General features: G+C 33.1%; 4 protein-coding genes, 7 long non-coding RNA genes and 2 pseudogenes across 15 annotated transcripts; 4 read left to right on the plus strand and 9 right to left on the minus strand.

Annotated features, from left to right (window-relative positions):
• Positions 1-6,637: 6,637 nt before the first annotated feature.
• LOC121207679 (uncharacterized) lies at positions 6,638-7,905 on the minus strand. The gene is made up of 2 exons (XR_005902807.1): positions 7,772-7,905; positions 6,638-7,499 (listed from the first exon to the last, which is right to left on the minus strand). It is a non-coding gene; the product is annotated as an uncharacterized lncRNA (long non-coding RNA).
• Positions 7,906-22,089: 14,184 nt separating this feature from the next.
• Positions 22,090-23,365, minus strand: LOC121207680 (uncharacterized). The gene is made up of 2 exons (XR_005902809.1): positions 22,884-23,365; positions 22,090-22,609 (listed from the first exon to the last, which is right to left on the minus strand). It is a non-coding gene; the product is annotated as an uncharacterized lncRNA (long non-coding RNA).
• Positions 23,366-24,846: 1,481 nt separating this feature from the next.
• On the minus strand, positions 24,847-31,247 carry LOC107896313 (uncharacterized). 2 transcript variants are annotated; one of them, XR_005902810.1, is made up of 5 exons: positions 30,852-31,247; positions 30,621-30,763; positions 29,829-30,208; positions 29,630-29,747; positions 24,847-24,864 (listed from the first exon to the last, which is right to left on the minus strand). It is a non-coding gene; the product is annotated as an uncharacterized lncRNA (long non-coding RNA). The 2 variants fall into 2 exon arrangements; XR_001683684.2 differs by lacking the exon at positions 24,847-24,864 and adding an exon at positions 28,158-28,363.
• A 7,515-nt stretch (positions 31,248-38,762) lies between these two features.
• Positions 38,763-40,926, plus strand: LOC107895407 (uncharacterized protein HI_0077). Its single transcript, XM_016820694.2, has 4 exons — positions 38,763-39,040; positions 39,134-39,253; positions 39,659-39,889; positions 40,396-40,926. The coding sequence occupies exons 1-4, from the start codon at positions 38,843-38,845 to the stop codon at positions 40,786-40,788; spliced, it is 942 nt and encodes a 313-aa protein (XP_016676183.2). The 5' UTR covers positions 38,763-38,842; the 3' UTR covers positions 40,789-40,926.
• A 624-nt stretch (positions 40,927-41,550) lies between these two features.
• LOC107896312 (dihydrolipoyllysine-residue acetyltransferase component 1 of pyruvate dehydrogenase complex, mitochondrial) lies at positions 41,551-51,760 on the minus strand. 4 transcript variants are annotated; one of them, XM_016821455.2, is made up of 23 exons: positions 51,421-51,760; positions 50,818-50,868; positions 50,371-50,425; positions 50,269-50,302; positions 49,165-49,214; positions 49,018-49,062; positions 48,761-48,834; positions 48,395-48,464; positions 47,744-47,932; positions 47,610-47,654; positions 47,428-47,501; positions 46,659-46,728; positions 46,117-46,512; positions 44,729-44,789; positions 44,605-44,649; positions 44,431-44,514; positions 43,434-43,510; positions 43,303-43,365; positions 42,869-42,939; positions 42,717-42,777; positions 42,236-42,296; positions 42,069-42,149; positions 41,551-41,953 (listed from the first exon to the last, which is right to left on the minus strand). In XM_016821455.2, the coding sequence occupies exons 1-23, from the start codon at positions 51,534-51,536 to the stop codon at positions 41,895-41,897; spliced, it is 1,932 nt and encodes a 643-aa protein (XP_016676944.1). In that variant the 5' UTR covers positions 51,537-51,760; the 3' UTR covers positions 41,551-41,894. The 4 variants fall into 4 exon arrangements, with proteins under 4 accessions (XP_016676944.1, XP_016676946.1, XP_016676945.1 ...); XM_016821457.2 differs by having other exon boundaries at positions 50,818-50,865; positions 51,421-51,726; XM_016821456.2 differs by having other exon boundaries at positions 50,371-50,428; positions 50,818-50,865; positions 51,421-51,722.
• An 11,986-nt stretch (positions 51,761-63,746) lies between these two features.
• On the plus strand, positions 63,747-67,372 carry LOC107896311 (uncharacterized). Its single transcript, XR_001683683.2, has 3 exons — positions 63,747-63,903; positions 64,097-64,167; positions 65,313-67,372. It is a non-coding gene; the product is annotated as an uncharacterized lncRNA (long non-coding RNA).
• A 20,911-nt stretch (positions 67,373-88,283) lies between these two features.
• On the minus strand, positions 88,284-89,177 carry LOC107895405 (metalloendoproteinase 5-MMP). Its single transcript, XM_016820693.1, has one exon. It carries the CDS (start codon positions 89,175-89,177, stop codon positions 88,284-88,286), a length of 894 nt encoding a protein of 297 aa, XP_016676182.1.
• An 8,944-nt stretch (positions 89,178-98,121) lies between these two features.
• On the minus strand, positions 98,122-99,459 carry LOC121207682 (uncharacterized). The gene is made up of 3 exons (XR_005902812.1): positions 99,181-99,459; positions 98,766-99,033; positions 98,122-98,617 (listed from the first exon to the last, which is right to left on the minus strand). It is a non-coding gene; the product is annotated as an uncharacterized lncRNA (long non-coding RNA).
• A 4,002-nt stretch (positions 99,460-103,461) lies between these two features.
• On the plus strand, positions 103,462-104,501 carry LOC121207683 (uncharacterized). Its single transcript, XR_005902813.1, has 2 exons — positions 103,462-103,935; positions 104,253-104,501. It is a non-coding gene; the product is annotated as an uncharacterized lncRNA (long non-coding RNA).
• A 3,694-nt stretch (positions 104,502-108,195) lies between these two features.
• LOC121207684 (bark storage protein A-like) lies at positions 108,196-110,882 on the minus strand (annotated as a pseudogene).
• A 7,165-nt stretch (positions 110,883-118,047) lies between these two features.
• Positions 118,048-118,936, minus strand: LOC121207685 (ribosomal protein S1, mitochondrial). Its single transcript, XM_041078039.1, has one exon. It carries the CDS (start codon positions 118,839-118,841, stop codon positions 118,218-118,220), a length of 624 nt encoding a protein of 207 aa, XP_040933973.1. The 5' UTR covers positions 118,842-118,936; the 3' UTR covers positions 118,048-118,217.
• A 17,566-nt stretch (positions 118,937-136,502) lies between these two features.
• Positions 136,503-139,043, minus strand: LOC121207686 (bark storage protein A-like; annotated as a pseudogene).
• A 2,525-nt stretch (positions 139,044-141,568) lies between these two features.
• Positions 141,569-142,401, plus strand: LOC121207688 (uncharacterized). Its single transcript, XR_005902814.1, has 2 exons — positions 141,569-141,705; positions 142,041-142,401. It is a non-coding gene; the product is annotated as an uncharacterized lncRNA (long non-coding RNA).
• Positions 142,402-144,179: the final 1,778 nt, after the last annotated feature.

Below are 144,179 nucleotides of genomic sequence, written 5' to 3' on the forward strand. Positions count from 1 at the left end.
ATCAGCACAAATTTGTAGGCCTTCCCACACATAATGAACACATGAGGGCCCACACCCAGAAAATCTCCCCCTCCCACGACATGACGGTGTTCACCATATTGACAATCAAGCAACAAGCTTCAAACCTCCCTCTTGGTAAAGCCTTGGTCAACATATTTTCACCATTATCATTAGTGTGAATTTTCTCAAGCTTTATCAACTTATCCTTGAGGACTTCTCTATCTAGTGATACTTTACATTGATATGTTTAGGCCGACCATGAAAAATTGAATTCTTACCAAAATGAATAGCGTTTTGGTTATCATAAAACAAGACATACTTCTCTTGAACAAAGCTAAGTTACATACCTCTCTTGAGTAAAGCTAAGTTGTTACATAAATTTCTTCATCCAAACTCCTTACACACTTTGGTAATTGCAATAAATTCAGACTTGCTAGTGGATAAAGCAACACATTTCTGCAATCTAGATTATCAAACCACAACTCCCCTTACAAAAGTGATCAAGTAACCTGAAGTAGATCTTCTTGAGTTAATGTCTCTGGCCATATTTGAATCTATATATCCAACTAGGACGGCTTTCTCACTGCCGAAACAAAGTTTCAATTTGGAGGTGCCTTGAAGGTATATCATAATCCACATCACTACATTCTAATGCTTTTTACCCAAATTAGAAAGAAACTAAATAAAAGTATCGACCGTATAGGCTAAGTCCAATCTCGTACATACCATTGCATACATCAAACTATTCATCGCTGAAGAGTAAAGAGTTTCCACATAACTTCTCTTTCTCTATTGAAGGATTTTTCTTGACACTCAACTTGAATTGCATAGTAAAGGGAGTACTCATTAGCTTAGCTCTATCCATACTAAACCTTCAAAGTACTTTCTCAATATACATCTCCTATGGTAATCATAACGTCTTGGCTTCTCTATCACCTGTAAATCTAATGCCAATAATTTACTTTGTTGGCCCTAAATCCTTCATTGTAAAGGACTTACTTAACTCTTACTTCAACATGGCAATTCTAGAAGCACTATGACCAACAATAAGCATATCATTAATATAAAACAATAGAATAATGTAATCATCACTAGAGAATATCTAAACAAAAACACAATAATCAGAAGTAGTCTTCTATGAAGCCATGCTACGCCATAACAGATTCTTGTACCATTGCCTCAGAGCTTGCTTCAAGCCATACAAGCTCTTACTTAATCTGCACTTGCAGTCCTCTTTTTCTTGTGTAATAAAACCTTCTGGCTGTTCCATGTAAAGCTCTTCCTCTAAACCACCATGAAGGAAAGCAATTTCACATTCATCTATTCAACCTCTAAGTCACAATAAGCTGCCAAACTCAATATAATTTTGATGAAGGACATCTCCACAACTGAAGAAAATATTTCCTTAAAGTCAATCCCCTTTTTTCTGATTGTAAATTGACGACCAATCTAACTTTGTATCGTGGAGTTGAATTATATTCTTACTTCAACCTGTAAATCCACTGATTTTTCAAAGCTTTTTTACCCTTTGTCAATTTCACCAACTCAAATGTATGGTTTTCATGTAAGGATTGAAGTCCATCTTTCATACCCACTTACATTTTTATTCACTTTCCATAACCTCCTCATAGCACTTGGATCCTTCCCCATCAGTCAAAAGAACATACTCATCAATAGAATACCTTACAGAAGATTCCTAATCTTTAGTTGATCTCCAAGGTGGAACTGTTGGTGAAGCTATAGGTGCTTGGTGTTAACCATTTAAAACTTCATCTATGGGAGCATCAAAATCAACTATACCCTATCGGTCATCAATGTTATCTTCTTGTATATCATCCTAAATAAGATTTGACCAAGGAACTAGAGGAACTGAATCTGTGTCGATCAGTTACCACTACTTTGTAGATATGTCTTTTTTGTCTTATCAATGTCAAAGAAAACAACACCTCTTCTTCTCACAAGTTTCTTTTTAATCAGATCATACAGTCTGTTCCCAAACCCTTATAACTGTAACCAACGAAGATACATTGCCAAGTCTTGGCATCCAACTTAAATATCTCATGTTTTAGAACATGAACAAATGTCTTGCAATCGAACACACGCAAGTAGTCATATGACACATCTTTACCAAACCAAACCCTATCTAGTACATCACTCTACAAAGGAACTTTATGAGACAAATTAATTTATGAGACAAATTAATCACATGTGCAGCTGTATGCAAAGCTTCGGCCCAAAAAGATTTAGGTAACATTGCATTTGAAAGCAAACATTTGATTCTCTCAATCAATGTTCAATTCATCCTTTCATTCAACCTATTCACTTATGGAGTCTTTGGTGGTATCTTCTAATGTCTGATTCCTTATAATCGATAGTAAACATCAAATGGTCACCTATACTCGCAACCATTATTAGTATGGATGCACTTCAACTTCTTCCCAATCTCTCTCTCAACCGAAACTTGAAATTGCTTGAACACATCAATAACATGTTTTCTTTCTGTTCAAAGCATAGACCTAAAGCTTCATTAAACACTCATCAATAAAAGTCATGAAGTGAAGTGCACTACCATGTTACCTAATCTTCAACAGACCACAAACATCGAAATGAATCAACTCTAGTAAATATGACTTTCTTGAAGGAGGATAACGCTTAAATAAAACTCTTCTCTACTTCCCAGCTAGACAATAAACACAATTCTTCAGTATAGCATTCTTCAAACTTGAAAGTTTATTCTTCTTGACCAAACAATTAAACCCATTCTCACTCATGTGACTAAGTCGCCTATGCCACAACTCTGTTGAGCCATCATCTTCTGTCACCTTCATCATGCATCGAGAAGTTGAAGTGTAAATAAAATACAAGTTCGAACTCTTCTTCCCTTGAGCTACAACCAAGGAGTCTTTAGTCAATTTCCACTGGCCCTCACTGAAAGTGTTACAAAAGCCATAATCATCAAGCTTTCCTACAGAAATTAAATTCAAACGAACATTCAATGCCTGCCTAACATCTTTAAGTGTCTACTTGGTTCAATTATTAGTGACTAAGGTAACATCTCTCGTGCCAACAACTTGTACCAAGCCTTCATTACCCATCTTCAATACCCTTAAAATCACCAGAAGTATAAAATGTAAAGAATTCCTTCTGTGACGTAACATGAAGCGAAACACCAAAGTCTATCACCCAACTAGTCTTGTCGCATGCTAGGTTGATCAAATTTTCATCACCAATGAGTAACAGATCATCAGTAGTAGTAACAGTAACACTTGGATTTCTTTTTATCCATTCTCTCTTGTTCATCACCATCACAACTATTCTTTTTTTTTCACTTGTAGCAATAATTCTTGATATGGTCTTTCTTACCGCATTGATGACATTTAATATTCTTGTATCTTGATTTCGACTAGCTTTGGCTTTTATCTTTACCTTTTTCATCTTTGTCTTTGCTTCTCCCTCTATTTTCAATAACTAAAACCTTAAACTGTGATTAAGAACCTTGAGACCTTTTTCTTACCTCTTCATTCAACACACCATTCTTAGCAATTTCCAAGAATATCCTCTGGAGCAACATTAATAAGTGAAACACGAACCGTTTCTCAAAAGTCAGATAAGTAGTAAGCAACCAAAGCGCTATAATCTTACCATCAAATTTAATGCCCATACCAAATAGTTGAGTCAACAAACCTTCAAACTCATTCAAGTGGTCGTCTATAAAAGTCCCTTCCATGTACTCAACGTCATCATTCTCTTAAGCATGAACAACTTATTATTGTTGGATTTCAAAGCATACAAGTTTTCAAACTTGTTCTACAATATGCCCGCATGTGTCTCTTGATCAATGTGGTTATAAACATTTTCTTCTGTAACACCCCCATGCCCGACCCGATCATCGAGTCAAGGCATCAGGATGTCACATTCGTTGCCAAAGCAAATATTGAAAATTCAGATCAATTTATCATATTATTTAATTAATGTAGATCATTAACTCATTTTAGTAATAATTGAATTTACGATAGAACTAATAATGAGTTAAAGGAGCTCATTAAAACATCCACATTTGATCAAAGGCCAAACTGTAAAGTTCAGAAAAATTTATAAACTGTCGTTGCGATGTTGGGGTTTCCACGTCGTGACATGGCGAACTTGTCATCGTGCGTCGTCCCTATTTTCTTACAAGTTTCACGTTTTATTTTTATTTATTTATTTTTATATATCATTACCTGAATATATATTCAGATATCATAACCGCAACTTCATTTTACATATCATCCACTTACATCTATTACTAATATCAAGTCCTCATAAAAACATGATATTCAATCAAGGATAACAAAGTATATAAAATTAACACAATTATTAAAGTTTTAGAAATAAGACCATTGGAGGACTTGCACTTTCAAAAGTAGTTTACCCATTTTACTTATATTTCATATTTATTTCTAAATTGTGTCAATCAATTTAAATCTTCATAAAATTTAACAAAGAATTCAATATCACATCAATTAACAATAATTCACTTATTATTTTATCAATTCGTTTAAACATACTCACATGTATTAATCATTCCATCACTTACAACCATTTCGAAACATTTCAAATTCATCTACTATATATATTCATTTTTTTCCTCCTCCTCCTCTCCATTCCACATCCTTTATGTATAACTCAAATCCACTTTGACCTTGTTTCACAAAAATTAATATATCACAAACTATAAAATTTTGTTTCTTTCATCGTTTCTTCCGTATAAAACTAGACTCAATAAGATTTAATTAAATATTTAATTAAATCTCTAAATAAATTTCTACAATTTTTGGTAAATTTTCAAAGTTAAGTCACTGCTACTATCCAAACTATTTTAATAAAAAAATATTTTCTTTTCCACGGTTCTTTGCACTATCTTTCATTCATTCACACATAATTGTCATACATTTGATTACTATACAATTTAGACACTTATGTTTATGTGTAGATTACAAATTCATTTCTTAATCTTAGTACTTTTCACCATACAAATCACATTCTCTCTTACCAATTTAGTGTTTTAAGTCTCTATTCTTCATCAAATAATTTCTATTTCTAGTATTTAGATTAAATACATGTTTCATACATCTCACTCAAAACATCTTTAACTCAATCTATTGAAATACAAGTAGATTTAGTATGAAACTTACCTCCTTTGTCAAGAATTTCTTCATTTCTTCTTCATTTCCATGCATTTCTCATCTTCACCACTTTTCTTCCTTTTTCTTCTTATTTTTTCCACTTTCATATACTATTTTCTTGCTTCTAAACTGATGAACATATTCTCTAGAATCTCTACTTCATCTTCTCTCTTTAATATCTAAGGAAATTTTCAAAAATTTTGGGTAAAAAAATAGGTTTTCATGGCAACGGACTAAATTGTAAAGAAAAGAAAACTTCTTTTCTCATCCTTTCACTCACATTGGAAGGATGATCGATTTTCTTCATCCTTCCTCTCTTTTTATACTACCATTTTTCTAAATAAAATAATAATAAATATCTAAGCAAAATATTAATAAAATAATATTTAACTAATTATTTAATTAAAAAAATCACCAAAACATCATCAACATAATCATTACATTCTAGAACTCTCCCTCTTGCTAATTGACCATTTTGCCCTTTATGATCTTTCAAAATTTCATCCTTGAATCATCACTTAATTTGGTAAAATTGTGATTTAGTCCCTCAAAATTCTTCACTTATTCAATTTGGTCCCTACATATCAATTCCATATCTTAGTAAATTGGGTTATTTTCACTTTTGGTCCTTCAACTTTCTCCTTTTTACACTTTGATCCTATAAATTTTGAATATTTACACTTAAGCCAAAAACTTTCTACATATTTACGATTTAGCTTTTACTTTAAATCAATATACTAAAACCTACTTCTTAATCATCATCATCATCATCATCATCATCATCATCATCATCATCATTATTATTATTATTATTATACTCCTCAATATTCTCTTTTATTCGCTTTATATCATTTTCTCATTTTATCGAAAAATTAATTATACATTATTCAATTTATTACTACTTTTATTATATATCAATTGTAAGGATGTTACATTTATGCCTGTGCCATAAAACTTTTTACATATTTGCAATTTAGTCCCTTCCTTAATACATCATGTCATGCTTCTTAATTTAACTCTCTTTTGATATATTGTAACTTTTATTTTCTTTGATCTTACACCTTATTTCGCTAAAATTTTATTTCATATTATTTACGACCAAGGGGGTTTTGAGGATGTTACATCTTCAACAAATTACTAAATAAAATCGTACACCTAATGATGCTCAATTTCCTACTCTTCATCAGTTTTTGACTCGGGTTTTTGAGTAGCAAAAACAGGAAATTGCAAAGCTTTCACAAAAAGATATTTTATTTTGTTCCGCTGAATTTGATAATTAGTGTCATTCAACATAATTATCTTACTAGTGCTAATTTCCATGATCATCAAACACGAAAACCAAGCTTTGATACCGATTTGTTGGGATGAAACTAAACCCAACAAAACAACGCTGAAGCACAATTGACAATCAATCCAAATCAACCACAATAACATAAAACATCAACAATCAATCCAAATCAACCACAATATCACAAGCAAAAATAATAAAATCAATACACATAATTTTTACGTGGAAAACCCCTTTCAAGCAAAGGGTCCACGAGACTTGAAAGTCCACAAAAATTTCCACTATAATCAAAGTCTTCCTACAATATCACAATCAAGCCACAATAAAGAATATACAACTCAAACAAGGCTATCAACAAATACTTTCAAGCAAACTTTAAGAGAAAAAATTGAGAATATGACCAAGAGGGGCTGACTTTGAAAACTAAAAACTCAAAGCTATTGCATAGAAAATCCCACTTTACACAATTGAGATCCCCAAGTCTACTAACCAGTAGGAATTATCATCCTTTTATCCTCTTTGATATCACATATTAAAAGAAAAACCATGATTATTCCCTTATTACTAGATAAGTCAAATAGAAAGTTAGAAAAATAAATTATTTCTTTCCAAAAGAATATTAATTTAAATGTCTTTTATATTTTGACGGAAATTAATTAATATAATTGTTTATATTAATAAATTCGGTAAAATATATACAATAATATCTTGTATAAATCAAATTCATATATTAATTATATTCTTTCCAAAAGAATATTAATTTTAATGTCTTTTATATTTTTACCAAAATTAATTAATTATTTATATTTGTTGTAGGCCAATTTTGGCCCGTTTACAAAATACCCAGGCCCATTAAACCATTTAACCCATCCTCAAACCCAAAACCTAAAATTAACCTAGCCCAACATCCAAGCCCAATCCCAAAACCCTAAACTCCCACTTGCCTCTTCCCACTCTCCCATGCTGCCTGCCACCAGCACCACTCCCACTCTCCCATGCTGTCTGCCACCAGCACCATCACACACCCCACCGTCCATGCCCATGCCCTGAAAACAAGCAAAACAGAAGCAAGAATAGAAAATAATAATAAAGTATGTAAAAATTAAGCCATATAAAAGCCACCCAAACAACAAACGAAAAAGGAGGAGGATGTACAAAAAGTTTGTATCAAAAACAAAAGAAAAAAGAAAAGCTTAGAAGGTGAAACTTCAATTTTTTCCTCTGTTATCTCAATCTTTCTGTTTATCTTTGCTTTGTTTTATTTTTTTCATTAACTTACTTTAAAACGAAAAAGAATCAAGGAAGAAAAGAGTCTTACCGGATCTACCCCGTGGCCGCTCCCTTCTCCGTTCGGCACGGTGAACCGCCGGCGATGATGGGTGTTGAAACCTTAACTAAAGAAAGGAGGAAGAGATAAAAAGGGGGGGTTTGAGAGCAGTTTTTCAGAAAAAATATATAAAGGTTAATGGTTTTAAAATAAAAAATTGAAAAGTCAAAAGGAAACGGCGCCACTAACTATGATTTGTATGTTTCTACTTTTAGGGATATTTGTCCCCCTGGTCCCTCAACCTCTCCAGTGCTTTGCAATTTAGTGCTTTAGTTACCTTTTTCCTATGATTTTGCAATTTGGCCACCTAATTCTCTGAGGTTTTCAATTTAGCCCCGTACCAAGCACTGCGTCTTAATGATTGGGGATATTTCTGTTTTCGGTCCTCCCATGTTGCGCGCATATTGCAATCTGGTCCTCTCCTCCTTATTTTCTTTTCAAATCTGCCCACAACTTTGTTTTTAGTTTAATTTTAGTCCTGTTTTCGTTTTGTTTTTCGTTTTTTTATCTAAATATCCTTGTTATTTTCATATTATTAATATTATTAATATTTATTATTATTATTATTATTATTATTATTGTACATTAGTGTATATCTTCATGTATGTATATATATGTAGTAATGTTTCTATTACTTTATTTTAATATTTTATTATAATGGCTTTTGTGTTTCAATATTATTATTATTATTATTATATATCCTTGTTAGATGTATACATATATATATTACTGTTTTTAATACCTTTATTTTAATATCATTTTATTATATTTACCTTTTGGTATTGTATTACATGGTTATTATTATATTTATTAGTGAATGCCGCTTACCGTATATATTTTTAATACGTATTAATAGTCAATTTTTTAATATATATTATATGAATAATTTATATATAATATTATGTATATATTTTAATATTATCAGTTATATATCTCTATACTATATGATTTCTAATACTATTATTTATATATATATTTTCTTAGTACCACATTATGTATATATCATGTATATATTTATTTTTACCCATATTGTATTTATTATTAATTTTAATACATTTATTTTATAATCCGTATGTATATACCTTTCTTATTTGTATTATTTGTGTATGTTGCATTATTGATTTTGTATTTATTATTTTCCCTATTGCTACTTATTATATTATTATTTGGTGTATATATATCTTTTACTATTATTAGTATAAATGTATTTTCCTTGTCCATAGTATTCCTAATATTATTGTATATGTTCAATTACACTATGTGTATTTGTATCTAGTATGTATATATTTAGTAATATTGCATATATATGTCTATTAGGCATTATATTTTCATACATCATGTATATATGTCATATATTATATTTTTGCATATTATCTTATGTATATATTACCTTATATTATTATTACTAAATGTACTTTATATTTGTTTATGTTTGGTTTTTATTTCCCTTTTAAATATTATTATTGTTTTGCTACTGCTCTAGTATTATGTTAATATTTTTCATTTGAAAATGTCATTGTTTGCATATTTGATTTATTTCAAATTCTTATTTCATGAATATTTTTTATGTTTTAATTACTAATCGAGGCAATACACTGATTTAACGTTAAGTCGTAAATTTCATCGCTATGTTGGATGGAATTTGTCGGCTCGTGTTAAAACGGTATATCCTTCTCAAAAATCAAAAATTGAAAGTTCTCGTCTTTTAAATTGGATCACGATTGGAATTTAAATTGAACTAGCATTTTTGAAAATTAAGACAGCACACGTTTAAAAGATACCAATTTTGGGCGTTGCGAGGGTGCTCATACCTTCCTCGCGCGTAACTGACTCCCGAGCCCTAATTTTTCTCTGATTTTAACGTAGACCTAAACTCGGCCTTCTTTTTAAAAAAAAATAAATTTATTAGGTGTCCGATCATACCTATAAAAAGGATCGGTGGCGACTCCCCTCTTTATTTCTGTTTTTCAGTTTATGTTTCAAAAAAAATCAAACTTCAGTTTTCAAGTTCTCAATAAATTGCCACAATTAGCGACCCCAAACCAAATTTTTTTTTACGTCGCTACAGCTGGCGACTCCGCTGGGGACAGCCTTTTTGAGAGTCGTGTCTGGAATTAAACACGTTTTGTCAAAATTTTCAAATTTCCTTGTTCAAAATAAATATTTGGTCGTGATCCAAAATCTCGTTTTCAAAATTCATGCATTTGTATCGTGTTGTAAATATTTCTTCTAACTTGCTTATTTGGTTGTTTTTCAGTTTTTAATTCTTATGGTTTTAATTTTGGTTTAGTTTCTTTAGGTAAAACGTAAAGGTTTATGAGTTTTTCCCCACACTCCGTGCACTTGCATTTTCGCATAACATGAGCTCTCTACCCGGGCTCCGTCCGTTTAAGTGAAAGTAAACGCTACGCCTTCGTGAGTTAACTCGTCCCTCCGCACAGGCTAGTGAATACTTTCGGGTTACATATGACTTATGCTTTCGTGAGTTAACTTGTCCCTCCGCATAGGCATAAGTAAATGTAATCCCTCGAACTGAACTCGTGAGCCTGTGATGGGTTATGACCGAGGCTTCGTACTAATCTTAGCAGATGATAGTACGAGCAATTCGAGTACCTGTCTAGGATCGAGACTGCATATAATGAACCATACGAGCTATCCAATTAGAGCCATGCCGAACCTCTGTCTGCTTATAGTCACCAAAATAAGTACACGTGGAAAGTGCCTTTTGCCCTTCATTTACACTCTTTATACAAAAGATTTGGATTGGGTAGTTTAATTTGTTTCTCAAATTATATTTGTTATGTTTACTAACCAAGTTTGTTTTTATTTTTTTATTTCATCATGCATCATAGGCATCATATTAGGAAGGTGTTGATTAAAGGTTGGTTGCCAAAAAACGGGTTTCTGATGGAGGAATCAATTACACAAATAACCGAGAAAAATACCGTGGTTCGAGACTGGTCTCTAAAAACTCAGAGAGAAAAGGGGGATAGTCTAGTGGAAGGGTGTGTTGCCAATTTGCCCGAACATATAACTGTAAATGTTCGCCAAAATAACCTTGAGGATCTGGTTCAAATTTGGAATCAGTGGGATTCAGACATTAAGGGCATTTTCACTGAGAGGTATGGAGACATAGCTCACTTGATCACCATCCGTGTAGACAAACAGTTGATTCAAGCCATGGTTCGATTTTGGGACATAGCTTATCAGTGCTTCACCTTCAATCAAGAAGACATGACTCTAACCATAGAAGAGTATGCTGTTTTACTCCGCATCGACAATGTACAATTCGGAAAAATATATGTGAAGGAGCCTAAGCCGATGACCTTCAAGAAAAAGTTAGTAAGACAGACAGACATGATTGATGCATGAGCCGAAAAACAGATAAAAAAGAAGAATGAAACCATTTGCATTCCATGGTCTTCCCTACGAAATTTGGCTCTGAACCATCCCGACATGCTGAAAAGGGTAAATCTATTCGCTTTGGCCATTTATGGTTTGGTCATTTTCCCAAAAGTTCTCAGACATCTCGAAGTTGCAGTAGTTGATTTCTTCGAGAGGTTAAAACAAGGAGTCAACCCTGTCCCAACTATCCTAGCCGAGACCTTCAGGTCCCTGAGTAGTTGTCGAAGAAAAGGGGAATGACGATTTATTGGATGCGCGCAGTTGCTCAATGTTTGGATTTTGAGTCACTTCTGGAAGGTAGAGCGCACTCCGTTCCATATGTTTTCTAAAACATTCTCCCCGCTAGAAGCTTACCTCAAGAAAGAATGGCCGAAGGAAGTCACCGAGCAACATTGGGTATCAATTTTTCAGAATCTTCGCGCCGAGGATATAACATGGAGAGCACCCTGGATCCGTTCTTCAGTTCTGCTATACAAATGTGGAAGCCAAGATTGGGTACCTTTACTCGAGTTATGGGGATGAGTTGGATATGCTCCGCTATTAGTTCAAAGGCAATTTTCTTCGCGACAATTCCTACCCGCAACTGGAGGATTAGCACAGTTCGAGTTCGCTTTCGCGGGTGAAGCATATATGAAGAGAGTCCGAGACACTGCAAAGTCTTGGAAGGAAATTCATACCATGGAATTAGCCTTGTATGCTGATACCCTTACCCCAGACTACGACATATGGAGGAAACGACGGGTAAATAGTCGGCAAATCTAGTCAACAAACTACACTATCCAGAATCCTTTCTCAGAGGAAATACCGTCCGAGCTGGAAATAGCTAGACAAGAATTCGAACGAGAAAAGCTAAGATGTTTAGGGACCTTAGTACCCTTCAAGAAGAAAACTATCAGCTGAAGATTGAAGTTCAGGTTGAAAGGTCCAGAACTGAAAAGTACAAAGAGAAGCCGAGATCGTGAGAAACGACTTAAGGGAGCTTCATTTGGAAAACAAGAAATTAAGAAACACTATAAAGAATAGTGGGTTGGGCAAGTCGACAGCAGAGTGGAAGGAAGAAATTAGCAACATCAAAGGTGGAATGGAATTTTGGAAGGGAAAAGCAAAGAAAGAGGAGGAAAAGGCTGCGCGCGCTGTGACAGAGTTAAGAAGGAAGAACGCCGAGTATGAAATAGTGACTGCAGAATTTGTGAATAGTCAGTCTAAATATCAAGAATTAAAAAGGAAAGCACGAGATCTAGAAAATATGCTGCAATCTCGTCAACAACAATTAGATAACCTCCTGAAGGCTCTAGAGGAAAAGAATGATCAGTACGATAGGGACATTCATGCTTATGAAGGAACTCTCAAAGAAAAATAAATGCAACTCGACTTCTTGATCAATGAAATTCGCAAAGCGGCTATGCAAGTTGTTCAATTATCAGATGAAGCCGAAGTTATCAGTTGCCAATTCCCTCCGAGCCAAAGATCGAGCATATCAGAGTTTTTAGAGCAAGTGAAGAAACAAGGCAATGTGGCTAGGAAATTTGTGTAACCGTTGGAAAAATGGAAACTTTGTGTAATAGACTATGTTGATAAATGAAATGCCTAAATATGGGGCTATCTTGAAATCAATACCAAATTCTTGCATGTTTACTCATAACTAACATTTATGCATCATTTATTCTTTAGACATTCATCCATTCATATACTCATTCATTCATTCATCACGTGTACATATCACCATAATCATCCACCGAAACTAAAGAACCGTATAATCCGCAGTTGCAAGATTTCAAATCTAGAACCACGCCATTCCTATAAAACGCGCCGACAAGCTAGAGTAATGGAAGCTGAATTCAATGAAAGAATTGAAAGGATAGAAAGGGCTCAAAAGGAATTACAAGAGCAACTGGCCAAATCACAACAAGAGACGAGAGACCTAATGGTGAGATCTCGAGAAGAATCACTCGAGCAAAGAGATCAGATGGCTAAAATGATGGAGATGATGACAACTTTGGTCAAAGGAAAAATGCAGAACCCCGATGTTATAGAACCTCAGTCAAGAATTCACCACGATCAGGATCCACTCTATCCCCCGGGATTCACTCCACCGCCCGCATATACAACACAAAGAGGTATACTCAAGGGGAACCCACAAGCTTGGAACATCGACCTATGCCACCTGTTCCACCCACTAATTTGGGGCAAGGAATATTCGCGTCGAACCTAGGGGCTAGTCCTGCTGATCCACTAGTTCCAGATCTGGATGACCCAGCAGAGGTAGCCAAGTTAAAATTGGATAACCATGACGCAAAATATAGGAGTCTAGAGGAAAGACTCAAAGCAATAGAAGGCACTGAAGTCTTCTCCGCACTAGGTGCCAAGGAACTCAGTTTGGTACCTGATCTAATTTTGCCCCCGAAGTTCAAATTGCCTGATTTTGAGAAGTATGATGGGACAAGGTGCCCAAAAGTACATCTCATTATGTTCTGTCAAAAAATGACCGGTTATGTGAACGAGGATAAACTACTCATACATTGCTTTCAAGATAGTCTAACAGGGTCAGCTATTCGGTAGTACAACCAACTCAGTAGAGAAAAGATTCGATCTTGGAAGGACTTGGCGTCAGCATTCTGCGAGCAGTACAAGCATGTGTCAGATATGGTGCCAGACCAGATGACCTTGCAAATGATGGAGAAAAAGCCATCAGAAACCTTCAAACAGTATGCGCAGAGATGGAGAGATGTCCCGGCCCAAGTGGAACCCCCACTAACAAAAACGGAGATAACCGTTCTCTTTATCAACACCTTAAAGGCGCCATTTTATGACAAATTAGTGGGAAGTGCCACGAAAGAGTTTGCGGATATTGTAATATCTGGTGAGCTCATAGAGAATGCCGTCAAGAGCGGTAGAATGGAAGGCTCGGAAGGTTCAAAAAGGGCAGCACCTATGAAGAAAAAATCACCAGAAGCCCACATGGTGGGAATGGGAAGCCGTTATGCCTCTAATCCATATCCGACCCAACCCCGACCTCGAAATTATCCACCTTCAAATTTCTATTATCCCCCTCAAAACCCTTACTACCAAGAACCACCTCCTTCTTATCCCGTTTACACGACGAACAACCAAAGACCCATCACCTCATTCCCACAAAACATGATACCCGCTCAAAGCCAACCCAAAAATAAACCAAGACCAGCAAGGCCTAATCCCGAGAGACCGCAGTTTACTCACATCCTTGTGTCGTATGGGGAATTGTACCCAAAACTTTTGGAGAAACAGTTAATATCCCCCCATTACATGGCACCCCTTAAACCTCCATACCCAAAATGGTACGATCCAAACGCTAGTTGTGCATACCATGCTGGGAATCAGGGGCATTCTACGGAGAACTGTCTTGCCTTCAAAAGGAGAGTTCAAGGACTCATTGATGCGGGCATTTTGCGATTTGATGGTACTGGCAGTACAACCGGGAATCCATTCCCAAACCACACCGAAGGGAATGTGAGTGCAGTAGGAGAGGAAAACGAATGGCAAAGTAGAAGATGGGTTTCTGAAATAAGAACACCTCTGCAGAAAATCTGGGAGGTACTAGTTGAAAAAGAGTTGTTCTATCGTCTTGATGGAGTATTCAAAGGAAAAGATGCAAAAGGTCACAGTTTTTGTGAGTTTCATGGCGTTGAAGGGCACGACATTCAGTCCTGCGATGAGTTCAGAGGATTACTACAAAGTATGTTGGATAACAAGGAGATTGGGATCTTTTATAAAAGCGAGGAGGCCGATAGAGGAGAAATATGCGTTTCTGACAATCAATCATTAGGTTTCCCATATAGCGCCGACCGACCGTTAATAATTTATTATGACGCGAAGAAAGAGCCGGTGAAGCCAAAAATGATAATCGAAGTACCATCTCCTTTCCCTTATAAGAACAATAAAACAGTACCGTGGAGATACGATGTTAATATTGTCACACCGGAAGTTGGAAATTCCAAAGCCATAACCGAAGATGTGGGAAAGGTAGGTCATTTTACCCGAAGTGGAGGTGCTATTCTAAAGAAATTGAACCGGTAAAGAAAAGTAGTAACTCGAAGCAAAGAGAGAAAGCAGTGATGCATGAAGTCGAAGTCGAGCAAGAAATTCCACCCGTACAAGAAACTAAAAAGCCTGTGAACAAGGAAGAAGCTCAGGAATTCTTGAAATTTATCAAGCACAGTGAGTATAGTGTGGTGGAACAATTAAGCAAGCAGCCAGCACGAATCTCAGTTTTATCTCTACTCTTAAATTCAGAGCCACACCGGAACGCTTTGCTGAAGGTGTTAAATCAAGCTTACGTAGCTAACAACATATCCGTTGAGAAGCTTGATAGGTGGGTTAACAATCTGAATGCGGACAATTTTATCTCTTTTAGTGATGATGAGATACCGCCAAATGGTAGAGGCTCGGTGAAACCGCTGCATATCACGACTCACTGCAAGGGCTACATAATACCAAACGTGCTCATCGATAATGGGTCAGCGTTAAATGTTATGCCATTGGCCACGCTTTTCAGAATACTGATGGATTTGTCCTACTTAAGACCCTGTCATTCCACGGTAAGGGCATTTGACGGGACAATGCGAGAAGTTATGGGAAAGATTGAGATCCTTCTGGAGGTGGGCCCTTACATTTATGATGTCGAGTTCCAAGTCATGGACATTACACCCTCTTATAACTGCCTTTTGGGAAGACCCTGGATCAATTCTACTGGAGCAGTCCCATCATCCCTCCATCAAAAGGTGAAATTTATCATGGACGGTTGTTTGGTCGCTGTCGAGGGAGAAGAAGACATTGTCGCATCTGTCTCTGCCGATGCACCGTACTTGGAAGTGAACAAAGACGCATTAGAATGTTCCTTCCGATCCATTGAATTCGTCAATGCCACTTTTGTTGTTGAGGGAAACAGAATTTCGATGCCAAAACTGTCGAGAAATACTAGAATGGGTGTCAAATTGACCGTAGGAAGGGGAGCTCGAGCGAGAAGAGGTTTAGGGAGATATCTGCAATGAATAGTCAGGGCTTTAAAGCCAGTGCACCACAGGGCCCGATACGGTTTGGGGTTCCAGCCTGACATGTGTCAAAAAAGAAGACAGTGGAAAAAAGATCAGAAAAGAAGGATTGCAAGAACTTTGGGCCAAGAACCAGAATGGGAACCAATAGAGTACCCTCCTTTGTCAAAAACATTTACATCTGCGGGAATGATGTACCCTGAACAAGATGGTCCACGAAATACGCTATGGTTAATTGAAAAGGGTTTTCAGAATATCAGTATAAATGTCATTGATAAAGGAGCTGACGCGAGTAAAGACGTCTCAAAGATACGCCCTTATCCCCCGGGTTTCATGTTAAACAATTGGACTGCCGAGGATCTTATTGTAGTTTATAAGTCTTCAGAGTAATGCTCAAACGTTAACATTCTGTTATGTCCTTAGATATAATAGAATTCTTTTGTAAGAGTTTGCATTCGCTCTTTATCATTTAAATGAATATCAATAAAGATGCATTTTGTCACGATTTTTTTCGCATTATCGCTAATTTCATAATCATTTTCTCATTTCATAGCCTATACTCACATTTGCCTCATTGCCATGACATGACATTTCTTTGTTGATTCCAATACTTGGATGCCCCTCTATAGCTTCCTTTTCTATTCAACTTTCAGGTGCTCAGATATTGACGACATGAATAAGCCCGTCACGAATCTTGAAATTGATTTTGAGAAGGCTGTTTGCTTAGGAGAATTTGAAGCCGAAGAAAATGCTGAAGATTATGTCTCATCTCCTGAATTGTTAAGAATGGTGGAACAAGAGAATAAACAGATTTTGCCTTATGAAGAATCTGTGGAAACAATAAATTTGGGCACTGAAGAGAGGAAACAATAATTGAAGATTGGGACTTCTATTTCAGAGAGTACCAGACATAGTTTGATCATTTTACTCCGTGAATACAAAGATGTTTTCGCATGGTCATACCAGGACATGCCAGGGCTAGATGAAGATTTAGTGGTCCATAAGCTCCCATTAAAGCCAGAATGCAAGCCCATCCAGCAAAAATTAATACGGATGAGATCCGAAATGCTATTGAAAATAAAAGAGGAAGTCAAGAAGCAATTTGATGCTGGCTTCCTACAAGCCTCCAAATATCCAGAATGGGTGGCTAACATAGTCCCGGTACCAAAGAAAGATGGCAAAGTACGAATGTGCATGGATTACCGTGACCTTAATCGAGCAAGCCCAAAAGATAATTTTCCCTTGCCACATATTGACACGTTGGTGGACAACACAGCAAAACATTCATTGTTTTCTTTCATGGATGGATTCTCGGGGTACAATCAGATCAAAATGGCCCCGGAAGATATGGAGAAAACTACCTTCATAACGATGTGGGGAACATTCTGCTACAAGGTGATGCCTTTTGGGTTAAAGAATGCAGGGGCAACATATCAGAGGGCTATGGTGACGTTATTCCATGATATGATGCATAAAGAAATAGAGGTCTATGTCGACGATATGATTGCTAAATCCCGAGGGGAAGAAGAGCATGTAGTGAACCTCAAGAAGTTGTTCGAAAGGCTGAGAAAGTTTCAGCTAAAGCTTAATCCAGCCAAATGTACATTTGGGGCTACCTCAGGAAAGTTGCTAGGCTTCATTGTCAGTGAAAGAGGTATCGAAGTTGATCCAGATAAAATAAAAGCCATCCAAGAATTACCACCTCCGCGCACGCAAAAGGAAGTTAGAGGCTTTTTAGGGAGATTAAACTACATCGCCCGATTTATCGCTCAACTTACCAACCAATGCGACCCAATCTTTCGGCTTCTTCGAAAACATAACCCGGGAGAATGGAACGAGGAATGCCAGGTGGCCTTTGATAAGATAAAACAATATTTGTCCAGTCCTCCAGTGCTAGTACCGCCAACTCCTGGAAGACCATTGATATTGTATTTGACTGTGTTCGAAAGTTCAACGGGTTGCGTACTGGGGCAACACGATGAGTCAGGAAAGAAAGAAAAAGCGATTTACTACCTCAGCAAAAAGTTCTCTGAATATGAGGCAAAATATTCGTCCATTAAGAAATATTGTTGCGCTCTGGTTTGGGTAGCTCGGAGACTCAGACAATATATGTTGTATCACACGACATGGCTAATTTCAAAGCTTGACCCAATAAAATACATGATGGAATCGCCGGCACTATCAGGAAGAATGGCACGATGGCAGATCCTCCTTTCGGAATATGACATTGTCTATGTAAGTCAGAAGTCGATAAAAGGGAGCGCAATAGCTGACTTCTAAGCAACTCGAACGACAGAGGAATATGAGCCTTTAAGATTCGATTTCCCAGACGAAGACTTAATGTGCATCACAGAAATAGAATCCGAGTCATCAAAAGAGAAGTCATGGAAGATGTGCTTTGATGGTGCGTCAAATGCTTTAGGGCATGGAATTGGAACAATCCTGGTATCACCAGACGGGAATCATTATCCGTTCACCGCAAGACTGAACTTCTTCTGTACCAATAATATCGCAGAATATGAGGCCTGTATCATGGGGCTTCGTGCAGCTATCGAACGAAACATCAAGATCTTGGAGGTGTACGGGGACTCAGCCCTAGTGATTTACCAAATCCGTGGAGAGTGGGAAGTGATGGACTCAAAATTGATTAAGTACAGCGATTTAGTGGCTGGATTGATCAAGGAATTCAAAGAAATAACTTTTCATTACTTCCCACGAGAAGAGAACCAACTGGCTGATGCCCTGGCCACTTTGGCTTCAATGTTCAAAGCAAGTAGAGAAGCAGAAATAATGCCCCTCAAAATGAGCATATACGAGGTCCCTGCACACTGTTGTAGCATTGAGAAAGAAGTAGACGGACAGTCTTGGTTCCATGATATCTTAGAATATATCAAGAATCAAAGGTATCCCGAACAAGCGAATGAGAACGATAAAAGAACAATTAGAAGAATGGCAGCGGGATTTGTTCTTGATGGGGATATCCTGTATAAAAGAGGAAAGGATCAAATACTTTTGAGATGTGTGGATGATGTTGAAGCCAGAAAGATACTTGAAGATGTCCATGAAGGAATCTGTGGGACACATGCCAATGGTTTCAGTATGGCCAGAAAGATTATGAGACTCGGTTACTACTGGTTGACGATGGAAAGCGACTGCATTAGTTTTGCCAGAAAATGCCACAAATGTCAAATCTACAGCGATAAATTTCATGTAGCCCCTTCGCCCCTTCACGTCATGACTTCTCCGTGGCCTTTTTCTATGTGGGGCATGGATGTCATAGGGTCTATTTTCCCGAAAGCTTCTAATGGACATCGATTCATTTTTGTGGTCATTGATTACTTCACAAAATGGATAGAAGTCGCTTCGTTTGCCAATGTGACCAAGACTGCAGTTTGCAGGTTTTTGAAGAAGGAAATTATTTGTCGATATGGTTTGCCTGAAAGAATCATTTCAGATAACGCCATGAATCTGAATAACAAGATGATGAAGGAAGTATGCGAGCAATTCCAAATAAAGCATCATAACTCCTTGCCCTATCGCCCAAAGATGAACGGGGCTGTTGAAGCAGCCAATAAAAATATTAAGAGGATCATTGGGAAAATGTCTGAGACATTTAAAGATTGATACGAGAAGCTTCCATTTGCTTTGTTTGCATATCGCACATCTGTACGAACATCTACGGGAGCAACTCCCTTCTCTCTGGTTTATGGAATGGAAGTTGTGCTACCTATCGAGGTTGAGATCCCTTCTCTACGAGTCTTAATGGAATCAAAGTTAGAAGAAGCAGAATGGGTACAAGCTCTATATGATCAGCTGAACCTCATTGAAGAAAAGCGTTTCAGGGCAATTTGTCACGGACAGATGTACCAAAAAAGAATGATAGCAGCCCATGACAAGAAGGTACAACCAAGAGAATTCCATGAAGGAGAACTCGTGCTGAGAAAAATTCTCCCAATACAAAAAGATCTGCGAGGGAAATGGGCACCAAACTGGGAAAGACCGTACGTCGTAAAGAAGGCATTCTCAGGAGGAGCTTTGATCCTTACCAAGATGGATGGGAAAGAGTTGTCGAATCCAGTGAACTTAGATGCGATGAAGAAGTACTATGCTTAAAAAAAGAAAGTCAAGATGAAAACCCGAAAAGGGCGCTTTGATTAAACATAAAAGATTAGGATGAAAACCCGAAAGGGCATTCTAATGAAGCAAGCACTGGCTTAAAAAACAAGGCATTTTGAACGCTGGGTCGAATAGTGAGACTACAGTATTTGAAGCATTTCTGAAAGCTCGAAATCTTCTACGCAAGAAGCCATGCTCGAAAAGATTCTTGATTGAGGAATGTGGAATAGTTCATGCATTGAATATCTAGAGCATTTATATTCGTTGAATGCAATCCCTTTTCTCTTTATGACACTCTTTTACTATCACTGGTTAACTTTCTTTGTTCGATACATTTGAAATAAATAAATGTGAGGCATCCCTTTGTCCCTACCTGACCATTTTCATGCATCTCATTATGTCGTTTATTTTCATGATAAATAGTGAAATGACATACTCTAAAAAAAGAAATGTTAATCATTACCTAGATAAGAACTCGATAAATACAAGAGCCTCAAAGCAAGGACGAATTTCAACCAAGGGCAAGAGAGCGATAATTGAGAAACGCAGATTGTTCGTGAAACCCGAGGACGGGTACAGGGCCTAAAGAGAAAGTCAAGAGCCGAAGTAATGAATATAATCGCAAAAAAATCATGACGAAGAAGGACATACGACAAATATGCCTAAAGCTCATAACATAATCATATAGGCATAAAGGCATTTAAGACAAACATGTGCATATCATGATAACGTCATGCATGACATATACAGATACTCAGTAGAGCGAGAGGAGGTGATGATAGCTGTACTAAATCCAAGGAAAAGACACCTGAGTTCCACCAGACAACAGGTTTTGGTATTTTGATGCTGTTACTTCCGTTTTCAAAATTCAACTTATATTGCGAGAAATGGGTTAAGCCTCGGGACACGCTGAGGTAATTTTAATTTCTATTTTCAAAAAAATCAACTCATATTGCGAGAGGTGAGTTGAGCCTCGGGACACGCTGAGGTAATTTTAATTTCTATTTTCAAAAAAATCAACTCATATTGCGAGAGGTGAGGTGAGCCTCGGGACACGCTGAGGTAATTTTAATTTCTATTTTCAAAAAAATCAACTCATATTGCGAGAGATGAATTGAGCCTCGGGACACGCTGAGGTAATTTTAATTTCTATTTTTTAAAAAAATCAACTCATATTGCGAGAGATGAATTGAGCCTCGGGACACGCTGAGGTAATTTTAATTTCTATTTTTAAAAAAATCAACTCATATTGCGAAAGATGAATTGAGCCTTAGGACACGCTGAGGTAATTTCAATTTCTGTTTTCAAAAAAATCAACTCATATTGCGAGAAATGAGTTGAGCCTCAAGACACATTGAGGTATTTTCAATTTCTATTTTCAAAAATCAACTCATATTGCGAGAGGTGAGTTGAGCCTCGGTTCACATGCTGAGGTAATTTCAATTTGTGTTGTCAAAAAAATCAACTCGTATTGCGAGAGGCGAGTTGAGCCTCAAGACATACTTAGGTATTGTCAATTTTTTGTATGTTTCAAAAATCAACTCATATTGCGAGAGGTGAATTGAGCCTCAGGACACGCTGAATGAGTTGAGCTCAGGATCACATATCGAGTAAAGAATAAGATTAGGGCTGATTGAAGTCACCAGATTTTGTTTCCTTGAAGTTGCAGTGGAGTTGATCAAGGATATTAGATGATGTCCCTCTAAAGTTACAGAAAAGAAGACCACAAGCCTTATCTGACTAAAGCAACAGAAGAGCAAATTGAAGCTGTTAATCTTATATTTCTGAAGTCACAGTAAAGCAGATCGAAGTTACAAATCTTATATCCTTGAAGTTACATTGAAGTAGATTGAAGCCACAAAGCATATATCAGAAGAGGTAATGGATTGAACCAAAGCTACAAGATACGGAGGACTAAAAAGAGACTACCTGGATGAGAAGATCACCAAAAGAAGTCAAAACTTAGCGAGACCGAGCAAAATTGGCCTTTCTTTGTATCTTTGCTCTATTCCCGTTACACGACAATAAGCAAAGAGGGGCAGCTGTTGTAGGCCAATTTTGGCCTGTTTACAAAATACCCAGGCCCATTAAACCATTTAACCCATCCTCAAACCCAAAACCTAAAATTAACCTAGCCCAACATCCAAGCCCAATCCCAAAACCCTAAACTCCCACTTGCATCTTCCCACTCTCCCATGCTGCCTGCCACCAGCACCACTCCCACTCTCCCATGCTGTCTGCCACCAGCACCATCACACACCCCACCGTCCATGCCCATGCCCTGAAAACAAGCAAAACAGAAGCAAGAATAGAAAATAATAATAAAGTATGTAAAAATTAGGCCATATAAAAGCCACCCAAACAACAAACGAAAAAGGAGGAGGATGTACAAAAAGTTTGTATCAAAAACAAAAGAAAAAAGAAAAGCTTAGAAGGTGAAACTTCAATTTTTTTCCTCTGTTATCTCAATCTTTCTGTTTATCTTTGCTTTGTTTTATTTTTTTTCATTAACTTACTTTAAAACGAAAAAGAATCAAGGAAGAAAAGAGTCTTACCGGATCTACCCCGTGGCCGCTCCCTTCTCCGTTCGGCACGGTGAACCGCCGGCGATGATGGGTGTTGAAACCTTAACTAAAGAAAGGAGGAAGAGATAAAAAGGGGGGGTTTGAGAGCAGTTTTTCAGAAAAAAATATATAAAGGTTAAATGGTTTTAAAATAAAAAATTGAAAAGTCAAAAGGAAACGGCGCCACTAACTATGATTTGTATGTTTCTACTTTTAGGGATATTTGTCCCCCTGGTCCCTCAACCTCTCCAGTGCTTTGCAATTTAGTGCTTTAGTTACCTTTTTCCTATGATTTTGCAATTTGGCCACCTAATTCTCTGAGGTTTTCAATTTAGCCCCGTACCAAGCACTGCGTCTTAATGATTGGGGATATTTCTGTTTTCGGTCCTCCCATGTTGCGTGCATATTGCAATCTGGTCCTCTCCTCCTTATTTTCTTTTCAAATCTGCCCCACAACTTTGTTTTTAGTTTAATTTTAGTCCTATTTTCGTTTTGTTTTTCGTTTTTTTATCTAAATATCCTTGTTATTTTCATATTATTAATATTATTAATATTTATTATTATTATTATTATTGTACATTAGTGTATATCTTCATGTATGTATATATAGGTAGTAATGTTTCTATTACTTTATTTTAATATTTTTATTATAATGGCTTTTGTGTTTCAATATTATTATTATTATTATATATCCTTGTTAGATGTATACATATATATATTACTGTTTTTAATACCTTTATTTTAATATCATTTTATTATATTTACCTTTTGGTATTGTATTACATGGTTATTATTATATTTATTAGTGAATGCCGCTTACCCCCCGTATATATTTTTAATACGTATTAATAGTCAATTTTTTTAATATATATTATATGAATAATTTATATATAATATTATGTATATATTTTAATATTATCAGTTATATATCTCTATACTATATGATTTCTAATACTATTATTTATATATATATTTTCTTAGTACCACATTATGTATATATCATGTATATATTTATTTTTACCCATATTGTATTTATTATTAATTTTAATACATTTATTTTATAATCCGTATGTATATACCTTTCTTATTTGTATTATTTGTGTATGTTGCATTATTGATTTTGTATTTATTATTTTCCCTATTGCTACTTATTATATTATTATTTGGTGTATATATATCTTTTACTATTATTAGTATAAATGTATTTTCCTTGTCCATAGTATTCCTAATATTATTGTATATGTTCAATTACACTATGTGTATTTGTATCTAGTATGTATATATTTAGTAATATTGCATATATATGTCTATTAGGCATTATATTTTCATACATCATGTATATATGTCATATATTATATTTTTGCATATTATCTTATGTATATATTACCTTATATTATTATTACTAAATGTACTTTATATTTGTTTATGTTTGGTTTTTATTTCCCTTTTAAATATTATTATTGTTTTGCTACTGCTCTAGTATTATGTTAATATTTTTCATTTGAAAATGTCATTGTTTGCATATTTGATTTATTTCAAATTCTTATTTCATGAATATTTTTTATGTTTTAATTACTAATTGAGGCAATACACTGATTTAACGTTAAGTCGTAAATTTCATCGCTATGTTGGATGGAATTTGTCGGCTCGTGTTAAAACGGTATATCCTTCTCAAAAATAAAAAATTGAAAGTTCTCGTCTTTTAAATTGGATCACGATTGGAATTTAAATTGAACTAGCATTTTTGAAAATTAAGACAGCACATGTTTAAAAGATACCAATTTTGGGCGTCGCGAGGGTGCTCATACCTTCCTCGCGCGTAACTGACTCCCGAGCCCTACTTTTTTTCTGATTTTAACGTAGACCTAAACTCGGCCTTCTTTTTTAAAAAAAAATAAATTTATTAGGTGTCCGATCATACCTATAAAAAGGATCGGTGGCGACTCCCCTCTTTATTTCTGTTTTTCAGTTTCTGTTTCAAAAAAAATCAAACTTCAGTTTTCAAGTTCTCAATAAATTACCACAATTAGCGACCCCAAACCAAATTTTTTTTTACGTCGCTACAATATTAATAAATTCGACAAAATATAATATTTTGCATGAATCAAATTCATATATTAATTATATTCTTTAAAGAATATTAATTTCCATATCTTTTATATTTTGACCGAATTAATTAATATAATCATTTATATTAATAAATTCAGTAAAATATATACAATTAATATTTTGTATAAATCAAATTCATATATTAATTTTATCTATGCTCATTATTTGTGTACAACAAATTTGCCAAAAATCAACTCAAACAGACATCAAATAGACCCTGATCAAAGAGTTGATCAACATTTCACTTGGTGAACAAAGCTGTCTTTTTTCTCTTCTTTTCTTTTGATTTTTGCCATCAGACACTTTCACACACACAAAAAAAAAAATTTGTTGTCACTACCCTATTTAAATATATAAGGTAGAAATTTGTGAGCCTTCCCACGTATAGTGGGCCACATGAGCGCCCACACCAACAGAAAGGAACTAGATAAATTTGCACAAAGTCCTTGATAAAAAGGAAATCGATTTGAAAGGCATTAAAGAGTTTAACTTCATAGGGACTCTTCTACCCAATAAGGAAGTCATCCAACAAGCTAAGAAGAGATTTAAAACACTTATAACATTTTTTTTTAAAACCAAGGATTATCACTCGATTACTCAAAGATCATTTAAAGATTAAAGTCCAACTTGATATATATTTACTCAAAACAGAAGCAGAATAATTAAAAACAAATTTGTAATTTATAATATAATTAAATTTATTATTAACTTCTAGTCAAGTTTGTCGAGTAGCACGAGTTCGGGTTTCTCTAGTTTGCCTTGTAACAAGAAACTCTCTTTTTTCTTAGGGTTTTATTAGGGTTTCCTTGAGTTTCGTAGGGATTTCTTGTTTCAAAAAATTTTAAAGGAGTGATACGGGTGACATCAATACAATGAAGAGGAAGATCCCATAGTGGTATTAGGAGACGAAATTGCTATTGATCAATTATATAATTTATGCTTGGTAAGGAGAGTTCTTACAGATAATGTGGTGAATTTGCCATATTTGAAAATACTCTGGCTGATTTATGGCATCCGCTGAGAGGGGTGACTATTACGGAGATGGATGACAAGCGAATCTTGATCAAATTCTACAATGAGATTGACTTGAAACGAGTTATGGATGATATGTCATTGTACTTTAACCGACATCTTATTATCTTCCACAGGTTAACAAGGAATAATGAGTCAAATACAGTTCCTCTCTGGTATACAATTTTTTGGGTACAAATTCACAATCTTCCGATTGGTTTTATAATTGAAGGAATGGCACAACAGTTTGCGGACTTCATTGGGAAATGTGGAATATGATGCCTCGATGGTAACAAGAGGGGTTAGTAAATTTATGTGAGTTAGAGTTCTAATTGATACTCGTCTCCCGCTCAAAAGGAAGAAACAAATAGGTATTGGTATGGTTTTTTTCAGTATGAACGATTGTCACTATTTTGTTTCCTTTGTGGTCGGTTTGGACATGGTGAAAGTTTCTGCCAGGTCAGATTAACATTAGGGGATCAACAAGTGGAGTTTGGTTGGGATTTATCATTGAGGGCTGCACCAAGAAAACGTGGTCAATCGACGAGTAAATGGCTTCGAGAGGAACCTGAATCTGAAATGTGGATCAATATGGAAATTGATGGGGAAAGAAGGGAAAGGAAATTTGGCATGGACGTAACAAGCAACAGAGATTATAGAGGAGGGATAGGATTTTGGGGACGATTCACAAGGCAGACACGAAAAAAAATGGAAACAAGGGCAAATGATAAGTTGGAGCAATTGGAGGAAAGGGGGAGCAGAATTAAGATGGAAAATATACCTGTGGAATTTGTTGATGAAAAAAGAGGCAGAGTTTAATTCAAGTGGGAAATTCTGGAAATAACAGAAATTTATTGGAGTTGGAATTGGAAAACAAAATATCGGTAGCCACTGTTAAGTTGGCTGACTAGGCACGATGAAAATTATTAGTTGGAATGTTCATGGTTTGGGGCAACCACAAACAGTTAGACGTCTCAAAAAAAATTAAGACATATTCAGCCCCAAATTTTGTTTCTTATGGAGACAAAATTTTCATGCAAACGAATTGAGACAATAAGAAGGCAGTGTGGATTCATGAACGGTACTGATGTTGATGCGATAGAAATGGGAAGGGATTATCATTAGGATGGAAGAAGGGGTTGAATTTAAATTTAAAAAGCTATTCGAAATCTCATATTGATGTGGAAGTCAAAGAAGAGAATGAATTGGTATTATGGAGATTCATGAGATTTTATGGGGCACCAGTGGAGCACGATAGAAAGGAATCATGGGAATTTTTAAGAGTGTTGAAGTGTGGGAATAACAAGCCCTGGCTGGTAGCCGGAGATTTTAATGAAATTCTACTTTCTTTTGAAAAAAAGGGAGAATTAGAGAGGAAAGACAAATGGCTGCATTTAGGAAAGTATTAGAAGATTGTGAGCTAACTGATTTAGGGTTTTTTGGACAATGGTACAAGTGCGAAAGGGGTAGGATTGTTAGCAATAATATTAGGGAGAGGTTGGATAAAGGAGTTGCAAATCCAGAGTGGTGGGATCTATTTTCAAGTTATGTAGTATGCCATTTACAACATAGCTTCTCATATTACTGCCCAATAGTAGTAAATACAAATGGAGATGGAGGTAGGCATATTGAGGGGGGACAATGGCAATTCAGATTTAATGCTGATTGGATTCTGAATCCAAGCTTCGAGGAGTGAATGAAAAATGAATAATCTTCAAACAATCAGGATGTTTTGGTGAAATTGAAAGATCTGGGAATGACTTTGAATTGCTGGGCAAAAAAGGAGAAAAAATTAAGGGAACAGCAAACAGCAAAGCTTAATGCCAGATTGTTTGAATTGGGAGCTAGCGAAATCAGTGAAGCGACCTTAGAGAAAATTATAGAGATCAAACTTGGGTTGAACCTTGAAGCTAACAAGGAAGAGATTTTCTAGGAACAAAGAGCGAGAACTAATTGGCTTCAGATGGGGGACAAAAATATGGCATTCTTTCATAGAAGCGCATCATACCGTAAGAAGAAAAATATGATTAAGAGATTAGAGGATGGTTCGGAAACTTGGTTACCAATTTTGAGGAGATGTCTACTATGGCTGCTGATTATTTTAAAGGTCTGTTTTCATCCACTGAGCTTAGTGATTACGACAGATTGATGGAATCTTTTTCACTATATATAACGGAGGAGCTCAACAGAGATTTAATAGCAGAATTTAAAGCAGAAGAGATTGCAATGGCAATAAAAACTATAGCCCCCTTTAAGGTGTCAGGTAAGGACGACTTTCCTGTAATTTTTTACCAAAAATACTGGCATATTGTTGGGGAAGACGTCATCAAGTACTGTTTGGATGTTTTAAACTGCATAAGAAATATGGAGGAAATTAACAAAACAAGCATAAGCCTTATCCCCAAGGTAAATTCACCAAAGATAATGAGCCAATTTAGACCTATAAGTCTTTGCAATGTGATTTACAAAATTATTTCAAAAGTACTTGTCAACCAGTTTCACTGGGACTTAATTATTGCATTGAAGATAATCAAGGGGCGTTTATCTCAGAAAGGCAAATCACGGATAATATTTTGTGGCATATGAAATCCTTCACTCATTCAAAAAGAGACGAGGGTCATCAAAGAAAGGATTTGTGTTAAAGCTTGATATAAGCAAAGCACACGACAGATTAGAATGGAGTTTTTTAGAAAAAAATGATGTGCAAGATTGGATCTTCCTTATTATGAGATGCATTACTAGTGTGGCGTATTTAGTTATGTTGAATGGAAGACATGGGGAAGAATTTCCACCTCAAAGAGGTTTAAGACAATGAGATCCACTTAGTCCATATTTATTTCTTATTTGTGCTGAAGGTTTCTCACGTTTAATTGCACTTGCTAGAAAGGAAGGGAAGATTGTCAGGACTAGGGTGGGAAGAGGTAATGTTTCGGTGTCACACCTATTTTTTTTGCAGATGATAATGTGTTATTTGGGGAAGCAACAATCGAAGGAGCAAATAATATGAAGAATGTGATCAAAGAATATGAAAAGATATCTGGACAATTAGTTAAAATTGACAAGTCTTTAATCTACTTCAGTGGAAATGTCAACTCAGAAACACAGGAATAGGTGGGTGGAATCTTGGAAGTAAGGATTTCAAATAATCCTGAAAAATATCTAGGGTTGCTGACTATGGTACGATGACGGAAAAAATGCTTTCGTGGATATTAAAGTACCATTTTGTTAAACTGTTGAACAATTGGAGTTTGCGATTCTTGTCGGCTAGGGGCAAAGAGCTATTTATAAAATCCATTTTACAAGAGATACCAATTTATACTATGCAATGTTTTAAATTACTGATTTCGCTTTGTCGAGAACTAAAAAATTTAATGTGCAAATTCTTGTGGCGTAATTCCAAAACAAATAAAGGCATACACTGGTGCAAATGGAGTGATATGTGTATCCCCAAAGCAAAGGGAAGGTTAGGTTTTAAAGACTTCGAAAATTTTAATTTGGCCTTATTAGCGAAGTAGGGGTGAAAAATTATTACGCAGCCTCATTGTTTATTTGCGCATGTCATGAAAGCAAAATATTTTCCAAAAGGGGAATTTATGAGTACTAGGTTAGTCTCTTACCTTTCGTTTACCTGGCGTAGCATTTGGGGTGCTAAACAACTTCTTGAGAAGGGAATTGGTTGGCGAGTTGGGAACAATGATGCAATTAATATATGGAACGATGTGTGGTTACCGAGGCCTAGAAGTGGAAGAATACAATGTCAGAACATAGATATTAGATATACTATTGTTTCTGGCTTAATTGATAGGAAACTTCTACCTAGAAGCAAAACACTATCCGATCATTATTTGGAGAGGAGCAGCTGAAAAGTATCCTTTCAATCCCATTGGTGAGTAGCAGACCGCATGATAAACTAATATGGAGAGGTGACAATACAGGGATTTACATAGTGAAAAGTGGCTACAAATGGGCTAATACACCGGGGAATCCTAGGTTACATAATGAAATTAATTCTACTTTCTTTACAAAGCTAAGGGGTCTCAAGATACCGAGCAAAATCCGTATACTCATGTGGAGAACAGCAAATAAGTTCATGCCCACTTTGCACAACCTAAGAACCCGTAAACTGGTTGCAAATACACTTTGTCCGGTGTGTCAAGCCGACAAGGAAACTGTGAGCCATCATTTTAGAGATTGCACTATCACACAGCAGATATTGCAAGGGATGGGAGCGGCAAATACAATATGCAATAGAGAAACCAGATGGAAAAATTGGTTAGAAAATGAGCTCAATAGACAGAATACAGAAATATGCAAAATTAGATCTATCGTATACTAGGCTATCTGGTACAATTGCAATGAGATTTATCATGAAGGAACAAGAGAACAAGTAAGTGAAATAGTGGGGTTTATCAACGCTTATCATGTAGAAATAGCTTTTATGGGAGAGTTTTCAAAAAATGCGAATGGCGTCAATGAATCTGTTTGGAAACCATCGGATGACGACATTATAAAAATCAACTTTGATGCATCTTTTAATCAACACACGAAGTGTTCAATATTGGGAATTTTAGCGAGGAATAAAAAAAGGTTAGTGATGGCTGCCTGTACCTTCTCATGGGAGAATATTCCAGATCTTGTTACGGCTGAAGCAAGGGCGTGTCTACAAGCACTCACTATGGCGGAGGAAATGGGTTTCCAAGACATTTATGTGGAATGAGATGCATTGTCCATAATACAAAAACTAAACTCCTCTGAGGAAGATAAATCAAACAAGTAGTCTAATTAAAGAAATAAAGGGGAGAACCCCCAAATTTAGAAGGTTGAGCTTTAAGCACGTACCTAAGGAAGCCAACAAAGCGAGTCACAAGATGGCGATTGAAGGAAGAAAATATGAAGATCCCCAATACTAGATAGAAGAGGTTCTGTACGCGGTGGAAGGACTGGTAATTCATGATAGAAGAAGCTACAACGACGGTGGTTAAATGGAAAAATAGAGTCCGGACTTTGTGACTTTGAGTCTGTCCGATGAACTCGTTACCTTATTAGAGACTGAGGTTTAGAAAAGTATGATTTTTTTGGAGAAGATTCAGTCTCTCAAATGGCTGATACATGATAATCTTTTCGAATGACAGAGAAGAAGGAAAGGTTTCAGGCCAGAAATTCTTATTTTTAGTCGATTCATTTCTTCATTCGTTTTATTAGGTTATGTTGTTTTTTAGTTTCTTTATGTGAGTTTCTTTAATGCACCGTTTTGGTGCCCAATAATTATTGAAGAACTATTTTTCCTTTTTTCCAAGGTCTGTAACCAAATTATGGACTTTTTTATAAAAATAACTCAAAAAATTTAATTAATTATCACATGACCCTTTTTTTAATTAAACATGAAAATGACTTAAAATTTATAGTAAAAGTTAGTGGAACCAAATAATTTGGCGCCACCAACATACATGTCAGCTTCTATGAAAAAATTAATTTTTTGGTGAAGCCATGTAGAATGGCTCAATCTGTACAAATATTAAGGAAATATTATAATTTTTAAAAATATAAGAGACTTTAAAAAAAATTTACCATTTTTTGGTGGAACCAATTAATTTAGCACCACCATATTCGCCTGACAGTCACCCTGTTACTTTTTTTACTTTGTTTTTTTTATTATTATTTACTTTTTTTTCTTTTGTCATATTGTTTCTTTTTTTTATTACTTTTTTAAGTTTTGTCTTTATCTTTATTTATTTTATTTTATTTATTTTTATTAATTTTAAAAAATTTGAAATGTATATTTGAAATGTTTTATAATATATATTTTTAAAATTTTAAATATATATTTTTGAAACTATTTTTTCTAAATTTTAAATATTATTTTTAAATTATTTTTTAAAATTTTAAATATTATTTTTTAAATATTAAATATATTTTTTAATAATATTTCTGAGCCAACATCGATGATATTACAGTTGGCAACCTATTCAAGTCAGTAGACTCAACTCGAATTATCTCGTTATTTACACACCTTAAATCGATGGTTTTTCTTTTGCAATTTACAATTGCATCATGTACGGTCAACCAATCCATACCGAGGATAACATCAAATTCGTCAAACGGTAAAAGCATCAAATCGGCCGGAAAACAGGAACCTCGGATTACTAGGGGACATTTCTTGCACACTTTGTCGACAAGCACGTAACGACCCAAAGGATTTGACACCCGAATTACAAACTCAATAGACTCAATAGGTAGAGTCTTACTGGATGCTAAGGTTTCACATATATAAGAATGAGTAGAACCAGGGTCAATCAAAGCAATCACATTAGTATCAAAAAGAGTAAAAGTACTAGTAATAACATCTGGCGAGGAAGCATCCTCGCGTGCGCGTATCGCGTAAGCTCTAGCAGGAGCACGAGCCTCAGATCTGGTTGCAGCATCTCTAGATCCTCTCTGACCGCCACTAGCATTGCCCGTATTTCTAGATGGTCTACCCCGAGCAGTAGTAGCACCAGGTTTCCCACTCTGATTTACGTTCTGTTCAGACAATCTCGGGCAATCTTTAATAAAGTGGTCAGCTGATCCGCACTTGTAACAGGAGCGGTCATGGAATCTACAACTCCCCGAATGTCATTTACCACAAAACTGACACTCCGTTCTGTCTCGACGATCATTTCCAACACTGGCGATCGAAGTGACTTGTGCACTCACAGGGGGTCGATCACGATCTCGTCTAGAAAAACCCAAAGTGTTTCTAGATCGGCCTAAATCATCTCTAAATTTCTTCGATGACTGTTGAAAGGGCCTCCCCGAAGACCTCTTACGAAACTCCTTTGCTCCCATATCAGCTTTTCTTTTCTCCATACTAAGCTCCTCGGCTTTGCAAGCTCGCTCGACAAGTACCACAAATTCTCGGATTTCCAAAATGCCAACATACAGCTTTATATCATCATTCAGTCCATCCTCGAAACGTTTACACATCACGACTTCTGAAGAAATGCATTCTCGAGCGTACCGGCTAAGCCTTACAAACTTTTGTTCATAATCGGTAACCGACATGGAACCTTGTTTAAGTTCAAGAAATTCCTTCCGTTTTTGATCTATGAATCTCTGACTGATATACTTTTTCCGAAACTCGGTTTAGAAAAACTCCCAAGTTACTTGCTCTCTGGGCACAACAGAAGTCAACGTATTCCACCAATAGTAGGCAGAATCACGTAGCAAGGAGATAGTACACTTTAGGCACTCATCGGGTGTGCAAGATAGCTCATCGAGTACCCGAATAGTGTTGTCCAACCAAAATTCAACTTGCTCGGCATCATCGCTGTCCGTAGCTTTAAATTCAGTAGCCCCGTGTTTTCGGATTCTGTCAACTGGGGGCTTATTTGACCTTATTTGGTCAGTTGCCGGAGGTATTGTAGGTGCGGGGGTGGTATTAGTCGGGAATGGAGATTGTGGAACAGCCGTATTAGTTCGAATGTATTGGTTGAACCAATCATTCATCACGCTATAAAAAGCTTGTCTAGCTTCATCATTCGGATTACTAGCAATAGGTTGAGAGTCAGCCAGCACTGTCCCTTGTGCGGGAGCAGGCGCTACACTCTCAAGATCATCAGCTACCGCTCGGTTGGGATCGAGATCCATTACTATAAATAAATACATTTTCAATTGTCAGAAATCACCACACTATCAAATAATCACATAATGGCATGTATAGCTAGACCCAAACGTATTACGGTAGTCCTAGAATCGACTAAACCATAGCTCTGATACCAATAAAATTGTAACACCCCTTACCCGAGACCGTTGCCGGAGTCGAACACGAGGTGCTAACAGACTTAATTCATTTATTTAATTCCATTCCTACTATTTTTAGTGATTTTTCAAATCCACACCACTACTGCTGTCAGCATCTGTTTTTAAGGTAAACTTTACCTATTTCATGGTTTTCCATGAATCAATTAGAATTTGTCATACAAAGCACCAAAATGATCATGATTAACCATTCCAATGGCTAATCGTTACCAAACATTTCCATACCTCTCAATGAACAACATACAAAACGATTATAATGCTATGCTCAAAGTACATATAAGCCATTTTCGCATGGCTATCCAAATTTATACAAAACCAAAGGGTACATGACCAACAACAACAAGGGTAGTCCTATACATGCCATTTTCAGAGTTCAACCAAAAGTGTACCAAAAGGGCTTTGATAGTGTAGACGACTTCGACTTCGACAATCCCGAGTCCGATAGCTGACGAACCAAAATCTATAAAACAGAGATTCAAAGAACGGAGTAAGCATTTAATGCTTAGTAAGTTTTGAGCAATGAAATTAGGCACAACTGAAGTATAGCATTCATATAACTAAACGAATAATTTCATATACACATATTCTCAAAAATCAGTCCTACTTCACATTTCCAACCCTCATATTCACACATAAGGGATCAACTTAACCAAAGGCCGGAAGCTCATTAATTGACTGAGCGAATAATATTTAAAAGGAATCAACTACTCCAATGCATATACGAAACGTACCTCATCGTTGGGATTTTACGAGCGTATTAATTGAAATTATTACAGCAAGATCACTCATTCCCAAACCAAGTACCTTCGGAATTTAGCCGGATATAGCTACTTGCTCAAATGCCTTCGGGACTTAGCCCGGTTATAGTAACTCGCACAAATGCCTTCGGGACTTAGCCCGGATATAGTAACTCGCACAAATGCCTTCGGGACTTAGCCCGGATATAGTAACTCACACAAATGCCTTCGGGCTTAGCCCGGAATTAGTCACTAGCACAAATGCCTTCGGGACTTAGCCCGATTATCATCCGAATATCCATGCACATATCAATAAATCATGACACATCTATATTTCATTTTCATAACTAGAATTCAAACACAAGTCACTTATCAAGCATTATCATTTTCGGCTCAATAGTTACATACAAAGAGCATGATTTTGATTTACTTAAAACATGATCTAATCGAATCATAATCTAAGATCCATTACTCAAAAACTTACCTCGGATGTTGTCGAACGATTTCGGTGGCTATTCGATCACTTTTTCCTTTCCCTTATCCAACTTTGCTCCTCTAAGATCTTGAGCTAATTCAAACAAATTTAACTTATTAAAGTCTCATTATGCTAGCTTATGGCCGAATATGACAAGGAGTTTGAAGGTCATATGGCCACCTTTAGCTCAAATACAAAATGGTCATACGCATTTTTAATCACATTGAGCAATTTAATACAATTAATCTAACATTTCCTCATGTGCACCTTTATGACCGAATACACACATCATTAACCTAATATCAATTAACTAAGCACTTTAACAAATTCTCCTTAAGCCGATTATCTAAGTCAAGATAGATTCATCATTGTGCTCGCCTATAACCGAATACATGCAACACCAATCTATCTCATGTGGCCGAATATGCATGTCTATGTTGAGGCCAATTATATGCTTAATACTTCCTACAAATATGGTTACTTGTATTGACTACATACCATTTTGTTTCAAGTTCAAAACTCGGCTAATACACATATATACACTAGTAATCAAATACTAACATTTGCACTTCACCTTACTACCATTTTTCATCCAAATAACATGAACAACAACCATATTTCTCTTCTACTTCCTACCATGGCCGAATGCATCAAGACACCATACCATTTCAATTTTGGTCATGGGTTAAACAAAGAACTTAATGTCTAACTCAAAAATGCTAAAAAGAAAATCCAAGAGTCATCAATCCACCATCACATGTATCATTACAAAGCTTCACATTTAGCATACAAATGACATCAACACAAATCCACCTTAGCCGAAACTTAACTCATCTTCATGGCTCATCACCACAACATCAAACACTAACCAAGAAGACAACACCCATGGCCGAATATCATCTCCATCACATAACAAAGATTTAAACCATGGGCTAGGTAGAACTCATGCTAACAACTAAAAACATGCATGAATCTCATGGAACAACATCAAACATACCTCCTCCTAAACACCAACCAACCGAACATGAAGCAAGAAAATCCTCTTCCTCTTCCTTCCTCAAGTCACGGCAATGGAGGAGTAGCCTAGCTCATTTTTTTTTCTTTTTCTCCTTCTCCTCCTACTAACCACTATTATTTTATTACCCATGCTCCTTATTTTATCATTCCTCCCATAAAACACTAACATAACATGTTTATGACATGTTTTACCCATCACATTTTGTCCACCCTCATTGTCATGGCCGGCCACTACCAATTAAGTGGGGAAATTGACATGCAAGTCCACCCTTTTTATTACATGCACTAATAGATCCTTATAGATTAACCTATCACATTTCAAAAGTGTCACACATAAGTCCAATTAACTAAATTCACATGCAATTAACTAAATCGAAGCTTAAAACTTTCACACATTCATATTCACATATTTTAGACAATAATTATCATATTCAAATAATTTGGTGACTCGGTTTAGCGGTCCCGAAACCGCTTTCCGACTAGGGTCACTTTAGGGCTGTCACACCATCAATTTTTATTGTAAATTTTAGGTTATTTTCATATTTAATTAAAAAATGGGTTATTTTGATAATTAATTAAATTTTTTAAATTATTTTTATAAAAAAAAGCCCAGATTATGATTTCTTTCATTTATTAAAAGTATAAGTCGATTTTTAAAAAAAAAAGAGTCCAACTTGATATGATGATCATTATCATTTAAAGATCATTTAAACCTCATATGTATTGCCTATATAAATGTTGTCTATTTGCATGCGTGTTTTGAGAGCACTATCCAATTTGAGATAATTGTTAAGGTAGATGCTTCTCTAATATTTTAGGTTTTATTGGAGAGTTCTTTCACTTTTATGTGAAGATAATTGAGGAAGAGTGAGTGTAAACAATTGTACATTTTGAGGCTGCTTTTATCCTTGTGTTATTAGGTAGTTAAGGCTTTAATCACCATTAGGTGTACTGTAAAAATTGTTTAGTAGATTCATCTTTTGAGTAAGGTTTTGTTGAGGTAGAATTATTATTTGAACTACATAAATAATCTTGGTTTCATTTTGCACTTTGCTTTTTTTTTTGTTATAATTTGCTTCACAATTTTGTTGAAATAGTTATTGTAACATCACTTTCAAAAGGAGAGTGCAAAAGATTGTAAATCAATGTGCAATTTAATTGATATTAAAGCTTGACTTCAGACATATTTGGAGATTTTGATTCTGGTTTTGCACCAATGGAGGCTATGGAAAAAGGTAGCTCTACTTATTATTCATCCTTGTATCAAATTATATCTATTAGAAAGATAAAATGAAAGCTTTTATAATATCTATTGATGAAAAAGCTTAAAGGTCTATTTAAGTGACGAACACATGCAATCATAATAAATACTAATGGAATAACCACTTCCAAACCTATAAATAAGTCCACAAGTGAGAAGAAAAGGTTGTCAATAATAACTCTAAAGTACTAAATATCATTTTTAGTGGTGTGGGCATCGAAAATTTTAAGATCATTCCAATGGATGAATGTTCCAAGGATATTTGGACTAGTGTTAAAAATCAATATAAAAAGAATGCATCCACTCACCTATGAAAAAGTCCAAATTCTTATAACTAGATTTGCAAACTTAAAAGATAAATGAGGAGAATCTACAATCGCTTTGTTGGAACTCTTCCCTTGCTTGCTTCATCTCACCTATAGTTTGATAGTATGTCATTCTTTCTTTAGTAAGAAGTTGTAGTAACAAAACTTGTTCAAACAAAAGACTACCATACACGCCCTTTACTGGCAAGCTACCCTCGCCTACCTTATCTATAGGCATTTCTATCCGTCGGCGCACAAGATCTGATCGACTACTCTACTACCATCATGCCGAAGGTTTTTTCTTTTTATAGGACGGAAAGAAAAATGAATAGCTTCCTCATAATTTTAGGACCTGTTCTTCTGTGCTTAAAAAAAAACACTTCTGGCTCTAAAAGCACTTTTGGAAAAAAAAAAGCTGTGCAGAACAAGTTGCTTTTGACTGGAATTTTTAGCTTTTCAGAAGTGTTTTTTAAAAACAATTCTGAAAAGGAGAAACTAAAATTTTTAACTTTTCCTCTCCCAAAAGCACTTTTAGTGCTTAATTACTTTTTCACCCTTTCAATACTTTCTCTTTTTTTATTTTTTGGTGCTTAATTACAAATGTGTTAAAATCATTAATTAAAAATAAAAAATATTTTTTAAAATACTAATTATAAATATTTAATGGTTATATTTAAATATTTAAAATGTAGTTTATATATTCTAATTAAATTTTATAAATAATTAATATTTATTACTTAAAAATATTTAAAATTTATATTTCATATATTAAAATATTAACAACAAGTTATAATATATTTTTTTATATTCTTACTAAAATATAATAATATTAATTAATTTAAATTTTATTTAAATGCATATTTGTTACTTAATAATAACATGTCTAAAATAAATATTTTATTTTTCAAAAACACTTTTTGACAGGAATGCTAAAGAATCAAATTTTAAATTAAACTTTTCAAAAACACTTTTCGACGGCACCTTTCAAAAGCATTGCCAACTAACCCCGTTAAACTTTATACTATATTTTATGAAATTTCTAATTAAACTTTTTGCTTGGTAAAATATTTTTTAATGTTAACAAACTAAACATAAATACCAATTTTAACCCCCAAAAAATAATATTAATATAAATAATAAAACCAAATTCAAGTAAATTTACATTTTTCTTAAATTTGATCAAGAAAATTGGAACTTATCTCTTAATACTGTTTTCCAGAACTGTGAGCCAGCGAGAGATGAGTCACGTTCAAACAGAGAGAGAAAACGAGACGCTCGTAGAGGCGGCGCTTCGTGTCCTAAACACAGCCGACCCCTTCGAGAAGGCCCGGCAAGGCGACTCGGTGGCATCCAAATGGCTCCAAGGAACCATCACCCGTCCCTACAACCCATCGCAGGACCTTCCCGTTCCCGATCGCCCCGCCAGGCTCACCAATGTACGTAGCAACTGCCCTCGATTTCCCCATAAGTTAACTGCTATTGAAATGGTTCAATAACAAGATTATGTGTTTTTCGTTTTTTGTTTTAAGGTTAAACTGGTGTCGCCAAGTTTGATGCCAAAGCTTGGGAAAGCAGGTAGCTTGCAGAGCAGGCAAGCCATTGTGCATAGTCTTGTGCATACCGAGAGTTGGGCTATTGACTTGTCTTGGGTACCTTTTTGTTTTTATTTAGTTGTTTTGGTTTATGATTATGGTTTGATTTCATTGTTCCAAAGCATTTAAGGTTGAAGAATATCTACCCTTTGGATAATCAGTGAGCTCATTGATTTTTAGTAATGAATGCTTGACTGACATTCCAATAGTTAGAATTTAACAAAGTTTGGAGTTTGAATTGGGATCCATTCATACAATTAAAGGCTTCAAATTGAAATTTTGTCACTTCTTCAGTTGATTGTTGGGAATTAAGGATTTCTAATTTTAAAGGTTTCTTGTATAAATATGGAGTCTTATGGCTTGAGTTGGTGCAACGTTTGAGTTTTGAGGAATTGATGATTTTGGAAGAAGTATTTTGTATTTGTGTGTATCCATTAATCTTCGTTTATCAATTTGATGAAGGATATAATTGCTCGTTTCGGTAAGAAAGAAGCAATGCCAAGAGAATTCTTTACGGATTTTGTGAAGGTAGCTCAAGATGAAGGCCGGCACTTCAGCCTGCTTGCAGCTCGGCTTAAGGAGCTTGGTTCTTCTTATGGTGCATTACCTGCTCATGATGGGCTATGGGGTTCTGCAATCGCTACATCCAAGGACCTATTGGCTCGATTGGCAATTGAGCATTGCGTCCATGAGGTGGACGATTTTCTTGTACTCATCTGCTATTTTAGAAGCATTGGACTAAGGCCTTAATACTGATAAGCTCTGGGGATAACATTGCATTTATGACAATTATAATCACTTAATTTCCTTATTAGTTTATGAACTCGATGAAAAGGCCTGCTTGCCGATTGCCTTCCTATACTCCTAATAGATGGTGTGAGCTTCTCTTGCAGAATTACTCTGTTTTAAATTCCCTTAGTATACTTGTTATGTGATGGAAAGTTAAGGACTTGTTCCGTTTCGGTGATTGATTATCAGAGCATATATATATATATATAAAGGGAAAGAATGCACAAAGGAATGCATATGAAAGTTCTTTGGGGTCTTAAGTAATGATGGAATGAGTTTATTTCATGTGAATATCTTCGGAACCTTGTAAATGAAATGAAAGATGGTGGACTTAGTGCATCTAAATATGCAACATGTGCACTAATTTACAAAATGTTAACTTTTGATGAAGCAACTGAAATATGATGCAGGCTAGGGGACTTGATGTTTTGCCAACAACCATCTCTAGGTTCCGTAACGGAGGCGATGATGACACAGCTGATTTACTGGAGAGAGTAGTTTACCCAGAAGAGATTACACATTGTGCTGCTGGAGTAAAGTGGTTTAAGTATCTTTGCTTGAGATCCAGAAATCCATCTTTGTATCAAGATATCCTGGCACTGGAAGAAAGTGAAGCAGGCAGAAGTGAGACTCAAATGGATAAAGAAAGTGAAGAGGTGATTCATAAATTTCATGCAATAGTAAGGACACACTTTAGGGGACCATTGAAACCACCCTTTAATGAGAAAGCAAGGAAAGCTGCTGGCTTCGGCCCTCAGTGGTATGATCCCCTCGCCGTGAAAGGCCCTGCCTCACAGTTCTAGCAGTAGACGTATACGAACTCCGGTGTTCATCAGATTTGTGTTGCTTGTGAGAACTGTTTTCTTTTTTACTTCAAATTCTGACCAGAATCTCTGAAATATTCCAAATTTTGATAATTAATGATTTTATGTTGACTTTAACCTTGTTGCTTATTACGATACATTGCATCAGTTTTCAAGTTTCCTTTATTGAAGTAGACTGACCGTATTAGTACCATGGTATCAAAGAAAAATTTGTCGGTAAAAATATTATGGAGGTCTTTATACTAGGTGTTTGCCCCCCACTTAAAATGATAAGTAAATTAATCTCTATATTTTATATCAAAAAGCAAATTCGTCCTTTATGTTAAAAAATTTATTTATTTCTATTATTGAAAACTGGCATGACTGGCAAAATAATCAAACAATGATGTATACAGAGTAATTTTTAATGGTAGAAATGGATAGTTTTTTTAACACAAGAATCAATTTACTCATATAGAGACTAATTTATCTTCTTTTTTAATAAATAAAACAAAAAACAATCTAACTTACAATTATGTACAGTTTTACCCTTTCTGAATATATTTTGTTTCACGCAGAGAATTATGTTACGTTCTATTTGCACTTAGGATAGATTGATTTTGATCTGTCATTGTTAACCATTCACTGCCTTGGATGACCTTTAGAAAAAATGTATCACAAAACTTGGATGATATGTGAAGAAATGTTGCATGTAATACATAGGTCAATTCAGTAGGCAGAATCTCAATTAAAACCACCAAGAAAAGGAATTGTACACATGAGAAATGTCATTGGAAATTTCAGTATTTGCATTTTCCCATCATACATCATCTTTATTTATCAGATGGAAACATGAAATTGCATAAAAAGCCCTGAAGAAAATGGTAAACTGAAAATATAATGCAAAATTCTACATCAGTAACGATTTGGTTCTCGTTAAGTTGAAGTAAAAAATTTTTGATAACCAGGATTGCGACGATTTTTCTGTCGCACAATGGAAGTTCCGGGACATAAAAATGATCAGTTTGAAGAATTATTGGCAAGCTTTATGAAAGACACCTCTGCACCACAGCTGATATCTTGGAATCTCAACAACAAAAATGTAATCATAGAAGAAGCCTCCGAATATCACTGAAGTTTGCTTTTAATGCTGATACAAATGCTCCTGCAACAAAAATAGCAGAAATCTCAGGCAGGCATCATGCTAAAGTATACATACACCATCCATCAGAAGATTTGCATTTAGATCAGTGATTAAAAAGGCTTGCACCACTGCATACCTCCAACTTTGCCATCAAATACACGATGATCAGCAGATAACGTCAAGTTCATTTTTGTCACAACTGCAGGCCTCTCGATCCCTGCACAAAATTTCAATATATGAAACCAAAAATACTTTGTAGCATGAAATATAAGGAAGCATACTTGACAAGGGTAATTGCTTTACCATCACTTCCAACCACCGGTTCAACAAATTTGTTTCCTCTACCAACAGCGAGAATACCAGCCTGCCAACAACATACAGAGATTTATAGCACCTTACGATGTCCAGATCACTTTCTAATAGCAAAATTTATTAGTGGCTTTGATATTCTAAATATTGCCTCTAGGAAAAAGTACAAAGAAAAAAGGAGATCTCCACTGTTTTCAAAATGAATATTATCAACAAATGGCAAAAACAGAACTATGATTCTCCAAATTTATCACTTTTTGTTTTAAAAAAATGTCATTAGACCAACTCCTTCTGAATTTTAAGGATTGAATGTAACATATTATTTGTGGAAGGGATAAATTGAAGTAACATCAATGTTTGCTCAGCAAAGGCACATGATGTTGACATAGACAATCTAGCAGGGTGCGAGTGAGAGCAAATATTCAGCTCAATCTCAGCTTATGCACATGAGCGCATGTGAGAGAGAGAGAGTTACCTGTGGGGGATTTATAATCGCACAAAACTGGTCGACGGGAAACATTCCCAGATTTGAAATGCTGCAAAAATTAGAATTTCTCAATATTTCTTTCAACTATTAAAAAGGCAGTGTGAGAACTAACATCCCATATGTATAAATAAAATCCATACCTGAATGTTCCTCCTTGAAATTCATTTGGTAAAAGCTTCCCAGCCCGTGCCTTTTCCGCTAGTTGCTTGACCTGAAGGCCAAGTTAAAGAAGATAACCAAGATAAACCAAACCCAGAATTTAAATTGACAATTAATAAAATATTAACTGAAAAGAAACAGACCAAAAGAATGAAAATTAGCTTGTAATTCTGCCCTTGTTGACTATCATCTAGCACATTGCAGATTGTTTTAAGCATCTAGTTTAACTTAAGCTCTATACACAGTTTTTGAGTGATATTTAAAGAAACACTGTTGCAAGCATGTCCAAGTATGTCTTATGTTATCTATCTAGATCTAACAAGCTCAAAATTGAGAAAGCACAAGCTCACATGGGTAGTGGAGCCAAACAAAATTGTTAAACTAAAAAGCAGGTAGAGGTTGAAGATGAAAGTACCTCTGAGGAGATTGATGAAATGGATTTCTGGTCAGCATTCCTTACAATTGGGGTCATTAACCCCTGCAATGCAAATAAAATAATAAGCAGTTTGGTCCATAGAACCTGAGAACATGTTATTGGAAGCGTACCTTCTCAGTAGCAACTGCAATTGATATGTCAACAGAATCACACAAAATTATTTCCCCTTTCTCAACATCCCAATAAGCTGCAGTCATTGACATAGCATACTTTTTAGTTAGAAATAAGCTAAAAGGCTATAATTTTGGGTGAAAGCTAAATTGTCACCAAAGAGAAACAAGTTATGTACAAATTGTCCACTCTATAAAAAAGCACTCGTAAATTGGTAATTTGATGGTGGAATTTCTTATACATAGTTTGACAAATTAGTAACCCCAGTTCCCTTCCCGTATGAAACTTCAAACAAATTAGTAATCTTAGTGCCCATTCAGTTTGAAACTTCTTCAATGCCACATTGTACTATTAACACAAAACATTTTTTTTCCTCATTGAGATGTTAAAGGAGGGCTCATACACTCACCTAGTCCTAATGTAAGAACTTCAGATTATATCAAAGTGAAGAAATATTTTATACAGCATTAATACAGTCACCAGCATTATCTTTTCAGACTAAGCTAAAAACCATTTATAGACCAGCAACTACAAACTAGATGCTAAACAACTAACAGAAAATTAGAAACAAAATGACCCCACAGTCTAGGGGCATTTCCCTCGTTAAGAAATATAAAGTTCTGGTCTGAGGGTGAAAAAGCAAGCAGGGCTGGGAATGGAATGAGAGCAGGCTACCTCCCACAAATAATTTGACAACTCAACAATAAAAATATACATAAAGGTATAAAAGAATAAAAACAATTCTTTTTTCTTTCACAAAAGAACTCAAAAAACATTTTTTGATATGCATCAGTTTAAAAATGTTGGGACTTCCAATGTTTACAGCAGTAAAACAGATTGGGATCTAGTCCAGGAGAGAAATATCACCCAACAACTCCAGCAATCTTTACATCTTACAATTGATCATATGCTCTTATTACTTGCCTTGGCTTGGCTCCTATACCATGTTTACTCAAAAATCAATGAGGACCCCACTTTAACAAAATTATGTCTTACCATTAGCTTCAGGTACATTTTTTAGAGCAACTGCAACCGCTTTTATGACAATGTCATTGACTGAAACTTTAGTATCATGCTTCTCTGCAAATTAAGAAAGAATAGAACAATTAGCAGTAAGCCAAACCAAGGACATGGAAAATCAATATGATTATACGGGAATCTATTCAATACCTTTAAGCTCCTTCCTAAAAGAAAGAAGAGGATCCAGTACAACATCTGATGAACACAATAAAACTGTTAAGTTCAAAGGGTTAAATGCTACTAAAACTTGTAGATAAATATTTTATGTTCCAACCTGAAGATAAATACAAATGTGGTGTAGTCTGTTTAGATTCCAATAACCTCCTCGCAATAACCTGCAGAATGAACAAAAATGCAGTATCAATAGGGAATCAAGTGTTCACCAATACATCAACTTTCCATCATTAACTCATTAAAACCACATAAAACAAAGTAATAAGTAATAGAGATTGATCAGAACACTATTCGAATATAAAATTTAGTAAGAAAAAATGCATGAAAGGAGAAATCCAAGAATACCAAACAAGTAGATCGATTCAAATATGTCTTACTATTAACAACATTTGACAGTACAACGAATGAAAAGGTTCTCAACACTAAACAGAAGTTATAGCAGTAACAGACATTTTTCTTCCAACTACTTAGATTGAAGTTCTTTGAGAATACTGCTAATTATTAGGCCATTCCATATGCATTTGACACCAACAAAATCTGAAAGGCACGCCTGAAAATGGAACCCAGAAAAACAGCATGCTCCTCAATCTCTTAAATATCTTGATTTGATCACATGACCATTTAAAAACATACTGAGATTTATATTCTACAGATTACACAAATTTCTTTTCAACCATTATCAATTATAAATAATTTTGAAAAATAAAGTTTAATTTAAAATATATTAATAATTTTTTGAAATGGACTTATACATTTGATTAAAAATATTTCCGACCTTCGAACATAAATTTAATAAATAGAGGGATTTTTTCAACATTTTTAATTTTTCTTTAACTTCACTTGTTTACTTTTTTAATTACATTTTTGCTTTTTAAGGTTCAGCCCTTTTTAATTGTGTCAGCTTCTCTTTGTATTGGTTATCGAGATTTTCTATCCCACCCGCTTTTATTTTCCTTCTTTTTCTGTCTTTTTCTTCTCTCCTCACCCAGTCACAAGAGTCCAATGGATCCAACCCATATCCCGAGCCCTTGTCTGTGCCATGTCGACACAGGTCCAAGCAGCAATAACTTGCGAATCTATTGTGTGATAGCCATCAAAGCCTGGGTCCTTTAAGCGAACTCAGCTTAGACTAATTGACTTGTCAATACAAATGAGTGGTTAAACAATTACATGCAAACTCTGCAAACCAAGTCCTTCGACTGTTGCTCCCTTTAACTTCAATCAAATGCACTCATGTAAACCTCCCAATTTTGGCAAAGCTCCTAGCACCATTTTATTTCCAAAATCTTCAACGCTACCATCTGCCTTTACCATCAGTTTTTAGCACATACATATTAATTTTCTTTTGTTGAATTTGTTATGCATAATTTTTCCAATTTCCAACATCAATCTAAAGTTTATGAATAGGTTGATTTTTATCTTTAAATATTGACCTAGTTAGAAAGTACAATGCCAAAGTCTCTTTCCTATCAGGTCAATGAAACGTACCTTGCGTATTTGAGTATTGGGCAAGTCTTCAAAAGAATCTGATTGCTGGGGAGCCTTTGACTCAGGCCTCGCAGAAGGAGATTTCTGAGAGCTGGTTTGAGGTGATGGTTTTGACTCCTCAGATGGAGAAATTTTGGGAGATCCTTTTCCGGACTTAATTGCAGCCAAAACATCCCCTTTAAGCAAAGTACCATGAGGACCTGATGCCTTCAATGACGATGCATCTAATCCATATTCCGAAATAAGCAACTTGGCTGATGGACTTATCTTTGTAAAACCAGACTTCTGTTCTCTAACTTCAGTTTTTGATTCATTCTGTGTTGGTTCTTGCTTTTTGACAGCTGAATCACCAGAAGCAGAAGTCTTCACAGCTTCGATATCATCTGGGTCTTCAACCTTGTAAAGTAAGAAGCATTAGTAACCATGTGCTTGAAGTAATTGCCATTAACTTGCCTTCAAAAAAATTCTGTGACTAAATATAGAGAGGTCAATTTACAGCAATATGAAATAAGTCAACTTAAAAGCACATAATGACAACTTACTGTTATTGCAATAGGTTGACCCACAGCCACATCCTTTGAACCTTCAGGAGCCAGTATCTTTGCCAGGTAGCTGCACCCAACAATTTCAACTCACAATTGTAAGCTTACAATTAACAGAAATTAACCATAGAAATAAAAATCATGTCAATCTCAAATCCAAGAAAACCTTTCTTTTGCTATTAACCCATAGGAAAAAAAATCCTTGCTGCTTGATTGAACTGTGTTCAACCTGCTATTGTGGTCAATATCATAGGATTTGACTTATCTAACCACATAAATACAGTCCAATTTTTTCACAACGATGTGTTCTTAATTTGGCATCTTATTAGTAGTATTTTTTTTTAACTGTCAGTCCTGCTATATGTGCATTATGGAAAACCCATGCTTATGCCTCACGACAATGTTTATGCCCAACGATTTGAGGGTATATAGTTACAAAGGCCCTGGTTTTGCTGACAGCCAAGTGTAATGACCATATATGAGTATGGTCAAATTCCCTTGAAAACAAGTATAAAATAGTAATAGTTACTATCCAAAGGAGATTCTCATCTTGAGGCATATCAAATACGTCTAGAAGAACCATTTTGAAAGACTCATGCTTGATACCTCACTGTTTCTCATCCTTTTCGATGGAGGAAGTAACAAATGATCAGCTAAAGAAATTAAGTTAACATGAAATTTACACTATCTATTGGTGTCCATTGGTGCTTGCCCTACAGGCTTGCTATCACCTATCAGCAATAAACTCCAAAGCAAGAAAGAAGATTACCCCTCTTCAAGGCTCTCAAATTCAAGGGTAGCTTTGTCAGTCTCAATCTCACATATAATGTCCCCCACTTCTATCTGCTCAACGGAGTTAGGCATATCAATGGGAACAAGGTCATTATTCACTCAAATAGAAAGAGATAGCATTTTAAAGTAATCACATAATGTGTGCTAATAAAAACTAACCTTCTCCCCTTCTTTTTTCCTCCACTTGAAAATGTTACCCTGATTCTGTATAAGAAAATATGAAAAGGCAAACATAAGCTTTGCAGTAAAAATGCCAGAAAAGTAGGTTCATGTTTTAACCTATATTTTCCTACCATTGTGGGAGAGAGTGCTGGCATTCCAATAACAATGTGTGGAGGAAGACCCGATGCTTTGATGTTAGTAGAACTTGGTTCCTCTTCCTTTTCAGAGATTCTGACATCCTGATGAGCTGTTTTTTCCTCAACATCCAATCCAGCCCCAAGTGTAAAAGGGATCTTCGTGATATTTTCTTCATCCTCAACCTTGTTAACACATTCAAATTAGTATTAACAAACTGTTCATTGCATAGTTGGCCCTCAATGAAATTTATTATTAAAAAGCATAAAAAAATTCAAATTCAGATATCAAAAGCTATTCACTGTAGAATAAGATAAATTTTATTGTCAATCAGAAGGTACTTTTCCAATGACATTGTTGATACTTTTTACAAATTTTATGAGCATAAGCCCTATTTATATTGTTATTATTCCTTAACCTTTATCGAATTCTAAGAAGCATAAAGAGAAGTGGATGACTCAAAAAAATTGGTAAGCAGAGCAGGTGTTTATTAGGTCAGAAATGAGTGTAGAAGGCATGATACAGAGGATAAGAAAATCACCAAGTGCCAAGCAAGACTCTTTGCTTCTAGAAAAATTCAAATAGAATCAGACTTTACAAATTTATTTATAGTATGCCACTAAAGGATTGACAAAAGAATAAAATACCATTACTGCAATGGGTTGCCCCACAGGCACATCTTTTGAACCTTCAGGTACTAGTATCTTGACCAAAAACCTGCAGATAAGCACTCCAACCATAAGCAAAGGTAACAGAAATTAAGGATGGTAATGAAATTCAATAATTCAGGCGTGCGTTTCAGTCAAGATTAACAAGATGAAACACCACAAGAAAGCTGTATAAAGGGATCACATGAAGCAATAGAAAGTTGTAAAAGGAAACTGAAAATCCCATAGGCAGAGCAACATTTAGTGGCATTACCAAATATGCCACTCTAAGGAATAAATTAGGCCATAAATCAGAAACCGTGTAAGTTGAAAAAACTTAAAGCGGTAAGAAAGAATATAGTTTACCCTTCTTCAAGACATTCAAACTCAAGTGTTGCTTTATCTGTCTCTATTTCACACAGTATATCACCAGGTTCAATCTGTTAGATAAGCATCAATGATGAGGAAATAAATCACAATGAAAGAATTAAATCAATTAAATCTCTGCACCTTATCACAAGATTTTCTTTTTCTTTTTTAACAATCATCTTTAGTTTATATCTAGTTCAGATGTAAAGACCACATACAACCTACAGTTTCCAGTAATTACTTATATAACTGACCTTATCTCCTTCTTTCTTCTTCCATTTTGCAATGTTACCTTGGCTCTGCACAAGAGCAACAAGTATCACAAGCTTGACCATTGTAATAACAGGAGGAAGTCTATATCCTAGCAAATTTATGAGGTTTAGCATTCCAAAATATATTACCATTGTTGGAGACAAAGCAGGCATCCCCAGCACTGTATGCTCCGGAAGGTCTGTAATAGCATAACTTAGTGATAAGCAAGGATACAAATATTTGGCAGATATCACAACAAAAGGACACATGCAAAACCTAATTGCAAAAGAAGAGGAATCTTTTACCATTTTAATAAGTAGACATGAACCCAGAACCTACTCTAACCCCTCTCCATACTTTTAAAGCTAGGCTAAGGCCCAACAGCCCACCAATGCATTATGAGACTGGAAAATTATTTAACTCACATAACCAGAAGTGATACATTCCAATTTGAATCATTGAGATAATTTACATGTAAGCTGCAGAATATAAGTAAAATATTTTCAAATATATCTTGCACAAAGACAATGTACTGATTCACTATCAGCGTAACCAGCATTTGTCCTTAGACATCAGAGAGGTAAACATGACATCCAACCAATAACCTACAAGTAGGAACAGCTAATTCTTTGGCACATAGCATATATCACTAAGGCTAGGAAGTTAAGTGCTTTTTGGCCAGGCAGATTTATAAATACTGAGAAAACTAATAATGAACTGCAGTATCATACATAAGAATCCTTGTACCATTAATACCAAATAATCTAGCAAATTGGATTTTAGAATTTCCGCCACTCCTGCACAATTGTTTCTGATTAATAAAATATAGATGATTCTTACTTCAAAATATACAAAAATTTTATGGAAGTTTACAAGTAAATAGCCCTTTGCCTAGATAAATATCCATGAATAGCATTAAGACATAAAATCAGCGCCCAGCATTTGCCAAGTGCAGGTTATGACTCTACTGCAAGAAATTCATGCAACAGCCACTAAGTACTATAAGTAGACTGAATCAATAAGTCGATTTTGTAATAGATAGACAAAGAGACTAAACAGTCAGGCTAATCTAGTTAGCAACTTTTTTATGACCCAGATACCAATCATAAGATCATATCTACTTTGCAGTTACTTGAAATGGAAAAAAAATGCAATGAAAAGTAAACCACTCAGAGGCACGCTGTCAAAAATTTAAAAACTAGATAGTCCCATATGGGAAGAGGGAAATTTTTTGAAGTAAAGATGGAATATACCTGAAGAAGAGAAATGACGAACTCCAATCTGCAACTGAAAAACCTATTATATCAGAAAACAACCTTATTGTAGAACAATACAAGTAAAAATTAAATACCAACCTTGAGCTTTGATGAATTACCGTATACTCCAATTATGGTGGACAAAGCATTGGACCTGATATGGGGGGGAAAAGCTGGTAAGATTCAGAAAGTATGCAATCCAGCTACACATGTCCAAATAGAGGCATGATAAACCAAATTGAGTGAACTTCAACACAATTCCATTATTTATACAAAAATGTATTGGTTTTGGGTTGGAAAATTAAGAAGGGAAAACAACATCGACCCAACACAAACTTCAGTTAAAAGTTATCCCCTAATATTTGTTTGGCTAAAAATTTGCATTACACGAGCAAAACAGGTCACCTTGACAAATACAAAGATAATGGGTATAGGTTTTAAAGCAGGTACATGAAAAATTACACAAGTAAAACCATTGCACAAATGACTAAAAAGTAGTAGTAATAAATTTTACTCCTCAGAAATAGGAATCCACTAAATGCAAACCTTAAGCAAGATCCATCCCAGTCCTTGAAAGGCCTTTCCACATTTGAACTGCTGCAGCAGCAAATCAGTAAAAAGGGACGTAAGCAAAACAACCGAAACTCATGTAAATGTGCTACACTTAACACGAATTAAAGAGCTTATCATATAAATGACCAAGAAAAATTGTAATTAAGAACCATAGTCCTACATAATAAGAGTGAACTTAAAATGCTAAACTGCTATATTTCACTTGGAACAAAAGGAAATAGGTTGCTGATAAGGTATACAAGTGAAAAAAATTTAGATAGCAAGTACCTTATGCATAATGTAACATAATAAATAAGCCTAAAATTCTCCATCTCATATCAAAACAAAAATTCTCACAAACCCAATTCTGAATATCACTACTTTGTCCAATTAAAAAAAGAAGAACATTAAAATGCAAATCCCTATTTGATTTCTAAACTAAAATTCTCACAGGGAAAAAGAAAAGAAAAACCCAAGCTCTCAAAATTATTACTTGCATCAAAAAAGTTTCCGATCAGATGCATACGATGATTATCATTGCAAGTATACAGTACCGTTCATGTACATATAAATAAATAGAAAGAAGGTTAAAAATACCGAGAAAGTGGTGTGGGTGAGGCGAAGGAAGATAGAAAACGAGCTCTAAACAGAGATGGGAGGGCTCTTGAGAGAACTGGGTTCCTAAGCCGTGAAACCGCCATTGAAAGGGCCATGAGGATTCGATTTTATTTAACTTACAGTTTCATAAAAGGAAGAAGAGGAAAATGAACAGGTTCTTTATGGTGTTTATGAGTATGTTTTGACTGATCGATCAGAAGAAAGGTAGATCGAAAATGGCTGCGCCAAAGCGCCTACAGATTCCGACTATACAATTTTTTTTATTATTTTTGTTTCTTTTATATTTGTCTAAAAGCTCCTATAAGCCCTTTTTTAAAATAATAAAAATTAAAACTCCAATAAGCCCATCAACTTTAAAATAAAATTCTCAGTAAAAATTTTACCCAATTAAGTCTTTTTATGTTAAAAATTTATCAATTAAGCCCTTTAACCAAGACACCTTTCTAACCTACAACAATTGAGTTAGCCGGCATAAAGCTGATGTGGCAGTCCACATCAGTAAAATTATAAATGAATTTAAATAAATAATTGTCTAAATTCATTATAGAGGTAGTTTTTTAAATTAAGGGTGAGTAAAACTCGATTCAATTAAAAAATTTTGAGAAAGTTTCGAATTTTGAGTTAATTGAATTGTGTTATTCGATTCAACTCGAATAAGTAATTCAAGTTTTGAGTTTGAATCAAGTTGAATTTTATAATTCGAATAACAGATTAGTGTAAATACTCCTCCTTTAGTCCATGTTAATTTTGAAAATGAGCAAATTGGTCTCTCTCTCGTAACAAAAATTACAAAAAAAAATCAATATAATTTTTAAGAATTCAAAATAATTTTTAAAATTCAAAATATTTCTAAAGAATATATAAAGAAAGTTCATTTTTTTAAAATTTTCTAAAACAATAATTTTGGGAACTAAATAAGTTAATCAATTATTCAAGTTTATCATACTAAATTATCTTATTTTTTATTATTTTGCTTTGAAAAAATTTTCAAGAATTAGTTATACTATAACAAAATTTTGATTTGACTTGAATTTCATTTCACTCAGTAAAATAAGACTCATCAACTCAAAATTTTTTCACTCGATTTAATCGAACACTCTTATTTTAAACCATATAAACTTTAAAAATATAGAAAGAAATTAAAAATAAAAAAATTAAGAAATAAATTTATTTAAAAATTCAAGTTGAAAATAAACCTGCATGTATAGGTTAAAAAAAGTATATATATAAATTTATTTTTATGTATCTCTTTTTTTATACACATGTTTAACCACACAATAAGATGTAAATTTTTGGATATTGCATTTTTACATCCTGCATTAAAGTAGTAACTAATAATGAAAATGGTTGTCAAACACCAATGCCATAATTTACAAATTAGATAAAAGAAAAAGCCAACAACATCAACTTAAGAAAGAGAATTTGCCTATGTTGAGATAATGACAAAAACAACCGCCTCCATTTTTTCTTCTCTTTTATAATTTAATAATATTTGACAATTTATTCTAAATATTTTATAAATTTAAATATTATATTTTGGATATAGAATCCAAATTCAAATAAACTTGGATATTTATTTGTCTCGATTTATTTTAGATTTGATTTATAAAATAACATTTTATTTTTGACCTTTTATTCCTCGTTCTCTATGTATATTTTCTTAATTTTTATATTTTTCTATAATTTAGAAAACTACATGTAAATTGAATATGGGCAAACAAGTATTTAAATTCAAATAACCTAAATGTCAATTTATTTCGATTCATTTTAGATTAGACCTGCTTATAGGTTGAGCTACTCGCTTAGACTCATCTAAAAAATAGAAGGATTTGGACAAAATACAAGACTTGAAAAATAGATTTAGGTAAAATTTAAGGCCTATGTCTATATGAGCCGAACTGTGGACAAAATTTTTCTACTCAAGTCCAGCCCAGCCAAAATATATTATGTTATAAAAAATATTGTATTAATTATATATGTGTTAAATAATAAGTTTATATATATTTATATTTATATTAAATCACTAACCAATAACAACTAAACTTATTGCCCAAAACTTAAAAAAAAACACTTGTTTAACTAAATAACCCCACCCAAAATATAAATGTTTAAAAATTATATTTAGTAAAATAAAATATTTATTATATTTATTTTTATTTTTAATATAATAAAACATTTATTATATTTATGGTAGTATTTTTTAATATAAATATTTTTTAATGTATTTTTAACATGTTAGAAAACTTTTATTTTAACGTTTTTAATGCATTTAGTTCATTATATTTAAAAAAATTTAAATAAAAATTATTCTAAAAAATCAAATATGGACACACCGAGTCGAGCCCAGGTTCACTTTTATTAAATGGGGTCAAGTTTGGACAAAAAAAGAGTAAGCCAATTTTTCGGGTTGGATCAGACCCGAACTTGAAATTTTGATTTAGATAAGTTTAAGCCAAACCCATCTTGGCCCATAAGCATCTCTATTCTAGAATTTTTTTAATATATTTTTTTGAATTTTTTTTAATTTTGCTCATGTAAAATGCCACATCAATCTCAAAACTATTGACCTAGAGGCCGTTAACGACCACGTCAACTTAATAACAATCAAAGTAAAAAACTATTGGTCAAATGACTTAATTAATGAATTTTTAACTTTTTAGAGTTTAATTGCGTATGGGTTTTTTTGTAAAGGGATTTTATTGATTTTTTTTTATGTTCAAAGCTTTATTGGACCCTTAGCCATTATATTCTAAATTTCATTATTAATCAATTTGACATAAAAATAATTTAACGAAGTCACGTCAAAGATGATATATAATTGAATTAAATATGAAATTGAAATATGTAATTTCACATGAAGTCAAATATATTTTTTATGAAATAAATAATATATATTCAATTTTATAAAAAAATAAATTCTTTATTATTTTATAATTAAAAATATAGAAAAGAATAAATTAAATACATATTTCATAGATAAATAATAACAATGGTAAATTTGTCTTTTCTTATTTAAAATTTGCTTAGTAAATAAATCTTAAAGAAGTTTAAGGGATGTTCTCCAAACTTAAAGGGATAAGTGGGCATTCTTGAAACCATTGATGTAAGTGTCAATGAGACATTAGTCTTCCTACATTGACAACAATACATATATCAATCGAGTTATAAAATTTATTGGACGAAAAATTAGTGTTTTAGCTTTCCTTGAAAATGGTAAAATTTCATTTAACTCAAATTGGAGAAAGCAAGGGAAATAAATATTATTTTTTATCCTCCTTATTTTTTACACATTTATTTTATAAAAATATTATAATTTTAAAAAATCTTACAATCAATCCTTTTCTTTCCATTTTATTATTTAACTAATTACTTATTTTTCTATTATTAAATTCAAACTATCCAAACAAAATAATAAATAATCATTTCATCCTTCACATTCAGCTCTCTTACTTTCCTTTCATTTTCTTTCCATCCGAACATAGTATTAGGATTTTGGAAACCCAACTTTTTCCTTTGGTCTTATCCAATGGCATGATCGACCTCTTGTCAGTCATGACACATTGTCCCTACCTTGTTTTCCATCTTCCACTTTCTACTACCTTTTCCTTCTACTTTCCCCTTTTTGGTTCCATCTTTGTTCTATCCTTCTCTTTTTCTTCTTTTTCCCTTGTCACTGCTTGGGTTTCAAAGGGTTTTGTTGTCGACTTCTCCATGCCAGGATTGACTTGTCATTTGATGTGTGTTTGTGCCCCTCTCAGATTTTATTTTGTTGCTTGGATTGTGCTTGTGTCTATCTATATTTTTGTTGTAGGTATGGATTAGGTTCGTCTACATTAGCAAGGATGGATCAATGCATTAGGGAGAACCTGTTTTGCACTAATGGTTGCTATTGATTTCTTTGGGCTTTGATCCATCCTATGTTGTTACATTTGAGGTTTTGGCTTGTTTACGAAGTTTCTTTGCCCTAGTGCCTTTTTTTCTTCTTGCTGTTGAAAAGACAAATTAAAAGGGGTGTTGAAAAGTCAAAAAAATGGGAGGTGCAAGTGGCACCGAAAGAAAAAAATGGTAGGCAAGTTGTTTAAAGTTGAATGGGATAATTGCAATTTTGGTCCCTAATTTTTTAGGCCATTTGCAAGTTAGTCCCTGAACCTCAACTATAAATAGGCCTAACCATTTCTCATTTACACTATCCCAACCAATCTTTCTCTCTTAGTTTTCTCTCTTCTCCCATTTGAGAATTCTTAAGGAATTCTATTTGTTTGTAATATTTTGGAGATAGTAAAGTTATCATCTGGTGTTAGTGCCCGAGGACGTAGGTATAATTTACCGAACCTCGTTAAAACTCTTATGTTCTTTTTGTCCTATTTTTCTTTCAATATTTGAGGGTATAATAGTAGTATTTAATTGTGCTATTAAATTACGTTAGAAGGAATATTCTGACTAAGGAAAGACTTGGTATTTAAGAGATCCTTGTGATCCACCTCTCTTCCCTGGGAATTGAACTTTGTGTGATTTTTTAGTACAATAATTTACACGCTTCCGACCCTATTGGAACAACAAGTGGTATCAAGAGCCGAAGGTTAATCGTAGTATGCTCTGTGGTTACAGTTTAAACTGATCTTCCACATCAGAAAAGATTTCCTTAGGTATATTGAAAGATTATGGAGAAAACGGTCGGTGTAAGAGCTTCAACATCGTCCATGTGGACAAGACCGACAATTGCAAATGCAAGATTGGCCGTGGAGATCTTTGATGGCACGGGCCATTTTGGTATGGGGCAACGTGAGGTTCTAGATGCCCTTTTTCAGCAGGGTCTAGACATTGCCATTGATGAAGAGAAACCAGATGATGTACAGGAGAAAGATTGGAAGGCGATCAATCGGTTGGCATGTGGCACAATTCGATCATGCCTTTCTCGAGAGCAGAGGTATGCTTTTTCAAAGGAGACTTCTGCAAATAAGTTGTGGGTGGCACTTGAAGAAAAATTTTTGAAGAAAAACAGTCAAAATAAGCTCCACTTGAAGAAAAGACTGTTTCGCTTCACATACGTCCCAAGTACCACAATGAATGATCACATCACCAAATTTAATCAGTTAGTCACTGATTTGCTGAATATGGATGAGACATTCAAAGATGAAGATTTGACTTTGATGCTGTTGGGGTCACTTCCTGAGGAGTTTGAGTTCCTAGAAACTACTCTACTTCATGGCAGGAGTGATATATCTCTGAGCGAAGTCTGTGCGGCCTTATACAGTTATGAACAGAGAAAGAAGGACAAACAGAAAAACTCAATCAGAGATACAGAAGCTTTAGTAGTCCGAGGTCGTTCATACACTCGGAAGAAAACTCAAAAGGGGAGATCAAAGTCAAAGTCCAGACTCGGGAAAGATGAATGTGCTTTTTGTCATGAGAAAGGCCACTGGAAGAAAAATTGTCCAAAGCTGAAGAATAAGGGAAAAGCTGCTGTAGATGCTTGTGTTGCTAAGCATAATACTAGTGACTCTGAACTATCACTGGTTGCATCATCATCGTCGTTCCATTCAGATGAGTGGATATTGGATTCGGGTTGTACCTATCATATGTCCCCTAACCGGGAGTAGTTCTCTGATTTAGTAGAACTAAATGGAGGAGTTGTTTATATGGGCAATGACTGTAAAACTGTTGGGATAGGTTCAATCCAATTAAAGAATCAAGATGGATCAACCAGAGTTCTGACTGATGTTCGGTACGTGCCCAGTTTGAAGAAAAATCTCATCTCATTGGGAGCCTTGGAATCCAATGGTTCAGTTGTTACTATGAGAGATGGGATTTTGAAAGTGACATCTGGCGCACTTGTGATATTGAAGGGCATCAGGAAAAATAACTTGTATTACTACCAAGGTAGTACAGTTATTGGAGCAGTCGCTACAGCTTCCGGTAACAAAGAATTGGACTCAATGCAGTTGTGGCATATGAAGTTGGGACATGCCAGCGAAAAATCCTTGCAAATTCTGGCAAAGCAAGGATTGTTGAAAGGTACAAAAGCTTGCAAATTAAAATTTTGCGAGCATTGTGTTCTGGGAAAGCAAAAGAGAGTGAAATTCGGTACTGCTATCCATAATACAAAAGGTATTTTGGAATATGTTCACTCAGATGTGTGGGGGCCTTCCAAGACACCTTCATTGGGAGGAAAACACTACTTTGTTACTTTTGTTGATGACTTTTCCAAAAGAGTTTAGGTGTATACCATGAGAACTAAGGATGAAGTGCTTAGAGTTTTTCTTAAATGGAAAACTATGATCGAAAACCAGACTGGCAAGAAAATCAAGCTGCTTAGGACGGACAATGGAGGGGAATATAAAAGTGATCCGTTCTTCGATGTGTGCCAAGAGTATGGTATTGTTCGACACTTCACAGTTAGGGATACACCACAGCAAAATGGATTGGCAGAGCGTATGAATCGAACATTGCTGGAGAAAGTTCGATGTATGTTGTCCAATGCTGGGTTGGGCAAGCAATTTTGGGCTGAGGCTGTGACATACGCTGGCCATCTTGTTAATCGTTTGCCATCATCTGCATTAGAAAGAAAAACTCCTATGGAGGTATGGTCTGGAAAACCGGCTACAGATTATGATTCCTTACATGTGTTTGGATCCACTGCATATTACCATGTGAAGGAGTCAAAGTTAGATCCGAGGGCAAAGAAAGCTCTCTTTATGGGAATCACTTCTGGAGTGAAGGGATTTCAACTTTGGTGCTTAAGCACAAAGAAAATGATCTGTAGCAGAGATGTTACCTTTGATGAATCTGCCACATTGAAAAAGGTAGCAGATAAAGATATTCAGACGAGCAATACTCCACAGCAGGTGGAGTGTACTCCAAAACAGGTGGAGTTTGAGCAGATGGGGATTTGCCCAGTTAATAAGTCTAATTCTCCAGCCACAATGGAGGAATTAGAGGTTGAAGAGGTTCTGACCCAAGAACCACTAAGTACACCAGAACTAGTTGCAGTTGCAAGGCCACGGAGAGAAATTCGTAAACCTGCTCGATTTACTGATATGGTGGCCTACGCCCTTCCCGTTGTTGATGATATTCCTATCACTTATCAAGAAGCAATGCAAAGCTTAGAAAGTGATAAATGGAAAAGCGCAATGGATGAAGAAATGCAGTCTCTCCTGAAGAACAATATTTGGGAATTGGTGCAATTACCGAAAGGTAAAAGGGCAATCGGATGCAAGTGGGTATTCGCAAAGAAAGATGGATCTCCTAGCAAGAAGGATATTCGCTACAAGGCAAGATTGGTAGCTAAAGGCTACGCTCAGAAGGAGGGAATTGACTATAATGATGTATTTTCCCCTGTTGTAAAGCATTCCTCCATTAGAATTTTTGTTGGCCTTGGTAGCACAGTTGAATTTGGAACTAGCTCAACTTGATGTTAAGACGGCTTTCTTGCATGGTGAGTTAGAAGAGGAGATCTATATGACTCATCCCGAAGGATACACAGATGCTGGTGGTAGAAATTGGGTTTGTAAGCTGAACAAATCGCTATATGGATTGAAGCAATCCCCGAGGCAGTGGTACAAGCGATTTGATAGCTTTATGAGAAGGCAGAAGTACACAATAAGCAAATATGACAATTGTATATATTTGCAGAAGCTGCATGACGGATCTTTCGTTTATCTACTCTTGTATGTTGATGATATGTTAATCGCTTCGAAGAGCCAAAATGAGATAGATAAGCTGAAGGCTTAGTTGAATCAAGAGTTCGAGATGAAAGATCTAGGTGAGGCCAAGAAGATTCTCGGTATGGAGATAAGTAGAGATAGACCGAGAGGCAAGCTCTGTTTAAATCAGAAGCAATATCTGAAAAAGGTATTACAATGTTTTGGTGTAAATGAAAACACAAAACATGTAAGTACCCCACTTGCTTCTCATTTGAAACTTAGTGCTCAATTATCTCCGAAGACTGAAGATGAAAGAGAATATATGGCGAAAGTCCCATATGCTAATGCAGTTGGGAGTTTGATGTATGCGATGGTGTGTACGAGGCCTGACATTTCACAAGCTGTTGGAGTTGTGAGCAGGTATATGCATGATCCTGGAAAAGGACATTGGCAAGCTGTGAAATGGATTCTACGGTATCTTCGAAAAACCGTAGATGTTGGTTTAATTTTTGAACAGGATGAAGCACTTGGTCAGTTTGTAGTTGGATATGTTGATTCCGACTTTGCTGGTGATTTAGATAAACATCGTTCAACTACGGGGTATCTGTTTACTCTTGCGAAAGCCCCAGTGAGTTGGAAGTCTAGCTTACAGTCTACAGTAGCTGTGTCTACTACAGAGGCAGAATATATGGCAGTTACAGAAGCTGTTAAGGAGGCTATTTGGCTTAATGGATTGTTGAAAGACTTAGGAGTTGTTCAAAGTCACATAAGTTTATATTGTGACAGTCAGAGTGCTATTCATTTAGCAAAAAATCAAGTCTATCATTCAAGAACCAAGCATATCGACGTAAGATATCACTTTGTGCGGGAAATCTTTGAAAAAGGAAAAATTCTACTTCAGAAGATTCCGACAGCAGATAATCCCGCAGATATGATGACCAAGGTGGTAACAACAATCAAGTTTAATCATTGTTTGAACTTGATTAACATCCTGAGAATTTGAGCACCTTTAGGTGTATGGCACTCGAGAGCGCATTTGGAGGCACTACAAAAGATAGCTTTATCGAATTTAGGGAGTTGAAGGAAGTATGTGAAGATGTGATTATCCTAATCAAATCTTCAAGGTGGAGATTGTTGAAAAGACAAATTAAAAGGGGTGTTGAAAAGTCAAAAAAATGGGAGGTGCAAGTGGCACCGAAAGAAAAAAATGGTAGGCAAGTTGTTTAAAGTTGAATGGGATAATTGCAATTTTGGTCCCTAATTTTTTAGGCCATTTGCAAGTTAGTCCCTGAACCTCAACTATAAATAGGCCTAACCATTTCTCATTTACACTATCCCAACCAATCTTTCTCTCTTAGTTTTCTCTCTTCTCCCATTTGAGAATTCTTAAGGAATTCTATTTGTTTGTAATATTTTGGAGATAGTAAAGTTATCATCTGGTGTTAGTGCCCGAGGACATAGGTATAATTTACCGAACCTCGTTAAAACTCTTATGTTCTTTTTGTCCTATTTTTCTTTCAATATTTGAGGGTATAATAGTAGTATTTAATTGTGCTATTAAATTACGTTAGAAGGAATATTCTGACTAAGGAAAGACTTGGTATTTAAGAGATCCTTGTGATCCACCTCTCTTCCCTGGGAATTGAACTTTGTGTGATTTTTTAGTACAATAATTTACACGCTTCTGACCCTATTGGAACAACACTTGCTTCACATAGCTATTCTTGAAATGATGTTCATGCATTTTGTTTTTGGTTCTGAGTTAAGTTTAGAAATAATTTGGAAAATATGTCAGAGTTGGTATAGCAAAAATTAATTTTTTTAAATGAATTTTTGTAGTGATATTTAAAATAAAAATGTTTAAGAAAATGCATTTATAATAATCCATGCAATCTATTTTGTTTTATACATTCATTCACAGTTTTTATTATGCAATTCATTCAAAGTTATATTTAGCTAATAGAAGGACAGATTGAATATATATATAAATTAGGGTTAAAATTAATGGTAATTAAACTAAAATAATTTGTAAGTAAACTTTCGCAATAAAAATGATAATTGTTTATTTCAGTTAATAATAAAATCATTTATCTCAAACAAATCACCAATTATCATGTTTCATTTTCATAATCCATATAATATCATTGAGAGGATACCATTTACTTTAATTTGAGACAAGCTAGGAACTAATAAATTTGAGGTTAAACTCTTAAACTCTATTATTAGTTATTGTGCTTTACAATAATTATAGATTTAATTCCTATACTTTAATTTTAGTCATTTAGTTTTTATATTTTTTAAAATTTAAAATTTCAGTCATCACTAAATGATAATTGTTAAATTCATTAAGTTCTGTTATTTCCAAAATTTGATGGGACAAACATATTATCATATCTATAATGGTGATATCATGTCAGATTGTTATTTCTATATATTATTCACTAAAAATCCAGTTAATGAATTAATGACTCATTTATGTTAAGATTAAAATTTTAAAATTCGAAAAGTATAGGGCTTTAGAATGATCAAATTAGAAAATATGGGCTAAATCTATAATTGCACGCATGATATAATACAAGTAATTGAATTTAACTAAATAGATTTGATTGCTACTGTTTGGGTTAGGACTAGAATTTCAAAATTTAAAAAGTAAAGATATACTTTCTTCTTGGATTCTTTTACATAATTTCCACAACTATATAATTTTCTTCTTAGATTTTGACTTAAGAACCAAAGCCTTCTTATCGGAAAAACATTTTTATTTCTCTTACTTGACTTTTTTTATACAATTTTTAAAATTACTTATAATTCCTTCTTAATCCTTAAATAATAAAATAATGTGTTTCAGCACACTCAAATTCATGCTCTCTTACATTAACAATAATATCGAGTCAAGACTTAATCAACTAAGACTCTTTGAATTGAAATAAGAGCTACAAATACAATATTTCCCACTCAAATATTATTATCCAAAATTGTTTTTCCAAGTCATTCTCGAAGGCTAAATGTGAAACAAATTTAAAATGCAATAAACGAGAAGGAAGGAAGTAGATTTTAAAAAAAAAATTATTACGATTTCCGAAGGTGGAGGAAAATTTCAAATGCTTAAGGGTTTTTTAAAAAAAAAAATTAATTTGGGATGGTTTCTCCCTATTTTATGTTATTTTATTTAAGGGAAATTATTTGGTATATTGATGTTAGTGGAGTTTGTAAAATCTACAAGTAAAGTTAAAGAGTTGATAAATGTTCTATAGGAGAAGATAAATATTTAAAAAAAAAAAACATTACAATTTTTGAAAATTACTTGGGAAATAAAAAAAATACACGATTTGTATACCAAATACCCACCATTTATTTAATATTCACGTTGTTTAGAAAGAATGACATTAAGCACAAATATTATTTTAATAAGCGAATTAAATCGTAAACATGACATTAGGATTGTGATTTATAAGGGACACCAATTCAATTACATTTTTAAATGATATTTACATTGTCTTATATTAACGGAAATGTTATTGTTAGGGCTCGAATCTTGAATTTTGAGGTGCAAACATAAATCATTAACCACTTGTTTTCTAAAATTATTTATAAAAAAATAATTAAATACGGATATTTATATTTTAAATTTATTTATACATTTTTATAAATAAAACATTCATAAATCAAATCCAACTTATATATGATTTTAGTATCAAATACATATGCTTAAGTTCAATCCAACACAAAATATGGTAAGATGTTTGTGTCGATACTAGGAACAAGTGGAAGGCTTACATATTTTAAGAGAGGGTAAACTATCAAAATAGTCACTTTTATTTATCTTAAGTTATATTTTGATTACTTATGTTTAAAATGTTACATTTTAGTCATTTAGGTTATCGTGTTAACTGTAGGGTTTAGGCTTACATATTTTCCATTCTCTTCTGTTTTTCCTTTTGTTTTCCTCCCTTCTCCTTTTCTTTTAAGTAGTTTTTCTATGTTTTCCATTTGATAAAACTAATCCCTATACTTTTATTTTTTTGGACAATTTAATATTTTCGAGTGAGGCAAGCGTACGGACTAGTTTTAACAAATAAAAAACATGGAAAAACTACGTTAAAAAAAATAAAGAAAAGAGAAAAACAGAGGGAGAAGCAGAAGCAGAAGCAGAAGCGAATAGAAAATACAAAAAAAAAGAAGTTAAAAAGAACATAAAAGAAAAAAATTAAATTGCTCAAAATGAAATATAAGGACTAATTGTATGATTCAACCTAAATTTTTTGTTTGAAATGATGATTTAACGTGTCACGTCAGTTTTCTGTTACACCATTAATGATAATTATTTGCTCAGTGACTAAAATGTTACAACACAATAACGTAAATAACTAAGACGTAACATTTCAAACATAAGTGACTAAAATGTAACTTGAGACAAACAAAATTGGCTATTTTGATAGTTTACCCTTTAACATATATATTTGTACAACAATGTGAAAATTTGTTCTCTTTTAATTAAATCATTAATTTTACTGTATATCGTATATGATTTTTATTTAATTGAATCTTTTAACTCAATTGGCATCGATCTTAGATTAAAATTTTCGAATAATTTCTTGGAATAATTTTAAATTGGATTTTTTCAAATTTAAGGTCCGTTTGGAAGCCAGGAAAACATTTTTCGGAAAATGTTTTTCTGGTTTTACGGTGTTTGGAAGCTTGAAAACATTTTCCAAAGGGAAAATGTTTTACTAGACACGAGTAAAATGGCCTTCAATTTGGGGAAAATGTCTTACTGATTTCATTTCTGTAAGACATTTTCCATCTCCTCTTCATCCAGGTAAGCCTTCTTTTTCTTCCGTTCTTCAACTTTAAGCCTTCTTTTTCTTCCATTCTTCAACTTTAAGCCTTCTTTTTCTTCCATTCTTCAACTTTTTTCCATCTCATTCTTCATCTAGGTAAGTCTTCTTCTTCTTCCGTTCTTCAAATCTCTTCCCTTTTTCCTTAGTCCGTCGCATATCTTCTATTCTCAGGCAAATTTTACACGCTGCTGTTTTGTTTCCTATCTTCCCCTCCTTCTCAGAATCTCATTCCTCTTCGCAAGGTATGCCATCTTCTTTAATTCTGCTTTTTCATTTTGTTTTGGTGATGGGTTTTGTGATGTGGGGTTGTGGTTTTGGTGCAAGAACTGATATCAGTCGACTGATATCACTGGTGTCAAGAATAAAAAGCAAGGCTTCCCTAGCCTTAGAGGTATGCATCAATGCATACCATTCATGAACCCTAAAATACTAAAAACTTCTTTGGCGTAATTATTTACTGAATTCAGAAGTGCAAATTTATTTGATTCTACTAATTTGTAATTGCTTGATTATATTTTTCCTAAGAAGTGGTTCCTTCACATGATAATTGGAAATCAAAATTTGCAACATAAAATTGCAGTTAAGATGTTAGCATTTTAACTCCTAGTGTATTTTTTAACCATTTGATCATACTGGTTTAAAACTTACTTTTGAATATTTATTTTGTTCCTATGTGGTTTTAACGAGTCTTTACCTCTCTTTAAATGTTTTGGGATTTCTTCTAATAAAAATTCACTATGCTGTTGAATTTTTTACCTCCAATACAATCACTCTTTGACATGGATGTAGTTCCTTTCCTGTTTTTAACAAAGTGTTTCCCAACTGCCTGCCTATCTGTCTCTTGTTTTGGCTAATTAGTATTTCTCAAATTTGATATGTCGAACTGCTAATTAATGTTGTTTGATGCCATTTTCTTTGGTATGATATTTATTGGTCCTTATTGAGGTATATTAGTTCATTTCAACTCTAGTTTTATACATCACTTGGTTAACAGTCGGAGGGTTGTAGATTTATGTTTTATGCACCTGTCTTTGTTCATTTTTTCATCTACTGGGATTTAATCCTTTCATTAATTATGACATCTATTCTACTTCCTAATTTAAGGAGATTGGATCGATTGACTTGAAAAATTAATTTTGGATATCTCTAAATATCCTAGACTTTATAAGGATATTCTTGATGCTACTTTTGTTGCTACTTTTGGGGATTGTATTATGATTGATCTCAATGTTAGCAAGTCCAAAAAGCTTTATATACTTGCATAAGAATTATATATAGAGTGAGTTTCGGCATTTATTATATTCAAGACTTCTCTTTCTTGTTGGATGATTTTCGCAGTTTCACAGTTACTAATGAAAGTTGAAATTGATTTGACGTTTGATTGCAGGGGAAACCAGATGAAATTTTACACACTGCTGTTGTCTTTCTCTCTTTCTGAGGATCTCATTCCTCTTCGCAAGGTATGGCATCTTCTTTAATGTAATCTGGTGCCACATTTTGTTTGTAAATGTGCTTGATTCTTGTGCTTGTTGTTTTTGGAAATGTTTGCCCAAACCTTAACAAGTCAGGGTTTTGGTGTGGATGCTATTTCAATGTTAGGAAATGGTTATCTCTATCTTCATTGAAGTTGCCTGTGCTTCATATCAATTTTGATACTTGAACACTATAAAGATAATATGCAAGTATGTCAATTATAGCTTCTGTAATTGCAATATCATTTCAGATTTTTATTTTGGGTTTATGTTTGAGCCAAATTTCATGAAATACATGATAAGTTATTATCTTTTGTGGAGTTCAATACATTGTCATTTTTAGGTAAGTCTCTGCAAGCAGTAGAGAAAGTTTTTTTCAGTCATTTTTAGATAGTTTTTTTTTCAATGATAAATGGAAGACCAATACAAAATGTCGAAAACCATAGAAGCCAAATATAACAAAATGTCTATAGGAAATAAAAAATAAGTTTGGATGATCAAATCAATCAAATGCCAAAGCTTCCTCAAACACTCGTGCAATACTTATGCATCCTCTTTTTTGTTTCTTATTCTTCTTCTTCTACCTATATAATATGTGTTTTAGAACTAATAAATAAAATTGTATTGCATGTTCTGTTTCAAGCATTCCTTCATTCATACAAGCTTGAGTATGAGTCTTATCGCTTTGTTGTTTCTTTTTGGCTTTATAATTTTAGAACTAATGTTTATTTTATTTTATAATAAACATAAAAATTAAATTATCATTGCAGCCATAGTAACAAATTTGTACTATAGTGTGGAATTGGGTAAAACCTTTATTTTAAAAAATAATTAAGTAATACATATATACCTTGAGCCATTCACCTTGACTCATTCATTCTTTTTCATTATACAAATATGGTTACATCTGATTTTTTGGATTATATATATGCCATTGCCAACAAGTACATACTATAACTTTGGTTACTTGAGTAGCTAGGAAAAGCTGGCTGAAGGGGTTACCTTCACCCTGAAAATTGTAGCAGTTTGGTTTCGGTAAAGAACTGTAGAAGGACATTGTTCCATGGATACCTGTTAGTTAATTTCTTACAATGCTTAGTTTAGATAAGTCATCTGGATGAGGGTTTTGGTGACCGAACAATTCAATCACTTCTTCTGTTGCTTGTAAATTATATATATGTCATGATATGCTTGTAAAAGTAATCCAAGAAAATCAGTACCATAGTTGTCTATTTCTCCAAGTTTCACTTTTTTAGGAATCACACTAATTAATCAATCTCTTAGAACCAATGCAAACCATTAAACACTACATCCATCACCCAAAAAGAAAGGAAAAAAAATGAACTTGATAGATTTATCCACATAGTACTCTGTTACCAAAATGAATAATATAATTTAAAAGAAGGTGTAGGAGGATGCGTCTAGAGGGTGGATAAGGTATGTAAGCACTAGTCCCACAAGCATCAGAACGTAAGCAATCCCTTGGTCAATTGAAGTTCTTGCCCAAAATCAAATGGATATAAGTAATTAATTATTTAATGCATTTGATTTTGGGGGAAAAAGCCCACTGTATTTATTTTAACTGTGAGAAAAACAATGCCTTTAAGGAAAAATGAGAACCGTTTCAGAGTGAAAAGAAAGAAAAAAAAAAGAGAGAGTAAATTTTGGCAATGCCTGAATACTGTTATAAGGAAAGCAATATTGAAAAGAGCTAAAGGTCCAAAAATAGCATGTTAAAGAAATAGATTAGTTACCATCACTTGTAGGAGAAGGAGCTGGTGCAGCAGACTGAGCTTCAACTTTGGGTGAGACAATAGCAAAAACAAGAGCAAAGATGGCCACAACTCTCATAAGAACCCTGAAAGAAATGACTGCCATGTTTTCAAACTAATAAATTCCTACAGAAACCCTTTCTAAAATTATCAGCAGGGAGCAATATGAGAAAGAGCATTGAAGAAAAACACAAAGTTGAAAACGTCAAAGACTAATGCAGAAGAGAGAAAACTTGGGTTTAAATAAAGAGGTTGAGATTGTATTATAGGGAGTTAAAAATGAGTTTATATTTTAATTTCTTTTTGTTTGACTTATCCATGTCATTTATGTATGGTATTTGAATTGGTAATATTTGGTAACATATATATATATGTTTTAGTACTTGATGAAATGGTTTTGTCATAAATGCTTGTGGTATTTTGGTTAATGTTTATGATGTTGTATATATATTATAAGTTGTTTAAATGTGTACGGAAAGAGTTGGAATGTTGAATTGTTCTAATTATGTATGTTTAATGTGTTAACTGAGTTGGAATTGTAGATTCTTGAAAGTGTTTATTGATGATACGATTGAATGGCATTTAGCTGGGGAATATATATTGATTTTGATGAATCTAAGTACCATTTAGTTTGGTGTTGGATAAATGTTTGGCTTTGATTCATTTTTGGATTATAAATTGTGGTATCAATGAGGACACATTGGTTAGGCACCTAGGTTGATTGGTTTTTGGTATGTTTTTGATGTTTTCGAAAGTGTTTTAGCCGTGATAGCATCTTGAATTGGTTGGTTTGGTGCCCAAGCAATTGGGTTTGAATTGGCTTGCATTAAGGGTAAGTTTTGGTGCACACGGCCTAGGACACAGGTTGTCACATGGTTGTGTGCTGCACACAGTCTTTTTACACAGTCGTGTGATCTAAGTCAATATGTCACACGGTCTGGGACACGGCCATGTGACCCAACATCGAATCGAACATGGTCTAACACACGGCCATGTGAGAGTATTTCGAATGTTACACGGCCTGCGGCATGACCTTGTGAAATTATTTTGAAAGTTACATGGTTTTCCACACGGTCATGTCCCTGTTTCATACAGCCTAGGCTATGTCACACGACTGTGTGACCCTTGTTTTCAAAATTTTGCACTTTTTCCAAAATTTTCTGTTTTGTTTCGAAATGATCTCCAAATGTTCCCAAACTATTTTTAAGGCCCCGTAGGCTCAGATTAAGGCTTATAATTGTATTTTATACTATAATTGAAATGTATATGTGAATGTTAGAATTTAAATTGATTAGTTGTTTTGTTTGAACTTAAATGTCTCGAATTGTACTGTGTCTCTCTATAACCCTAATCCGACAATAGAGACGGGTTAGGGGTGTTACAAGTTTCCCTACGTCTATGGAACCTAGCTTAGTGAGAATTATCCACTCTCTTTAACAGTTACAAGAAGTAAATCTAACCTATCACATGCCTTGTAAGCACTAAATTTTTGTCCGACTAGAATTTGTGTTTAATTTTCAAAATTTCAAAAAAAAAAATTTAAAAAAATAAAAATTGCATTTTGACCCCTAAACTTTTCCTAAATTTCGTTTTGACCCTTAAACTTTCTTTAAATTTCACTTAGACCCTTAAACTTTCATTAAATTTCATTTTAATCCTAAATTTTCTAAAAATTACATTTAGCCCCAGAAGTTTTGCTGCATTTGTGATTTGGTCCTTCAGACAGGTTACGTGATTTGGGGCACCCACTTCCCAGATTTTCAAGCCACAAACATGGGTGGCTGCTCCTTCCCCACTTGCTACCTGCAAAAAAGAAGCAAAACCAACTATAAAAAGGAGTTTAAACTCCAAAAAAAAGGACCCCCACCCCATGAATCTCCAAAAAAAAAGTTTCAAAGAGAAAAAAAGCTTCAAAAATAAAAAAAAGGGGAGAGAAAAGAAAGGAAAGAGAAAGGTCCGGTGGAGTCGACGGTGGCAGCTCGAACGGCGGCGTGAAAGAAGCGACGGTGTGGGGGGCTCGGTTTTGAAGAAGAAGAAGAAGGAAGAAGAAGAAGAAGAAAGAAAGAGAGAAGAAGAAAGAAGAAAAAAAAAGAAAAAAAATTTAACAGTTGGGTCAAACCGACCCGAACCGGGTATAACCCGACCCGATCCAGCAACCCAACCCGACCCAGCAAGCCCATTAGCCAAGCCCAAAGTAGCCCAACAAAAAAAAAGAAAAAAAAAAGCAAAAAACAAAGCAAAAAAAAAGAGGGCAGGCCAACAATAGGCCCAATTCCAGCAGCCCAACAAGCAGCCAACAGGCCACCAGCCAGCAGGCCCGCGCAGGCCAGCCCAACAAGGCAGCCCAGCAGAAAAAAAAAGCAAGAAAAAGAAGAAAAAAGGAAAAAAGAAAAAAAGAAAAAAGAAAAAAAGAAAAAAGGAAGAAAAAGAGGGTTCAATTTTAGCAACCCGTTCGGCGAAGCTCGTGTTTTAGATTTTTCGGTAATTTTATTTATTTCTCTTTTAATTTAATGCTCGTATTTTTATGTTATTTCATTTTAATATTATTAGCATTTTATGCATTTTATATATTTTTATATTTTTGTATTTATATTTACAATTTAATTAAATTTTAATTTTACTTTATTTTAAATAATTTTAATAAATAAGGCAACGAATCGGTTTAGCATCGAGTCACCGAATTCATCGCTATGTTGGGTGGATATCGATAGCTCGTGTTAAATTCGGGACGCCCTTTTAAAAATAAAAAATATTCAAAAATCCCCGTATTAAGAAAATTTCTCATGTTTTAATAGAATCCCGATTAAATATCAAATTGAATCGTTTTGACACTAATTCGTCGATTTCATCGCCATAGTGGGGGTGAATATCATCGATTCGTGTTAAAAACGGTACGTTTTTAAAAAAATAATAAAAATAAAAAATTCGTGTTTCAAGTCTTCGGATTTTCAAATATCGCTCGGATTTTCGTGTTTCAAAAGAAATTTCCGCGTTTTAAAAAAAAAATTCGTATTTCAAAAATTTTCGTGTTTCCAAAATTTTGCGTGTTTTAAAAATCCTCGTGTTTTCAAAAATTTCAGTGTTTTGAAAATTTTTGTGTTTTTTTAAAAAAAAATCTTGTGTTTCATAAATTTTCGTTTTTTTAAAAAAAATAATAATTGTTTTCAAAAATCTTCGTGTTTTCAAGATTTCGGTGTTTCAAAATTTTTCATGTTTTTAAAAAATTTTCTCGTGTTCAAAAAAAATTTTTTCGTGTTCTTTTTTAAAAAGAAAACTTTCGTGTTTCAAAAATTTTCACGTTTTCAAAAATTCCCATGATCAAAAAAAAATTTGTGTTTTCAAAAAATTTTCATGTTTCAAAAATTTTCGTGTTTTCAACAATTCTCATGTTTCACGAATTTTCGCGCTTCAAAAAAAATCAGGTTTTCAAAAAAATTCGTGTATTTCAAAATTGTCGTGTTCTCAAAAATTTTCATGTTTTAAGAATTTTCGTGTCTCTAAAATTCTCGTGTTTTAAAAATTTTTCTTGTTTAAAAATAAAAATAAAAATTGTTTCAAAAAATGTTCGTGTTTTAAATTTTTTGTGTTTTGAATAAATTTCTCGTGCTTCAAAAGTTGTCGTGCTTTAAAAATTTTCATGTTTCTAAAATTCTCGTTTTTAAAGAAATTGTGTTTCCAAAATTCCCGTGTTTTGAAAAAAAAATTCTCGTGTTTCAATCGGATCACGATTAAATATTAAATTGAACTCGTATTTTTGAAAATTAAGATAACACGCGTTTAACAAGATACCAATTTTGGGCGTCGCGAGGGTGCTAATACCTTCCTCACGCGTAACCGACTCTCGAACTCGAATTTTCTCTGGATTCTTACGTAGACCTAAAATTACCTCTTTTTTAGAAAATTTAAAAATAAAATTTTCTTCTAAAAAGAGAATTTATTAGGTGTCCGATCACACCTATAAAAAAAGATCGGTGGCGACTCCCTTTTCAAATAGATCGAGATTCTGTTTTCGAATTTTCAATATTTATTTCGATTAGCGCCCGTGCCGAAATTTTTAGGTCGCTACAGCTGGCGACTCCACTGGGGAAAGCCTTTTTGAGAGTCGTGTCTGGAATTAAACACGTTTTGTCAAAATTTTCAAATTTCCTTGTTCAAAGTAAATATTTGGTCGTGATCCGAAAATCTCGTTTTCAAAATTCATGCATTTGTATCGTGCTGTAAATATTTCTTCTAACTTGCTTATTTGGTTGTTTTTTAGTTTTTAATTTTTATGGTTTTAATTTTGGTTTAGTTTCTTTAAGTGAAACGTAAAGGTTTATGAGTTGTTCCCCACACACCGTGCACTTGCATTTTCGCATAACATGAGCTCTCTACCCGGGCTCCGTCCGTTTAAGTGAAAGTAAACGCTACGCCTTCGTGAGTTAACTCGTCCCTCCGCACAGGCTAGTGAATACTTTCGGGTTACATATGATTTATGCTTTCGTGAGTTAACTTGTCCCTCCGCATAGGCATAAGTAAATGTAACCCCTCGAATTGAACTCGTGAGCCTGTGATAGGCTATGACCGAGGCTCCGTGTTAATCTTAGTAGATGATAGTACGGGCAATTTGAGTACCGATCTAGAACCAAAACCGCATATAGTGAACCATACGAGCTATCCAATTAGAGCCATGCCGAACCTCTGTCCGCTTATAGTCATCAAAATAAGTACACGGGGAAAATGCCTTTTGCCTTTCATTTACACTGTTTATGCAAAATAATTGGATTGGGTAGTTTAATTTGTTTTTCAAATTATATTTGTTGTGTTTACTAACCAAGTTTGTTTGTTTTTACTTTTATTTTCATCATGCATCATAGGCATCATATTAGGAAGGTGTTGATTAAAAGTTGGTTGCCAAAAAAACGGGTTTCTGATGGAGGAGTCAATTACACATAACCGAGAAGAATGCCGTGGTTCGGGACTGGTCTCTAAAAATTCAGAGAGAAAAGGGGGATAGTCTAGTGGAAGGGTGTGTCGCTAATTTGCCTGAACATATAACTGTAAATGTTCGCCAAAATAACTTTGAGGATTTGGTTCGAATTTGGAATCAGTGGGATTTAGACACTAGAGACACTTTCACTGAGAGGTATGGAGATATAGCTCACCTGATCACCATCCGTGTAGACGAACAGTTGATTCAAGCCATGGTTCGGTTCTGGGACCCAGCTTATCAGTGTTTCACCTTCAATCAAGAAGACATGACTCCAACCATAGAAGAGTATGCTGCTTTACTCCGCATCGACAATGTACAATTCGGCAAAATATACGTGAAGGAGCCTAAGCCGATGACCTTCAAGAAAAAGTTAGTGAGACTGACAGACATGACTGATGCATGGGCCGAAAAACAGATAAAGAAGAAGAATGAAACCATTTGCATTCTATGGTCCTCCCTACGAGATTTGGCTCTGAACCATCCCAACATGCTGAAAAGGGTAAATCTATTCGCTTTCGCCATTTACGGTTTGGTTATTTTCCCAAAAGTTCTCGGACATCTCGAAGTTGCAGTAATTGATTTCTTCGAAAGGTTAAAACAAAGAATCAACCCTGTCCCGACCATCCTAGCCGAGACCTTCAGGTCCCTGAGTAGTTGTCGAAGAAAAGGGGAGGGACGATTTATCGGATGCGCGCAGTTGCTCAATGTTTGGATTTTGAGTCACTTCTAGAAGGTAGAGCGCACTCTGTTCCATATGTTTTCTAAAACATTCTCCCCGCTAGAAGCTTACCTCAATAAAGAATGGCCGAAGGAAGTCACCGAGCAATATTGGGTATCAGTTTTTTAGAATCTTCGCGCCGAGAATATAACATGGAGAGCACCCTGGATCCGTCCTTCAGTTCTGCTATACAAATGTGGAAGCCAAGATTGGGTACCTTTACTCGGGTTATGGGGAGGAGTTGGATATGCTCCGCTATTAGTCCAAAGGCAATTTTCTTCGCGACAATTCCTCCCCGCAACTGGAGGATTAGCACAGTTCGAGTTCGCTTTCGCGGGTGAAGGATATATGAAGAAAGTCCGAGACACTGCAAAGTATTGGAAGAAAATTCATTTCATGGAATTAGCTTTGTATGTTGATACCCTTACCCAAGATTACGACATATGGAGGAAACAACGGGTAAATAGTCAGCAAATCTCATCAACAAACTACACTATCCGGAATCCTTTCTCGGAAGAAACGCCATCTGAGCTAGAAATGGCAAGACAAGAATTCGAACGAGAAAATGCCAAGATGTCTCGGGACCTTAGTGCCCTTCAAGAAGAAAACTATCAACTGAAGATTGAAGTTCATGTTGAAAGGTCCAGGACTGAAAAAGTACAAAGAGAAGCCGAGATTGTGAGAAACGACTTAAGGGACCTTCATTTGGAAAACAAGAAATTAAGAAACACTATAAAGAATAGCGGGTTGGGCAAGACGACAGCAGAATTGAAGGAAGAAATTAGCAATATCAAGGAAGGAATAGAGTTTTGGAAGGGAAAAGCAAAGAAAGAGGAGGAAAAGGCTGCGCGCGCTGTGATAGAGTTAAGAAGGAAGAACGCCAAGTATGAAATAGTGACTGCAAAATTGGCGAATAGTCAGTCTGAACATCAAGAATTAAAAAGGAAAACACGAGATCTAGAAAATATGCTACAATCTCGTCAACAACAATTAGATAACCTCTTGAAGGCTCTAGAAGAAAAGAGTGAGCAGTACGATAGGGACATTCACGCGTATGAAGGAACTCTCAAAGAAAAAGAAATGCAACTTGACTTCTTGATCAATGAAATTCGTAAAGCGGCTATGCAAGTTGTTCAATTATCAGATGAAGCCGAAGTTCTCAGTTGTCAATTCCCTCCGAGCCAAAGATCGAGCATATCAGAGTTTTTAGAGCAAGTAAAGAAACAAGGCAATGTGGCTAGGAAATTTGTGTAACTGTTGGAAAAATGAGAATTTTGTGTAATAGACTATGTTGATAAATGAAATGCCTAAATATGGGGCTATCTTGAAATCAACACCAATTTCTTACATTTCATTCATAACTTACATTCATTTGACATTCATGCATTCATTCATGCATCAATTCATTCATTGCATATCCCATACTCGTTCGCTGAGATTAAAACGCACAATTCGCAGTTGCCAGACTTCAAGACTGGAACCACGTCATCCGTATAAAACGCGCCGATAAGCTAGAGTAATGGAGAATGAATTCAATGAGAGAATTGAAAGGATGGAAAGGGCTCAAAAGGAATTACAAGAGCAACTGGCCAAATCGCAACAAGAGACGATAGACCTAATGGTGAGATCTCGAGAGGAATCGCTCGAGTAAAGAGATCAGATGGCTAAAATGATGGAGATGATGACAACTTTGGTCAAAGGAAAGGGACCCATGCAGAACTCCGATGTTATGGAACCTCGGTCAAGAATTCACCATGATCAGGATCCATTCTATCCTCCGGGATTCACTCCACCGCCTGCATATACAATACAAAGAGGGTATACTCAAGAGGAACCCACTGGCTTGGAACATCGACCTATGCCACCTGCTCCACCCACTAATTTGGGGCAAGGAATGTTAGCGTCGAACCGAGGGGCTAGTCCTGCTAATCCACTAGTTCCAGATCTGGATGACCCAGCAGAGGTAGCCAAGTTGAAATTGGATAACCATGACGCAAAATATAGGAGTCTAGAGGAAAGACTCAAAGCAATAGAAGGCACTGAAGTCTTCTCCGCACTAGGTGCCAAGGAACTCAGTTTGGTACCTGATCTAATTTTGTCTCCGAAGTTCAAAGTGCCTGACTTTGAGAAGTATGATGGGACAAGGTGCCCAAAAGCACATTTCATTATGTTCTGTCGAAAGATGACTTGTTATGTGAACGAGGATAAACTACTCATAAATTGCTTTCAAGATAGTCTAACAGGGTCAGCTCTTCGGTGGTACAATCAACTTAGTAGAGAAAAGATTCGATCCTGGAAAGACTTGGCGTCAGCATTTTGCGAGCAGTACAAGCATGTATCAGATATGGTGCCAGACCGTATGACCTTGCAAATGATGGAGAAAAAGCCATCAGAGACCTTTAGACAGTATGCGCAGAGATGGAGAGACGTCTCAACTCAAGTGGAACCCCCACTAACAAAAACGGAGATAACCGTTCTCTTTATCAATACTTTAAAGGCACCGTTTTATGACAAATTAGTGGGAAGTGCCACGAAAGATTTCGCGGATATTGTAATATCCGGTGAACTCATAGAGAATGCCGTCAAGAGCGGTAGAATGGAAGGATTAGAAGGCTCAAGAAAAGCAGCACCCTTAAGGAAGAAAGAGCCAGAAGCCCTCATGGTGGGAACTGGGAGTCGTTATATTCCCAATTCGTATCCTAATCAACCCCGACCTCGAGATTATCCACCCTCGAATTTCTATTATCCCCTCAAACCCCTTACTACCAAGCACCACATCCGTCCTGCCCCGTATACGCCACGAATAACCAAAGACCCGTCACCACTTTCCCACAAAACACGGTACCCGCCCAAAGCCAACCCAGAAATGAACCAAGACCATCAAGGCATAATCCCGAGAGACCGCAATTTACCCCCATCCCTGTGTCGTATGGGGAATTGTGCCCAAAACTTTTAGAAAAACAGCTAATTTCTCCCCATTACATGGCACCCCTTAAACCTCCATACCCAAAGTGGTACGATCCAAACGCTAGTTGTGCATACCACGCAGGGAACCAAGGGCACTCTACTGAGAACTGTCTCGCTTTCAAAAGGAGAGTTCAAGGACTCATTGACGCGGGTATCCTACGATTCGATAGTGCTAGTAACGTCACGGGGAACCCGTTCCCTAACTATACCGAAGGGAATGTGAGCACAGTGGGGAAAGAGGATGAATGGAAGGTCAGAAGATGTGTGGCAGAAATAAGGACACCTCTGCAGAAAATCTGGGAGGTATTAGTTAAGAAAGGATTGCTCTGTCACTCTGATAGAGTTTTTGGAGAAGAAGGTCAAAGTTTTTGCAATTTTCATGGGATTGTTGGGCACGACATTCAGTCATGCGAGGACTTTAAAAGGTTACTTCAAGACCGGATGAATAATAAGGAGATCAAGGTCCTTAACAAGAGTGAAGATGCCAACGAAAGAGAAGTATGCGTCTCTGATAGCCAATCATCAGGGCCCCCTTATAGTGCTGATCGACCGTTGGTAATTTATTACGACGCGATGAGAGAGCCATTGAAACCACAGATGGTAATTGAAGTACCATCTCCTTTCCCGTATAAGGACAACAAAACAGTACCGTGGAGATATGATGTTAATATCGTTACACCGAAAGTTGAAAAGTCCAAAGCCATAATTGAAGATGTTGGGGAGGTAGGTCATTTTACTCGAAGTGGACGATGCTGTTCTAAAGAAGTTGAACCGGTAAAGAAAAGTAGCGACTCGAAGCAAAAAGGGAAAGCAGTGATGCACGAGGTCGAAGTCGAGCAAGAAATTCCACCCGTGCAAGAAACTAAAAAGCCTGTGAATGAGGAAGAAGCTCAAGAATTCTTGAAATTTATTAAGCACAGCGAATATAGTGTGGTGGAACAACTGAGCAAGCAGCCAGCACGAATCTCAGTTCTATCTCTACTGTTAAATTCAGAGCCACACCGGAACGCTTTATTGAAGGTGTTAAATCAAGCTTACGTGGCCAACAACATATCTGTCGAAAAGCTTGATAGGTGGGTAAACAATCTGAATGCGGACAACTTCATCTCTTTTAGTGATGATGAGATACCGCTAAATGGTAGAGGTTCGGTGAAAGCGCTGCATATCACGACCCGCTGCAAGGGCTACATAATACCGAAAGTACTCATCGATAATGGGTCAGCATTAAATGTTATGCCATTGGCTACACTTTCCAGAATACCGATAGATTTGTCCTACTTAAAGCCCTGTCATTCCACGGTAAGGGCATTCGACGGGACGAGGCGTGAAGTCATGGGAAAGATCGAAATCTTTTTGGAAGTGGGCCCCTACATCTATGAGGTCGAATTCCAAGTCATGGACATTACACCCTCTTATAACTGCCTTTTGGGAAGACCTTGGATTCATTCTGCTGGAGCAGTCCTATCATCCCTCCATCAAAAAGTGAAATTCATCATGGATGGCTGTTTGGTCACAGTCGAGGGCGAAGAAGACATCATCGCATCTATCTCTGCTGATGCGCCATACCTGGAAGTAAGCAAGGATGCAGTGGAATGTTCCTTTCGATCCCTTGAATTCATCAATGCCACTTTCGTCGCTGAGGCAAATAGAATTCTAATGCCAAAACTGTCGAGAAATACCAGAATGGGTGTCAAGTTGACCGTAGGAAGGGGAGCTCGTGCGAGAAGAGGTTTAGGGAGACATCTGCAAGGAATAGTGAGGGCTTTAAAGCCAGTGCACCACAAGGCCCGATACGGTTTGGGGTTCCAGCCTGACATGCGTCAAAGAAGAAGACAGTGGAAGAAGGATCAAGAGAGAAGAATTGCAAGAACTTTGGGCCGAGAACCAGAATGGGAACCAATAGAGTACCCTCCTTTGCCAAAAACATTTACATCTGCGGGAATGATGTACCCTGGACAAGAGGATCCACGAAACATGCTAGGATTAATTGAAAAGGATTTTCAGAATGCTAGTATAAATGTCATTGACAAAGAAGCTGGTGCAAGTAAAGATGTCTCGAGGATACGCCCTTGCCCTCCTGGTTTCATGTTGAACAATTGGATTGCTGAGGAGCTTCTTGTAGTTTATAAGCCTTCAGAGTAATGCCAAACATCAACCTTCTATTGTGTCCTTAGATATAATAGAGTTCTTTTGTAAGAGTTTGCATTCGCTCTTTATCATTTAAATGAATTTCAATGAAGATGTATTTTGTCATGATTTTTCGCATTATCACTAATTTCATAATCATTTTCTCATTTCATAGCCTATCCTTACATTTGCCTCATTGCCATGACATAACATTTTGTTTGTTGTTTCCAATACTTGGATGTCCCCCGATAGCTTCCTTTTCCATTCAACTTTCAAGTGCTCAGATATTGACGACATGAATAAGCCCGTTACGAATCTTGAAATTGATGTTGAGAAGGCTGTTTGCTTAGGAGAATTTGAAGCCGAAGAAAATGCTGAAGATTATGTCTCGTCTCCTGAATTGTTAAGAATGGTGGAACAAGAGGACAAACAGGTTCTGCCTCATGAAGAATCTGTAGAAACAATAAATTTGGGCACTGAAGAGAGGAAACAAGAAGTGAAGATTGGGACTTCTATTTCAGAAAGTACCAGGCGTAGTTTGATCACTTTACTCCGCGAATACAAAGATGTTTTCGCGTGGTCATACAAGGACATGCCAGGGCTAGATGAAGATTTAGTGGTCCATAAGCTCCCATTAAAGCCAGAATGCAAGCCCATCCAGCAAAAATTAAGACGGATGAGGCCCGAAATGCTGTTGAAAATAAAAGAGGAAGTCAAGAAGCAATTTGACGCTGGCTTCCTACAAGCCTCCAAATATCCAGAATGGGTGGCTAACATAGTCCCGGTACCAAAGAAAGATGGAAAAGTACGAATGTGTGTGGATTATCGTGACCTGAATCGAGCAAGCCCAAAAGATAATTTTCCCTTGCCACATATTGACACGTTGGTGGACAACACAGCAAAACATTCATTGTTTTCTTTCATGGATGGATTCTCGGGGTATAATCAGATCAAGATGGCTTCTGAGGATATGGAGAAAACTACCTTCATAACAATGTGGGGAACGTTCTGCTAAAAGGTGATGCCATTCGGGTTAAAGAATGCTGGGGCAACATATCAGAGGGCTATGGTGACGTTATTCCATGACATGATGCATAAAGAAATAGAGGTCTACGTCGACGATATGATTGCTAAATCTCGAGGAGAAGAAGAGCATGTAATGAACCTCAAGAAGTTGTTCGAAAGGCTGAGAAAGTTTCAGCTAAAGCTTAATCCAACCAAATGTACATTTGGGGCTACCTCGGGAAAGTTGCTAGGCTTCATTGTCAGTGAAAGAGGTATCAAAGTTGATCTAGATAAAATAAAAGCCATCCAAGAATTACCACCTCCGCGCACGCAAAAGGAAGCCAGGGGATTTTTAGGGAGGTTGAATTACATTGCTCGATTCATTGCTCAACTTACCAACCAATGCGACCCAATTTTTCGACTCCTTAAAAAACATAACCCGGGAGAATGGAACGAGAAGTGCCAATTGGCCTTCGATAAGATAAAACGGTATCTGTCTAATCCTCCTGTGCTAGTACCATCGACCCCTGGAAAACCCTTAATTTTGTACCTGACCGTGTTTGAAAACTCAATGGGTTGCGTACTGGGGCAACATGATGAGTCAGGGAGAAAAGAAAAGGCGATCTACTACTTCAGCAAAAAGTTCACTGAATATGAGGCAAAATATTCGTCCATTGAGAAATATTGTTGCGCTCTGGTTTGGGTAGCTTGAAGACTCAGACAATATATGTTGTATCACACGACATGGCTAATTTCAAAGCTGGACCCAATAAAATACATGATGGAATCGCCGGAACTATCAGGAAGAATGGCACGATGGCAGATCCTCCTTTCGGAATATGACATTGCCTATGTAAGTTAGAAGTCGATAAAAGGGAGTGCAATAGCTGACTTCTTAGCAACTCGAACGACAGAGGAATATGAGCCTTTAAGATTCGATTTCCCAGACGAAGACTTAATGTGCATCATAAAAATAGAATCCGAGTCATCAAAAGAGAAGTCATGGAAGATGTGCTTTGATGGTGCGTCAAATGCTTTAGGGCATGGAATTGGAGCAATCCTGGTATCACCAGACGGGAATCATTATCCGTTCACTGCAAGACTGAACTTCTTCTGTACCAATAATATCGCAGAATATGAGGCCTGTATCATGGGGCTTCGTGCAGCTATCGATCGAAACATCGAGATCTTGGAGGTGTACGGGGACTCAGCCCTAGTGATTTACTAAATCCGTGGAGAACGGGAAGTGAGGGACTCAAAATTGATTAAGTACAGCGATTTAGTGGCTGGATTGATCAAGGAATTCAAACAAATAACTTTTCATTACTTCCCACGAGAAGAGAACCAACTGGCTGATGCCCTAGCCACTTTGGCTTCAATGTTCAAAGCAAGTAGAGAAGCAGAAATAATGCCCCTCAAAATGAGCATATACGAGGTCCCTGCACACTGTTGTAGCATTGAGAAAGAAGTAGACGGACGGCCTTGGTTCCATGATATCTTAGAATATATCAAGAATCAAAGGTATCCCGAACAAGCGAATGAGAACGATAAAAGAACAATTAGAAGAATGGCAGCGGGATTTGTTCTTGATGGGGATATCCTGTATAAAAGAGGAAAGGATCAGATGCTTTTGAGATGTGTGGATGATGTTGAAACCAGAAAAATACTTAAAGAGGTCCATGAGGGAATTTGCGGAACGCATGCCAATGGTTTCAATATGGCTAGAAAGATCATGAGACTCGGTTATTATTGGCTGACAATGGAAAGTGACTGCATCAATTTTGCCAGAAAATGCCACAAATGTCAAATCTACGGCGATAAAATTCATGTAGCCCCTGCACCCCTTCATGTCATGACTTCTCCGTGGCCTTTTTCTATGTGGGGCATGGATGTCATAGGGCCAATTTCTCCAAAAGCTTCAAATGGACATCGATTCATTTTTGTGGTTATCGATTACTTCACAAAATGGATTGAAGCCGCTTCGTTTGCCAATGTGACGAAGACTGCAGTGTGCAAGTTTTTGAAAAAGGAAATCATTTACCGATATGGTTTGCCTGAAAGAATCATCTCAGATAATGCCACGAATCTGAACAATAAGATGATGAAAGAAGTGTGCGAGCAGTTCCAAATAAAGTATCATAATTCCTCGCCCTATCGCCCAAAGATGAACGGGGCTGTTGAAGCAGCTAACAAGAACATTAAGAGGATCATTGGGAAAATGACTGAGACATATAAAGATTGGCACGAAAAACTTCCATTTGCTTTGTTTGCATATCGCACATCTGTGCGAACATCTACGGGAGCAACTCCTTTCTCTCTAGTCTATGGAATGGAAGCTGTGCTACCTATCGAGGTTGAGATCCCCTCTTTGCGAGTATTGATGGAATCAAAGTTAGAAGAAGCAGAATGGGTTCGAGCTCGATATGATCAGTTGAACCTCATTGAAGAAAAACGTCTAAGGGCAATTTGTCATGGGCAAATGTACCAAAAGAGAATGATCGCAGCCCATGACAAGAAGGTACAACCAAGAGAGTTCCATGAAGGAGAACTCGTTCTGAGAAAGATTCTCCCAATACAAAAAGACCTGCGAGGAAAATGGGCACCAAATTGGGAAGGACCATACGTTGTAAAAAAGGCATTCTCAGGAGGAGCTTTAATCTTTACCGAGATGGATGGGAAGGAGTTACCGAATCCGGTGAATTCGGATGCAGTGAAGAAATATTATGCTTAAGATGAAAACCCGAAAAGGGATTCTAAAAAAAAAGGCGAAAACCCGAAAAGGGCGTCTTCATCAGTACAAAAAGATTAGGATGAAAACCAGAGAGGGCGTCCTAATGAAACAAACCTGGCGGTCGAACGATAGGTCAAGTAGTGAGACTACAGTATTTGAAGCACTTCTGAAAGCTCGAAATTTTCTACGCAAGAAGCCATGCTCGAAAAGATTATTGATTGAGGAACATAGAAGAGTTCATGTGTTGAATATCTAGAGCATTTGTATCCGTTGAATACGACATTTTCTTTCTTTTTGACATTTTTACTCTCATTGGTTAACTTTCTTTGTTTGCCACATTTGAAATAAAGGAATATGAGATATCCTTTTTGTCCCTACCTGACCATTTTCATGCATCTCATTATGTGTTTATTTAATGATAAATAGTGAAATGACATACTCTAAACAAAAGAAATGTCAAGCATTACCCGGATAAGAATTTGATAAGTGCAAGATCTTCAAAGCAAGAACAAAGTTTAACCAAGGGCAAAAGGGTGATATCTGAGAAACGTCGATTACTCGTAAAGCTCGAAGACAGGTATGAGGCCTGAAGAGAAGGTCGAGAATCAAAGCAATGAACGCAGATCCTCAACAATCATGGCGAAAATGACATACGACCAATATGCTTAAGGAGCACTGCATAATCATGTAGGCATAAAGGCATTTAAGACAAACATGTGCATATCATGATGACATCATGCATGGCATATACAGGTAATCCAGTAAAGCAAGAAATCTTGAATGAGAGTCGCACTGAATCAAAGGAAAAGATACCCGAGTTCTACCAAAGGACTGGTTTTGGTATTTTGATGTTTAATATTCATGCTTTCCAAGGAAAATCAACTCATATTGCGAGAGATGAGTTGAGCCTCAAGACACGTTGAGGTATTTTTAAATTTTAAAAAAAATCAACTCATATTGCGAGAAGTGAGTTGAGCCTCGGGGCACGCCGAGGTATTTTTAGTTTATGTTTTAAATTGACTCATGTTGCGAGAGGTGAGTTAAGACTTTTAATTTTTGTTTTTCAAAATCAACTCATATTGCGAGAAATGAGTTGAGCCTCAAGACACGTTGAGGTATTTTTAAATTTTTTAAGAAAAATCAACTCATATTGCGAGAAGTGAGTTGAGCCTCGGGGCACGCCGAGGTATGTTTAGTTTATGTTTTAAATTGACTCATGTTACGAGAGGTGAGTTAAGCCTTTTAATTTTTGTTTTTCAAAATCAACTCATATTGCGAGAAATGAGTTGAGCCATCAAGACATGTTGAGGTATTTTTAAATTTTTAAAAAAAAATCAACTCATATTGCGAGAAATGAGTTGAGCCTCGGGGCACGCCGAGGTATTTTTAGTTTATGTTTTAAATTGACTCATATTGCGAGAGGTGAGTTAAGCCTTTTAATTTTTGTTTTTCAAAAATCAACTCATATTGCAAGAGGTGAGTTGAGCCTCGGCTCACATGCTGAGGTATTTTCAATTTATGTTTTTTTCAATCTATGCTTTTCAAAAATCAACTTATATTGCGAGAGGTGAGTTGAGCCTCAAAGCACGCTGAGGTATTTTCAATTTCTGCTTTACTAATTCTACTTTTCAAATCAACTCATATTGCAAGAGGTGAGTTGAGTCTCAGGCCACACGCTGAGGTCTTTTCAAATTTTGTTTTTAATTTCTGTTTTTTTTAATTTCTGTGTTTCAAAAAAAATCAATTCATATTGCAAGAGGTGAGTTGAGCCTCAGGGCACGCTGAGGTATTTTCAATTTCTACTTTTCAATTTCTGTTTTTCAAAAATCAACTCATATTGCGAGAGGTGAGTTGAGCCTTTTAATTTCTATTTTTCAAAAACCAACTCATATTGCGAAAGGTGAGTTGAGCCTTTTGCAAATTCTGTTTTCAAAAATCAACTCATATTGCGAGAAGTGAGTTGAGCCTTGGCTCACGTGCTGAGCTATTTTCAATTTCTATTTTTAATGTCTAGTTTTAAAGAGTCAATTCATATTGCGAGAAATGAGTTGAGCTCAGGATCACATGCCGAGTAAAGAATAAAGATTGGACAATTGAACAAAATTTAGTGCTTTTAAGTCTTTGCACTATCCTTGTTTCACAATGATGAGCAAAGAGGGGCAGTTGTAAGCACTAAATTTTTGTCCGACTAGAATTTGTGTTTAATTTTCAAAATTTCAAAAAAAAATTTTAAAAAATAAAAATTGCATTTTGACCCCTAAACTTTTCCTAAATTTCATTTTGACCCTTAAACTTTCTTTAAATTTCACTTAGACCCCTAAACTTTTATTAAATTTCATTTTAATCCTAATTTTTCTAAAAATTACATTTAGCCCCAGAAGTTTTGCTGCATTTGTGATTTGGTCCTTCAGACAGGTTACGTGATTTGGGGCACCCACTTCCCAGATTTTCAGGCCACAAACATGGGTGGCTGCTCCTTCCCCACTTGCTACCTGCAAAAAAGAAGCAAAACCAACTATAAAAAGGAGTTTAAACTCCAAAAAAAAGGACCCCCACCCCATGAATCTCCAAAAAAAAAAGTTTCAAAGAGAAAAAAAGCTTCAAAAATAAGAAAAAAGGGGAGAGAAAAGAAAGGAAAGAGAAAGGTCCGGTGGAGTCGACGGTGGCAGCTCGAACGGCGGTGTGAAAGAAGCGACGGTGTGGGGGGCTCGGTTTTGAAGAAGAAGAAGAAGGAAGAAGAAAAAAAAGAAAGAAAGAGAGAAGAAAGAAGAAAAAAAGGAAAAAAAATTTTAACAGTCGGGTCAAACCAACCCGAACCGGGTATAACCCGACCCGATCCAGCAACCCAACCCGACCCAGCAAGCCATTAGCCAAGCCCAAAGTAGCCCAAAAAAAAAAAGAAAAAACAAAGCAAAAAAGGGGAAAGAAGCAGCAAAAAAAAGAGGGCAGGCCAACAATAGGCCCAATTCCAGCAGCCCAACAAGCAGCCAACAGGCCACCAGCCAGCAGGCCCGCGCAGGCCAGCCCAACAAGGCAGCCCAGCAGAAAAAAAAGGAAGAAAAAGAAGAAAAAGGAAAAAAGAAAAAAAGAAAAAAGAAAAAAAGAAAAAAGGAAGAAAAAGGGGTTCAATTTTAGCAACCCGTTCGGCGAAGCTCGTGTTTTAGATTTTTTGGTAATTTTATTTATTTCTCTTTTAAGTTAATGCTCGTATTTTTATGTTATTTCATTTTAATATTATTAGCATTTTATGCATTTTATATATTTTTATATTTTTGTATTTATATTTACAATTTAATTAAATTTTAATTTTACTTTATTTTAAATAATTTTAATAAATAAGGCAACGAATCGGTTTAGCATCGAGTCACCGAATTCATCGCTATGTTGGGTGGATATCGATAGCTCGTGTTAAATTCGGGACGCCCTTTTAAAAATAAAAAATATTCAAAAATCCCCGTATTAAGAAAATTTCTCATGTTTTAATAGAATCCCGATTAAATATCAAATTGAATCGTTTTGACACTAATTCGTCGATTTCATCGCCATGTTGGGGGTGAATATCATCGATTCGTGTTAAAAACGGTACGTTTTTAAAAAAATAATAAAAATAAAAAATTCGTGTTTCAAGTCTTCGGATTTTCAAATATCGCTCGTATTTCAAAATTTTCAACTTTTCGCATTTTCAAGAGTTTTCGTGTTTCAAAAGAAATTTCCGCGTTTTAAAAAAAAATAATTTCGTATTTCAAAAATTTTCGTGTTTCCAAAATTTTGCGTGTTTTAAAAATCCTCGTGTTTTCAAAAATTTCAGTGTTTTGAAAATTTGTGTTTTTTTTTTAAAAAATCTTGTGTTTCATAAATTTTCGTTTTTAAAAAAAATAATAATTGTTTTCAAAAATCTTTGTGTTTTCAAGATTTCGGTGTTTCAAAATTTTTCATGTTTTCAAAAAAATTTCTCGTGTTCAAAAAAAATTTTTCGTGTTCTTTTTTAAAAAAAACTTTCGTGTTTCAAAAATTTTCACGTTTTCAAAAATTCCCATGATCAAAAAAAAATTGTGTTTTCAAAAAATTTTCATGTTTCAAAAATTTTCGTATTTTCAAAAATTTTCGTGTTTTCAACAATTCTCATGTTTCACGAATTTTCGCGCTTCAAAAAAAAATCAGGTTTTCAAAAAAATTCGCGTATTTCAAAATTGTCGTGTTCTCAAAAATTTTCGTGTTTTAAGAATTTTCGCGTCTCTAAAATTCTCGTGTTTTAAAAATTTTTCTTGTTTAAAATAAAAATAAAAATTGTTTCAAAAAATGTTCGTGTTTTAAATTTTTTGTGTTTTGAATAAATTTCTCGTGCTTCAAAAGTTGTCGTGTTTTAAAAATTTTCATGTTTCTAAAATTCTCGTTTTTAAAGAAATTGTGTTTCCAAAATTCCCGTGTTTTGAAAAAAAATTTTCGTGTTTCAATCGGATCACGATTAAATATTAAATTGAACTCGTATTTTTGAAAATTAAGATAACACGCGTTTAACAAGATACCAATTTTGGGCGTCGCGAGGGTGCTAATACCTTCCTCGCGCGTAACCGACTCCCGAACTCGAATTTTCTCTGGATTCTTACGTAGACCTAAAATTACCTCTTTTTTAGAAAATTTAAAAATAAAATTTTCTTCTAAAAAGAGAATTTATTAGGTGTCCGATCACACCTATAAAAAAAGATCGGTGGCGACTCCCTTTTCAAATAGATCGAGATTCTGTTTTCAAATTTTCAATATTTATTTCGATTAGCGCCCGTGCCGAAATTTTTAGGTCGCTACATGCCTTATGACAATTCTTTTTACTTTTGAACCTTGAAGATCAATACTCTCACCACTAAGCTTACCCTTATGAACTTAGCAAGTAAAACTACAATACAAACAATTTTACTATCAAATTGCACTTTTAAGGAAACTTTCTCACTTTAACAAGATAAGTGCTTAAACCTTTTGTACAATAATCTGTACATCTCTCCCTTAAATAGATTTTGTTCAAGACTTGCTAACATAGAAGTTCTATGATAATCACATTAAAATAGTAATACAATAAAATGCTTACAATATAATAAGAGGAAATAATATAGATATGGACTCTTGGCGGCCAATCAAGTAGAGTTCCAATTCAATCCAAATGTCCATATTATGGGATTGACTTGGGTGACTTTTTTGGTCCAATCTTCAATATGAGTTCCCCAAGCAATATGATCTTCATAATTGGTCAACTTTTCTTCCAAATATTCAGAACAGTTCATTCAAATCGTTCAATAAATTGTTAATACTCAAATATGAAAACTATCATTAAACAGCTCCAATGCTAGAGAAGTGGGCACTTTTCTAGCATTCAATGGCCAATTTTATATTTTTCAACATTCTCCTCCTTTGACAATTTATTGAATAAAACATATACAATCTAGAAAGCTATATCAACATGGAACCTTAACTCCCCATTAGCATATTCCCAATATAACTTAGTAAATAACTTTGTGAATTACTCAGTAATGCTCGGATCAAGTTGCATCAATAATTAATCAGCAAATATTGTAACTAAGCTAGCCAATTAAGAACTGGAATAATGCATCAAGATGAAGATAGTTCATAACAATTCCAAACTATATCATCATCAATATTATATATACATACAATTCCACTATTATTATAATTCATAACAATTCCAAACTATATCATCAATATTATATATACATACAATTCCTTTATTATTATAATTTGCTGCCACTATATTGCTTCAATCAACCATGATGAAAAAAATTGTTTTCTTTTAACATATTTGTTTTCATCTCATCATCTAATAGTGATGTTGATTTAGAGTTTGAAAACTATACTCATATCAATTTTACCAAAGTAATTGATGGTGATGATTGTATTCTTTTCAAAAACTACACTCAAATCAATCTTAAGTGCGTTTGTTGGACCAAAAAGTATTACATTTTATTATAAAGGTAAAGAACCATATATCGGTATATCCGATAGAAGAATGTTAAAATGAGAGCTAATATTTGGTTGGCAAGAATTTGTCATCCCTTTACGATTTAGATATATTCACATCTTATTCGTGTTTTTAATCTTATTCGTTTTGTTTAAAATATTAATGATAGTGTCACCTAAGGCTAAATCTTTTAATCTGAGAAGTAGGACTAAATTATAAAATTCTGAAGTACATAAAAAGTATAGCATATTTAACTTTTAAAATTTTAAGCTATAATTTGGGAGTTAGAGATCGTTTTAGTAGGATCATAATCGGTTGCCATGAATGAGGAGAATTTCATGCCCAATGGTAGGTTTCCACAGCTTATAGGAAAAAAATGAAACAAAATCAACTACTTCTCGTTTATTAGCTGCCTCATTAAGGGTTTCATGTAAGATCCATGAGTCCTGCACTTTGAAGCTGCTTGTAAGTATATCAGTTTTTATTGGTAAACCCCCTTTTAATCTTCATTGATAAACCAAATTGATGCTTACAAATGTTCTGATTGAACAGAAAATGCGGAACATATGAACCCAGCTAAGATAATGTAGATGATATGCGGACATTCATAGCTATTATTTAGTGTTTTTTCAGTCATACAAGGCACGAATACCGTGAACGTCATCCCTGTTTAACCTCCTCTTCATAATACCGGAGTCGAAGTATGCATACATGACTGCATCAGGGACCAAGCTGTGTTGCAGCCCGAGAAGATGGCCAATTTCGTGCACGGTGACAGATTCCAAGTCAATCTCATCAGGACCAGGGCTAGTGCTCCAATTTTCATCAGCGTCATAGTGTAACTTCCCACCAGTTGGTGGACTTGCATGAGCCAGAGTCCCTTGTGGACCATCGAAGGGGTAGCCATCTCCATGATCGCCACTATGGAAGCCAATTTCGATATCAGCTATGTAGTCTTCCGGTATTTCCTCGAAAGTAAAGTGGCTCACATTTGCCCACCGTTCAAAAGCTCGGAAACAAACAGACCTTATGTCTTCAGCAAGGTAGACATCGACACTGGACCGAAAGTTGTAGGTTAGATGAGTCTTTGAGAGTGGCCATTTCGGATTTCCCATAAAGAATTCGTATTGAGAGGCTCCGATTCTATAGAAGGACTTGGAATTTTTATTTCCATGGATGATCATATCTGCAATGCCACATCTTGGCTTCATCATTTGTTTCAAAGTATCATCATCTAGAATGCCTGTGGTATTCAACTGATAGTTAACTTGGTATGCTTTGATAGCAGCCTCCAAATCGTCGTCGAACTCGTTATCCTTCCCATGTTTGCCTCCATCGTAATTCAAGTACCCGAGCTTCTTGACAAACTGCTTGAGCTCGTAAACCCCTTTGACGGTGTGACCTTTGCGGCATCCCACTAGACGTTGGAAATTTTCAGTGGTAGGCTTAGATTCAATGGTGCATAGCACCATGTGGAGCAGAAGAAACAAAACAAGCATTAGTGAAGATGTTTGAGAAGCCATTTCGAGGCAAGCTTTAAAGAAAGTAATGTTGGGGTTTTGAGAAACATTGCTGATATTATGTTATATATACATGTTATTGACAGTTATGTTTCAACTAATAAGTCAGCCATTGAAGTTAGCTGAATCAATAGGTGAACTTTTATTGTGGTTTAAGATATACAGATTCCTGTCACATAACTCTCACATGATCATATCCATTACTCAACAGGCAATTACTTAATATTTCAGCTTTTCATATATTCTTGCAGATTTTAAAGGTAATTGAAAAATAAAAAAGATAATGGATCATTGTACAAGGATTGGTTAACACTCACGGGAACTTTAAATAAATTGCTTTTTCCTTTTTCGTATCACAATAATAATTGTTCCAAATTTTGTAATTTTTAGGCCTACACATAGGGGCAATAATACATCTTTGTTTTTTGTTGTATTTCATGCATTATGTATGCTTATAGGCCTACACATAGGAACAGAAACAGGCTAAGCTTTTGTTGTATTTCATGCGTTATGTACACATAGGGGCAAAAACAGGCCCAACTTTTGTTGCATTTCATGCATTATGTTTTTACACCTAAAATGTATTGCTTGGGCTACACATAATGTATGTTCACTTAAAAGTCACTCAACTAAAAAAAGAAAACTTAGGCTCCGTTTGTTTGCCAATAAAATATTTTTCGAAAAATAATTTTTGAAAAATAATTTACTTTTCTAGTATTTGGATGAATCTGTGTAAAATATTTTCTGTTATTTGACTGATTTCCTGAAAATATTTTACTGAAAAGCTATTTTAAGAAAATTATATATTTAAGAATTTAATATCTTTTCAATGTTTGATTGAGTTTATTATATATATATATATTAATAAATTTATATTTAAATTGTTTTTACATATATTGCAATGAATTATTTATAAATAAATCATTTTAAATATATAATAATGCTCAATTATTAAACTAGAATATTAACCGTCATAAATTGAAAACAACCAAAGTCAAATAAATTATTTGTAATTGTGTTATAAAAAAATAAAAAACAAGAATTGAATAATTATAAATTAGCTTCCAAACCACAATTAATATTAGAAATAAATAATATTATCCAAATGCATAATTAGTAGTACACCACATGATAACAACAACATTGTCCAAGTGCATAACTAATATTACACCACATTAAAAGTATCAATACCTTCAACCTTGAGAAAATTTTTGAAGCCAAATTTTTCTATGCTTCTTACTTTCAACTAAAAAAGCTTTTGCCTCAGATTCATGACTCACTAGATAATCAAACACAGAACACAGGAAGTCGTCATCAAATCCTTCTACCTCCATTGCCATCACTTCTTCATAAAGATGTGGTGTCTTATCTGCAGTAAATTACTCCAAAGCATTAGCAATTTTGCCAAGTTGTTCACCCACAAATTTAATTTGTTCATCAACGACACTTTCTTGAGCCTTTTTTCTTTTATGTTTGGATGTGCCAGATGAAGATACATTTGTTCTTACCTCTTCAGTCTCTTCATTGCCGCAGTCTATAGGCACTGAATCTTGGTTATCATCATCCAAATCTATGTCAGCAAATGTTCTGGCAAAACTCCCTATTGCCATATCTTTGCCAACAGCCAAAGCCATTTCATCATAATGATCAATGCTTTTATTCAAAAATGGTTCATACTTCTTGTGTGCCTGTTGGATATTATACACAATTAGAATAACAATAAAAAATAATTGAAATATACTTAACATATATATACATATATTACCATTACTGCTGCATCATATGTCGCTCTGTCACATGTGATCATTTTCATGTTATCATCCCATCCAAAACCACTTTTACCTTTAATTGTGCATATAATCTTCCATTGTTTTTTTACAGTTCTCAAATGATTTTCCACATGTTTTGTATCACATTTGACTTAAAATTTTTCAGAAATAGCTTCAATAACTCGATTAATAGAAACTGCTTTGAAAGTATTAGAAGGCTTATTTCCTTTCTGGGCCTCCTCTGCTAGAATTTCAAGAAAAAGATGTTCCATCAGTTTTGTCCACCTGAATTGCTTGGAGGTCCCTTCTTTGTTGCCCTTACTCATTCTACATTAATAATTGTCATTGTCAATCATTTCAATATCCAACAAGCTTAAAACATAATAAATTCAATATCTAACAAGCTTGAAACATAATCAATATCTAACAAATTCAAGACATAATAATTTCAGAATCCAACAAACTAAAATTTCAATATCATTATCCAACCAACATTAACAAAAAAAAAATAATTTTAATACTAAAACATACATAACATAGAAACAACAACCCTAAGCTCTAAACTTACCTAATATTTCTAGCCATATAATCAGTCCACATAGTTTGTGCAATTTCATCTCTCTTAGCAGACTATCCTCTTGCTTCTTCTCTTTCTTTTCGCTTCGTAAGAGTTGATATTATCAAATCAGACTCAGGCTCCTCGTATAATCCTTGATTAAGTAAATCACTAGGATCAACTCCCATGATATGATTATGAATGATGCAACAAGCCAAAACTATATCTACTTGAGTTTGAAAATTCCAAAATGGTTCAACATCTAATACACGAAATTGTTTCTTCAAAATCCGAAAAACACATTCAATAGTGATTCGCAGTGATGAATGACGAAGATTAAAGAGTTCCTTTACATTTTCAGGCCCTTGAGCATTAAACTCTTTTAAATGATATCGAACACCATGATATGGGGTAATATATCCATTTCGGATGCCATATCCAGCATCAACAAGATAATATTTACCGACAATTTGACAAAACATAATTATTACTAATAAATTATGAGCTTACTAGAACTATTTGGTATTTAATGTTTTATAATTCTTACCTTCCGGAATTCTTAATCCTCTTGGGCGTAAAAGTGCATCACTTAAAATACGAGAATCATGTGCACTACCTTCTCAACCAGCTAGAACATAAGAAAATTTCAAATCAAATGTAATGGCAACCAATACATTTTGTGTCGTCCCCCCTTTACGGCTACGAAATCTTCATTGAATGCTAAGTGGAATGGATGCACGAACATGAGATCCATCTAATGCTCCAATACAATCTTTAAAATAAGGATAAAACCTTGGATTATTTCTGATTTCACTAGGAGTTGACTCATTAGATAATCTAATAATTATCTTATACAATTTCAAAATAGCTCTCAATATAACCCTAAAGTAACGGTGAATTGTCTCAATTGATCTATGATATCTAGATCCAATCACTCGAAACCTTACATTATGAACAATTATCTGTAAAAATATAAGTACTTGCTCCCTAATATTCACCGATTTAGTTGATTGTAACAAATTATTCCTACTAAGAATATCACACAAATTAAAAAAGGCTATCGGTCTCATCCTTATCACATCAATACAATGCTGGTCACCACTATATAAAATACTATTAATATAATTTTCTCTTTCATAATCTCGATTCACCCGAGGGTGAGAATCAATTTCCTTCCTAGTTTTTAATTTTTTAATCCAGAGAACCCCAAAAGCTAAAACTAAAGCCACGACTCCGACAATTGCATTTTGATCTTGATTACGATCCATCTACACAAAATAATGCCACAAAAATATCTGATCACTACAAAAAAGATGCAAACTTTTCATAAGATCACATATATGACTAAAGTTACTATGACTAAAGTGCATACATACATATATGAAAGTTTCTCAAGCAATGACTAAAGTTACAATGACTAAAGTTACCATGATTAAAGGGAATGGAGTTAACTAACCAACTCCAACTTAAATAATAACAAAAAAGGGCATAATTTAAGACATATTCATCACAAAAAAAGAAAAGAAGAAAGAAATGTGAGAAAACAAAATGAATTTGCTGAAATGATGAAGATTATGACTGAAAAAGTATTGGATCCTAATACATACCATTCATAACTAACTTCAAAATGACTCAAACATCTACCGAGACAGGGGATGGATAATGTGAATGCCCCAACTTGACCTTCCGACCAACCAAGCTTTCGTGATCTACAAGGAAAAATACACATAATGTGAGCACGTAATTTTTAGTAAGTTCGAATAAAAATACACATAACTTACAAATAAAATTACTTTACGTAACACATATATTATTTGTATAACCTTTTTAATCAATAACCTTTTCATCAATAACCTTTTAATCGATAACATTTTCATCCTTTCCATTGTTCCGAGAGTGTCATGGTATCTTTCAACCATGGTCTTTTCCTTTTCGATTATAATGCCATGATATATTTCAATCATGGTATTTTCCTTTTCTCAAATCAAGAAATTCCAAACACCATTTCGTAAATACGTATTTAAAGATATCAATTTACATCATAAATTCAAATGAAATACTTTAAATGAAATGCGAACTTACTTTGGTAGAACAGACTCCAACACGAGACCAACAACTATTCCACTACTTTTGCTTTTCCGCGATTAATGCCCTTTTGGTTCATTTCTTGATCTAAATAGTAATTTCATTTAATTAAATTGTTCATATAGCTCAAAATTAATTAATTCTAGCTTATAGCCCATTTCAATGTGAATTTATAAAATTAATCCTAACATTTTAATTTTTACACAATTTAGTCCTAAACCCGAAATTCACAATTTAATCACAATTAATAAAATATCATGCTAATCGATTTTCCCTAGGTCCAATACAGCCCATATTTTTCCATTATTTCACAATATTTTTCTTGAATTTTACCATTTTCATAAATAAGTCCCTAAACCTTAAAATCATAAAAATATCACTTAACAAAATGTATCTATTTAACTACCAAACTTAATAACCTATCAACTAAATTCACAAACACTTCCAAATAATTCATGGAAAGTCCCTATATTTTTAAAAATTTTAAGAATTGGTCCTCGGGCTAGCTAAATTAAGCTAATACGAGCTCAAAAACATAAAAATCGCTAAAAAGTAATCAAAATCACTTACATGCATACAAAATTGACTTGGCCAAAAGCTTCTAACTTCTGTAATGGTGGTTTCGACTAGAACAAGGTAAAAAGAAAGAAGATGATAGTTTTTTTAGCCTTTCGTTTGTTTTAATTTCCATTTTAATTATGAATTTACAATTTTGCCTTTTTTAAATTAATCAAGTTTTATGCATTTAATCACCCAAAACCGTCCACTATAAACTTAATTGGTACATTTATCAATTAAGTCCATTAATTTAATATTCCATGGCCAATTGACCCTTTTTTATAATAGAAATCTACTTTTGTATCTTTTACAATTTAATCCTTTTAAAGTAATTAACTATCTAAACGATAAAATTTCTTAACCAAATCTTAATACGAATTAAATAAGTACTCGTAAATATTAAATAAATATTTAAACGCTGGCTCACTTATTGAAATTCAGTCCCGAAACCACTATCTCTGACCCATTGAAAACGGGTTATTACAAAATTGAATTGTGGAAACAATTTCTTTGTGTTCTATTTGGTTACTGTTTTCAGATTTGATGTTAGAGAAGTTCCCACTTCCCCCTCACTCCTTCCAAGCACTTAGTTTAAATTTCTAGCAATGCTTTAAGAATTTCAATTGGTATCAAAGCCTACGACTTAAATAACTAGTGAAGATCTTAAATGTTGCCAAAATCAAGCTATGAAAAGTTTTTCTACATCTCGTTCTCCTATGCTCGAATTTAGAAACTGCACTTACTGAAAAGTACGCATGAAGGCATACATTAAGTCTATTGATAAAAAGTTACGAAGTATTGTGTTAATTAGTTGGGAACCACTAAAGATGGGCATTAGAAATGGAAAAGTAGTCAAACCTAAAATTTAAATTTCAAGCAATGCTTTTAGAATTTCAGAGATAGCTTCTTTTACCGCCTCAACTTTAGCCAATAAAAGAACTGCAACATCCAGAGGCTTTGAAAAATTAAGCAACGCCCTACCTTTATCGTTCCTTAAGAGCCCACTTATACCGCTGAAACCCCTCGCGACTGCACCATCGACATTAAACTTAAGAAAACTTGGTGGAGGTGGTATCCTCCTCCCAACGATCCTTTTTTATCCTGAAATCGAATCATACAATGAATGTACACGTTCATCAAATAAATAAAAAACCGACTGAACTATATTATCCCGATTAAATCAATTTGATTTACTTCAATTTAATGGATTAACCGATTTTTTAAGAGCCCTTTTTTCAATTTGTGGGCTAAGATAATTAGTGAAACGGGTCAAGCCCTCTGTTTTGAAGCAATATAGTGGCAGCAAATTATAATAAAATTTTATAAAGCATATGTATGTTATAATAACCAGTGAATTATATGTATTTATTCAAATTTTGAATTAAATCAAACTAAAAATTTAAGTGGAAGTAGCTTTGTTATTAGAATACAATAAAAAATGGTCCTTTGGGAGTTTTACTACCATTATATTATTTATGACCCATCAAAAACAACTTTAATTATTTTTTTATTTAATTCTTTATAATCTACAATTTTACATTAAAACATCTTGAATTTTTTTTTGAATTACAATAACAGGGCAAAGCACGAACAACCAATGTAACTAATACGACTCGAATCCAGGTCTCACTTGGGGCGGTGAACACCCTTAACCATTACGCCATCACATGGGGTTCTAGGCCTCTTGAATTTTAGTACCTTACTTCTTTACTAGTTTTATTATAAGTTTAATTAATAATAAATAAATTTAAATTAAATTTTATAAAGTATGATAAAAATATATAAATTTAACAATAATTATTTGATTATGTTTTATGTAGTACAAAATTATATTGTTTATATGAGTTTTTAAATATATATAAATCTTATTGTTTAAGCTATATTTTTGTATATAAGAAGTAAACATAATAAATTAAAAATATTTTTCCCAATATGTAGTCGCAAGTTTGTCTCTTTTTTTTCCCCTTATATTTAATTCTTTCTAATTCGGTTTCAACCTATGACTCAATAGGAATACAAACTCCCTTAAATGTATTATTTTAAAAATAATAATAATATAAATTAATAATCTAAAATTTTCTTAAAGCATGGATGGGTATGAATACACAAACAAATGTTCGAATTTAATTTTTTAAAGATAAACTTTCGAGTTTGTAATTTAAAATAAATTACATCTATATTTTTTTTACGAAATTAATATATACTTAGATATTAATTGATAATAGTTTATCAAATTAAACTAAAAATGTTACCAAATTTAATATAGAAATTTATAAACTATATAAAAAAGATATAAGAAAATTTCGGGGGGTCAAACACAAATTGTGATATTTTTAGATTTTAATTATAATATTAAAATAAAAAATAAAAAAATTTAAGGGGCTAAAATAAATATTTTTAAAATTTAGAGGGGCTACCATCCCCCTAAATCCGCCTTTGTTTAGGTAAAGGAAGTTCGTATAATAGTGCCGAGAATTTAGGAGGGATGGTCAAATATCAAGGTAGATGCTTGATGGTGCTACAGATATTTTGACCGACGTTACTTAAATTGGATCGGCTAGCCCGATCGATTGGATCTATAGCAAACTTGGATATCAGTTCGGAGAGAGGGGTTAGATCAATTGACCTATGAACTGGTAGAAATAGGTTGAACTGATTTTTTTTTCTATTTTATGATTTTAGATACCACTTTTGACTGAAAACAATTTATGTACTTCAGTTAAAAAAGCAATATAGCTTAGAGCCTATTTTGTATTTATGCATTTACTTTATTTTTTGTATAATTGTTTGGTTAAATTGAACAAAATTGATAGTTTTGTTTGGCAAATTGGTACCTCTTTTAATTAAGAAAATATTTAAGTACGTAAGCGAAAAAGAAGTGGTATAGTTTAAAGATAAATTTTGTAATTAAGCCTGAAATAAAGGGATTAAGTTTCTAATTCCATAATAGTAGAGAAACTGAAAGAAAAATTAAACCTAGATTTTACATACCTACGAGGGAAATGAAAAGCAACAACCAAAGCAAATATTCTTACAAATTAAAACATGTAACTACAAAAATTGTCACTTTTGTCTGCCTCATATTATATTTTAGTCATTTATGTTTGGAATGTTAAAGTTTTAGTCACTTACGTTATCGTTTTGTTACGAAGTGGTCACCTACCGTTAAACTCCGTTATCTCCCTAATGGTAGTTCTACATGGTAGTCCAATTGGGCTTAAACGCCACCTTGAATGTCCAATTACTGGGATAAAAATAAGTTTTTAATTAACTAAATTTAATTTGAACTGCCACGTAGGATATTTAAGTTGGCATTTAAAACCCATTTGAACTGCCACGTAGGACCGCCATTAGGGAGATAACGGAGTTTAACGGTAGAGTGACCACTTCGTAACAAAACGATAACGTAAGTGACTAAAACGTGTAACATTTCAAACATAAATGACTAAAATATAATATGAGGCAAACAAAAGTAACTATTTTTGTAATTTACCCAATTAAAAACACTAATTATCTAATTATGCTAGATACCAAATTTAATAGAAAGAAAATTCAAAAAGAAATTTAGAGGTAAGCAAATAATAGAATGGAAATCCGAGTTGAAATCAATTACATGAAAGTTAAAAATAATTCCGATAATATATTTGAAAGTTAATATTTATATCTATTCCATAAATTGTAAATCAATTCGTTCAACCAGTTAAATAAAAAGGTAATGAGTTTGATTTTGTGGTTCAACCGGTTAAATCAGAAACTAACTCATCTAATTCCTGTTAACTTTTGAAGGTACGTCAAATTCAACTAAATTGTGTATCCAATGTAGCATAGCTTATTTCCTCTTGTGTACGAGCCATGAAGATGTAATTTCTCAATTAGGCAAATAAAAAGAATTAAAAAATTCTAGCATACAATTTCTCAAAAATAAAATTGAAAACTTATATTTATCAAGTATAATAAAAATGAAATAAAAACAAAAAAATTAATTAAAAAGTTGTAACATACAAATTTCAATTATGTATGTAAGATGCTTACATATGACTTCAAAACAGATCCTATATATAATTTCCTCCCATATTCCTTAACTTTACTTATCTGAGTTAAAAGTGGGTGCGCCCTTTCCATCCAAGACTTTCAAAACCTTGGCTTCTTCATTAAACTTCATTTGGATTGGATCTGGAGCGTCGTTTTCAATTGTTCCTAATCTTCCTCTGCCATTTTTATTCCTCTTTATATAATTTGAAACCCTACACAATTTAGCGAATATTTTGGGAGCTGCTTTCGGGCCGTGCATATTAAACTTCAAAATTCATTTTTTTATTGATTCATTCACTAGAATAAACGAATTGTTTGCACTCAAAGCAACCCCATTAGGAAAAGTTAAACTGTCATACAAAACAAATACGTCTCCTGTATAAGGATTATATTTCAACAGCTGTCCAATTCTATCACTGGAACTTATAAGAAAGTCAGCATCCCTGCACAATTAAAAAAAATTATTCTTTCTATATGAAAAATCTCTATATGAATTATTTATATATAAATTCTCCTGTTAATTATTTATATGTGAATCCCCCTAAATAGATTTAATGATTAATGATAATTTAGAAGCAAAAACAGATGTACCTTCTTTGAAAAAGAATGCTACTATCAGTAAAATAAATCATTTCGGTGCTTGTATCGATGTCTAAGTCATTTTTAAATTTGAATGGAACTCCTTCTGTCAAAATAGCCAGTTTTATAGCCGAGCCACCGTTTGGTCCATCAACTAAAAGACCAAAATAGGCATCCGTTATATACAAAAGACATGTTTGAGTATCGAATTTCAAGCCCAATGGTCTTCCACATATCAGTTCAATGTTTGAATCTCTTATGCCCACATAATTTCCTTTCCCTGATCCAAAAAAAAAATCAAAAGTTAAAAACCTTTTGATGAAAAATAAATTTATAACTATAAAATAAAACTACAAAAATATATAAAATAAAAAAAATGAATAAGATGAGAATATACGTAAACGGTGAAAGGATGACAAAATCTTACTAATCAAATTTCGGCTTCCATTTTAATATTCTTTCGTCGGATATATCAACATATGGTCCTTTACTTTTACAATCAAAGACAATACTTTCCGATTGTAAAAACAAATTTACCTTTTATTCTCTCATAAATTTAACGCTCTACAAACTATCTTTTTCCATAGTAATTGCCATTGATTGAGTTTCACAACCTAATAAACTTACCATAAATTAAAAGAATTACAATTACGAAATCTTACAACCTTATAGAATAACCATATACTAGTAGATTTATATATGGTTTTTATTGTATAAGAATTTCTTAAAATATTTTAAGAAAATTGTATTATTAATGTGTATTTATAAGTTAATAATATACTCAGTTTAACTATAACTTAACTTCAAGGATTGACACCTATCATTCTCTTATATTGACATCTATCATTCTCTTAAATCGACACTTGTTGAATTTACTTTGTGTGTGTGTTTTTTTTTACCTTTTCCTCTTTAGTTTTACTTTTTATTGGTTTTTTTTTAATGTTCTGTACAATATAACGAATATATGTGTTGTCTCTTATCAATTTATTTAAAAAATTAAAATTACATATATAAAACTTTAAATTGATTATACCCATTTAAAAAATAAAAAAATAAATATTTTTATATTTCATAAATATAATTATTAATTTTATAATAAATACATATAAAATGGTTCACAAAAAAGAATTTATGAAAAATGTTTTTAACATTTTTTATGTTTGGTTAGTAAAAAATAACCTACTAATAAATAGAAAACAAAATCTCCTCAAAAGAAAAATAAATAGAAAATTTCTTCTAGAAATTATCTTTTCCTTTTCAAAAGCATAACACAACTTCTAAGTTCTGAACTAGAGATCCTTATAATTTAACATAAATTTTTTTATTAAAGCTTGACGTAATTTAAGAAAAATATTATTTTATAATAAATATTAATTTTTTAAAAAACTAGAATTTTTAATTTTTAATATTATAAAATTTGATATTATTAAACATATATATTTAATAATATATAATATAATAATCTTAGTCTAGTTACGAATAATTATTTATCACTACAATTAATAGTATTTATTGTGTTAATAAAATATTATTCGTTATTACATTTTATTTTTAATAATAAATAATATTTATTGAAAATATTTTAGCTACTATTTTAATGATAAATATACAGATTATCATTTATAAGTACATTTAATAATAAAAATTTCATAATATGAAATATTAATATTTTAATAGTACGAATAGTATTTAAGTATTTATTTTTAATATTCTAATATTTTTTTACCATATTGCTATTTGATTTAAAAGATAAAAAGTAGATTTTCTACAAAGTAACAATTTTTCCATTAAATCATCCTAACATTATAAATTTTATATTTTTCCAATAATATTTCATCTTTTTGAGAAAATGTTTTTTTAAAGATAAATTATTTTAAAAAAGATGAACCTTTTTGATATACATTTCAATAAAGGATGAGATAAGGAGAAAAATATGATGGTATTAAGAAAGGTTAGTTCACCTAAACAAGCGAAGAACCAGAGAAAGAAGGTAAGTGAGGAAGAAGATAAGGTAGCAAAGGAGGTTGAATTTTGTGTAGTGCTTAAGGTTGCTGAAAGACTTAAAGGATCAATTCCTCCTTCATCAAGGTGGCTGATATAGTGACCAATTGGGCAGGAGAGGACTCTCTGGACACTTAGGTGGAGAATATGCCAAATATTGTAGTTTAGGAGGTAGGCAGAAGGCCGTCCATGAGAGTTTCTCAAGTATCTTCTCATGATACCATGTGTCGCGCCAGAAAAGGTATCACAAATCTAAAATTTCAATTACATAGTTGGACAAAATCAAAATTTATTCAACTTTATTTTACACTTTTAAAATGTAAATTAAAATATAAAATTAGTCACTTATAGTAACATAAATCTACATTTTAATTCTCGAATTTTTAAAAATTATAATATAATCACTAATGTTATTAATTTATTATATTATGATAATTAAATCATTACTCTCGTTCAGGGTGTAACCGCAAGCTGAAATAACACATTAACTTAATTTTAAGTGTCGAAGCTATTTTTTTGAAAAACGGGTATCGACTTTGGTTTTGGAAATGGAAACGAAAATTGGGAGTCGCCACCAATCTTTTTTGTTTAGGTGTGATTGGATCACCAAGAAGTTTGGTCATTTTAATAAAACATTTTGGTTTACTAAAACAACGATTTTGGTCTACGAAATTGGAGAAAACGAGTTCGGGAGTTGGTTACGTGCAAGGAAGGATTAGCACCTTCGTAACGCCCAAAATTGGTACCTAATTGATTAATTAATGTCTTAATTTCGAAAATTGAAAAGATTTAAAATAAAATTTGAAATACGATCCCTTTTTATGAATGTTTGGATGTTTTGAAACGGATATTAAGATTCTCTTGTTTCGAATAAATAAAATATCACATCCAGCACGTAGGACACGACATTTCAGACCTTCGATACCAAAATAATCTCATGATTTCCAAAACTTATGCATTGAAATTTTTTTTAAAAGGATATTCGGTTGTTTGGTCAAACAGTAAATCGAAACCCAGCACGTAGGGCACGATTTCTCGAAATTTCCAAACACGAAATATTGCCTTATTTGCAAAAAATCTTATCTCGAGGTAATAAGATGTCATATCCAGTAAGTTGGGGCACAACACCTCAAATCTCAGAGAGTAAGCATTTTATTTAAAACTCGTATTGTAATTTAAAAGAATATGCTGTTATTTAGGTTAAATGAGAAAAATCAAAACCCAGTAAGTTAGGGCACCATCTATCGAATCGCTAAACACCAAACTTCGCCTTTGTTTTATAAAGTCGACCCAAAATACATTAATTTGACTCGGAATGAAATAGAATCATGGATTTTGGATTAACAAGTTGAAAACTACAATGTGACAATTGCAAATAACAAATAAACATGGAACAATATACATGGATAAGATACTATGCAAATGGGTAACAATAATATGAAAATACAAACGAACGAATTATAATACACAATGACAATAATCACATAACATATGTCACTTAAATACCAACATTAATAATCAAAAGAATGAAATAAACTACATGAAACCTTTTAAAATAAATAATGAGACAATTTTAAATAAATAATACATAGAAACAAGTTTAAAATAGGTATTATAAAGAAAACAAATTAAAGGGAGTGGTATAATACAATCTAAAGTAATTAATACACAAAATGATTTTAAAAAATCAACTTGAAATGAATTGTGTATATGACAATTTGAAAGAATACATAGAATATCTAAAATAAATAATATGTGAAAAACAAATTTAAAAATATATAATATATAAGAAGTATGTAAAACAATTTAATATAAGTAATATATATGAAATCTTAAGGTAAATAATGATAAAAGGTTTGCAATAAATAATAAAAGAATTTAAAATCATTTACATATAAAATAGTATAACAGAATAACATATAAAAACTTAAACTAGATAATATATAAGATGGTTTAACATAAATAATGTATAAGATATTTAGAATAAATGATATGAAAAGAGTAATTTGAGATAAAAATAATGTATAAAAACCGTTTAAGCAAAAAGTATGTGCACATATATATAATAATAATTTAAAGTACAAAGATACATATAAAAATTTCAAAATGAATACTAGGTATGATGATTTAGAAGAGATAATATATGTAAGATATTTAAAATTGATAATAACTTAAAATACATTATATGTTCAAAATAATGACAATAATAATAATAATAATGTAGATAAAAAACAAGAAGAAAGAGAAAATATTTAATATGACAGAATCAATATAAAATTAATTAGTTTAATAATATGATGATAGTACTAGTAATAATACAATAATAATAAAGTAGAAAACAATAATAATAATAATAATAATAAAATATAAGTAATAGTAAGAAAATAGTAATAATAATAAATGGTAATAATAGAATTAATAATAAAAATAAAGTCGATTGATTAATAACAAAATGTCGAAATAACTAAAAGGGGACTAGATTGAATTTTAAAACAAAAATTTGGGGCGAATTTGAAATAAAAAGAAAGGGGAGGACCACGTTGAAAGGCGCGGATGACGTGGAGGGACCATACGAGGAAATATTCCCACCCCCAAAACGGCGCCATTCACATAGGGATTAAAATGAAACAAAAATAAAATTCTAGGGAGAAATTAAAAACAAAGAAAAGCTGGATTAAAACACCATAGAAATGCGGAAGGACCGCGCACGAAATTATCCCTTTCACAACAAAACACATGGATCCTCAGGTATCGGGTCGGGTTGAAAACGGGTTGGCCAAAACGGTGCCGTTTTGGCACCTAGACCCCCACCCAAAAACGACGTCGTTTATGGGGTTCTACTTAAGCCCCAAATTTTTTTTTTTTAAAAAAAAAAAGAAAAAATCCTTCATTTTCTTTCTTTTTCAGGAGCAGACAGCGGCCCCCCTCCATTTCTCTGCTAGGGTTTCGAAACCCTAGCTTTTGCTCCACCATCGCCTGTCCACCGCCCACCGCTCCTCCGCCATGGACGGTGGTCGGAGTTTGGCAAATCAGGCCTTTCCTCTTGTTTTAGCCCCGTAAGATCCATGCCCGAAGATCTAGCGCTTGCAACTGCAAACAAAAATCAGTGAAGGACTCCCGATCACTGTTGGGTTTGATTTCGGCGAAGGAGACGAAACTCTGACGACCTAAAACAGTTCAAGTGAGCCCTTTTTTCTCTTTTATTTTTTTTATAACAAATGCTAAATAAAATAAGGAATAGAAATGAAAAATAAATAAAAACCCCGCCCCAATCGAGATAAAAAAAAAAAGAGAAGGAAAATCACCTTCTGAAAAAATTTCTTTTCACACTTTTCGCTTGCTTTTTGTTAATTTTTTGTGTGTTTTATTGAAATCATCTGTAAAAAATTACATTGTGCCTTCGAGGCTCTCTTATAGCCGATTCAAAGGCTTTTGTCTATATTTTGCTACTGTTGCCGTTGTCTCTGCTTTTGTTTGCTTGTTGCTTTGGTTTTGCAGGTGCTGTTAAAGGAGGCCGGTGGCAGCGTTGCAGGAGCAGTGGTACGGCGCACATGGGTAGCGGCGCACACTACTGTTAGGGTTTCTTAGATGCTGAAACTAGTTTAGGTTTGGGCCATTTTGGGCTTGTTTTAGTTTGGATTTGGCTGATTGGGCTATTAAGGTTGGGTTTAGTATGGTTTATTAGGCCCGGTCAAATTTGGGCATTTACATTAAGTTAAATTAGACAGTTAGTCTTTATATTTTTAATTAAGTCTTTCTCTTTTATTTATTTTTTTATTTTCCTTTTCTTCTTCTTCTTCTTCCTTCCTTTTTCTTTGGTCATGTCGACTAATTCCAGTTGGCCTAAATCTGAAGTTGAATATCTTTGTCTAAAAATAAATCCCCTCAATAAAGCCTCTTGTTAAACATAAAAATTTTAAAATTTCCCTTAAGTGAATCTAATGGGTTTATTTATTATTAAAGTCATTTTTATATGGATTAGAATTTGATACATTGGGAGTATTTTTTTTTAATTCACAAGCTGTTTTAAAAATATATCTCTCTTTTATAAATATTTTTTTTAATATTTTACTATACCCTTATAGGATATTTGTCAATCTCTTATCTTGGAGATCATTAACAGTGTATTAAAATATTTTCCCTACATTAAAATAAATATTTCCCAACAAATTGAAAATAAATTAAAAAATATTTATATATTTATATAACACTAAGATAGTTGCAACTTAACAAGCAAATGTCTCTAAAATAGTAGTAAAATTAACAATAGGATAAGAGTTCTAAAATATCCAAACGATAACAACAAAATAGCAGTAATATAATAATAAAATGGCAACAAAACACCAACAAATAATAACAAAATAAATAAATAAATAAATAGATTTGAACCTCGCTCGGGATTAAATTTTTTATGTATAAACTCATTTTTTAATTTATATTTTTATTCAAATCATTCTATTTTTTAAACGACTTGATGACCCTACGATATAGTCGTGAATATCACATTCTTTCACGCATAAGTAAATAAACAGTAAATAGAAATGTTGACCACAGCAAAAGAAGAGGCAATTTTGACTTAATTTTGCCTTTTAAATATTGTTAAAAGTAAATTATTTTTTTTCACTCAACTATTAATAAGTTTATATTTTTATCATTTAATTATAAAAAAATTATAATTTGATCACTCGACTATTCAAAATTGATCATTTAAATTACCTCTCCATTAACTTGCTAATGGACGTCAATTGGGTAATTAAGTCACTATTCCTGAAATATATTTAAGTAAACTACATTATTAGTCACTCATTTATTAATAAATTTTCATTTCAGTTACTTACTATAAAAAATTACAGAATGATCATTAACAAACTTATGGCATGACACATTAACTCATTTTCTTAGTACCTAATTTGGTTCGTGGACCATAACTAATTTTTTTTATAATTTTTAAAGTTTTTTAAAGGTAAATCTAAAAAAGCTCTAAAATTATTTAAAAAATAAAAATATCAGAAAACTCATAATTTGTTTTTTGAAATTATAAAAGCATTTCTTAAAATTATAATTATGCAAAAAAATATTAAAAATACATAACATTTAAAAAAAAAGAATGAAAACCATGCAAAAAATATTAAAAATTCTTACTAGCAAGTTTACACTTTTATCGTCCAATTATAAAAAAATGAATGAAAACCATGCCATAGAAGGGCCGGTTAAACAAACATGTCCAACTATGTGTACTTCACTCGATTCCTATCTAAATCTTTCTTCAATTTTTTCTTAGATAGCATGTCATCCAACAATCGGTGGCACTCATACTCCGCATCAATGTTACTAGCTCTTATTACTACATGATTGTTGATTGGAAGGTTTGCTATTAAAGCAACATCTTCTAGCATAATAGCTGCTTTCTTGCATGGAAATTGGAATGTATATGTTTTTTATGTCTATCTTTTCAATAATGTAGCAACCAATTTGGGTATGATAATAAACTAACACTATTCAAGTATTCTAAGATGCATACATTAGGCTCTAGAAATTTTTAAATTGTGTTAAGCACAAACAATTCGATATTTTCGTTGTTTAAAATATACAAAAGAATAATATTTAATTTGGGAAATCTTAAAAACATTTCCACAAAAATTATAGGTTTTTTTAAAAAATGAGTTGGAAATTTGACATGGTTGGCAATGTGTTATTTTTGAAAGCTCGATTCAACCATACCAAAAAAATACAAAATAACAAGTCTTTCTAGAAAATTGGAGAGAATTTTGGGCGGGAAGGAAAGAGAAACGAGTTGAGTATTAAAAGAGTGGAAGTCAACTCTCATGGTTGTCAACTTCCACTATATTAAATAGGCTAGTTGAGTCAACAAGCAGATAAATTTTCTAATCAAACTTCACAACCTTGAACTCGATTTTCATGGGTGTTAAGATCAATAGCGGATCTAAATTTTTTTTAACAAGGGTTAAAATTTAATTATAAATTTTCATAGATCAAAATATATATTTATTATGTATTAATTTATAATTTCATTATTTTTGAAGGGATTAAACATAATTTTTTTATTTTTAGAGGGCTAAAGTGTAATTTTACTATTTACTAATTTATAATTTTTTTATTTATAAGAGGGTTGAATTGAAATTTTTTCATTTTGAGAGACCAAAGTAAAATTTCATCATATTTGACTTATAATTTCTCTATTTATAAAAGAACTAAATTGAAACTTTTTCATTTTTAGTGAGAGCAAGTCCACTGTCTACCCCTACACTTTATATTACTTTTCTCTTACATGCATGACATAAACTCCTATAATGATTTTGAGCTTTCCTTACAAACTCTTATGATAATTTGATCTCCCTCAAAATATCGAAATACCCTTAAAAGAAAATAAATTGTGAAAAATAACTTTTTATTCCACATATTTTAATAAATAATATAAAAAAATTACCATCATGTCGCAGCAAAGATTCTTTATTTCTTTCTTTAAAATAAATTTATCATTGTCATTATTTTAAACATTTTTATTTACATCAAACCAAACATTAAATTTTTTTTACAATAATATTAAATAATTAATTTTTAAAAAATACTTTCTCACAACATTTTTCAAAAAAGTAATGAGAAATTAACATAAAATAATCGTGACCGCAGTTCATAGTTGCAGTGGATTTGGAGTCGAAGGAAAAGAAAGAGAGAAACATAAATAAAATTTGCTAAACTTTATTCTTATTGTTTATTTTTGGGGAGGTTAAGATTTTGGTAAAAGGGGATTTGCACAAGGATAGAGATGATGACCTTAACCGATGGGCTTCTCAAGAAAAAAATTAATTAAAAATATAGAGATTAATCATATAATTTAATCTAAAATTAAATTTTGATTGTTGATGTTAATATGTCACATCAATTTGCTTTTATATCTTTAATAGGAGTTAACGATTTAATGTTCATGTAATAAATTAATAATTTTAATGACTATATAAAAAGAAATTAAAAAATTAGTTACCAAAATATAATTTTATGTAAATTGTAATTTACTCTAAAATATATTATTTAAAATAAATTTTATATATTTTTTAAATTAAGTTTTATAATCTTAACCATATAAAAATTATTATTTTATAATATGATGACATAACGGAGGAGGCCATATTTGACCAAAAATTTTAAATCCCCGCAGAAAGAAAGGTCAAATCCAAATCTTACCAAACCTCCAACAAATCTAATTAAAAAGTATATGAGATTAAAGACAAATAAAAAAAAGATAAATGAAATAAATAAAATATCATGTTGTCAGTATAAGAAGGATTTGAATATATTAAATTGTATTATCCTCTTATTTAACGGTAAAGTGTTATAAGTAATTTTAAATTTTATATTAAAAAAATAAATGAAATAATAGCAAGTCATTATCATAAATAATAATAAATACAACTTGTTTCAAGCGAAAAAAAAAAGTCCCAATACATTTTATTTTATTTTTAAAAAATTACATAATTATACCTCTAATTATTTTGAAGCAGACGTGGTGTTACAAGCTGAGACTTTAGCTCCAGCAATTTTAATCGAGAGATAATATTACCGGCTGACGTTTTAGTTTCATCAACATGCAAATTTAATCGAAAGATTATGTTACGGGATGAGACTTTTAACTCCATCAACGTGTAATCAGAGGTAGATTACGAATAAAGCCTAAAACAACTTTAACACTGTTAACTGCAGCAAGTCCCCCAAATTTGCTAATAACATTGTCTCCTTCTTGGTTTCCTGCTAAATCTGATAGTCCTCTTATCACTATCACTGGATACCCATTTGACAAGCTTGTCTGCATCCACATCCCACCATTATATATCAAATATAAAAACAAGGCAATTTTGTTTCTTATTAATTGGAGTTTAAAGTTCAATTTGTTTATGCACTAATATGATGGTAAAAATTTAGTTTTTTTAATATTTTTATAACCTGATTACTAGGTCCAAATAAACATCATTTAGAATAGTTTTTACACTGTTTACAGCCACAAAGTCTCATAAAATGGTCTTAGAATTCGACTAATATGTAAAGTTATTATTATTGTTGAACAATTTTTATTATAGGTTTTGATTATGTCTGTTTTTGTTTTTTTATATAATGTCTAGAACTACTTATATTCTCTCCCCAATCCATAAATAGGAGGATAATGTGTTTCAGTGCACTCAAACTCATGTTCTATTGCATTGGCAACAATGTTCATGCCAATTGAGTTAAGACTCAATCGACATATGTAAATTTATTATTGATTAAACATGACTCGTTGAATTTTTACCCCATTTTAATTAATCGTGTTATTAAAAAATAGAAAAGAAAAAGCATATTCAATAATTAAAGATTTATAATTAATTTGTGTTATTAATTCAGATTAAACTTCTATGTCCAAATGTAAATTAAATAATTTAAAAAATATTTTTTTTAATAATTAATTGTGCTATCAGTTCAGATTAGACCTGCTATGTCCAAATTTAAACAAGTTTAAAAACATTTTTATTTTAACTTTCAATTATAAAAATATATTAATATAAAACTATATATGTTTGTGACGGTTGGGCCAGACTAAGCTTCAGCTTGGCTTAAATCTTTTTTCTCATAGTGTAATCTAATCCAGATCATAAACACCTCGAATTCAAAACTAATAGTATCATTATCAAAATGGAGACCAAATTATGTGAAATTGCATTTATGGATTAAATCTTAAAATTCAGCATAATTGAGAGGACTAAAACCAAAATTAGACCAAAAGGAAAAAATAAAAGCAAGAGTGTTTTACCATGGCTACTCCTGCGCTCTCCATATCAGCCGAAGAACCCCAAATTTTTGGAAAAGGAAGTCCCTGTAAGCTGCATTATCCAGAAAAATGTTGGATGTTGAAGCCCTTAGTCCCACCACTAGCTTGGGTTTTTCCGTTAGGCACAAGCTTGAATTCACACACTGCTCTAGTTTCATACCCTGATGCAATTAACCCATCGCAATGAGTTGCAGATATCGAACAGTAACACAAAAGATAACCATAAATAAATCTATCTAACCTCCAAATTGGAAGCAAGCTGAAGCCATTGTAGACTTATATTTGCCCAAAGCAGTGATTCAGCAACGTTTGGTTCCCCTGCCACTGAATAGTATTCCTCTTCCATGTACCCAATATGACCTAATAGATTGGTTCCATTCCCTTTTGGGACATTGTAGTCTCCAATTTCCAGCTGAGCAACATCAGCAGAATCCAGGGTTCCATTTGTGTTCTATTAATAACAGAACAATCCCACAATTAGCCTAAAATCGTCTCCGAGAAACTCGAAAAAGAGATCGAAATCGATATATATATATGGTGATGGTGATACTTACAAGCCATTCCCAAAGTCCAGTATGAGCAATTTGGTTTGGGATGGTAACATCTCCAATGGACATGGAGTTATTTGTATTGCCGGCAATGCCGAAATGGATAATCCCTTTTATATCAAATAGGTCAACCATTTGTTGTGTGGCTGCAACTGCATTAGTCTGGTTTTGAGTCAACGGTGTCAGAAACTGCCACTGATAAACCGAAAAACAAAGATCTCAATGCTTTAAAAAAAAAATGTACCATTCCCTCCCCACATCGGACATACACGACTTTTCTCCCACGAACCACTCCAAACCGAAATCTTCTTCCTGCAAATAGCCAGAAAATCCAGATTAACCAATACGTCGAGATGCAGTATTCGGTAATCATATTGGACTCATTAGACCCGAAACTCGAGAAAGATGAAACTTGACATACCTGAGAGATCGATGAAAGGGAACTTGGGATCAGGTTTGAAAGAACCTGAAGCGAAAAATGCATCTTCCTCAGTGGCAATCACTGTGATGAGGCCAATGTATGGGCCTTTTCGGTTCACCTCTTTGATTTGGTTCAAGGATTTGATTCTATTTCTGGATATGGCTGAAGCAAAAGCAAGTAAAGAGAAGGTCAACAGCAGTACCAAACATGGTTTAAGTTGTGTTGCAGCCATGGGTTGTAATTAAACAAGCAGCTTAATGAAGATACTTCGTTTAATTTTCCAGTATTTTAAAGGGATGCCACATATCGCTACTAATGACTTCATTTTAAATGGAGAAGATGATTGGTGCCGACATGTCAGTTTGTTTGGCTGTTGAATAAAAAAAAGTGTCGCATGTGTTAAGCATGGAGCGCTCCAAATGAGATATAAGATATTGTTATTTATTTATTGGATAAATTCTTAAAATAATCACTTTTATTTGTTTTAGGTTATATTTTACTCACTTATGTTTGAAATATTACGTTTTGGTTACTTACGTTATCGTTTTATTATGAGATGGTTACTTTGCCGTTAAGATCTTTTAACTTCTAAATGGCAGTCCGACGTGATAGTTAAAATGGGCTTTAAATGCTAATGTTGATGTCAAATAAAAAAAAGTAATTAATTTTTTAATTAAATAAATTTAATTTATTAATTTTTCTAAACGAATTAACGAAAAATTTTAATTTGGTATCCGGAAATAATCAAAACCAATGGATTAGATTAATCATTGAATTGGAAAAAAAAGAGTTATTGGTCTAATTTTTCTTTTAGTTTTCGTTTTCATTTTGATTAAAAAAGTCATCCATTTTCATAGTCATCTTTATTGAATTGAAACAATAGAAATCAAATTGCGTGCTCCATCAATCGGTTGGATTTTTTATTCAAAATGGAAGAACAAATGATTGATTTAATGGAGGGTCCAGGCATGGATTACAGTAAGTAATGGATTTTTTTGTTCTTTACTTAATTTTTAGGTTCAAATATTATGGTTTTTTTTTTGCAAGAAGGTGGTCGATCGTGTCATGTTTTTCAATATATGTGATAGACAAAAAGGACATGCTTTATCTTTGTTTATTTGTATATTGTGGGCAACCACAATACCAACTAGGTATAGAGGTTGGTGCATCTTCTTCTTCTTCTCCTTTGTCGTTCTACTCTTCTCTTCTCTTTTATGATGATAACAAAAAAAAAAATCCAACTGATAATTTTTTTAAACTGGAGAAAATTGGGTTTTAAGGTAAAATTTTGTGTTCTATTTTCATAAAAAAATTAACTTTTCTCATCCCAGCTACATGTCCATGTTGGCATTTAAAACCCATTTTAACGGTCACGTTGGACTGCCGTTTGGGAGGTAACAGATCTTAATGGCGAAGTGACCATTTCATAATAAAATGATAACATAAGTGACTAAAACGTAACATTTCAAACATAAATTACTTAAGTGTAATTTGAGGCAAATAAAATTAACTATTTTGTCAATTTACCCTTATTTATATTTGTTATTTTAAATTTTCATACTAGACAATGTAACCAAATTCGCACCTATTTTCAATTTTACCGATGGCTCAAACAATAATTAATTAATTAATTAAAGTTTATAAAAATTAAAAAATAAAGTATAAAAAAGGTTAATTTATTATTTGCCCCCAAAATTGCAATCAATTATCACTTTGGTAATTAAAGAACTCTTTTTATCAATTTGGGTCATGATGTTTTCAAACATCAGGGACGTTATCCCAGCGGTTACTAAAAAAGATGATATGGCTTATGGCATGCTGGGAGTGCGTCACATCACCCAATTTTATGTATTTTTAGAATAAATGCAAAAAAAATCAGAAAATAGGAAAAATCATATAAAGTATAAGACTTTCCATAATTTAAAAAACATATTTTTCTTTCTAAAAATAAGAAAAAAACACACACAAAATAATATAGATATATGTATAGTACTTTTTATTAACCTTATTTTTTAAAATTTTAAAATTTATTTTCTCATAAAAAAACAATTACTTGTCACTTATTTTAAATAATAATAATTATGATCTTAATTCTAGAAAGTAAATGATAATAAAACTATTGTTATGAGTAATTAAAGGTGAAAGTTTATCTAAACAAATAAGAGTTTAAATGTAATTCAAAATGAATTACTATCAAATGACAAATAATCTTAACACTGTATTTTAACTTTATAATAAAAAACTCAATTGATATGGGCATAAGAAGACTCCACATGCATAATCCATAGTCGTACTGTACAATATTTTAAGTCTTCAATTGAATAATCACCATGGTCTATGACTTATGTGGTTGCTATATATAATTAATCAAACTTGAAAGTAACTAAATTTAAAATAATTAGATTTAAAATGAAAAAGGTTTATTGAAGAAAATATGACAACTACAAATTCATCTATACGAGAATTTATGACAATGACAACTCCAATTTGAAAAACAAATATAAACATACTGTAAAGTTTACAATTTTAATTTAATTCTTGACTATTGACCAGCCTTGGAAAAACCAATTTCATATAGTGTATTTAAAAAAATAATTTTTTTTTTCATAATTTTTGGAAATTTTTCATAATGTTTGTAATTTTTCTTTTTAATTTTTCATCGTGAAAAAAAAAATTAGAAAAATAGAAAAATATTTGAAGCGATTAAAAAGTATTATAGATATTTATATATTCATATTTTTTTTCTTTATTTTAATGATTTTTTCTTTTCCTTTTTGAACTTTCTCTATGTTTTTTAAATTCTGGAATTTTTTTTATAATTTTTCTTTTAATTTCAAATTTTATCTGATATTTTCCTGTTTTCTTTTTGCTATTTTCTGATTTTTTTTTTGCATTTATTTTGAGAAAAAAATATAAAATTAGGTGACAACTAGAATAACGTTTGAAAAGTTTAAGAAAACTTCAGGCAGCGTGCGACTTTAAGAAGCAAGTATATTAACCCTTTAAAAAATTATAAAACCAGCTGTTAATTTGGACCAATATATTAATCTCCAAATTCGATAATTAAAGTTTTTACATTTTTTGTGAGTAATTGTGATTTTCTACATAAATAAATAAAAAGTCTGGATGGACGTGAAATGAGTCCAATTTTCAACATTTGATACCAAACAGCAAAAGAAAAAGATCACAATATCTAATTACTTTAACCAACCAAATCAACACATTGTAATAAACGTAAATAAAATGAGGGGAAACACCTCAATCTTTTTATATTCCAACCATGTGAGAATAATGCCTATTTTCTCTAAATAACCCGAAAAATTAATTAATTATAAGAATGATTTGAATTAAAAAAATCATTTAAATAACTTAAAATAAATAGTAGAATTGGGTTATAAATATTAAATGATCGACATCCACATAAAATACATTAAAAATAATTTTTAGAATTATATGGTCATTAAATGACCGACACTCATATTATAAATCGTATGATTATGGTACTCATTTTATACTAATATTTATAAAAAAATTGAATTACGAATATCAAATGACCGACACCACTTTTGAGGAATAAAAAACTATTTTTTTAGATTTTATCCAATGCATGACCGACACTAATTTTTTTATTTAAATACAAAAATTATGGCGTACACCACTGTAAATTTTTTTTAATAGACCAAATCAACACGTTGAAATAAACGAAAAGAAAATGACGGGAAAGACCTCAATTTTTTTATATTAATATGCTGAACCATGTGAAAATAATATGCTAAATTTGGCTACAGTAATATAAGGCAAAAGCATAACCAATTATTGTTCATCAAATAAAGAGCAGTCGCAATGTAAATGTTAAATGGTAAATTATTAAAATAGTTACTTTTATTTATTTTAAATTATATTTTAGATATTTATATTTGAAATGTTACGTTTTAGTGACTTATGTTATCGTGTTGTAACATTTTAATTATTAAGCATTAATTACCATTAACGGTGTAACGGTAAACTGGCATGGCATGTTAAATCATAATTTCAAACGAAAATTTTAGGTTAAATTATATAATTGGTCCCTATATTTTTTTTTTGTTTTAAGCAATTCAATTTTTTTCTTTAACGTTAAAAGAGATGAAGAAGAGAGGAAAATAGAGAAAGAAGCAGAAGAGAATAAAAAATAAAAGAAAGTGAAAAGAACATAAAAGAAAAAAATTAAATTACTTAAAAAAAATATGGTGAGCAATTGTATAATTTAACCTAAAAATTTTGTTTGAAATGATGATTGAACGTGTCACATCAGCTTACCGTTACACCGTTAACGGTAATTAACGACTCAATGATTAAAATGTTACAACACGTTAACGTAAGTGACTAAAACTTAACATTTCCAATATATGTGACTAAAACATAGCCTAGGGAAAACAAAAGTCACTATTGGTAATTTACCCAAATGTTAATGAGTTTAACATTAATACAATTGCTTTAAACAAATTCGCTTCCATTCGTAATCATACATGAATCTGATTTCTTATTAAATTTTTATTTTTATTACTTACCCCCAAAATATGCTGCATTTTTATTTACCATTACATGTTTAATTTTACGATATAATTACTTAGTCGTCATTGACTTAGGCTTCCTTTGGTTCACCGTTTAAAGCCAGTGAGGTGCAGTTGGACTCCCAACTTCACTGGGGAGCTGTTTGGTTGAGTGTTTCAGTGCAACCAAAATCAATTCTCACCACACTGCTATCCCAAAAATCAACTGGAGCTTTCAGCAGCAGTAAGCTCACTGGTTGAACTTCCATTTATTATTTTACCATTTTATCCTTAAAGTTTCTTTATCAATCTGTTATTTTTTTTCAGATTTGGTGGCCAAATTCTGCTATCTATGTTGGAGTTTCAACACACTTTAACCGGGTAAAGTAAGAATTTCAAACAGAGCACCAGCAGCAACGTATTATACCTGGGTAAAATATGAAGGAAAAATACTTGAAGTTCAAGCTTTTAGCTACTGTCAAGAATGGAGAACAGAACTTAGAATTTTTAGAAGACAAAAGAAGAATGGAGCATATGGAAGAAAATATGATGATTTCATTCGTTTTAAACATTGGTTATATAATAAAAAATTAAAAATTAAAAATTATTGTCATTTTATCTAATAAATAATTTAAATTGATTATATAATTCATTAAAATATTTATAATAAAATATTAAAAGATACATTTTAATATTTTATTAAATAAATTTATAAATTCACATATTTTAATAATTTTATATAAGTAAAATAATTTAAAAGCTTCTATTATATATCAATTCTAATATGATGTCCTTAATAGTCATTTTTCATTTTCACCTCACCGCTACAGCTGCGTTTGAATCCAAACACACACTCCACCGCTGTTTCTAATCTCACCGCTACAGTATCCAATCTCATCGCTACAGTAACTCATCTCACTGCCACCGCTGTTTTTAACCTCACCGGAGGTAAACACACCGCCCATCCAAACTAAGCCTTAGTAAGGAGTATTTATAGATATGAAATTCTCCATCCTCAATTTATCTAAAAAAAATTCTAACTATAAATTTTAGTTGGTTGAATAATTTCGATTTTTTGAAGACTAGTGCAATCCCAAGTGAAAATTTTGCCTTCTTGGATCCCACTGCATTGTACCATAGGTCCAATAAGCTTAAAATAGTGTATTCAATATCTTTCAAAAAGAGTCCATTGATCACATAAGTATTATTTTCAGAGAACATGAGTTAAAATGTATTGAAGCACATAATTCTACTATTTATGTATTGGAAAAGAGTTACGTATAATTCTATACATAATGTCAAAAAAAAAAAAGATATAATTATTTAAATATATATATATCTTTCAAAAGATATCAACTTAAATTTAAAATTATCCAAACTCGTAAAATAGATGCCCAAACCAAATAACCCAAATCCACAACACTCCAAAATAACAAATGCCCGAAATTAAAATAAATTTAAGTGACTCAACATTAAAATGACTTAAACCTATTTGTGCAATTAAAGATTAAAAATGAACAAAGTAATTCTAACAATCGCTCTAAATATAAGAAAAGAATATCATGTATTTTGTTTCCAAGAAATTAAAATTTTGGTTTTAAAAGCAAATGGAGCCTCATCCCAGCAAAGCTGACAGGTTGAAGCCTAGTTCAGTTCAAAGCTTTGTCTTCTCAAGTAAACACACACACACATATATATGACAAACTTCATTTTTTCTTAAACCTTACAACGCAGCCAAGCATTAGGCTCAATTCTCAGAGATATCAGAAGTTGAGGAAGAAATAATCTGTATATGTGCAAAACATGATAAGATGATGGCAAGCAAAAGGCCCTCACTCAAACTCATAGAAAATTAAAGTGGAACTCTTGGCATTAATCTAAGACATGGCCGATGAATTCATCACCTACTATGCTAAATAATCACATGTCAACTGATATTTAGAGAAACAAACCAGCAAATGTCCAGGACTGAACATATCGCACATTGACCATATCACAAGCGCATCACCAATTCCTGCATTCCCACCATCAAACGTCAAAGTATGCCCACAAGTAAATTATATCTCCTTTGCCTCTTTGTATTGTTTCTTCAAAAACTTTTTTCAGCTATTGCTAAAAATGAAACCTATTTAAAAGAGAAACTTTGCAGTCAAAAATTACAAACTCTAAAGTCAATACTATTATACTTGAAGAGACCATAACAAAGGCAAAAACAGATCTTCTTAGTCATGGGACATGTTCTTTTCTCATTTAAATACAAATAATGTGCAGCGAGGGTTGAAGGTAAAACAAAGTAAGCAAATTCACCTTCAAACCATCCCCAAACACCCCCAAATCACCAATTTCCAAAACAAAAACTTATTAACAGGATAAAGTAAACCATTTGCTCTCTTTCACAGTACTCGGTTATTCTCTCATACCTTCCAAGTTCCATCACAGATCAATAAGAAATTGCAAGACAAGAAATTGGCTACTAAGACTCCAGCTAACAGCCAATCATTGAACATCATGCCATACACCAAACTAAGAATATCTTCCTAGTTCCTACCAGTGCCATGCTGCGCCATGATTGAAAACCAAACCAAGGTTTTTTATGGCGTCAGGTATTGCATTTAGCAACAGTTTCTTTCACCAAATTTCCCTCCTCTAACTAAACCAGCTTGATAAGTGCAATTCCAATCTAGTACTTCAAAAACTTACGCAGAACCTTCCTTATGTAGATTGGCTGCTTCTAAGAATCCTGTAAAGTTAGACAATAATATCTAGCAAGTTGACTTAGCTATCTTGTGTGGCATCCATACACACATTCAGTGAAGTATCATATAAATTAGATCATTGAACAAAGAATATATTACCAGTAATTGATCTGAGTGGATATCTGCATTAGCTATAGCAGATCCCTGCTTCTTCCTACTTGATGTAGAGCAAATTAAATGATCTAAAGATAAACATTCAAGAAAAAGAGCAATGAAAATCCCAGTCAAAACCATTCAAATCTCAAATTTTAATAATCTAAGTCTCGAGTATTTCTCAAAGTATCAAAAGTAATTATTTTTAAAGCCAGTTAAAACAACATAGGCATTCAAAAGACACGTCTTATAACCCTAACAAAAACCTGAAAGCCTAGGTCTAATTTCCAATTACTTAGAACACCACAAGACTCCTCTTTTTGGGGTCAATGCGTTCAATGGTGAATCGATCTTTATCTGAATCCCTGACCATTTTTCTCCCAAAACGACTGTACGGAAGAAAAGCAACGTAGCCTGCTATGGCTACTGAATAACCACCTCTCACTTTATCAATAAAAAAGCCCTTGACCTTCGAATTGTTTCGCCAATGCTTATTCAATTCTTGCCAAACTAGGGTTTGCCTGAACCTCCGTGGATTAAGAAGAGTCGGCTCGCCGGCGACCACGTCCAGTGATCTCGATCCCAACAAATCGTTAAACCTAACGGCAGCTCGCTCTTTGGCGATCGATTCACCGCTCACTAAATCGACGAAGAATCTCTCCAAAAACCGCTTTCTCACCAGTGATTCACCGCCGCCCACTCCTTTATCGAAGAATCCCACCTTATCCTCAAATCGATTGATTTCCGATCTGGTTAATGTGGTCTCGTCTTGGGTACAAATCCTAGGGCTCCCAATCCCTGCATCAACCAACAACGTTTGTTCTCTTAAGCGTAAAACTTCAGCTTTAATGGCTTGTCCACTACATAACAACATGCTGAAATTAGATTTTGGAAACAAGCGACTCATATACGTGCTCATCGCAGCGGAGGCTCGCCAGTGCCAAGGCCGGAGGTGGGGAGGCTGAGAGAAAAAAAAAAGGCTGCTCAGGTTTTTTTTTTTTTTTTTTAAAACAGAAGCAAAAAAAATATATTTTTAAACTTTATTTTTTCTCTTATATAGGCCTATAAAATGGCTTGGGGTTATGCTTCAGCCAAAACGGCGTCGTTTTATACAAGAACCGATCAGACCTGACCCAGCAGGATCCGGCTTTTTTGCTTAAAGGGTATATTTCAACGTTAGTCCTTCCAGCTTTTGATATATTTTAATTTAATCCTAATTTCGCTCTTCTTTCTTTTTAGAAATTTCACCATTCAATTTTATCTTATTTTCCATTAAGTCCTTGGTTCGCTGATCTCCTAGAAAAAGGACGTGTTTCACATTTTAGTCCCTCAATTTATTATTTTTACAATTTAATCCTAATTACTCAAATTCATCAAAAATTCCAATACAAAATATATTAATCCAAAACTTATATTTCATAATTCATCATCAAACATCATACAACACAAATATTCATCAATGGCATAATTCAAAATATTCATCAAAATCAGAAATTCTAGCATGGGTCGATAGTATTCGAAGCAATGATCTCAAAAACGTAAAAATTAGCAAAAACCGAACTAGTTACATACGAACCCTAACTTGTTTCTTTCTTTTCTTATTTTGTTAATTCATCAAGAAGAAAAATGTATGAAAGCTTATTTTATTTATGATATATATATTATAACTGGGGTTGGGATAATTTCTCATTTAGTCTCTGTGTGTTTTCTTACCTTTCATTTTAGTCTTTATTTACTTATTTTATCATAATTTATACTTTTAACTTCATTTTCATTCTGATTCAGTCCTTAGTTTGTTTAATTTCAATTTTTCATGAAATTATTTATTTATTTATGTATTTATTTGTTCATTGATTCTTTTATTCTTTTTTGTATTTAAAGTTTATATTGTTTTTTATATTTTTATTTTGCACATATTATTATTATTATTTTTCATTTTATCTATTTATTTATATTATTTTTAATTAGTATTAAAATTAGTAATTATAATATGATTATTGCCATTATTAATTATTTTTTATTATTATAATTATATCATCATCATTTATTAGTATGGTATTTTTTTTACATCATTGTTTCATTTTTATATGTTTCCTTTTTATTCTGTTTTGTTTTAACAATGTCACGAGTTGTGTTAATGTACTTACCCATTTTTATACTATGCCCGAATAAGCTAAATGCATATTATTTTAAATATTGTATTCGTCTTTGCACGAGGCACAAAAAAAGAAAATTTTTAAATCAAAGTATTTTTCATTATTTTGGAATTAGAAAAGTTATGTTCTTAACTTACGGAATATGGCTTCTTTCTAAAATCGAGATAGCCAAATATTTACTTTAAAATAAAACAAAAAGGGGATTTAAGAGATGATTAAATGGCGTTCATTTTTGTTCTTGAGGATCTAAGGCATTGTGTCCTAACTTACGGGACATGATCCTTTCTTCTCGATTAACTTGAAATAAACTCATTTTCGTGAAAATTAATTTAGTTAAGTAATGTCTTAATAAGGGATCGTATTTTAAAATCTCTTCAAATTTTTAATTTTCGACACTAAAGACATCAAGTAATCAATTAGGTACAAATTTTGGGCGTAACGAGGGTGCTAATCCTTCCTCGTGCGTAACCGACTCTCAAACCTATTTTTTGGATTTTTGTAGACCGAAAAATATTGTTTTAATAAATCAAACCCCTTATTAAAATGATCAAATTACGAGGTGACCCGATCACACCTCCTAAAAGTGATTGGTGACTACTCCCATCTTCGTTTTCAAAATAAAGTCGATTTTCGAAAAAAGATTTCGACAAAAATCTTACGTAAGCATAAGTGATTAATTTTGTAATTTACTCTAAAATATATTATTTAAAATGAATTTTATATATATATTTTAAAAAAATTAAGTTTTATAATTCAAACCATATAAAAATTATTATTTTATAATATAATGACATAATCGAGGAGGCCTAATTTGACCAAAACTTTTAAATTCTGGCAAAAAAAAGTTAAATCCAAATCTTACCAAACCTCCAACAAATCTAATTAAAAAGCATATGAGATTAAAGACAAAAAAAAAAGAGATAAATGAAGTAAATAAAATAGCTGATTGAGTCTTACCTTAATTGGTATTGTTGTCAGTGTAAGAAATTATGAATTTAAGTGTGTTAAATTGTATTATTCCCTTATTTAATGGTTAAAGGGTTATAACAAGTTTTAAGTTTTATATTAATTAAATAAATGAAATAATAGCAAGTCATTATAAAAAAAAATAATGAATACAACTTGCTTCAAGCGAAAAAAAACATGCCCCAATACATTTTATTTTATTTTTTAAAAATTTACATAATTACACCTCTAATTATTTTGAAGCCGACATGGTGTTACGGGCCGAGACTTTAGCTCCAGCAATTTTAATCGAAAGATAATATTACGGGCTGACATTTTAGTTTCATCAACATGCAAGTTTAATTGAAAGATTGTGTTAAGGGCTGAGACTTTAACTCCATCAACGTATAATCGGAGGTAGATTACGAATAAAGTCTAAAACAACTTTAACACTGTTAAAGGCAAGTCCCCCAAATTTGCTAACAACATTGTCTCCTTCTTGGTTTCCTGCTAAATCTCATAGCCCTCTTGTTACGATCACTGGATGCCCATTTGACAAGCTTGTCTATCCATATCCCACCGTTATAAAAACAAGACAATATTATTTCTTATTATTTGGAGTTTAGTTTTTTTAATATTTTTATAACGTGATTAGTAGATCCAAATAAACCTCATTTAATATAATTTTGACACTGTTAACAACCACAATTTTAGAATTCAACTAATACGTAAATTTATTTACTTTTGGTTGATTGCTGATCCGTCTAATATGGTCTCGTCTTGCGTATAAATCCTAGGGCTCCCAATCCCTGCATCAACCAACAACGTTTATTCCCTTTAAGTGTAAAACTTCAGCTTTAATGGCTTGTCCACTACATAACAACATGATGAAATTAGATTTTGGGAACAAGCTACTCATATAAGTGCTCATCTTTGAGGGTTCTTTTTTTTTTTTTTTTGAATTTCCAAGGATTGGCGTTGTTTGCTAGGGCTAAGGCGTGGAACCTCTGCTTGGAGTAACATTTATTTACATTTATTTTTAAGGGTTAATTCCATTATACGTCCCCAAAATTATGGTTTTAATTTTAATTTAATCTTCAAACTTTAAAATATTTTAATTAAAATTTTAAAACATTAATCGAGGTTTTCAAAACTAAATCGGTGGTTAAAGTGGTAAAAAAATTGCAATTGATTAAGTTTTACAACCTAATAAACTTACAATAAACTAAAAAACTTACAATTACTAAATCTTACAATCTTATAGAATAACCATATACTAGTAGAATTATATATGGATTTTATTGTATAAGAATCTCTTAAAATATTTTAAGGAAATTGTATTGTTAATGTGTATTTATAAGTTAATAATATACTCAATTTAACTATAACTTAACTTTAGGGGTTGACACCTATCATTTTTTATATATTAATATCTATTATTCTCTTATATCGACACTTGTTGAACTTACTTTTTACTTTATTTTTATTTTATTTTTACCTTTTCCTCATTAGTTTTAGTTTTTTTTGTTTTGTATAATATAACAAATATATGTGTCGTCTCTCCTATCAAATTTTAAAAAATTTAAAATTACATATATAAAACTTTAAATTAATAATACCCATTTAAAAAATAAATAAATAATTATTTTCATATTTGATAAATACAATTATTAATTAATATAATAAATACATATAAAAGAGTTCACAAAAAATCATTTATGAAAAATGTTTTTAACAATTTTATGTTTGATTAGTAAAAATTAACCTACTAATAAATAGAAAACAAAATCTCCTCAAAAGAAAAATAAATAGAAAATAAGACCATTCTTCTAGAAATTATCTTTTCCTTTTCAAAAGCATAAGACAGATCCTTATAGTTTAACATAATTTTTTTATTAAAGCTTGACCTAATTTGAGAAAAATATTATTATAATAAATATTAATGTTGAAAAAACTAGAATTTTTAATTTTTAATATTATAGATTTTGATATTAATAAGTTTTCGTTTCAATTACTTATTATAAAAAATTACAAAATGATCGTTAACGAACTTATGACATGGCACATTAACTCATATTCTTAATAGCTAATTTGGTTCCTAAACCATAACTATTTTTTTTTTGATAATCTTTTAGTTCTTTAAAGATAAATCCAAAAAAACTCTAAAACTATTAAAATAAAAATTTTGAAGACTCATAATTTATTTTTTGAAATTATAAAAGCATTTCTTAAAATTATAATTATGCAAAAAAAAATTCATAACATTCTTAAAAAAAAAATGAAAACCATGCCATAGAAGGAATGAAAACCATGAAAAAAGTATTAAAAATTTTTATTAGTAAATTTACGTTTTTACCTTCTAATTATAAAAAAAATGAAAACCATGGCATATATGGGCCGGTTAAACAAGCATGTCCAAGTCCAGCTAGAGTTGATTATGGGCCAGGTTAGGCCCAAAGAAAATTTTAAGCTCATTTTTTAGGCTCAGGCCCGGCTCAAAATATAGGTCTAAAAAATTGTCCAAGTCCGACTCGGCCCATCCCATATTAATTTTTAGCTTATTTTATTAAATAAAAAATTTAAAATATAATAAATTAAATACATTTAAAAACATAAAAATTAATATTAAAACAAAAAACAAATAAAAAATAATACTAAAACAATTCTTAAAACAATACACAAATTGAAAGTGAAAGTGAAATTAGAAAAGTAAAGTTCAAATTTTAAAATGATTAAAAATAGAATAAAATATTTATTATATAATTTGGGCCGGGTAGGGCCTAGGCAAAAAAAATCTTGCCCGAGTAGGCCTGCCCTTTTTTTAAACGGGCCTTTTTTTTGTCCAAGTCCATTTTTTGGGCCTATATTTTTGCCTGAACCCTCCTCTTTTCGGGCGGGCCTGACCCATAATCAGCTCTGTCGAAACTATTTTTTTGAAATCGACTTTTATTTAAAAAACAAAAAAAATGGGAGTCACCACCAATCTTTTTTTTATGAGGTATGATCGGATCACCTTGAAACTTAATCTTTTTAATAAAAGGTTTAATTTATTAAAACGATGTTTTTCAATCTACAAAAATCCAGAAATGGGTTCGGGAGTCGGTTACGTACGAGGAAGGATTAGCACCCTCGTAACGCCCAAAATTGGTACCTAATTAATTAATTAATGTATTGATGTCGAAAGTTGAAAACTCGAAAAGAATTTAAAATACGATCCCTCTTTGCATTATATTATTTTAGTAAAGTCCCTTAAATAAATCAAAACGTATGAAAAGTTTTTCTTATCTTGAGTAACAAAAGATCATATCTCGTAAGTTAGGACACGACATCTCAGATTCTCGAAAATAAGTTCGCCTTTTATTTTTATATTTGAATCTCGCGTATTTTAAAAAGATATTCGGTCATCTAGGTTCAACGAGAAAGTCGAGACCCCGTAAGTTAGGGCACGACTTCTCGAATCTCCAAATACGGAACATTACCTTATTATTTGAAAATTTTCTTTTATGTATCGCTCAAAAGTAACGTAACACTTAAATTTTAATTTATTCGAGTATGGTGTAAAATGGACAAGTATGTTTGAATACAACACCTAGTACAAATATTGGCATAACATAAAATAACGGATAACAAGTGAATACACCAATAGAATGAAAATATGATGCTAGTAAATAATGTTAATGGACTATGACGATAGAATGAATAAGTAAAAAAAAAAAACAATTTAACGATAATAATAACAATAATTATAATAGTAAATATTAATATAAATAATAATACTAATAATAAGAAGAAGACAATATGTAGTAAAAAAAACAGAAATAATCTAGTTTTTTAAAAATATAAATATAAAAGGTAATAAATAGGTAAATAAATAAATGATAATAAAATAATAATACATAATAAATTGGTAACAATAATAAAGGTATAAATAAAATAAATAATCAATGAAAGAAAGTAAAAATTTAAAAAGAAATGAAACAACAATAAATGAATACAAGAATTAAAATAAAATATAAACGAATAATATATATAAATATGTAAATGAACAAGAAAATAAGTAAAATAAAGGAATAATGAATATATAAGCAAGTAAATAAATAAATGAATTAAAATAAAAAGGGCTTAATAGGTAAACCGAAATTAAAATGAAATTTAAAGTCTAAATAATAATAAGATAATTGAATAACCATAAAAAGGATTAAATTGAAATTTAAACAAAATTAAGAGTATAAATCGTAATAAATTAAATGATAAAATCGAAATAGGACTGAAATTTAATGCGCTTAAAGGAGGAGGGGTCATCGGGGAAATTATCCCCTATCCCAAAATGGTGCCATTCACATAGGGACTAAAATGAAACACAAATAAAATTATGCGACAAAATTAAAAGGAGAGAAAAATAAAAATGGACTAATTAGAAGCGCGCTGTAAAAGCGGAAGGGCTATTCGCGCAAATAACCCATTAGTAAAAAATACGCGGATCCCCTTAAGCGGGTTGGGCTGTAGAAATTTTTAAATTATGTTAAGCACAAACAATTAGATATTCTCGTTGTTTAAAAGATACAAAAGAATAATATTTAATTTAGGAAAATCTTAAAAATATTTCCACAAAAATTATAAATTTTTTAAAAAATGAGTTGGAAATTTGACATGGTTGGCAATGTGTTCTTTTTGAAACCTTGAGTCAACCATCCTAAAAAAGTACAAAATAACAAGTTTTTTTAGAAAATTGGAGAGAATTTTGGGTGGGAATGGCAGAGAAACGGGTGGAGTATTTATAGAGTGGAAATCGACTCTAATGATTGTCAACTTATACAATATTAAATAGGTTGGTTGAGTCAATAATGAAAGAAACTTTCTAATCAAACTTCACAACCTTGAACTCGATTGTCATGGGTGTTGAGATCAAAGGCGAATCTAGAAGAATTTTTAGCAGGGGTTAAAATTTAATTATAATTTTTCATAGATCAAAATATATATATTTATTATGTATTAATTTATAATTTCATTATTTTTTAAGGGACTAAACATTTTTTTAGAGGGATAAAATGTAATTTTACTATTTATTAGTTTATAACTTCTTTATTTATGAGAGGGTTGAATTGAAACTTTTTCATTTTGAGGACCAAAGTGAAATCTCACCATATATTAATTTATAGTTTCTCTACAAGAGGACTAAATTGAAAATTTTACATTTTTAGTGGGACCAAAGCCATTGTCTGCCCCTACACTTTATAGTACTTTTCTCTGATATGCATGACATGAACTCCTATAATGATTTTGAGCTCTCCTTAAACTCGACACCTAGATACAAACTCTTATGATAATTTGAACTCCCTTAAAATATCGAAGTACCCTTAAAAAAATATATATTCCGAAAAATAACTTTTGATTTCACATATTTTAATAAATAATATAAAAAAATTACTATCATGTCGCAGCAAAGATTCTTTATTTCTTCCTTTAAAAAAAAAACTTATTATTGTCATAATTTTAAACATTTTTTATTTACATCAATTAAATATTTTTAACAATAATATTAAACAATTAATTTTTTAAATTAATTTTTTCTCATAACATTTTTCAAAAAGTAATGAGAAATTAACATAAAATAATCGTGACCGCAGTTCATAGTTGCAGTGGATTTGGAGTCAAAGGAAAAGAAAGAGGGAAACATAAATAAAATTTGCTAAACTTTATTCTTATTGTTTATTTTTGGGGAGGTTAAGATTTTGGTAAAAGGGGATTTGCGCAAGGATAGAGACGATGACCTTAACCGATCTGCTTTCGAAGGAAAAAAAATTAAATAATTTAATTAAAAATATAAGGATTAATAGTATAATTTGATTTAAAATTAAATTTTGATGGTTGAAGTTAATCTTTATATCTTTAATAGAGTTAACTATTTAATATTTATAATATAATAAATCAATAATTTTAATGATCATATAACAAAATTTAAAAAAAAATTAGTGACAAAAATATAGTCTTATGTAGACGTGAGTGATTAATTTTGTAATTTACCCTAAAATATATTATTTAAAATAAATTATATTTTTTTTAAAACTAAGTTTTATAATCCAAACCATATAAAAATTATTATTTTATAATATAATGACTTAATTGAGGAGGCCTAATTTAACCAAAAATTTTAAATTCTTGCAAAAAAAAAATTAAATCCAAATCTTACCAAACCTCTAACAAATCTAATTAAAAAGTATATAAAATTAAAGACAAATAAAAATAGATAAATGAAGTAAATGAAATAGCCGATTGAGTCTTAACTCGATTGGTATTGGTATTATTGTCAGAGTAAAAATCGTGGGTTCAAGTGCGTTAATGTGTGTTATCCTCTTATTTAAGACTTGAGGGGCTATAAATAATTATAGGCTTTATATTAAAAAGAACAAATATGATAACAACCTATAATGAAATTATTATTAAAATAAATAAATGAAATAATAGTCATTATCATAAACAATAATAAATACAACTTGCTTCAAGTGAAAAAAACATGCCCCAAAATAATTATAATTAATTTCAATAATAAGGAGATTGGCAAAAATGTCAAATTTTCTCTGTGAAAACGCTGATCCTGGAAACTCCACTTTGGAGGAGATGATCCTTAAAAAGGTCCGATTTAGAGATAAGGAAGAAGAATCGTGTAATGACATGATGATCGAGCCATCCCTAGAACAACCTACTTCTTGGAGAGAATTGTAATTATTAAAAATATTTACGAAGTTAAGTGAGTGGTTAATTAAAATTTAATTAAGTGAATTAGCTTAAATTAAGGATAATTAGATAAAAGGATTAAATTGAATATAGTGTGAAAGTTTAATTATAGAATAAAAAATTAAAGGGACTAAATAAGGAAATAAGCCAAAGTGAATGCCAAGTATGTGGCAAAAATAAAATACAAGTGTAATAAATATTATTCATACATTTGTAATACATGTACGTGTTTGCTTATTATTTAAGTAAATATTAATGTATTTATTATTATTAAATTGATATTATATGATGAATAAATTAAATAAAGACAAATGTGTGGATATAATTTGATACAAGTGTATAAATAAAAATACATACATTTATAATATATGTATTTAATTATAAATGATATTTATTAATTAAATAATTATATTATAAGATTTTTATGTAATAAATAAATTAAAACATGACAAATGTATGATGATGATATGTTACATGTGTAAGTATAAGTAATATTACATTTGTAATAAATATATTGATTATTAATAGATATTTATTATTGTTATTATATTATATACATATAAAGTAAATGAAATAAAAGAATAAAGAAACAAAACAAAAGTAAAAGAAAGTGAGAAAGAACAGAAAGCAGGGACGAAACAAGGGAAGAAAAGAAGGAAAAAGGAAGGAAAGAAAGAAAAAAGGAAAAATTGGGATTTTGAGGTTTGAAGGTTTAATTGCTAGCGTTGTGTCGAAAAATCTCAACTAAGTGAGAAAAAGACAAAGTCGATGAGGGATAGCTTGGAAATTACGGTTTGTATTTCTATAAACCGAATCTAATAATTATTTGTTGAATTTATTATTTAGTATGAATGGTAATAATAATAATTATTATTATGGTATTGAATAGAATAAAAATTCATGCATTATATGTGATTATTGATATTGGATTGAATGTGTGATAAGTATGTGATTATTGAGAAATGAATTGAAATATTTACTGATTTTAAACATCGAAAAAATGACTGTTATTTAAAAGAAGACTAAAAACCCTATTAACAGTATCAGGCTAGTCGGATATAGTTGGCATGCCATAGGATTGGAAGTGTTCAGGGATAATCCGACTTTGTGTCGATGAGACACTATTTTTGTCGACTACTGTTACTGTTCCAAATTCGTTCCGAAGAGATACTCCGTACCTGACTGTTACTGTTACTGTTTCGGATTAGTTCCGATGAGGTACTTTGTGTACCGCTACTATTACTATTACTGTTATGTTACCGTTACTGACACAGTGTAATCCGGCTCTGGCCGATGAAACACTGTGTACTATCCCCGGTGTGTGGGTTGGATCCGTGTATCTGTCCAGGTCCGAGTTATGTTATTAGGGGTAATGAAAAGTATTAAAGACTGACTGCTACTGAATAATTGACTGTTATTGAATAAACGACTGATACTGAATAAATGATTGTTACTGATTAACCGACTATTACTGTTGACTGACTGGTACTGAACACTAAAGATCAATTGGTTGTTACCAAAGAATATTGACTGTTATTGAAATGAAATAGTACAGAATATTGAACGAAAGGTGAATAATATTATTATTCAAATGAATTGTAAATAAAAGTACTGAAAAACTAATTGTTACTGAATATTGGACTGCTACTGAATGTCTGAAAGATACTGAATACTGGTTGTTACTGAATTAAATATGAAAAATTGACGGATAATGAATAAACATTGAAACTGTATACATTTCATCGAAAGTGATTAACAATATCTTAGTATTATAAATCAAAAACAAATGATTGCACTATTAAGAGTAATAGATTGAATTCTCAAGGTTCACTGATATCTGATTTATTATTGACTTAAGTATCGGTTTATAGAAATAACACTAAGTCCATACTCAGCGCACGATTTGTTTCCGTGCGCAGGTTAAATAAAGCTAGACCGTTGAATCAGCATCCCAGGCCGATCCCGAACTCAATAAGGTAAAGCATGTAAATTGTTGATAATGGCATGTACCTAGGATGTCTTAAGTGTGTTATTTCGCATTGTGATTGTAATAGTGAAATAAGTAAATTGATATTTAATAATGATACATGATAAGTGTTTTAAGTCAAGTATTGAATTGTTTTAGTAGTGGTATTTTGTATTGGTTATGGTTTGAAATTTGTAGGGTTGGCTAGTAAAGTGTGAAAGGTTCATTCTTGAGTCCACACGGCCTGGCACACGGGTGTGTGACCAGACCGTGTGAGACACACGGCTTGCACACGGGCATGTTGTTAGCCCGTGTGTCCCCTGCACCTAAAATGCTACAAAATAGATTGCCACACGGGCTGAGCACACGGGCATGTGTCTTGGCCGTGTGAAATTAATTTGTTTATAGGCAAAAAGTCAGAGAACTCCACGGGAAGAGGACATGGGCGTGTCCAGGCTGTGTGAGCTACAAAGTGTGACCACACGGGCGTGTCACATATGCCACATGGGTGTGTGGTACTGTTCATAAAAGGGAAATTTAAGAATTTTATGAAAAATTTTATAAGCTTCCGATTGAGTCCCGGTTTGGTTTGAACATACATTTTAAGTCTCGAGGGCCCATCAAAGAAACATTAAGATATATTTTATGAACTAAATTGTATTTCTTTCTCTATTAATTGTAATCAAACTGTAGTAACTGGTAATACTCTGTAATCCTGTTCCGACTACGGGATAGGGTTAAGGGGTGTTACAACTACTTGTCGGTCAACCTTCAAAGGAAGGCTCTAATGGATCAGAGAGAAAAGAAGTTATCGATTTTATGGAAGGAGATATTCAGAAATTCGTCGTGAATGGCGTGCCTTCGATTACTTTCTCGGACCGGATTTGTCAAATCCTCATTCAGGGTATGAATAATACAGTGATTTTAAAACTCCTTGGTCGTAATATTGGTTTTTCGATTTTGCAGAACAAAATTTACTGTATGTGGAAACCCTCAGGCCCTATTCACATGATGGACATTGAGAATGGCTACTTTCTAGTCAAATTCTAAAACAATCTGGATTCTGACAAGGCTCTCTCCAACGGACCGTGGACTATATTCGAACAATATTTGACTGTTCAACCTTGGACGATAAATTTTGACTCTACCCAGGCTTTCCCAAGTGTTGTAATGGAATGGATTAGGTTCCCTGCATTACCCAGTTATCTATACAACCGCAAAATCATTACAGAAATTGGAGGTCTTGTGGGCAAAGTGGTCAAGTTAAATTTGAATACTGATAGTAGGACAAGGGGAAGATTCGCTAGAATGGCAGTCTATGTCAATCTAGAAAAACCATTGGTGTCCCAAATCTTGATCAATGGCCGAACACAAATTGTTGAATATGAATCCCTCTCTACTATTTGTTTTCACTGTGGGCGGTATAGACATGTGAAAAATGTGTGTACCTTCAAAACTCCTAGTTCCACGATGGAGGTAAACACTACCTTGCCAGAGCTGGTTCCAGAGACTCAAAAGTTGACCGTTGAAGAGTCGAAGAAGAAATATGGCAACTTTGGTCCGTAAATGATAGTAGAATGGAAATTAAGGTGCAAATCAAGGAAAAATTCACAGAAATTATCTGGAATTCAAGAGAGGGAAAAAGAAGGTTCTTGTTCCAGCGGCCTTGTGATTAGGGGTTTGTCTAAAGAATTTCAGGAAAGGGATATGAAAGAATTACGGAGGTCAAAAGGGAAAGAAATTTTAAATACAGATCAAAGCAGGAAGATCTTGGGTTCTCAAAATAATGGGCAGGCTGATTTTAATAAGAGAGGATCTAATGGTTTTTTTTAAAGAGGCGAGTTTCAAATCTGGTCCAGGCCGCATATTAAAAAGAATAAAGACCCACTTTTGGGGTCCAGCTCAGCCCTCATTTATTCTAATGAAACTGAGCAGTCTACAAGGGAGCTTATCACTGGATTGGGCTGTGTGGGTTCTTCACCTAAACATGCCTGGAACTTGGTGGTCCGTGAAGCCCAAACAGAAGGGAACTAACAGTGTCTTGTTGTTTCGGGCAACAGTAGCTGATCTTCTGCAGCGTTGCAAGATGTGCTAGAGCAGACCAACGTCGGGGAGATCCTGCAAGATGAAAGGGAGCCTTTAGCACACCAGACTACTTCGAATTTAAAAGAAGATGCTAGAAGAGAAGTGGTGGATAACGTAGGTAACCTTGATTCTAGCAGACATTCGGCGGTAGCTTTTTTTGAAAACAAAGAATCTCCGCTTAAGACCAATCCATTAGCTCCGATGGGAACTCCCGTTTCGAGAAATGAGACGAAACTTCGGGGCAAATCCATTAAGCAAAATAAACGATTTCATGGTAGTAACGTGAAATTTAAAAATGTTGGATCTTATCGAGTCTCTTTGAACAAATCTATGAAGCACCTATCTGAAAGTATCTCGAGTATATCGAAGGAAAATATTGATTGTGCTATATTTTCCAGCTTTGATGAGTAGATGGAGGGGTTTATTACCCCTAAACAGTAAGGATATGGAATTTTTTCTATTTTTTCCCTTGGAACTTTACTCTTTGGTTTTTGCTTTAATTGAGCAGAATTGGTTCTTTTTCTTTTTTATATATATATTTTTTATGTCGATGATACGTAATCTAAAAATTTTCTTGTGGAATTGTCAAGGAAGTGCTAGTAGAAATTTTATTCGGGCCTTTTGCGATATACTTTGGAGCATAGTCCAGATATTGTATGCCTGGTTGAACCAAGAGTAAGCGGTAAAAAAACCATTTTTATTATTGAACAATTAGGCTTCAAATTTTCTCATCGGGTTAAAGCTGTTGGTTTTTCTGGTGGAATTTAGGTAGGATGGAAGTATTCTTTTAGAATTCGTATTATTAGTAATCATCCTCAATTTATTTCCCTTAGCGTTGACAATTTTATTTCAAATAAGTCTCTTTTAATCACTTTTGTTTATCGTAGCCCTGACACGTTGAAACACAAGCTCCTTTAGGATAGTTTAAAGTCCGCATCCCTAGTCCAGCCCATTCCTTGGCTCATCATGGGGGATTTTAACGCCATTTTATCTCCTGCTGATAAAAAAAGCCCTTTTAATATAGGTAGACGCTGTGAATTTTTTTGTAATTTCGCTGACTCTTGTGTTTTGAAGGATTTAGGGTTTAATGGACCCTCCTTCACATGGCAACGCGGTGGTACTTCTGTAAGATTAGATCAGGCTTTAGCAAATGATGATTGGATGCTAACTTTTCCACAGTGCTTAGTTCAGTATCTCACTCGTATTAAATCTGACCATCGGCCTCTTTTGCTATCCACTAGTCCGAATCATGGCGTTCCTAAAGGAAGACCTTTCAAATTTTTAGCAGGATGGACATAGCACAAATCTTTTTCCACCTTTGTTAAAGATAAATGGAATTTTTCTGGTAATATGGTTGATTCTCTTAATAATTTTACTTCTTCTGTCAAACTTTGGAACAGGGATGTGTATGGTTTTTTGGGTGTACAAAAATGTTTCCTTATGAGATCGTTTAATAATATTCAAAAGGCCATTGACCATTTTCCATCTAGTCAGTTAGCTCAGAAAGAATTGGATGTTCGTGATGAATTGGAAAACTTCCTAGACCATGAAGACTTACTTTAGAGATAAAAGGCTCATTGTGATTGGTTGCAGTTGGGAGATAGAAACATGAAATTCTACCATGGTCGCACGATTAAGAGAAGGAAATTCAATCGCATTTTTACCTTACGTATAAATGGTAGAGATTGGTGTTCTGATCAAGATATCTTACAATTTAAAGCGGTAGAATTCTTTGAAAGGCAGTATGGCAAGACTTCCCCTATTTTAAGAGGTACGCCTTGTTTTGGTTTTCCTAACCTTACTCTTTCAAATATCTCTTTTTTGGAAGCTGAAGTCATAGATGAGGAAATCAAAAGGGCACTTTTTGATATGGTGCCTCTAAAAGCGCCAGGCAGTGATGGATATCATGCCCTCTTTTTTCAAATTCAGTGGGATACTCTTGGTAGAGATGTGTGTCAATGGGTCAAAGAAGCCTTTAAAGAAGTCTTATCTGGAAGAAAAATTGATCAGGAACTAAATAACACGCTGATTGTCTTAATTCCTTAAAAAGAGAATCCTGAAGATTTCAGCCAATTTCGGCCCATTAGCTTGTGCTATGTGCTTTACAAGCTGGTGATGAAAGTGATCGCTAATAGGTTTAAGGTGATTTTTCCCAAGCTGATCTCCCAGGAACAAGCTGGTTTCATAGCTGGCCAGAATATTTCAGACAATATTATTCTTGCTCGGGAGGTTATTCACTCCATGCGATGTAAGCGGAAAGGCAAAAACTAGATGACCGTTAAGTTAGACTTGGAAAAAGCATATGATAGAGTTAGCTGGGAGTTCATTAATACTTCTTTGAATACGGCCGAAATCCATATTTTTTTATGCAAAGTGATCATGTCAGCTATTTCTTCCTCTTCTATGCAGATTCTTTGGAATAGGCACATAAGTTTAAACCAGTTAGAGGAATCCGTCAAGGTTGCCCTCTGTAGCCATATATGTTTTTTCTCTGCATGGAATGGCTGGGGCACATTAGTCGTACGAAAATTGAGTTAGGAAATTGGGAATCAATTCGGTTATCGCGTAATTGCCCTAATATTTCTCATTTATTTTTTGCGGACTACCTTGTTATCTTTTGTAAAGCTCATCTTGATCAATCTCGACTGCTCGATTCTATTCTTAAGCAGTTTTGTGATACTTCGGAGCATCGTATTAGCGTTAAGAAAAGTAGTATCTTCTTTTCCAAGATTACCTCAGGTGATGTTCGTAATCACATTATTCAAATGTTTGGTTTTTAGGAAGTTCAAAATTTAGGTAAGTATTTAGGTGTGCTTCTCATTCATGAAAGGTTTACCAAAAATTCGCTAAGCTTTATGGTGGATAAGGTAAGCCAAAAATTGCAGAGTTGGGATACTAGGACGCTATCTATGGCAGGGAGAATCACCTTAGCACAATCAGTTCTTCTTTCTATCCAAAATTTTTTCATGCAGTCTCTGATGATTCTGAGAGGTGTCTGCTTAAAGATTGAGAAGTTGGTTAGACATTTTATTTGGGGTTGCACTGACAATCATCCTAAAATGTCTTTAGTTGGATGGGACTCCATTTATCAGCCTCGGGCTCGAGGTGGTCTTGGTTTTAGAAATTTGGAGGATCGGAATAAGTCTTTTCTTATGAAAATCGGGTTTATTCTTGTCTCCAAAAGTGATGCTCTATGGGTTCGTGTCCTTCGCTTCAAGTGTAGTTGGAAAGATCAGATATCGAATTCAATCAGCAAGAATCAATGTTCCCATTTATGGAGAGCTCTTGCTAAGATATGGCCGTTATTCTGTGAAAATTTAATTTGGTCTCTTGGTGATAGCTCTACTGTTCGGTGTTGGAATGATCCTTGGATTTCAGGTATGGGTCCTCTTTTTTCTAAAATTTCATCTTTTAATAACCTTGATCTTGACTGTCATGTTAAAGAGTTCGTAAATTCAGATGGAAGCTGGAATTTGGATCTTTTTTGTGTTTGGCTTTCTGCAGAAGTGATTTGCAGGATTATTAGTATTCCTCCCCTGCATTCTGACTCTGGATCAGACAGTGTAATATGGGCTCGGTCATCGTCGGGAGCCTTTTCGACTCGTAGTGCTTATTGGACCTTAAAAGAACCTTACTGGCATCCTCCAAACGAGAATTGGAAGTTTATCTAGAAATATCCGGGACTACAGAGAGTCAGGGTTTTTCTTTGGTTGGCTTCTCAGCAAAGACTTCTCACCAATTCTAAGCGTGTAAGAAGAGAGATTGGGCACAACACTTCGTGCGCTTTGTGTGGGTATGGGATTGAAGATTTGTCTCATATTCCCCGAGATTGCTCATTTACAAAGGATGTGTGGATGTTTTTTCTTCTAAAGCAACTCGAACAAAGGTTCTTTTCTACCCCTCTTCCTAATTGGTTTTCACTTAACCTTTGTTTTCATGAAAGATTGCTGGATAGTGGATTCTCTTGGCCATGTTTATTTGGATAAATTGCGTGGCACATATGGAAGAATAAAAATCTTTTTATCTTCCAGAATATCACCTGAACAGCATATGACATGGTCAAAAGCTCCAGTTATTGGGCGCAGCAATACGAAGCAAGCATGGGAATCAATAAAAGGAGTACACAGAATTCTAATTCAGCAAATTTCTCAAATAATACGTGGGTTTTCTTATCCACGGATGGAGCTGTGGCTAGGGACTCTAGTTTTGCTGCTACAGGGGGCGTGGCTAGAGACCATGAAGGAAATTGGATAGTGGAACTCACTCGTTTTTTAGGAATTTGTTCTCCATTTGAAGCTGAAGTCTGGGGTATTCTTAATGGTATTCTTATTTTGCTTAATAAGGGATACAGGCGTATCTCGATCTTGAATGATAATCTTGAAGTCGTTCAAACCCTGTTTGACTTGGATTTGGAGGATTCCGGGATTTCTATTCTCAAAAGGACTAAATGCATCATGAAGGCGGAAGGAGTGTGGGAGACTAAACATATTCCAATGAATCGTAATTTGGTGGCGGATCGCCTTACCAAACTCAGTCTGAATTGGAAATCAAGTTTTCAGATTTTTAACGAGACTCCCAAAGATATAATAAACCTATTACAGGATGATAATGATAATGATTGTCTTTTGTAATTGATTTTATTCAGTTTTTCATCAAAAAAAATGCCCCAATACATTTTATTTTATTTTTAAAAAAAAAAATTACATAATTACACCTCTAATTATTTTGAAGCAGACGTAGTGTTACGGCCCGAGACTTTAGCTCCCTTAACGTGCAATTTTAGTCGAGAGATAATGTTACGGGCTGACACTTTAGTTCATCAATATGTAATTTTATTCAAAAGATTGTGTTACGGGCCGAGACTTTAACTCCATCAACATGCAATCGGAGGTAGATTACGAATAAAGCCTAAAACAGCTTTAACACTGTTAACAATAGCAAGTCCCCCAAATTTGCTAACAACATTGTCTCCTTCTTGGTTTCCTGCTAAATCTGATAGCCCTCTTATTACTATCACTGGATACCCATTTGACAAGCTTGTCTGCATCCACATCCCACCATTATATGTCAAATATAAAAACAAGACAATATTGTTTCTTATTAATTAGAGTTTAAAGTTCAATTTGTTATCCACTAGTATGATTGTAAAAGTTTACTTTTTTTAATATTTTTATAACGTGATTACTCATTTAATATAATTTTGACACTGTTTACAACCACAAGTCTCTTAAAATAATTTTCGAATTTAACTAATGAGTCAATTTATTTTTTTGAACAATTTTATTATAGGTTCTGATCATGTCTTTTTTTTTACACAATGCTTAGAACTATACATGGCCTCTCTCTAACCTATAAATAAGATGAAAATGTATTTTAGCTCATTTAAACTTACGTTCTCCTACATTGGCAACAATATTCATGCCAATTAAGTTAAAACTCAATCGGTATATGTAAATTTATTATTGATTAAACATGACTTGCTGAATTTTCACTTCGTTTTGATTGTGTTATTAAATAATAGAAAAAAAAAGCACATTCGATAGTTAATGATTAATAATTAATTGTGTTATTAATTCAAATTAAATTTCTATGTACAAATTTAAATTAAATAATTTAAAAATATTTTTATTTTATAATTAATTGTGTTTTCAGTTCAGATTAGACCTGCTATGTCCAAATTTAAATTAAACATTTTTAAAAACATTTTTATTTAACTTTCAATTATAAAAATATATTAATATAAAATTATATATGTTTGTGAGGGTTCGGCCAGACTAAGATTAAGGTTAAGGCTTCAATTTTTTTTCCTCATAGTCGCAATCCCATCCAGAGTACCTCGAATTCAAATTTGATAATATTATTATCAAAATGGAGATCAAATTATATGAAATTAAACTATATGGATTAAATCTTAAAATTCAGTATAAATGAGAGGATTAAAACCAAAATTAGACCAAAAGAAAAGATAGCAAGCAAAAAGTGTTTTACCATGACCTGCGCTCTCCATATCAGCTGAAGAAACCCCAAATTTTTGGAAAAGGAAGTCCCTGTAAGCTGCGTTATCCAGAAAAATGTTGGATGTTGAAGCCCTTAGTCCCACCACAAGCTTGGGTTTTTCCGTTAGGCACAAGCTTGAATTCACACACTGCTCTAGTTTCATACCCTGATGCAATTAACCCATCGCAATGAGTTGCAGATATCGAACAGTAACACAAAAGATAACCATAAATAAATCTATCTAACCTCCAAATTGGAAGAAAGCTGAAGCCATTGTAGACTTATATTTGCCCAAAGCAGTGATTCAGCAACGTTTGGTTCCCCTGCCACTGAATTAGTATTCCTCTTCCATGTACCCAATATGACCTAACAGATTGGTTCCATTCCCTTTTGGGACAATGTTGTCTCCAATTTCCAGCTGAGCAACATCAGCAGAATCCAGGGTTCCATTTGTGTTCTATTAATAACAGAACAATCCCACAATTAGCCTAAAATCGTCTCCGAGAAACTCGAAAAAGAGATCGAAATCGATATATATATATGGTGATGGTGATACTTACAAGCCATTCCCAAAGTCCAGTATGAGCAATTTGGTTTGGGATGGTAACATCTCCAATGGACATGGAGTTATTTGTATTGCCGGCAATGCCGAAATGGATAATCCCTTTTATATCAAATAGGTCAACCATTTGTTGTGTGGCTGCAACTGCATTAGTCTGGTTTTGAGTCAACAGTGTCAGAAACTGCCACTGATGAACCGAAAAACAAAGATCTCAATGCTATAAAAAAAAATGTACCGACCCTCCCCACATCGGACATACACGACTTTTCTCCCACGAACCACTCCAAACCGAAATCCTCTTCCTGCAAATAGCCAGAAAATCCAGATTAACCAATACGTCGAGATGCAGTATTCGGTAATCATATTGGACTCATTAGACCCGAAACTCGAGAAAGATGAAACTTGACATACCTGAGAGATCGATGAAAGGGAACTTGGGATCAGGTTTGAAAGAACCTGAAGCGAAAAATGCATCTTTCTCAGTGACAAACACTGTGATGAGGCCAATGTATGGGCCTTTTCGGTTCACCCTCTTTGATTTGGTTCAAGGATTTGATTCTATTTCTGGATATGGCTGAAGCAAAAGCAAGTAAAGAGAAGGTCAACAGCAGTACCAAACATGGTTTAAGTTGTGTTGCAGCCATGGGTTTTAATTAAACAAGCAGCTTAATGAAGATACTTCGTTTAATTTTCCAATATCTTAATGGGATGCCACATATCGCTACTGATGACTTCATTTTAAACAAAGAAGAGATTGGTGCCGACTTGTCAGTTTGTTTGGTTGTTGAATAAAAAACAGTGTCGCATGTGTTAAGCATGGAGCGCTCCAAATGAGATATAAGATATTGTTATTTATTTATTGAATAAATTACTAAAATAATTATTTTTATTTATCTTAGGTTATATTTTACTTATGTTTGAAATGTTACGTTTTAGTCACTTACGTTATTTTTTATTATGAAATGGTTACTTTGCCGTTAAGATCTTTTACCTTCCATGTCGAAACCATTTTTTTGAAAACGGGAATCGACTTTATATTTTGAAAAGAAAACGAAAATTGGGAGTCACCACCAATCTTTTTTGTTTAGGTGTGATCGGATCACCAAGAAGTTTGGTCGTTTAAATAAAACATCTTGGTTTACTAAAATAACGATTTTGGTCTATGAAATTTGAGAAAACGGGTTCGGGAGTTGATTACGTACGAGGAAGGATTAGCACCCTCGTAACGCCCAAAATTGGTACCTAAGTGATTGATTAATGTCTTAATGTCGAAAATTGAAAAGATTTAAAATAAATTTTGAAATATGATCCCCTTTTATGAATGTTTGGATAACTCAAGGTGGATATTAAGATTCTCTTGTTTCGAAGAAATAAAATATCACATCCAGCACGTAGGACACGACATTTCGAACCTTCGATACCAAAATCATCTCATGATTTACAAAACTCATGCATTGAAGTTTTAAAAAGGATATTCGGTTTTTCGGTCAAACGATAAATCGAAAACCCAGCACGTAGAGCACGATTTCTCTAAATTTCCAAACACGAAATATTACATTGTTTCAAATTTTTACGAACCCTTTTTATGAATGTTTTTTTTACAAAAATATTTGAATAAATCGAAGCGGATGCTAATGACCTTCTTATCTCGAAGTAATTAAACGTCACATCCAACACGTTGGACACGACATTTTAAATTATCGAGAATAAGCTTATCTTTTGATTTTAAAAACTCATGCATTTTAATTTCAAAAGGTTATTCGGTCACTTGGATCAAACGAGAAAAAATCGAAATCCAGTATGCTAGGGCGCGATCTCTCGAATTTCTAAAATACAGAATATTTCTTTTACTAAAAATCCTTTTTTTTATGGACTTAGGTAAAATAAAAATAAATTTAATCGATTATGTTTAAAAAGAGAAAATTTAAAATTTGAAAGTCATGTATGGCTAATAATAATAGCGCAACGTTCATTCGAAGTACCAATGACAATATATTGTATGCTAAAAAATAATACATGGCATTGATGTTAATTCATCACAATGTATATATGTATAGACAATAACAATGATAATGACACAAATTAATAACATGTCAACAAAAGTAATACTAGTATCGATAATAACAATAATGATAATAAAACCTAAATTTTAAAATATATTGAGAGTAATATGTAAATAAAAATAAGCAAAATAAATAAGTAGAAGGACAAAACAAAAAAAAAGAATAATAGGTAAAAATAAATAAAAATGAAACAAAGGAAATATTAAGTAAAGAAAATAAATAAATAAATTAAAATAAAAAATGAAGTTATGGATATGATTTGAAACTATATAATAATAATAATAATAATAATAATAATAATAGGCAATAAGATAACAATAACAGTGAAAATAAAACCAAATAAATAATAAAAAAGAAAAGGAATGAAAGAAACAGTAAATAAACAAATTACAAGAATTAAAAAATAAAAATAAATGAATAACAAATACAGATAATAGACAAACAGGCGAATGAATGCAACGAAGGGAATGATGAATTTATACACAAGAAAGTAAATGAATAAATAAACGAATTAAAATAAGGACTTAATTGTAACTTAAGTAAAATTAAAGAAACAAACTATAAATAAATAAAAATATAATAGATATAAATAATAAATAAATAAGTATTAGGTGAAAACAAAACTTTGAATATAACAAAGGTAAATAAACAGTAAAACAAATGAATAAAAATAAATAAATAAAAATTAGGTTATATAAAATCTAAAAGGATTGAAATTGATTAAATAAAGGATGAAATCGAAACTAAAATAAATTTTAAAGGATAAATTATAAATAAATAAAAGAAAAGGGCAAACGGGGGGCCAAAATAAAAATCACGTCAAGACAGAGGGACTAACAGCGAAATTACTCCAGGTCTCCAAAACGCACAGCACTGGGGGGACCAAATTAAAAACGAAATAAATTATAAGGCCCAAATTAAAAATAAAAAGAAACCTAATTACAAGATAATTAAAAAGTGGAAGGGCTGAAAGTGAAATTAGCCCTTCCGCTTAAGAAACACGCGGATCCTAGGTACAGGCGGGTCTGGTCGCGCGGGTCAGAAGTCAAAACAGCGTCGTTTTGGCCTCTGAACCCCAAACATCAAAACGGCGCCGTTTCATCACGGTATTTAAACAAAAAAAATTTTAAAAATTTTCATTCCAGCCGATTTTTGAGAAAAAAAATCAAAGGCTTCTTTCTTTTTTTCTCTGCTAGGGTTTCAAAAGAAACTCATTCTTGCACCGTCACCACGACCGCCACTCCTCCGCCATGGACGGTGGCCGAACGCTCCAGGTATTTTCTTTTTCCTCTTTTTTTACTACATTCTAATATATGTATGTAAATAACTTCGTAAAATAGGAAAATGAGAAGAAATAGATTAATAATAGTTTTTGAAGAAAGAAAAATAAAAGAGAATCAAAAGACCTTAGCACCTTTGGATCTTTTTTTTCAACTGTCTCTTTTTTATTATTTGTATGTCTGAATCGATTTTTTCGAAAAATCCCCCCTTACATCAATGATTTCATTTCGGCTTTATAGCCGATTACAATATTAAGGAAATATTGTTATTGTTTCTCTGTTGTTACTGCTTTGCGTGTCTCTCTACCCTGTTTTTTGTTCTTTTTTAGCTTGTTTGCAGGTCTGTGGCAACGTTGCAGCAGAGAAGATGCTAACACCACGTGGGGGAGCTTCACGACGCAAAGGCTAGGGGCTAGGGTTTTCCATCCGAAAATTTGTTTATGTTTTGGGCCATAAGCTTAGGGTTTCTTTGTGTATTTTGGGCTGTTAATGAGTCTCGTAAAAAAAAACTATGGACTGTTATTATTTTCTTGATTTTAGGTTTCTGGTTTATGGGCTCCAGGCTAAATTGGGCCTCTACATTCCACACGGCAGTCCGATGTGATAGTTAAAATGGGCTTTAAATGCCAATGTGGATATCCAACCAGGAAAATTAATTAATTTTTTAATTAAATAAATTTAATTTATTGATTTTTCTGAATTAATTAACGAAAATTTTTAATTTGGTATCCCGAAATAATCAAAACCAATAGACTAGATTAATCATTGAATTGGGAAAAAAAGAACCATTGGTCTCCTCTTTCTTTTAGTTTTGGTTTCCATTTTGATTAAAAAAGCCATCCATTTTCATAGTCATCTTTATTGAATCAAAATAATAGAAATCAAATTGCGTGCTCCATCAATTGATTGATTTTTTTTATTCAAAATGGAAGAACAAATGATTGATTTAATGGAGGGTCTAGACATAGATTACAGTAAGTAATGGGTTTTTTTGTTCTTTATTTAGGTATTGGGTTCAAATAATATGTTTTTTTTTTTGCAAAAAGGTGGTCTATCGTGTCATGATTTTCTATATATGTGATAGACAAAAAAGACATGCTTCATCTTTGTTTATTTGTGTATTGTGGGCAACTACAATACCAACCAGGTATAGAGGTTGGTGCATCTTCTTCTTCTTCTTCTTTATCATTCTATTCTTCTCTTCTCTTCTATGATGGTAACAAAAAAAAATCCAACCATTCCTTCTTTTTAAATCGGAGAAAATTGGGTTTTAAAGTAAAATTTTATATTCTATTTTCATAAAAAAAATTTAAACTTTTCTTATCCCAGTTAGATGTCCATGTTGCCATTTAAAACCTATTTTATCGGTCACGTCATATTGCCATTTGGGAGGTAACAAATCTTGACTGCAGAGTAACCATTTCATAACAAAATGATAACATAAGTGACTAAAGTATAATTTGAGACAAATAAAAATAACTATTTTATTAATTTACCCTTATTTATATTTGTTATTTTAAATTTCCCTACTAGACAATGTAACCATATTCGCACCTATTTTCAATTTTACCGATGGCTCAAACAACAATTAATTAATTAATTAAAGTTTATAGAAATTAAAAAATAAAGTTAAAAAAAGGTTAATTTACTATTTGCGCCCAAAATTTACTTGTCGCTTATTTTTAAAAAATAATTATTATAATTATCACAATTCTTATAAGAAATTAAAGGTGAAAGTTTCTCTAAAGAAATAAAAGTTTATATGTAATTCAAAAAAAATTCATTCAAATGACAAATAATCTCACCACTGTACTTTAACTTTTTTTTTTTTACAATCAAACTTGTAATTCTTCAAATTAAAATAAATCAACTAATGTCGATTAAGTTTTAGCTCAATTGACATGGGCATTGTTGCCAATACATGAGGACGTAAGTTTGAATGCGCTGAAGCCCATTATCTTCCTATTTATGAGTCAAGAGGGGCTATATAATTCTAAGTATTGTGTAAAAAAAAAAAACTCCACAGACATAATCCATAGTCGTACTATACAAAATTTTAAGTCCGCAATTGAACAATCACCATGGCCTATAACTTCTGTGGTTCATCGATGTCGCTATACATAATTAATAAAATTTGAAAGTAACTAAAATTAAAATAATTAAATTCAAAATGAACTCAAATTTCAAATGAAAAAGGTTGATTGAAGAAAATTATGACAAATGTATATTCATCAATATGGGAATTTATGGCAATGACAACTCCAGTTTCGAATTAAAAGTGATTGAAAAATAAATATAAACAACCTGTAAAGTTTACAATTTTAATTTATTTCTTGAGTATTGACCAGCCTTGAAAAAACTAATTTCATATACTGTACTTAAAAAATATTTTTTTGACATAATTTTTGGAAATTTTTCATAATGTTTGTAATTTTTCTTTTTAAATTTTCATCGTGAAAAAAAATAAA

The sequence above is a fragment of the Gossypium hirsutum genome, chromosome A10, assembly GCF_007990345.1.
Source record: "Gossypium hirsutum isolate 1008001.06 chromosome A10, Gossypium_hirsutum_v2.1, whole genome shotgun sequence".
NCBI lineage: Eukaryota > Viridiplantae > Streptophyta > Magnoliopsida > Malvales > Malvaceae > Gossypium > Gossypium hirsutum.

Coding starts and splice junctions, on each gene's coding strand:
- LOC107895405 (XM_016820693.1), bottom strand. CDS start 89,177: ATGGCTTCTCAAACATCTTCACTAATGCTTGTTTTGTTTCTTCTGCTC.
- LOC107896312 (XM_016821453.2), bottom strand. CDS start 51,536: ATGGCCCTTTCAATGGCGGTTTCACGGCTTAGGAACCCAGTTCTCTCA. Junction 48,835..49,017: donor AGAAGAAAGAAGGAGATAAG/GTCAGTTATATA, acceptor CTTATCTAACAG/ATTGAACCTGGTGATATACT. Junction 46,513..46,658: donor GTCAACCTATTGCAATAACA/GTAAGTTGTCAT, acceptor TTACTTTACAAG/GTTGAAGACCCAGATGATAT.
- LOC107895407 (XM_016820694.2), top strand. CDS start 38,843: ATGAGTCACGTTCAAACAGAGAGAGAAAACGAGACGCTCGTAGAGGCG. Junction 39,254..39,658: donor GGGCTATTGACTTGTCTTGG/GTACCTTTTTGT, acceptor AATTTGATGAAG/GATATAATTGCTCGTTTCGG. Junction 39,890..40,395: donor TTGAGCATTGCGTCCATGAG/GTGGACGATTTT, acceptor AATATGATGCAG/GCTAGGGGACTTGATGTTTT.
- LOC121207685 (XM_041078039.1), bottom strand. CDS start 118,841: ATGAGCACGTATATGAGTCGCTTGTTTCCAAAATCTAATTTCAGCATG.